The sequence below is a fragment of the Numenius arquata genome, chromosome 20 (genome assembly GCF_964106895.1).
Source record: "Numenius arquata chromosome 20, bNumArq3.hap1.1, whole genome shotgun sequence".
Lineage (NCBI taxonomy): Eukaryota > Metazoa > Chordata > Aves > Charadriiformes > Scolopacidae > Numenius > Numenius arquata.
In genome coordinates, this window is record NC_133595.1 from 2,558,286 (window position 1) to 2,693,234 (window position 134,949).

Sequence of the window (134,949 nt, forward strand, 5' to 3'; positions counted from 1 at the left end):
CGAGCTCCACGGTGCTTTTGAAGACCAAAAACCATACATTAAAATTCAGAATAGTGTTGCTAGAGCTGATTATAGAAAGAAACGCCTGCTCTGCACCGACCAGGACTTAACATGAACTTGTTTCAGATGGAAACCTCCACAAGGCACCACGATAAACCAACTCTCCTTGCAGTTAAATACTACAATAAATAATATGCGAATTTATTAAGGACAAATTTGCAGTAACTTGAAACAGAAACCCATGCACTTTTAAGTGGTATCTCCTACACAGCCAGGAAATCTAACAGGACTTACAGTCGCAGCTCCTCAAAAGACTTCACGGAGTAGAGAGGCGACGTGGGATCCCTCTGCAGCACTTCCACTTGATTCGTTGTGTCCACCAAGTTACTGCGAATTAGTTTGTTCAACAAGGACTGGGCAGCTCTGTCCTCTGTTGGAAAAGGAGGTAGAAAAAAAATAAAGAAATCACAGCCTGTTTCAGGTGTTTCTCCCACTGAAACACTGCGTTACTGAGGCAGTTAAAAAAAGGACACGATGCATCCAAATACTGAAATTCTCTATTACAAATCAATGTCATGAAAGAGCCCAAACTTCCTGAATCTATCCCTGAGATTCCCATTTAATATCCAGGAAGACAAACCAAAGCGAGCACTGTTTAAGGGGGACTTTGACAGACACAGAACTCTGCTTATTTAAGATATTATAGCTCAGCACCTAACTGGAAGGCGGGACAGGGTTAAAAAGCCTCCCCGGGATCTGACACGTGGACAGACACCTTTTAGGTGGGTTTTTTTGTCTTTTTAAGGAAAATTTGAGGGCAAACGGTACTTTGAAAGATTCCAGGCAATCCTGAAATGCAGCAAGGGCTGAGGATAAGTGAGATCAAACCGGAAGGTTAAAACTGCTGCACTTTGGGGTTTTGCTAATAAATCTGTTTTCTAAAGCAAGTTTCTCTTAAGCCACCTTCTGAAGGATTTAGAGCCATTACCCACCTCTTAAGAGCCATTTCATAAACGCAACATGTTGGTTGCTACAGCAATTCCAGTTCCAGGGTATCCAACTGCTCCTGTATCCAGTCCTGCCTTTGAGGATACTGCTATCCCCTTATTCCTCTCCACTCTAATCCAGGAGTCTCCCAAGTTATTACAGGACCCAATGACTTTAAAAGCATTATGGAGGAAGGACCATGTCTTACAATTAAGTCCTTGGGGCAGGATACAAGATCATCCATCCTGAGACATAAGGCAGACTTACTTTAAGTATATATGGAATTCATTTCTGTTCAACATTCCTTGCCAAAGCGTTTTTCAAGGCGGCACTTACCCTTCTCCTCATCCTCCGTCTTCTCTACATTGTCGTCTGCTTTGACAACAGCACCTAAACGAAAACAGAGGGTTTGGGGGCAGATGTGAGGTCAGGCAGCCCACACCCACCGAGGTTTAAGGTTTTGAATGTTGTAGGAAAAGCTACAAAACCACCCATTTTCCTGACGAGAGCCCTGCTCTATCGGTGCACGGAAGAAACCCAAGTTATAGCTTGCTCCATAAGGCCAAATTGAATTTTATCAATCACACCAACAGATTTTGCCCTCACACCTCCTTGAGTACAACAAAACATGATTTTAAAAAGAAGTTATCCCCGCAGAACAAGCGCGTGAGCCAGATATTTAGTCTACGCTGATGTTTAATCTTAGCTTCATGTTCTGTTTTGTTTTTTTTTTTTTTTAATTTCTTGACTAACTGGGAATTGACTTCGGCAGCAACGCTCCAAACCCAACAGAAAAACATCACGCCCTTTTTAAGACCATTTGAGCGGCTGTAACTCACCATTGGCATCTGGTTTGGTTTTTTCCTCCTTCAGGTGTAAACTGCTCAACTAGAAGCGAGGGGAAAAAACACAAAATCAGAGTCAGTCGAAGGGACCGTTTTACTACTGGCCAGGAAAACTTCAACCCTTCATCAACGCTTCCAGATTTACCACCTGCTAAAATTATTGCATAGTGAATAATGAATAATGAATATTGAATATTGCATTATTGCCCAGGCTTGAAGGCAAATGAGATGAAGTTAGCGAGAAGAACTTGGTTTTTTAACAGTTTAAGACAAATAGCACTTTTTCTAAGCTGTAATTACAACATGGAGAAAGGGTTTTGTTCTCTGTCCCTGCATCTCTGCTCCCCAGTAGCTCTACTGGTGGGAAATGGGAGAAAATTTACATTCCAGGATGGAAACTCTTGAGCCAAGGGCTGTCCTGGCTCTGACACGAGAGGTCCCTCTCGCCAGGACCCTCGAGTTTTACCACTAAAATTGTGACAGAGTGTATTTTACCGCCAAAAAGGTGATGGGGAAAGGAGCCCTGAGGGTCTCCCCACACATCCAGGGGCTGAGGTAATGCTCCCCAAACTAAAGGGCAGTACTTGAGTGACTCGGAAAAACAATTAAAAAAACCCAGTATCTCAAACAAATTTAGATCTTGTCACAAAAAAAAAAATATATATATATATATAAACGAGAGCAAAAGAGATATTTTTGCCCCCTGGATGAAGAGTGCTGGCACCTCAGAAGGGGTGCTGCTGAGAGGGTTGGTTGTAGGGTGAGGGGGAAGGACAGGGGCCTCCCTGCGCTTTCGATACTCAAAAAACGAAAGGAAAAATAAATTAAAAATTAAATAAAAGAAAAGAAAGCAAAGGGGGTCGGGTTATTTTTGCTCCTAAAGGAAGAGCCCAGGCCCAGGGACAGCCCGAGGCGGTGCTGCCGCCAAGGCCCCGCCGCCAAGGGGAAAGCCAGCGGCCTCCCTGCCCCTTGGAAAAGAAAATGAGGAGAAAAGGGTTTTCCGGCGCTCGCTGGTTTCTGTGAGGAGGAGGAGGAGGAGGCGGCGGCGGCGGCGGCGGCGGCGGCTCAGCCCCGGGACCCCGCGCCTCAGGGCCGGGCCGCTGTCGGAGGAACCCCCAGCCATCCCCCCCACCCTAGCTCCCCGCTCACCGACTCGGCCGCCGCCTCCTGCTCGTCCACGGCCAGGGCCCAGGAGTCGGTGGCCATGTCCGGGCCGGTGGGCGCTGGCGCCGGGCTGGCCCTGTACAGCCGCAATGGCGCCGGCGGCGGGAAGGGCGCATGCGCCGCCCGCAATCACCGCCGTGTGTGTGTCCCCCCCCTCCGCCCCCGGCACCGGCACCGACCGGCCGCAACCGCGGCTGCAGCGGTGGCGTTCCGGGAGCGCCGCGTTCCGGCCTCCCCTCCCCGAGCGGGGGGGTGATAATAAAGGGGGGACGGAAACGGCTGGGGGACCGTGTCACACAGCGGAGTGGGCTGAGGGGTGTTGAGGGTCGGGCCTGGCCTTGGTGTGGGGTCTGGGCCCTGTGGGGCTGGGGCTCCGGGCCTTGCCGTGCTGCATGGTGTGGGGCCTGGCCCTCTCTGTGGTGTGGGGCTGGGGCCTTGGGCCTGGCGCCCTCTGTGGTGTGGGGCTGGGGGTCAGGGCCTTGCTGTGCTGCGGGGTGTGGGGCCGGGACCCCTTTATGGTGTGGGGCTGGTGGCCAGGGCTTGCCTCGCTGCTTGCTGTGGGGTGGGTGTCTAGGCCTTCTGTATGGTGTGGGGCTGGAGGTCAGGGCCTGCCTCTCTGCCTGCTGTGGGTCCAGGCCCTCTGTATGGTGTGGGGTGAGGGTCTAGGCCCCATGTATGGTGTGGGGCTGGGAGTCAGGCCCTTCCTCGCTGCCTGCTGTGGGTCCAGGCCCTCTGTATGGTGTGGGGCTGGGGGTCAGAGCCTGCCTTTCTGCCTGCTGTGGGGCCTGGGCCCCTGTATGGTGTGGGGCTGGGGCCTAGACCCTGTATGGTGTGGGGCTGGGGGTCAGGGCCTGCCTCACAGCCTGGTATGTGGTTTAGCCTCCTGTGTGGTGTGGGGCTGGGGGTCAGAGCCTGCCTTTCTGCCTGCTGTGGGGCCTGGCCCCCTGTATGGTGTGGGGCTGGGGCCTAGACCCTGTATGGTGTGGGGCTGGGGGTCAGGGCCTGCCTCACAGCCTGGTATGTGGTTTAGCCTCCTGTGTGGTGTGGGGCTGGGGGTCAGAGCCTGCCTTTCTGCCTGCTGTGGGGCCTGGCCCCCTGTATGGTGTGGGGCTGGGGCCTGGACCCTGTATGGTGTGGGGCTGGGGGTCAGGGCCTGCCTCACAGCCTGGTATGTGGTTTAGCCTCCTGTGTGGTGTGGGGCTGGGGGTCAGGCCTTGTCATTCTGTGTGGTATGGGGCTTGGCCCCGTGTGGTGTGGGGCTGGGGGTCAGGCTTGGCCTAGGTGTGGGGCCTAGCCCTCATATAGTGTGGGCCTGGGTCCAGGTCTCCTGTATGGTGTGGGGCTGGGGATCAGGCCCTGCCTTGCATGATATGGACCTTCCCCCCTGTGTAGCGTGGGGCTGGAGGTCCAGGCCCCCTGTATGGTGTGGGGCTGGAGGTCAGGGCCTGCCTCGCTGCCTGCTGTGGGGCCTGGCCCTCTGTATGGTGTGGGGTGAGGGTCTAGGCCCCATATATGGTGTGGGGCTGGGAGTCAGGGCCTGCCTTGCTGCCTGCTGTGGGGCCTGGGCCCCTGTATGGTGTGGGGCTGGGGGTTAAGGCCTGCCTTGCTACCTGCTGTGGGGCCTGGCCCCCTGTATGGTGTGGGGCTGGGAGTCAGGGCCTGCCTCGCTGCCTGCTGTGGGGCCTGGGCCCCTGTATGGCATGGGGCTGGGGGTTAGGGCCTGCTTTGCTACCTGCTGTGGGGCCTGGCCCCCGTATGGTGTGGGGCTGGGGGTTAGGGCCTGCTTTGCTACCTGCTGTGGGGCCTGGCCCCCGTATGGTGTGGGGCTGGGGGTTAGGGCCTGCTTTGCTACCTGGTGTGGGTCCAGGTCCCTTGTATGGTGTGGGGCTGGGGGTTAGGGCCTGCTTTGCTACCTGGTGTGGGTCCAGGTCCCTTGTATGGTGTGGGGCTGGGGGCCAGGCCTTGCCTTGCTGCCTGCTGTGGGGCCTGGCCCCCTGTGTGGTGTGAGAGGGAGTTTCCCATGTAGTGGAGTCCCTTTGGGAGCTGATGCTGAAGGGAATTCACACGGAGGCTGTGACATTTGCGAAGGAACCGCAGTTCTTTCTGTCTCTGAAATAGAGATGTAGGTGAAAAACAAGGTTGTAGAATGAGTCACGGAGGTGTAGAAGTGGCAGGAACATGGAAAAGTCGTTTGTGTCCCGTCTCTCGCTGTAGGGCAGGAGCTGGCTTAGACCCAATATCAAACCTGTTCTTTAAAGCTCCTGGAATAAAGGCAAGAAAAAGGGAAAGTAGAAAGGAAAGAAGTGTGGGAAGAACTTGTGGGATTTCCTTGCTGGGCTGCTGTTCCTGTGCAGTGTTTGTGCTTCCTTGAACCTTGCGTGGAAGGAGCAGCCCTCAAGGCTTGCTCAAGGGTCTTAATTAGTATTTTTATTACATGTAGCAGGACTAGTAAAGTGGCCTGAAGTTCCCAAGCATCAGCCGGAAGTTCCCAAGGCGATGGTTACTTCCTTGTCTCGATATTCACCCTCCCTTTAAATGAAGATGCAGAGCCACTTTGTTCCTACAGCCTGAAACTTTCCATCTGAGCTGTTATTTCTTTCTGCGCACAAGAAATCTTGTCCGCACCTCATGGAATTTTGCTGATATTGGTGCTTTAGCCCAGGCAGGACTGGGCCTTTCACTATTGCTCTTCAAATGCCCCTCTGATTTTTATGTTTTTTTCTCCTTCCAACTAAAATCCATGATTATTGCATATTGTTATCTGATGCTTTTCCCCCGTCCATCTAATCCAGTTTCCTCTTTGGAGGCGAGAGCCCTGCATCCCTCTGCACGTCAGGTTTCCCCCCCAAGCCACACACGTGGGGGTCTGGCAGTTTTATTGGTAGAGGTGACATCATGGCTTTTTTTTTTTTCCATGGCAACTCATCGTGGTGCCCGGGAGGATGCCGAACGCAAGAGCTGAACGCGAGGAGATTTTCAATGGGAACAGAGCAGGCAGCCGAAAGCAAGTCTGAGACAGTAATTAATTAATTAGGGTAACAATAAAGAGCAAGGTGGGAAGTCCCAGAGGCTGGTGGGCAGAAAGAAAGGGATGCTCTGTATCCCAGTGTCATGTTTTCTTGCAGAGACACACACCTCCAGTAAAGAGACGGGCTCGGAATTAGCCGCATTTTAGAGGTGGGAAAATCGAGGCACGGGGAACGAGGAGAGCTGCCCGTGGTTAGGCAGCCTTAGCTGGAGGCGGATCTTCCCAAGCCCTCCTTGCTAATCCTCTGCCTTAGCTTCGATAATTGATTGGGATTTTCAAGGCTCTGGGGACTGCCAGTGAGGCACGATCCTTCTGGCAATCGGGGGTGTTTCTGTCTTGCTTTTTCTGAAGGAAAACTTTTCTCCGTCAACCATCTGGGGCAGGGGTGGGTTCCTGGCGTGTGTGCTCCTGTGCAGGGTCCTTCATTTTGCCAGGGGCTCTGCTGTCAATTCATTCAATATTGATTCTTTTAAACCTGAAATATAAATATTCAGATTAATTTAACGTGAAATAAATGCTTAATTCCCCTCATCAGCGGACTTGGGCTGTGCTGGGACTGGAGATGTCGGGAGGGCAGGTGTTGCGCTGTGGAATTTTGTTGGAATTAACTGTGGTCCATACCCACCAAAGAGACCGGAGGCTCCTTGTCCGTGCCCATTCCTGCTCAGAGGAGGCGGCAGTCCCTGCCCAGCCCTGTGTTACCCCTTTCTTATCATCACCATCCACCAACAGGGTGATTTATTATTTTTTTCCAGAGCATTCCTGGATGAGAAAACCTGCATTTACATCCAGGGAAGCCCATGGAGATAACGAGAAGTGTTCATTGCTTTCTATTTAGCAGGAGACTTGATCTGGGTTGGGGTTCTTTTTCTGGTTTTTGGGGGTTTTTTTTTTTTTGCTTTTTATATGATGCCCAGACCTCCCAGCCCACTGACGCAGGCTGTATTTGGAGTGTGCGAACACGAGAGCCCTGCGCTTGCGTACTTGTGTAATGAAGCACGAGTGAGCTGGATAAGGAGCCGGGAAAGCCTGTCCTCTGCTTGGCCACTGGATGCCCTTGAGCTAGTCCCAGGCACGAAACAGGACTGGAAATACTCCTCTGCGGTACCTTGATGTTCAGAGGCGCTCCCTTCTACTGCCTGTTATCTGGCCCGGGCTGGGTAAGCCGCAGGCTCAGAGATGGGACTTCTGCTGAGCTCAAATTCTATTTTTAGCTTGTCCTCCCCCAAATTTTGTCTCCTTTACACCCCTGCTGCAGCCCGTCTGGTTCCTCCGTGGGAGGAGGTGGCTTTTATCAACAGCGGGGTTTCCTGCGCGTGGTCAGCCTGGAGAGGATGAGGAGGAACAAACGCCGATCGAAGGTCCCTGGGAGGTGATTTGGGACTTGGCAGCACTTTTGAACATTGCGTTGATGCCTTTGGTGATACAGCCTCACCTTCAGCGCTAAGTATTAGTGCCCCCCCAATATAACTCTGTTGCTGTTCTCCCAAAGGTCTCGCATCTGCCTCAGCCTCCATGTTGGATCCTGCTCTGTTTTATAAACATGCTGCAGCTACCAGATTTGTTGGTATGAATCCCAGGATTTTTCCTGACATATGTTATTTTCTTCGTAGGAGCCAGAAGCCGTAGTAAGCAAACATTTTAACAGGCGCTGGAAACATGGGACGTGGGCTTCTCCGCGGCTGACTTATTTGTCTAGCAAGAGCCATAAATTCTCAAGCTTCAGGCCTTAAGTCAGCCTCTGGGAGTTGGGCTGAGGGAGAAGACTCTCGACCAGGCATCTGGTTTCGTGCCATTTCGTCTAAAGCACGTCTTCCTTGGTGAAGACACGATGGTTCACTAGGGACACCATATATCTGGTCACCCCGGTCCTCCTACGATGCTTAGAGATGAGGAGGGGAGAGAAAATGCTCTGGGTTCATCTGAATGCAGATGGAAAGGGAGACGGGGGGGGTTATAAGGAAGAGATGTTCCAGCACAGAGCCCAGTGAGGGAGTTCAGGGGCTTGTTTTGCTGGTGGTGGTGGATTTACTGCCATGGACAGGTCTGCGGTGGGACGCTCAAACCAGACAGATCTGCGGGTGAGGGGGAAAAAAATCTCTATCCTCTTGCAGATCACCGCTGTGCTGGAGAGCTTTCCATGTTGAGGGAGATAGTGATATTCTCAATGCTAGAGCTGCCTGTGGGCAGCAGCGCCCTTATCACCGACTTTGGGTAGCAGCGAGGAGGAGTTTTACCCCCCTGCGTGCTCTGACCCAGCAGCTCTGGGGCTGTGGCCGAGCTGGTGCCCTTCCTGCTGCCTCAGTTTCCCCTTTCATCTCAAGGTCATTTTTCCTGCGTTTAAGTGTAAGCTCCTCAGGGCATATCCTGCTGTTACAGCATCGCTCCCCTTTGCCCGTGGGGAGGGTCCCCTTTAGATCCCCTCTGTGTTCCCCACAGCCAGGGGACTGCTTGGTGGAGGGGCTTTGGGATGTGCTTGGGGAGGAAAGGGTGGATGAGCAGAGACAGGGATGGTGACAACAGCATGGGGGGGAAGAGGGGAGATCTGGCCTAGGGCTGCAGAACACCTGATTTTGGGGGGCTTTAGGAAGCTTTCTTTTTTTTTTTTTTTTTTTCTTTAAAAGACCTAGGGAAGGACAGAAGTGAAAGGTGACGGGAGAAAGGGGGGTTCTTCCTTTCCCGGCAGCTGCTGCAGAAAATCTCACCCCGGGGGGGCAAGTCGTGGTGATCAGTAAGATGAGTTTGCATCCCCCTTTTCTCTGCCAACTTGACCATCTCAAGGGCATCTCCTCTGCCCTGGGGTGGGCTTCGCCCCTTCCCCTGCAGCCCCCCGGAGCAGGAGGGGAGGAGGCTGGGAGAAGGCAGCGGTGTGTGTACAGGGTGATTGTCATGGTTACCTCCCTGACAAAACAAATGGCTCCACTTAATGATGGTCACCCAAACAGCTCCGGAAAGTGTGCGCTCATCAGCTGGCTGCCAGTGGGAAGCTGGGTCTTCGCTCCGGGAAGCGAAAAAAAACCACCCTCCCCGGCTCCCGGGCAGAGCTTCGCCACAGGGGCACATGTTGCTGCAGGCGGTTAGGTAAGCCCCTTCCCCATCCCAGACCCCCTCGGACCACCCCGCATCCCTGGCAGCCCCAGCATCCCTGTCCGACGGAGAGGGCCCCGGGGAGGGTCCGGGGGGGACAAATGCCACAGGTTGCTGAGGTGGCTGTTGTGCAGCGCTCCCCCCACCCCAAGCCCTGGCGCTTGCTCTCTCTCCCTCTCTCCCTCCCTTTTTCTCTCTCTCCTTATCTCCGTCTCTCCGTGTCTTTCAGAGACAAAAGCAGTCTGAAGCTGTGCCTGCCGCCTTCGGGATTTCTTCTGCCCTTCCTGCCCCCCAAACCCAGCTGAGGGCACTTGCAGGGGGCTAGCAGCAGTGGGTGAAGTTGCTCCAACCCCCCCATCCCCTTCCTCCTCCTCCTCCTCTTCCTCCTCCTCTCTCTTCTTCCAGGAAAGGTAAGAAAAGCAGTGGCTACTCTCCAGTTGCTCCTGCACCTTTTTAGCAGGCTGGGCTGTGTGTGCTCTGCAGGGGTGTGTGTGTGTGTGTGTGTGTGTGTTTGCGGGCTGATACTTCCCAAGGCTGTGCACAATCTCAGCACAAAGCCATTCTGTGAAGAGATCCCTTGTCATAATATTTCTGCAGGCACAAGCCCACACTTTGCAAGCTGCTGCTTCCCTGCCTTGCCTTTTTCCAGCTGGATGGTGAGCCCCTGAGCATCCCTCCCCTCCCCGAAATCATACAGACGTTCATAGTGACTGTCTCCATCTCCCCCCAAAGGAGGTTGGATGGGGGGGGGGGGCAATGCTGGGGGTGATGGGCTTTTGCTCTTTTGGGCAACCAGGTGGGATATCCCAGCTGTGGACACACTGGTTTTGGGGGGAGGACTGACCTTGGCAGGGTGAGGGGGACACTGATTCCCCCCAATAAGGGTCAAAGCACCAAGGACCCGGCTTGCGTCCGCCATGCTTGGCTGGGGCAGGGCAGGGGTGGATGGAGAAGGGCTGTGCTACTCCTGGGGGGCCAGCATCCTTGGCTCTGGATGCATCCCACTCACAGGGCTGGCTGCCTTCAGGTTTTAGCCCACCTGAAGATCTCTGGGCTGAGCCAGAGGGGGAGGTTTTAGCCCCTCTTTGGGGCTAAAACCTCCCCCTCTGGCTCAGCCCAGAGATCTTCCAAGCACTGGCGTAACAGCAAGCCCAGCGAGGCAGGGGTTAACTAAACCCCGTATCAGAAATGCTGTCTGCACAGGGACGTGATTGACGGCTCCAGAAACGGGGTTTGGGACATCTATCACGGTCCTTGAGACCCAGCTCTGGGGCAAGACCGATGGCCCGAGAGACCTGCCAGGGGGATGATTGACAGTCCCCAAAATCCAGCTCTGTGGGGGGTGTCAGTCACATCTCAACCTGGCGCTGCGTCACCCCAGGAAGGGGGACCCCACTCGCGTTCGCTGGGTGCCCCTCTCGGCAGGGTGCTGGCAGGAGCAGGGTGCTCCATATCTGAGGCTTCAGGGTGCCCCTTGGGGCTGCACTGTCCGGCTCCCAAAGCGTGCATCTGGCCAGAAACCTTTGTCACCGCTTTGGCAGGTGACAGGTACCAGGTTGTCACCCCGCAGAGGACCTGCAGCAGCTCTGGGGTGAAGCGCAGCGGCTGTTTTGCTGGGTTTCCCAGCGGGTGGGATACCCCGTGCTTGCAGTTTGAGGCGAAGGGAGGCTGGAGACGGGAGGGATGGCTCCTGGAGCTTTTCATGAGAGGTTCCCACAGGTCTGCCATGGTGGATCCATATCTCTCCCAGGAGGTGCTGCTGTCAGCCAGCAAAGCCTCCCCTCCCTGTCCTGTGCGGGGGCTAGGAGAGTGCTGCCTGTGCCATTTCGGACACTGTTTGCTCCAGTTGCTTCCTAGAAATCTTTCAGGGGGTTGATCCCAGTCCCCTGGACAGGTTTGAGCCTCGTGCTCTGGGTGAGAGCAGCTGGAGGGGTCCTGCTTGGTCTTAGGCATGATCTGCAGCTGATGTGGGTCAGGTAGGCAAAGTTGGGGCCCCCCCACAGCGTGCCCATGGCCATTCCCTGAGCCCTGTCACCCCTGCCAAGCCAGGAGAAACACCAAACCATGGTTCTGCTTGAGAGCCCCAAAAGTTTGAGGAGCGCAGGGCTTCTCCTGTCTTGGTTTTGCAAACAGGGGGGGGACTTTGCTTCCCCGTGGTTGGCGGTGGCCCAGCAGCTCCCAGGGCTGTGGTGCGACAGGCACCCAGTCACCCGCTGGGGAGGTCCCTCCAAGGGCTGTACATCTGTACATCTCCCCGAGCCATGCCGGCTGTAATCATCCTGACAAGCCACTGGATGTCAGTGTTGATTGATACAGATGAAGTGGAAGGAATATTTTTACCCAGCTGCAGAAAAACAGTCCCCCTCCGAGCGGTGTGGGTAGGACCCAGGTCTGGCTTGGACCTGGGGGTGAAATTACCAAGGGAACCCATTTGGGACTGGTAAGAGGTTTCAGCGGGATGGTGCAGTCATTCAGCAGCCCCCAAAAATGCGTTCGTTGCAACGTGGAGCACCAGGGCTGGGCTTCACATGGCTGCGTTTGTGTCCTGGGGGGCAAAAGGAGCCGGGGCTGCCCCTGGACATGTGCCCATCAGCCACCAGGGCCAGGTGGGGATGTGGCGCAGGCAGCACTGGGTTTTATTCCAGCTGCCAAGTCTGGTTTGGATCTTACTGGCCTGTTGTCAAGTGTGGGTGGCAAGGACCCTGTGGTGGTGGCACTGCTGGGACCCTACCCTGCTTTTGGGAGCTGTGCAGAAGCCAGGCTGCCTGCTCCTGTCTGCAGCAGCCACACAGTTTGCTTTGTTCTTAAATTCAATGTGTGGAAATACACCTTAGAAGAGCATTATTCTGCCTCTGTCTTTACTACACATGCTCAAAAGCCAGATTTTTTGAGGGCAGGACAGTGCTTAGAGATGCTGAGGGGCACCCAGCAGCGCTCCAGGCGTCGCACCCCCTTTTTGGGGCACGTAAAGGACTGGGTTGGAAAAGGTGTTTAAAATCTGGCCCCAAGCCTCGCCGATGTGTTGGGGCAGGCGCCCGCAGCCAGGTGGAGCGGCTGGTGCAAGCTCGGGGGGGAGCCTGCGCGTCGCAGTGAAGCAAAGCCCTGCGCACTCCGCGCGTCACCGGCACCGTCCGCAGACGTCGGCGCAGCATCAGTGCCTTCTCCGCAAAGCGTGCGCAGAAATTGGCTGGGAGTATCAGCCTGGAGCGGGGCGAGCGTCTTAGCAGCATCGCTCCTTCCTCCCTGGCCGTCAAAAGGGGCAGATTGTCAAGGAAAGAGTGTTTAAAAAGCGAGGGGGGGGGGGAAAGAAAAAGAAAAAAGAAAAACGTGATAGCATCCCGTGGCAGGTCCTGAGCGTGGCTGGCCAAGGGATGATTCCTGTCCCCAGCCCTGAGCTGCTCCCTGGCTGATGGGATTATGGGCACGGGGTATTTTCAGTGGTGCAGCGAACTGACTGAAGGGATTCACCAACGTTTTCCCTTTCTCCTCCCTGGATGCCAAAGGCAGCGTGAGGCTGTGGGTCAGGAGGCATCTGGCCAGGTTCGTGGGGTGGCCTCATGCCTGCAGGAGGCAGGGCAGGTTTTGGTGGCAGCGAGGGGACGCGCTGGGGACGGGGTGGGTGCAGGGATGCCCTGTGCGGCAGTGATGCTGGTGGTAATTTTTGGGATGTGGGGGCCGGCCAGCTCCCTGAGGATCCAACCTGGATGAGGACTGAGTGCAGGTCCCAGAGCAGCAAAGGCAGGGTGGGGAGCAGCCGGGGGGGCTGGTGGGGGATTCCGGGGGGGACACAGGAGAGAGATGCTAGCTGTCCCACTGCTCTCTCCCATGCCAGCCTCCCCGCTCTCCCCTTTCCATGCTGCAGTCACTTGATGGCGTTGGTGACACAATCTGTGTGGAGCAGCCTGCTGCCTCCCAGCCCCATCCCAAGAGCCTTGGAGCGGGGAAGAAGCTGAGAAGAGCCCTCCCTATCTCTGTGGGGCAGTTTTTGCAGTTGACATAGCAGGCAGGGCTGGTGTGGGGCTCCTCTGAGCCATGCTGGAGCTGCAGGAGAGGTGCAAATCTCCTGGTGGGCTTTATACAGAACAATCACGGGGCTCTGCATCCCACCAAGAGTCTCTCAATACTTGTGCTGGCCTGGGTGATGTAGTCCCCGCTGGTGGAGCAGCTCCCATGGGAGGCATGTCCACAGTCTCCCACGGATTTGGGAGAGGTGAGGGGCTTGGATCTCAACCATGGCTCTGCTGTAAGTTTCCGCAGCCAAGGGAGCTGCCAGGCTGAAGTCACCCTCCTGGAGCCTGAATTCACCGCCCTGGCATCCCCATAATGAATTCCCCTTGTGCCTGGCTGGTAGAGAGCATCTTCTCCTTGTTATTTCTTGCTTGCTTTCTTCCCTGAGGCAAAATAATCCCCCCCCTTCTTCCCCCGCCTGGCATTTAATCACTTCCCAATATCTTGATGGTCTCTGCCACATCTTGGCAGTAAGATGACCTTCATTATCTCTCCCTGTAGCAGGTGAACTCTTGCCAGCTTCTGACTTTACAAGCCCTGTTAGCACGGCTTGGAGCATCCCGGTGTGTGACAGCCTCCCCTGGGCTCACAGAGGACTCTGGTGCCGGAGCAGCTGAGCTGGACATGCTCCTGCATCTCCTGATCATGCATCCCCCGGCCCCTGTGGGCAGCTCCTGGCATGAGCAGCCTTTGCAGTGGAAGGAGAGGAGGATTAAATCGAGAAGGGCTGAGGTTGTTGGGCTGGGATTCAGGAGCATACCTTGAGATTACTGCCCTCCGTCATCTTCTCCGCTGCTGTTCGATTTGCTCGGATACCCTGGCTGCTCTCCCCCATCCTGGTCAGCCCCGCTTACTCTCCCTTGCTCTCCCTTTTTCCTCCCTTAGTGCCTTTTTCCTGCCCGAGCACTCAGTGAGCTGGTGGCCTTGATGTCTGCCGTTCGCGTCTTCCATGGCATTTGCATATAAAGGTGGTTTTAATAACGCAGGACTGCTAGGAAATGAGAAACTGGTGTATTTCACTGCTGCTGGCTCCTCCTGGGCCTTGTAAATCATTGCATAAAGCATTGCGGAGCCAGCCAGGGAGAACTGCTGCCTAGCAACTTCTCCTGATGCCCCAGGGGAGCTGGATGTGGCCTGAGAGCAACCTGAAAGGTCTCCTTTGAAACCCTGGGTCTTGGGGGAGATGAGCTGGAACGGAGGAAAACCTGCTCAGGGGAAAAAAAGAGTTTGAAATGTAATTGGCAGAAGTAGCCACTTTGCATCTGAATGTCTCCGCTAAGCAAAGCGGAGGGATGAGTCAGCCTTTGCAGGAGGGATGTGGAGATGAGGGGCAGCAGAGCCCTGCCACCACCCCAAAATGCAGCCAGAGGAGGACAGGGAGGATGCCTGGCTCTGCCTCCCTGCTCTTCCTTCCCTCATGCTAAAGGAAAACTCTCAGGGTCGTAACCTTATCCTGGAGAAACCTGTCAGTTTGGAGGATAATGAGAAGCAGGAGGGCCATAAAAAGATGTTAACCCATTTTGTCCAGGCTCAAGCAGTAGGTGGGTGTGGGAGCTGGTGAGATGCGTGATCCACCACTGCAGTGACAACCTCTGGGGCTGCCTGTCCCTAGCCAGGCAGGTTTCATCTGAACCTCCTCCCTAGCGCCGGCAAGCATTTGGGGCGAGTATTTTGCATGGTGTTTCTCACCAGGGTCTTGTCTCCATCCCCATCTCCACCGGTGGAGCCATCAAGCCCAGGTCTCATCCTGTCCCGGGTCAGTCACCTTGCTGTCCTCAGGGCTGCAGAGGCCAAAATGCAAGAGGCAGGGACATGCAAGTGTTTTGGGCACGCGTTCATTAGGGTTCCTCATTGATTCTCGCCCTTCCACGTCTCTGCAGCTCGCTGTGGGTGATCCCACCGTCCCCGACAGACCCCCAGGAAGATGCCAGGGCTGATTAACCGGACAACGCGCTCCCCGCTCCCTCTCACCGCGTCAGAGGTGACGTCGTGTGTCAGTGGCTATGCCTTTGGGATGACAGCCCTGCTCACCTACCGCAACCCAGAAGCCCAGGCTTTTGAAGGCAAGTTTCAAAGGGTGAAGCTCCCAGTGCAAGAGCTACTATGGGAGCTTCAGAGCCAGGGATATCACAGCGCTGGGTTTCTGTGCGTGCCTTAAACCTTTAGATGCTTGCACGAAAAGTAACCAAGTATATTGTGTCCTCAATTCTACCCTTCACAGTCCAAGGCGACATTTTTTTAAGTGTGAAAAATCCCAGGAACATGCAGGGAAGTTCCAAGAGGGACCTGCCCTGCTGCGGTCCTGGCTGGTGGGTCCGGGCAAGTGCTTGGTGCTTCTAAAACCCCTTCTGGCTGGCAGGTCTCTTCGTCTACCCCTTGGATGAGTGCACCACTGTCGTGGGGTTCGAGGCGGCTGTGTCCCGACGTGCCGTGACGGTGCAGATCAAAGACAAAGCCAAGATAGATGACACCTATTTCAATGGCTGCAGCCTCCCTGATGGACGAGCTCGTGACAGAAGCGGTGAGGGAGTCGGGGGCGTTTTATGAACGAGGGGAAGAAAAGGATGGGAAGAGGAATGGGGAGGTGACAGGGGGTGGCTGGCTGTCACATGCCATGGCATGGAGGATGCTCCTTTTGAAAGGCTGAGCCTTGGGTTGTGGTGCTCCTGTCCCTACAGTGTTTGCCAAAAGTGCTGGTCTCATCTGTTTTGGGAAGCACTGTTGCTTCTGGACAACTGAAGGGAGGGCTGGGGCTCAGGCTCTTTAGAAAAATGCTGACAACACAGTGAGGGCTGGTTTGGGCATTGATCCAGGGCTGGGGTGGTCATGGGAGGGCTGGGGAGGAGCATTATCCATGGTTGTGACACTTCATCTCCCTGGTGTGGTCCTCTTTCTGTGCAGGAAGGATCATGATGGACGAGGACTTGGAGAGGATTGTTTTTGTGGCTAACCTGGGCATGATTCCTCCCCTGGAAAGCATCTCCATCTTCATCAGCACCTCCTCTGAGCTGCAGACACTGCCCAGCGGGGCTGTGAGGGTCCTTCTCCCAGCTGTGTGTGTCCCCAGGGTCCCCCAGGCCAGCCTGGAGAACACCAGCAGCCTTTCCAGCCACCAGCTCCGAACGTATGAAAAACCATGGGGGTGGGCTTTGGCTGGGATTGATGTGGGGGGATGCAAGACTGGCAGAGCAGAAGCCTGCTGTTGCTGCAGGAGGCTGCAGAGCTGCTGCAGGCTTAACCTCCAGCAGATCTGCAGTTCCCAGGGGAAAATAACATGTGCAAAGTCTTGATTAGGGTTTGTCTCACCAGCAGGGACAAGCACTACTGTGGATCGGGGAGCCCGGAGCAAGGGAGCAGGTTTTGCCTGGCTCAGCTGCTGGAGAGTGAGGCCACCAACCCCTTCGAGTACGATTTCAGCTTCCACCTAGAGATCCGGGGGCCGTGCCTGCTGGCAGGTAGGAGCGTTGGGGCCGTTCTGCGACATCAGGCTGGTGTGTCCATTTTGGGCCCCTCATGACAAAAAAGACATTGAGGTGCTAGAGCGTGTCCAGAGACGGGCAAACGAGTTGTGGAGGGGTCTTGTGAGGAGCAGCTGAGGGAGCTGGGGGTGTTCAGCCTGGAGAAAAGGAAGCTGAGGGGAGACCTTCTCGCTCTCTACAACTCCCTGGAAGGAGGGTGTAGCCAGGGGGGGTCAGTCTCTTCTCCCAAGGAACAGGCGATGGGACAAGAGGAAATGGCCTCAAGTTGCGCCAGAGAGGTTCAGATTGGATATTAGGAAAAATGTTTACACTGAAAGGGTTATTAAGCCTTGGAATGGGCTGCCCAGGGAAGTGGTGGAGTCCCCATCCCTGGAGGTATTTAAAAGCCGGTCAGATGTGGTGCTGAGGGACACGGTTTAGCGATGGTTTTTGTCAGTGTTGGGTTGATGGTTGGACTGGATGATCTGAAAAGTCCCTTCCAACCTGGACAATTCCATGATTCTGTAATCACCTCCTCAAGGCAATGTCCACACTCTTCCTTTTTCTCTGCCCCCCAGCGTGGAGTCTGTTTTGGCAAGTGAACTTTGCTGGGGCTGATGTTGACGTGGGGTGTTGATACAGCAGAAGCATCGCATAGTCCGCTTGGTTCCTGTCCTCTGCCATCTTCCTATCTCTTCTCCCTGCTCCTCCCCATCCTCAGTCCCTAACCGTACCTCGGTTATCCCGGGCAGGTGTTGAGAGCCCTACGCATGAGATCCGAGCGGACGCCGACCCCTCTGCTCGTTCCGCCAAGAGCATCGTGATCACGCTGGCCAATAAACACACCTTCGACAGACCCGTGGAGATCTTGATCCACCCAAGTGGTAGGTGGGCTCTGCTTCTTCCCCGCTGCTCTTGCCCCTTCCCGGGATCCTCCTCCATAGTGCTGGAGACAGCTGGATGAGCTCTGGTTTTGCGAATATTGTCAGGGGTTAGGCTTCCTAGGAGATAATCCTGGACCTTCTCAAGGTCGTCCATGCTGCCCAAGCTCAGAGATATTGCTCTGTTTTCACAACCGAGGGTGCCTGCATCTCCGCCAAACCTAAAGTTTAGCTAAGGCTGTTTTTCACCCGATTCTTTGCATTTCCAGAGCCCCACATGCCTCACGTCTTAATGGAAGAAGGTGATATGACACCTGCAGAGTATGAACGACACCTGAAGGGGAAGAACGATTTCATTAAAGGCACTAAGAAAGACCCCAGCGCCGAGAAAAAGGTGAGAAGCAAAAGCTGCAGGCGTTAGCTGAGGCTTTCCTTGGGACTGGAACCACGCAGGTAAATGATTGCTTGATTGCTTCCAGTCCCAGATATTAGACTGGCCCAATACACTGCAACATCCTCCCTCGGAGAGGGGCTTATGTGGAAGGAGAGGGGAAAATTTGGCAGTGCTTCTGATAAACCGAGTGTGGAAGAAGCTCTGAGATGGTTATTGTGTGTATAATTAGTACTAGTCTAGCATAGCATAATTAGATAGGTACGTTGTTATAGCATTAAGGGTATTATAATTATTGCAATGACATAGAATAAAATATTCTTTTAATTGCTCAGTAAATGTTTACTGTTTCTGGATAGCTGTCAGAGAGAAATAAGTGATTTTGCTTGGAATAATGAGCTGAGCTGAAGACAAGGTAGGAGAAACTTCTCTTTGTTCTGCTGATCAGCAAATAGAAAAATATCTGCTCTGGGATTTGTGCCTCGTCTTTCAGCAATTCTGAAGCAGTGAGTGACAGCCTGGCACTTCTGAGCTGCCACATCAGTGTGTCTGGGATCAGTGAGGAACCCTCCGAATTTCCAGGGTGGGCGTCTTCACCTAAGGCATGCGATGCACTCGTGTCACCGCAGCCCCGGGGCTGACTGTGTCAGCTCCCTGTTTTACATGCACCGCTCTTCTCCTTTGCGACCAGGGATGCTCATTTCCCCTTAAACTCATTCTCCACCTCTCTGAGCCTGCCCCCCCAGCTTGGCAGACATCCCGAACCTGCTGCAGAGGTGCCTCCCCTGTGCTGCTGTGATTTCCCCTTTCACCGGAGACACACCAACCCCCTTCTCATTCCTTTTGCCCTTCGCTTTTCTCTTGCAGCCCGATGCGGGGATTGGGACTGCGCTTGCTCGCACGGCAGGCGTCTCCTCTAATTGTGTTCAGCGTGTGGCAGGTGGAACGAAATGAAACTCCCACGCTATGGCTCAGATGGCTCTCTAATTATTTTTGTCTCTTTAGCACGTCAAATTATCTAGGGGGGGATCATTCCAGAGTCATTTCCCTGCAGGGAACCCACCTCTTTGCCCCAGGAGGATGGGCAAGCAACTGTACGAAGAAGAGCAAGAAGCAGAGAAAATGCCCTGAATATGTGGGGTAAATTATGGGCTAGAACTGCTGCTGCTCAGAGCACGACACTGGGCACCTCACAGCTTAAATGAATTAGCCCAGAAATTTCAGCAGTAAATGATAATTAATTGTCATCCCTTGGTTTGTTATGCAAAAGCCTCGCATGCCTGTCAGCTAGCAGGGTGGTGGGGATGAATGCACGCTGGAATCTACTCACGGCCGACAAGATCTGATTAGTTTACTGTAATTGGATAACGGGTGAAGAGGAACAGAGGGGAGGGGAGGAGAAGAGACGGCGCTGATGAGATGCTCGCTTTTCTGGCTGACCTGCAGCAGCTGCTCCCAGGCTGTTTACAGAAGCCTTGCCTGTAAAATTCACTCTGAAGTCAGTGGGAAATCCTGGCTATGGGCTCACCCCGATCACGCAGGGATTTTATGTCTTGGGTCCCCAAGAGCATCCCAGGGAGAGCTGCGGGAAGGTCTGGAGCCACAGTTCAGTCCTTGGAGAGAGAGGCAGCAATTTGAGTCTGAAATTTGATAAACATCTGTGCTGGGAAAGGTCTTTAAATGAAATAATGTCACATCTGGAGGAAAATGGGGATGGAAAAAGCCCTTTTATTTCCCAGTGACTGATTAATTTATGCTCCAAAGCATGAAAGTGGCACGCAGGAGGATGATGACAGCGAGATGCTTGTTCGTGTGAATGGGAACCGTCTTTTCACAGGGGTCAGAGAAGCAGCACTCCGGCAGCGCAGCCGAAAGCGAACGTGTGTGTTGATCCACAGGGACTCGTGTGTTTAGTGAGTTATGTAAAATAAAGGCCGGTCGTTAGCTGGTAGATCTAGGAATATGACTCACAGCTGGAGAAAACAAACCCGGTTATTTGGGGTCTGGTTTACTCCTGGTGAAACCAGCAAGAAACAGCAGCCTTTGAAAGCAAAAAGAAAAGGCAAACAAAGCCCCCGAGGACCGAGCTGTTTATTGAGGTGGATGTTTCCCCACTGCAGACCCAGGGATGAAAGGCCACGGGTTGTACTGATGTGGGGTCCCAGAGCTCCCTCGAAAGCAGGGATGCGCTGACTCACTGCAGCTGAGGCCGTGAACCCGGGACCGCTTTATACACACACAGCAGCAGATTATAAACCCATCACAAGAGTTTTTTTCCAGTTTAATTTCATCACGTTGTTAATGAAGATTGATACTTGAAATAGAAGGAGGCAGAACGCAGAGAGCCATTAGAGCTATGTGCGGTACGGAGACATACATCATGCGGGTTCCTATCGAACCATGTCTGGTTTGGCTTTGCGAAGCGTTTCAATCCATACAAAGAAAAATGATAAAAGAAAGGGGCAGAAAAAAAAAGCAAGCCAGAGGCGGCAGGAATGAATCGAAGCGGTGAATACCGAGGTGAATACAGCACACCGAGGGCTGTATCTGGCACTTCATTATTGAGTGACCCCGGACAAAACCTCCGATGTGCCTTGGTGTGATACTAAGCTGCACTAATGAGCCACATTTTCAGGAGGGATCTAATGAAATGTTTGGAGGATTGGTTTGGCAATGAGCTGCGCAGGGCCAGATCTTTTAATTTCTTCTCCAGGCTCTCATCTGTGCATGGAGGGGGTCTCTGGTTTAGCCTTTCTGCCAGCCTTTGTCCCCTGGGCAAAGGGTGACACGGGGTGGGAGGAGGCAGGAGTCCTGTTCACCCACGGAGCATCTCCACAGGGGGTACGGGCAGAACAACCTGCGGCACAGCGTGAGCTCAGGTGTTGTCACCCCCGAGGCCAGAACAAGCCCACAAAAGGCCACGTACTTCCATCTTGGGGCACACAGCCCTGCTCTGATTCCCCTCCAATTGAGAAGGGGCAGAAAAAACAACCTCTTGAGCTCTCTCCTTCTTTCCTGCAGACAGAAATCATCAGGAAGCGGCTGAACAAGGACATCCCCCACCACCCCGTCATCATGCTCAACTTCTGCCCTGACTTGAGGACCCTCCAGCCAGACCTCCAGAAAGCCCAAGGAGAGTTTATCTTCCTCATAGACCGCAGCAGAAGCATGAGCGGGGTGAACATCAACCGTGTCAAGGTACCACGCAGGAGGGGAAGAGCCTGCGTGCCAGTGAGGGATGAATATTAGAGAGCAGTGGGGGTTGCTGAGTGCTGCTGAGTGTTCATTATGAGGGGATGGGGGGTAATTATATGCTGTAGCTTTAGTCATCTCAACCGTGTGGCTTGTTAGGTACCTGCAGCGAAGCTGACTCTCCCCCGTTCTGTTCCTTTTCCTCCTATCAGCACATCAAATGTTTTCTTTCTCCCTCTTGCTGGTGTCTTGTCCATCCCATCTTCAGTTCTGCCTGTCTCCGGGAGGGCTGGGGGCAATTGCTTCCTAGTGGGGAGCTCCAGGGAAAGCTTCAGGGCGACATGCTCACCAGGCATTAGGAGACATTTTGCTAACGGACACCTCTGTGCACCCGCAGAAGTTGTTTGAACCCGATGCATCCCCTTTTCAAACACAAACGAACACCAGCAGTCTGGTGGAGGCTTATGGGAGGTGTGCTGAGACCTCTGGATAAAAAAAGGGGCCGTAGAAAGGCCTTGTCATGATCTTCTGTGGGTCTGGGGTTCCCCTGCCAGATACGACTCTTACCCAGCTGCAGGTTGCCCCATGAGAGCTGGGCTTGGCTTTGTGCCACTGCCTGAAGGACCTGGAGAGGTTCCTGCCCTCAGCCTGTTGGGGACCACTCTGTCCAGCAAAGGGGAAATCACTCCGGTAACTATTTAATTATCGTTATCCCTGCCTAACGTGCTTTGGAGGCCAGGTTGGTGTCACAGCACCTGCCAGCTGGCAGGTCTTGGTGAGAAGCTGCAGTCTTTGGCAAAAGCTCTTTTGGAAAGTTTCTGTCTTGGTTTTTGGGGCCAGGTAAGCCCCAATAGCTTGATGAATATCACGTCCTCCTGAGCAGGGCATGGGTCTGTGCTGCCCTGTGCAACTTTGTTGAGGACAGTGAGGGAATTACAGAGGCGGGCATCATCTGAGAGCTTCAGTTGCATTTAGATATCTGATAGCTTCACCGAGCTGGTGTGTCCACCGAGCTGCTCACACCCTTTCCTAACACAAGTGCCACCCAGATTTGGACCCAAATGCTCCCCTGGGTATGGCTGCACCCCCTTCTGCAGGACTTGCCGCCCAGGGCGAGCAGCAGGGAGCATCTTCTAGCCCAACTCCTTACCCATCTGTCTTCGGTTTCCATGGGAACTGCCGGAGGATGGCCACCTCCAGCAACAAGAATCGGGATGCAGGGAGCTCGAGGATGGCTGCAACAGTTCCCCTGGCATAGGGAGGCTGTCCCCTGTCCCTGCACCCACCAAAGGGGCCAGGGTATCTCCGAGATTGTACCTCATTCCCTCAGCACATTTCACAGCCTGGGAATCAGGAGGCATCTCTGCCCCAGGCCAGAGTTTTGCTTTCCAACTCCCAGCATGGCTGAGTTTGGGCACTGCATTCTCCGTAGCCTCTGTGGAGGCTGGCTTGTCCCATGGGGATGGGACCCTGCAGGGACAGAGCCCTTCTCCAAGAGGTCTGGCCAGGTTTGGGCACTGTGTTCTCTGCAGCCTCCATGGAGGCCACGTTGTCCCATGAGAATGGGGTCCCTGGCAGGTCCTGAACTGGGACTTCCGTGCACAGGAGGGCTGTAAAAACAGGAAAAAGGCTGTTCCCCTTCTGGAAAAATATTTCAGGGAAGTTACCAGAGATTTCAGAGGAGATAGATACCTCAAGGGAGAAAGTACTGTCTCTCTTTGGAGCCCCCCATCCTTGTTTATGACTTGCAAATATCAGGGAGCTCCTGGCAGGGGCTGTTCTTGGTGGGTCTGGGTGGGTTACGCTTGATGGAGACACCTGCATCGTCCTCAGCCTGCTGGGCGAGGGGGGTGGCAGGGCTTGGAGCTGCGGAGCATTGGTGCTGGTAGAGATGCAGCTGGGAAGGGCATGGTCCGACGTGGGAGGACGCTGTTCACTGCTGAGCAGGAGGGCACTCCAAAGCAGTTGGGGTGGAAAGTTCAGGGGTTTAAATTTCCTGCAGCTCGTTCCTTCCCCATCCTGATGCAGCCGGAGAGAAGAGCCAGGCCCATGATGGTGCCCTCACTGGGCGGCCTCACTGGCAAAACTAGACTAATAACTGGGAATTGACTTCTCTGGAGGCAAACATCTCTCCTTATTGAGCTGCCATATTGATATTGAGTGCAACAGGATCAGGATCAATATTTACCACAAGAAGCAATAAATCTCTCTGCTTGCTGAAACAGAAAGCAGGCATCCATTGCCCACTTTGGGAAAAATATTTGGAAACCTGTTTTTTTCCTTTGTAATTAGTTCTGAGATGGGGTGTCAGTGTTGAGATTTGGAAGAGCCGGCATCCCAGGAGCCATCTGGGGAGCAGCGGTATAAATATCCTCTCGTAGGTTTGAGATAACAGCTTGGTTTAAAGTCCCCTGGAGCCTGTTAAAGGGCAGCCCTGTTCTCCTACGTTATTGCACTGGTTTGCCGTGCTCCAGCTCTGCCTCGCTGCTGAGTCTTACAGGGGATTGGGACCTGGACTGAGCTGCCACCCGTCTGCTGGTGGCTCTTCCTAGGCTGGGGGTTTCTCTGCGTGTCACTCGGTCTTTGCCACCGCGTGTGACGAAGCAAGGAGGATGCTCTGGCTCGTTTGACCTTGGCAGCTCTTCTCTTGGGGCTGGCTCTAGGGTTTCTGCTGCCCTAGGCAGACTGGCAGGAGTCTGCCTTTATCAGCAGATAAACAGAAAGAACCGAGCTGCTCCCAAACTCTGCCAGCACTTTGCTTTAAATTGGCCTCCCTCTCCTGCCACCCTAATTGCTCCCGCTGCCCCTGCAAGCTCAGGAGCTTCTTGGGCAGCTCTTTGCCCGGGTGCTGCTAACGCAAGCTCTGTCCTGGAGTTGTCCGTGGCCATCACAGATGTCTGAGACAATTCAAATTGCTCTCCCCTTATGTAAAGACCAAGAATAGGCAAGTTAGATAACCACCTCTGGTAAAGAAAATAGCTTAAATCTGTCTCTCCCAGTTATTTTAATTGATGCCAGCTACGAATACAAGAGAATTGGGGATGGGGGAGGCTTTTCCTTTTGTGTAACTTTAAGCTGTTTGTTTATTTTCTGCAAGTTTGGACATTGAAATGCGTTGCGTGTCGCACTTCTCAATTTCACACTCTGCTTCTCACCCACTAGCTCCGTGCTGCAGTACCGTATTGCAAGCACAAATTTAATCAGTTAAAAACAAACAGAAAAATTTGTTCAGCTCTTTTTCTTTTCTTTTTTCTTTTTTCTTTTTTTTTTTTTGAAGGGTCCCCATTTTCCTCACTGCTTAGGGACCCAAATATGATTAAGGGACTTTGGAAAGAGCAGAGTAATATGCAGTGGTTTCACATGAAGGAAACAGTTGTTTTATTATCAAATGCAGGCAGACAAAAGCAGGTGGGAGTATGATGTGGTGGCAAGGTGGGACCTGGGCAGAGCTTTTACTGGTGAAGCTGGGGCAGCCAGGGAGAGACCTGGAGTGTCCGATCCAGGGAGAGACCTGGAGTGCCCGATGTCTGCTTGCTTTCCATCCCCCAGGATGCTCTGTTGGTCATTCTCAAGAGCCTGATGCCAGCATGTCTCTTCAACGTCATTGGGTTTGGATCCACTTTCAAGACCCTTTTTCCTGCCAGTCAGACTTACTGCGAGGTGGGTGAAGGGGGAGACATGATTCCTTGGGTGCTCGGAGGGCGCTGGTGCAGAGGCTGACGATCCTGCTGCTCCCTTGGGCAGGAGAGCTTGGCCATCGCCTGTGAGAGCATCAAGAGGATCCGGGCCGACATGGGTGGCACCAACATCTTGTCACCTTTGAAGTGGGTCATTCGGCAGCCCATCCACAGGGGCCATCCCCGACTGCTCTTTCTGCTGACGGACGGGGCCATCAGCAACACGGGGAAGGTCCTGGAGCTGCTGAGAAACCACTCCTGCTCCACCAGGTACGGAGGGCAGCAGGGCTCGGCGCTGCGGGGGTGAATGCCTGGCATGGTGGGGGACACATTTCTCCTTGAACATGGCTTCATCTCACAAATGTCCCTGCTTCAGAGGCAGAGGCAGGAGAGATTGCTGGTATGAGCCATGGGAGAACCTCAAAGGGTTTGGAACAGATCCCAGAAGTTCAGATGCTTTTTAAACAATCAAAAGCAGGATAATTGGGCTGACAACTTCACAGGCTCTCGTCTGATGCTTCCTGCTAGGAGAGATTGACACACGAACAATCTTCCTTGCCGTGGTTTTTTTTTTTTTTTTAATTTTTTTTTTTTAAAGCACATCTGGGTCTGGCCCCAGCTGCTTCCAGGATGGGGATGCGCAGAATTGAATATGCTGAACGAGAGCAATGTGAAAAGCAGCTAATTTGTGCATCGAGCTGCCAGCCTGGCTCCCCAGCTCTGATGACAGGCTGCTCTGGTTTCTCCTCTGCCTCTTTAAGGGGCACGAAACATAAGAAAAATGTAAGGAAACCTTATTCCTCTTCCATCCCTCAGACTTCAGGGTTTATCGGGGAAGATGCTCTGTCCTTTTTTTACTATATGGAGGTTTAGTTGCTTCCTGGCTGCACAAGGCAACCCGTCCCTCGCTCTTACAGAGGCGTGGTGGTGGGTTAAGAGCAATCAGTGTGGCCCCTGTCTCAAAAGAAGATCAGAGCCTTATTTAAGAGGGTGTGAGGCTGGCCTAAGATTTGCAGGATTAAAAACCTCTGAGAGAAAAGCCCCTCATGCGGATGCAGTTTGCTGCCGAAGGTAGTTTCTTCCTCAGCTATCCACTGCCCTGGCTGAAGGCCGTATCACACCATCCTCATCCTTCCTGGCTTCCTACCGCATCCATCCCCACCGGGCACTGCTCCTGCCCTCCCTGCCCAGGCTCCAGCTCAGCTCTGGGTCTGCAGCCCTCAGCCAAAACCAAATCCTGACTCATTGAGCCGGGAGTCAGGGGAGCAGCCTCGCCTGGCTGGATCCTCTTTCCTTGAGAAAACGTTTATTTTAATTGTGAGCAGAGATAATTACTGGGCCCTTAGTGCTATTGACCACAGACGCTCAGCAGGGATAAGAGCTGAACTGGCAGCAAAAGCAGCTTGTTTGTGTTTGCAGAGGAGGCAAGGGCTTGGGGTCCTGCTGGGAAGGCCCTGAGCGTCACAGCTGAAGGCTGCTCTTCTGGGAAGGGATCTGAGGTCTGCTGAGCATAGAGAGATGCCCATTCCCAGCCCTCCTGCCAGCCACCTAAAAGAGGAGCTGGTTTATTTTCCTCCAGGCAGGCTGGACAACTGCACAGCAGTGGGATAAAGCTGGGGGGGTGTTGTTATCTTCTGTCCGCAGGGAGAGGGTGAGCTGCGTGGGGTTGGGATGGCTTTGTCCCCAGGATCCTGACGCTCCCTGTCCCTTTGCAGGTGCTACAGCTTCGGCATCGGGCCAAACGCCTGCAGGAGACTGGTTCGGGGACTGGCTGCCGTGTCCAGGGGTATTGCCGAGTTCCTGGCCGAGGGCGAGAGGCTGCAGCCCAAGGTAGGGCTGCCCGTTGCCAGGGGACCACCTCGTGAGGCTCGAGCGATGCTGTGGTTCAGCGAGGGGGAGGTCACGGCTCACTAACGGGTCTCATTCCCCATCCTGGTGCTGCCTTTTCCAACTCCCACTCGGCAGCAGGTGGGCGAGCGGGAGGGGATGAAAGAGCATCTTCATCTCCGGCTGTCAGAGGGAGTGGGAGGGTGTGTTTACCCTCTGCGCGGGGACGGGGAGAAGCGATAGCCGTGATACAGCAGCTTCGGCTTCAAAGGTAGCTGCTGCCTCAGACACCGGCGAGGGCAGAGGAACCGGCATCAAAGCAGCCAATTAGTTTTGAAGTCAGACTCAGCCCTGGCGTTGCTCAGACGAGAAGCACCCAGGGTCTGAGGGGAGAGGAATACGCTGCGATAGCTTTGCCTATTAAGCCACCTTTAAAGCAAAGAGGGGGAGCCTCTTCGTTTCCACTCTCCCCATGAAGACTGAGTAAACCCGTGTACCTTAAATACGGTGTAAGAATGGCTCTGTCCCCTGGTGAAAGCACACTGCCTGTCCCGTCATCTGCTGGATGATTAAACCCAGAGAGAATTGGGTCTTTAGCTCCTAAATATCTCTAAAAAGCTGGCCGCTACGTTCTTGATCTCAAAAGAAGGGGTTCAGCGGCCCAACCCGCTGCAGGAACCTGGAGCACACAAAAACCTCTCTAAGACAGAACGGTATCTGCGTTTCTGATGTAAATTAAAAGCAAAGACAGTGAAGGGAGGTTTGTTTTTTTATAGAGCTATTAATAAAGAGCTTTGCGGGCTGTGCAGCTTGATGCCTTCAGCAGTCTGAGGCATCAATTAATGCCCTTATAAAACACAGCCTGGTGTGTCTTCCTGAGCCTGTGAAAAAGCAGTGAACAATAGAGAACAGTTGAGCTGTTCTGCCTCTAAATCTGGTGTTCTCTTCCCCTGGTGTGCAGGGAAGCTCTTGTGGATGGCTCCCTGGTAGGTTTGTCCATGAGATATTCACGGATATTGGTCTTCTCCGCGTGTGTAATTGGCAGAGCATTGCTGATCTCCGGCAGGCGCTTGTGCCAGCAAGGACCTGCACCAAAAATAGCGGTGCCGTCGGTTGGCACCTGAGTGTCGGGGCTTGGGGCTTGGAGAAGTGAAGCCCAGCAGCTTTTCCTGGGTGCTGGAAGGGGATCGGGGGATGCTGCCTCGCACCGGAGCAAGATACCTCTGGCCACAAGCTGCCACCTTGCTCTGGGCTGGCAACATGCGGTGTGAGATCAGCCCTGCGCTGTATCAATATCTGCTCTGCTGCCTTTGGTATAACCATGCCAAGGGCCTGGGGGTGCTGGGACGGGTGTCAGAGCAGTGTCAGAGCAGTCTAAGAGGGAGCAGGCTCCCATCTAAGGTCAGGAGAGGGTAGGAATGACCTGATGATTTGTTTGGGGAAATTTTCCCCTTCCCTGCAACACACAGAGCATGCACCATGGCACAGGGGACATCCAGTTGCTCCTATAACCGTTCCCCTCTGCGTTCTGCCTCAGATGATCAAGTCACTGAAGAAGGCGATGGCGCCAGTCCTGAGTGACGTGTCCGTGGAGTGGGTCTTTCCCGAGAGCACCGAGGTCTTGGTTTCCCCTGTCAGCACCAGTTGCCTCTTCCCTGGTGACCGGCTGGTTGGCTACGGCATCATCTGCGACACCTCCCTGTACATCTCCAACCCCAGATCTGTGAGTCCGGGCAGCGCTGGCTGGTGGGGCTGTCCCAGGAGTGGGGGCTGTTGGTGTGCACGTGCACAAACGGGCACCTCGACTCTTTGTGCCTCTTCAGGAGGTGCCTCTTGGCTTCTTGCTCTGTCCTCAAAGGAGATGGTGGGTGAGACATCGGGGAGATGTAGGAGCCAGCCATGTGCCCTTGTGGCCAAGGACAATGGTCTCGTGGGGGCCATTCAAAAGAGTGTGGCCAGCAGTTTGAGGGAGGTCATCCTCCTCCTCTGCTCTGCCCTGGTGAGGCCACAGCTGGAGTCCTGTGTCCAGTTCTGGGCCCCCCAGTTCAAGAAGGACAGGGAACTGCTGGAGAGAGTCCAGCAGAGAACTATGAAGATGATCAGGGATTGGAGCATCTCTCTGCTGAGGAAAGGCTGAGAGACCTGGGTTTGTTCAGCCTGGAGAAGAGCAGACTGAGAGGGGATCTCATCAATGCTGAGCAGTATCTAAAGGGTGGGTGTCTAGATGATGGGGTCAGACTCTTCTCAGTGGTGCCCGGTGCCAGGACAAGGGGCAATGGGCACAAACTGGAACATGGCAAGTTCCACCCAAACATGAAGAAAAACTTTACTTTGAGGGTGTCAGAGCCCTGGAACAGGCTGCCCAGAGAAGGTGTGGAGTCTCCCTCTCTGGAGATATTCCAAACCGACAAGGTCAAGTTCCTGTCCAACCTGCTCTGGGTGACCCTGCTCTGGCAGGAGGTTGGACTGGATGATCTCCAGAGGTCCCTTCCAACCCCGTGCCATTCTGTGATTCTGTGACTCTGTGATAAGGGTCCTTGTGCACAAGCAGTGGTTCCTTTCAGGTGACAGACGCGGTGGTAGGACCCATTCTATCTCTTTGCTTTCCCCCAGGACAAGAGGCGACGTTACAGCATGATGCGGTCCCAGGAGTCGGGCAGCTCTGTTTTCTTTCACTCCCAGGAGGAGGGAGCAGGCGTGGAGAGCTGGAACCACTCCAGAGACTCGGAGGGGTGCTGCCCCACTGAGCGTGCCCCCGATCACCTGGTGGTGGGCAGAGATCCCGGGGGAGAATCGGACACGGACACCGGTCAGATTTCCCTCTGTACAAGCGTGGGTGTGATGCCCCTGTCTTTCTAATCAAGCTTCTGTCGCTGCTCTGCCAATTTGCTTGTCTGACAAATAAGTCTCTTCGGCTGTATCTCTGCAAAGAGCCGGAGGGGTTTGCAGGAGGGGCGACAGATCTCCCGAGGCTCGAGCGAGTCTGTTTGGTTTGGATGTTTTATCCAAACCTGTCAGGAAATCAAGGGAAGCCCTGGAGAACTGGCTTCCCTGGAGATTTTCAAAGCAGCTTTAGTTTTGGCCACGTAATTATTTACAAGCTTCCCAAGCTGCCTTCCAGTGTGCGGAGAAGGAGAGGAGTGAGCCCAGCTAAGACTACCCCTGCACCTGCAAAGCAGTCACTTCCCTGCAAGCCCTGAAGTTGCAATTCAAGGTCAGGAGAGGGGGATATGGACCCAAAGCCCTGTCTCTAGGGTGTCACCCCTCGCCATCATGATTTAGGCTGGGCATTTGTGTCAGCAACATGCAGCATAAAGCGGCTGGTTGCACCCCAGAGCTGGTTGCATTTCCATGTGACAAGGAAGCCTCTGTTACTCATGGGGTGTTCTTCCCTTATATTCAGAGAGGAACTGTGCTGCGCATCCCCTCAACCTTGTCAAAAGCAATGAGAAATCATGCCTTTCCAAATGAAATTTTACTCTTGCTCTGACAGGAGAATGTCTGCGCTAATGAAATTTCATTAGTAAAGCCTTTGTCTTCTCCAGGGAGGTTTGGGGAAACGCAGTCAGGCTTTTTCTGGCTGAAAACAGCTCAGACAAAACCTCCCCAATCTGCTCTCCCGACTTCCCCAAGAGTTTTGAATGTAGGCTCTTATTTCCTTTTGCTTTGCTTAAAATCTTGCAGGGCTGAGCGTGTCCCCCTCAGCCCTGGCAGGACCAGAGGGGTGGGCTCCCTGCTGCCTACTGGGAGCCAAGGGCAGATGGTGCTGGCTGGTCCTGCTCCAGAGCGAAGCTGATCCTCTCTCCCACCACGCAGGAATGGATGTGAAGGCTTCCTCCAGGAGACGAGCCTACAGCACCACGCAAATCGCTGACCACGAGCCTTGCAAGAAGGTGCCGACAGCCAGTGATCCTGGCACCGCCCTGGTGAAAAACCCCCTTCGGAAAACCCACCTGCAGGACCTGCAGCAGGTCAGCCCGGAGCCCTGGCAGGTGGATTTCCAGGTACGTGACCCCTGGAGAGGCTTTGCCTGCAGGCAGAGGCCAGCGTGCAGCAGCAGGGAAGTCTCAGATGCATAAGGGAAAGAGCCTGGCTCACACTAGTCCTGAGATGGATAGATAGATATAGGTAGATATGTGCCCATGCTCTGTGCTGCAGCACATCACAAACATGTAGGAAACAAGCCGAACAGGGAGCAGGGTGCCATCCTGATAACCTATAGCAGTTCCTCCCCATGGAAGCCCAGCTTTTCCATGATGAATAATGCCTTTCCTTTCCTCCAAGTGGCCCTTGTTGCTCGTCCGACACCCAGACTGCTGCTTCCTTCATATTTCCCCATTGATGCAAACTCTCCCCAGGGCGGTGGCACATCTGTGCTCTGCAGGGGACAAGAAAGTCAGTCCTGAAGCAGATTCCCCACTGCTGTAGCTGGAACCACAGCCCATACCCAGCGTCAGGCTGAGACATGGACCTGTGTGAGAATACATCCACTGAACAGTGTTATGTCCCCCGCCCGCTGCAGATGGCGGGTGGAATTTGGGACAATTTTTCAACTGTTCTGCAGAAGGGTAGGGATGGTTTTCTCCCATCCTTGGCATCGCCGGGATGCTCTGCTCTGCAATCAACATCTGCAGGGCTGGGAGGACCAGCAGCACTTTTGTTCCCATGGAAACTCGGAGCGGGATGTCGGGGGCTTTGGTTTCTCTTCTGCTGCGGGTTGGAGATCTGCTGGGTGACGGGGGGCTGGAGTTGAGATGAGGGGGCGAAAGAGAAGAGGGGCCAGGGCTCTGTTGGGAGGAACCTCTACCCTTCAGTGAGGGTGGTGAGCAGCATTGCTGGATGAAGGGTGAGCAATGGTACTTTTTAGGGCTACCAGTGACCTTGCCTGCATCGCGAAGGTCCACAGAGCATCCTCCTGCCCACGGGATGCTCAGCGTGAAGGCAGGGATGGAAACGACTCCCTTCTGGAGGGCAGTAAACGGTTAACAGCATGAATCCTGGTCTTAATTAATTGCAGCCTGGTTTTGCTATCCCTCGTGCTGTGAGGGCTCCCGGCGGCTCTCCCTGCTCCCAGTCTGGCTGCCAGGGCTTGACATTTTCAGGGGTGTGAACGTGAGCCCTCAGCTTGTCTCCTTGCACATCGTGCTGGGAAGGAAAGGTCAGCGCTTGCGATGGGCAGCTTAAACCCCCGGCTCTGTTCCCAGCCGGCTTCCTCTGGCTGGGAGGAGAGCTCGGGCAGGAGAAGGAGCAGGTTTTGAATAGAAAGGGTCTGGCGGGGGTTTCTGTGACAGGCTTGCTCGTAAATATCTCAGTCCTAGCTTGGAAAGTAGCTCCTGGAGCTGCCTGCCTCCCATTTTTGCTGGTGGTTTCATAGAGCATCAAAAATTCAGTGGTGGTGGAGGCCACGTTCTTGCCTGCCACCCAGGAAAAGCATCTTTCCATCCATCACCGTGATCCACCACTTTGTACCACCTCTGTCCCTGGCTGGTGCTGTGCTGGGAAGACAGAGAGACTGTCCATTTTGGGGGGACCTTCCCACTCTCCTGGGGACAGGGACGGAAACAGCCAGAGCTCGGTGTCTCTGCTCACCATGGAGGGGGATATCGATGTGGAATGTGGCACCGGAGATGCTGGAGGGGGAAATTGTGTCTTCTGAAAGTGGAGAAACAGTCTTTTTTTAATTTAAAAAAAAAAAAAAAAAAAAGAAAGATAAAAATTCCCTTCTCCCCATCCCTTGCGCCTCTCTGCTTTCGTTACTAAGCAACTGGTCCTTGATCTTTCTGTCTGTCTTCTTTCCTTTGGTTCCCAAGTGAAGTCATTAAAATGTCTGGAGGGATGAAACTCATATTTCACCTTCTGCCTGTCTGGGGAAGGAGCCCCTGGGGCCGGGGTCCCTTGGGGACACTCTGCAGGTCTGATGGGGGGGTTCTGTCTGGGCACGGATCCCAGCAGGGGCTGAGCAGAGAGGGACCTGCATGTTTGCCCAGTTATATCTCACGCTGGGATGGGGCAGGGAGCTGATGGGATCGGAAGGGACAGAGCGGGTCCCTGCCATCGGCTGCACCCAGCTCCAGCCCTAATATTTGCTCTGCTCTCAGCCCTTCGCAGCCAACTCCCTCGTCTCTGCCACGAGGATCCGCGGTGCCGGTGCCCGGCGGCCGTCCCTGCTTCACCGGAGCTGCATGTCCTTCTGCCACGACCCCGACTCCCCACCGGTGATGGAGGGGCTGCAGCAAGTGTCTCCGGGAAGGGGCTTGGGACCACTTGATGCCAGCGCGAGCCTGCGGTCCTCATCGGATAGCCGGAGCCCCGGGGATCTGGGTAACTGGGGAGAGAGGGAGGCATGGCCACCCTCACCTGTCCGTGCCAGGGTTTCCCATTTCTGTCACGTTCTTGTGCCACCGTGTGAAAATTAGGAAGTATTAATTACGGTTTCTTGGTGGCAGTGGGGAATTCAGCTCCCACGGATGTGATTAATTATCCACCTCTCCCCTCTCTGCAGAGTCTGCCCAGCATCCTTCCTTCGCGTTTGAAACTGAGACCTCCTCTGACTGGGAACCCCAGGACTTCGACTTCAGCGCTGCCCGTGGCTCCCCGCACTCCCCCAGGACCTTCTGCAAGGCGGTGGTGAAAGGACTAAGGAGCAACGAGCCCGTGCAGTGGGAAGTCGCCTTTGATATCCACCCTCTCTTCCAAGAGCGGGAGAGCCAGACGGACGGTGACGCAGACCTGTGGAGCGAGACCTTCCACCACCTGGCAGCCAAGTCGGTGATCCGGGACTTTGAGCAGCTTGCCGAGAAGGAGTGTGAAATCGAGCACGGTAACTGCAGGCAGACCCTGCCCTGCCTTGGGGTGGGCTTCCCAGCAGCTTCAGCAGGTTCTCAAGTTAATACAAGGGCAGGCAGTGGGAGAAATATCTCATGTAGTTCCCCAACGACAGCCCCCTCCAGCTGCCTTGCACTTTTCTCCTGCTTCTGCGACCTTGCTGCACAGCAATGCGCTCGAGTTCATGCTCCTTCGTGCTCCTCTGCTTCACGTGTTGGGTGACTGGTTATTTTTAAGGAGTTAGTCACCTGGAGCTGGGAGGTAGCATCAAACTCAGGGGGTCCAACAGCAGCCATGCATCGCTGTTCTCTTCTGTCCCTGGGTCTTGTCAAACTTCTGCTCCATAAAGTGCATCTTACCTGGTCTAGTGGGAGGTGTCCCTGCCCATGGCAAGGGGGGTTGGAACTCGATGATCTCTAAGGTCCCTTCCAACCCAAACTATTCCATGATCCCATGATTCTATTAAAATAAGAGCAGAAGATGCAGCAGGCAGAGCTGAGAGGGACACAGTCCCTGCTGGGCATGGAGCAGAAGCATGGAAGTGGGTCTGGGAGCTTGATGCGAAGGGTGAATGGAGCCCACGGGGCACGTGGGACTCTAACCCTGGTGTCTCTCCCATGGCAGGGTCCGGGCGGCGGTACCAGGTCAATGCTGTCCACACCAGCAAGGCCTGCAACGTCATCAGCAAGTACACGGCGTTCATGCCAGTGGACCTGAGCACCAACGCCTACCTGCCCACTGTGGTCGAGTACACCCACACGGGTAACACGGGGCCGACGGAGGGGTAAAACCTTGTCCTGGGAGGTTTTCTCACCTGAGAAACCTTGCTTAGGGCAAACCCTACGAAGCCATGGCTTAATTCAGTATCAGACCTATATACCTAAGGCCATGGCTGAACCTAACGCCATGCCTGCCGCTCTTGGTGGCAAGAACCTCTTTCCCATGGCCAGGCAAAAGGTCTACTCTTAGGTCTGGATGCCCAGAGTTGACCAAACTCGTCATTCTGTGGGTTTTGTTGCCATTGTGTGTGTGCCAGTCCCTCTCTAATGCTGGCAATTCCCTTCTCTCATGCCAAGGGGCAGCATCCAAGCAAGACCGCCAGAGGAGCCTGAGCTCGGGAAACAGAAGACATCGTGGCGTTTCCCCTGGACGTCCCCAGTCAGCTTGTGGTCAGAATGGAGACGATGGATTTTACGGCATGAGTAAGATCCCCTGGGATCTTAGTGGTTTAGTCTATGAAGGGACATCTTCTCCGGTCTTTTTTTTTCTTCTGCCTTCCTCTTTGAATATGGTGCTCACCAGACACGTGTCTGGCTGGAGTCCATCTCCTTCAATGGGGAAGAAGCTGCAATTTCCCCTGAAACTCCCAAATCGCAGGCAGCGGCTGCTGACAATGCTTGGAAGTTAATTGGCAGCCGTAACGCAGATAACGTGAGGGATGAGACCGGGTGTAATTAGAGGCAAAGGGGATGTGAGACACTTGCTTGTCACCAAATCCTTCGCTAATGAAGACGAGTTGGATCGGACCTTGTCTGGCGTTGTCAGATCCGCAGCTGAATTAAAATCGCCCCTGATCAGGCTCATTAACCTGATAACGCCATGGGGAGGGAGAGCGGCCGTGCCGCAGCCCGGCGCGGTGGCAGTTTGGGCTGGGTGGCGTTGCTGATGTGGTTCCTCCCTTGCAGATGCAGAGGAGAGCAGCCTGTCGCCCTGCAGCACCCCTTCCTCCTCGGGCTGGGAGCGCTGCGGTCTCCCTGAAGGTAGGGGAAAGAGCTGACGGAACTTTGCCGGGCTGCAGGTCCATCGAGTCCGTGATTTGGGCCCTTCGCCAAATACTTCTGCTGAGTTTTTGGGGTTTCATAAAACCTTAGGACCTAAAATTGGGCCTGAGAGCACAAGACCTGACTCCTTTGGGGGTGCAAAGGACAGAGCCTGATGGGGCCTTTGATATAGATTTCCCCCAGGTTCATTTTTGAGAGGTATTTTTGAGGGAATTTCATTATCCATGTAGGAGAAATGAGGCAAGGGGAGAGGAAGGATTTTGCCAAAGACTCAGCAGTGGAACAAGCCACCCCATGTCCCAGCGCGTAGATTCTGCTCCCTTTCAGTCTCCTGTAGCACCTCGTTTTACCCCCAGCTTTGTGTGTCTTCCCAGGGCCATTACAGAGCCTGTCTGCTACCTCTGCACAAGCCCAAAAATCCATCGAGAGCCTCTTTGCTGCAAGGTACGGGCCAGCTCAGCCTTCCTCTGACCTGAGCAGATGTCTTGCACCTCCGTGGGTCTGATGCAAACACAAGTGAGGGGAAGGGGAGGGACACCCTGGGGTTAGAGGCTGAAGCTGAGACCGAGCATGATGCCAGTGTCTGGGGACCAGGGATGGCTTTCGGAGGGGAGGGTGGGCATCAGGAGGGGCACGGAGGTAATGGCCACCTTCCCCTCCTCCTGCAGGCTGACCTTCAATAAAACCAGGCTGCTGACTCGAGCCGCCAAAGGCTTCATGAGTAAATCTCCAACCAGAGTGAGCGAAGCCAGCTCTGAGGGTGACAATGAGAACATAGACTACCTTCCCCTGGTGAGCAGCTCATTCCCAGGTCTTGTCAGGGTTGCATGGTTACTGCAGGGGAGCGGAGGGCAGGAGGTTCCCCCCAGATCCTGTCTCTGACAGCCGCATCCGATGGTCTGCTCAGAGACGGAGCAGATGGAGTCTGCTCCACCCATCCATGCCTTTTTCCTGAAGGTCCTGGAAGTGGTTGGTATCTCAGAGCTTCTCTATGTGCCTACTGCTCCTTGCAGGCGTCTCTGCAGCTGGCCTGTGGTGCCTTTCTGATGAACTCAGCCTTCTGTGATGCTGTCAACATCCCCATGGAGAAGCTGAAGTGGACATCTCCTTTCGCCTGCCACCGCCTGGCCCTCAGCCCCTCCAGCTCCTATAGCACCAAGAAGACCGGTCCCTCCGAGGACCACAAAAGCCTCAGCTCTGGCCAGCAGCTTCTGGTTCCCGATGGCACGCACGGGAAGAGTCCCACCAACAGAGACATTGCTCTGTGTGCGGTGCCGGAGCGACCCAGCAGCCACAGGGACGATGCTGGCCGCCTTCGCCACTTCTCAGGCAGCGCGGTGGAAAGCATCTCCAAAGCCCTGAAAGCCGAGAAGGAGCTCTCCCCACCAGCCATCACCATCCGCCGCTTCTCCTCCCCAGAGAGCACGTCAGCCTCGGCCGAGCAGCAAGCTGACAGCGGCCAGGGCTCGGAGACGGACAGCTCGGAGGTCCAGGCGTTGCTCTTTGACATCGAGTTGCAGCAGCAGACAGAGCCGGAGGGGATGCTGTGGGCCACGGCGGTGGCCCTGGCCTGGCTGGAGCACAGCTCAGCTTCCTACTTCATCGAGTGGGAGCTGGTGGCCGCCAAGGCCAGCCTGTGGCTGAGCGAACAGGACTTCCCAGAGGGATACAGCCTGGCCACGGTGAAAGCTGCAGCCCAGCAGCTCTTCGTCCTGCTCCGGCACTGGGATGAAAACCTGGAGTTCAACCTGCTGTGCTACAACCCAAGCAGCGTGTAAAGAGGACAAGGAGAGAGGCTCGGGCAGCTTCCCAAGGGCACCGGAGCAGGGACATGTCCTCGAGGAAACTCCTCCAAGGAGCTCAGTCTCTCTGCTGCAGGGACAGTGCGTGTTTATTAGAGCAAGCCCTGCAAAAGGGAAACAGCCCGGGTAAAATCCTGTGCTCAGCGGTTGGTATTTTGCCCCGGGAGGGTACCTACCAGCTGCCCGCAGTAGGATGCTATTTATTTTTAACTGGAGCAGCACCTCCAGCTACAGCAGTTCTCTCTGATCCTGGTTTCCTCCGGTTCCCAGCCCTGTTCCCAGAGCAGGTCTCCCCAGTGCCAGCTCAGTTTGCCCAGTCCTTGCTTGGCTGCCTCTTCCCAGCCCTCAATCACCACCAAGCCCTTGCCGCGGTCCCTCAGCCATGGGTCTCTGATCTCCCGAGGCTCCTTCCTGGCTTCTGCCATCTCAGATGTCTTTTGGCAAAGGTGAACATCTAACCACGTGCTCATCTCATGGACCAAAGGAAATCCGGGCTGGAACTGACCGTCTGAAGAGCGACCCCACTGTCACGGCCGGGAGGACGCTTTGCCTCAAGCCCAGCGATGCACCAACAAGCCAGGCCAGTCGGAGGCTGGGACCAAACCCCATCACATCCAGACGGTGCTGGGCTCCCTCAGCCCCTCTGTCACCCCAGAGGGGGTCTGCGAGACCCCTTGGAGCTGACAGCGTGCCTTCGGAGCTTCACAGGCAGAGCAGGGGCACCCGGGACTGAAGGAAGGGACGGGCTAAGGAAGCCTTTGCACTTGACGCCAAATAGAGATGCCCTGCATTAAAATAATGGAGGAATTTTATTCCCTGCCAAAATGCTGCATCCTTCCTTCTCCGCACGAGCCTCCCGTGCGCTGGTCTGTAGGCTCTGAACCGCAGGGACCTGCCTTTGAATCCATCAGCTTGGAGGCTTGCTCTCTTAAGGATGCCTGACCCTCTAAACCCTTCCCCGAGCTGGTGGGCTGGCACCGGGACCTCTGCAGCATCTCTCCCGAGAGCCGTGGCCAGAGCTGCCCTTGCCTCAGCCCTCTTGAAGGGAAGAGAGGGGAAGAGCCCTCCCAAACCCCGGGATGATGCAGAGCCCCTCGCTCTCCCCATCTCCGCTTCTTGCCTTCACGCTGCTTCAAGCCAAGATGCTGCCAGACACAAACTGCATCCCTCGACCCGTTGTTGGTACCACGGCTCTGCAGGAGCCCAGATGAGTTGTTCTCCGTGATGGGCGGCTTTCATCCCGGTGCAAAGTCCTTCACCAGCCCCACCATCTCCAGCCCAGCCCAGTGAAACCCAGGCAATTGCCAGGAGCTTCGTTACCCACCCTAATTTGTAGCAGACCAAGGGCAGTGGAGGCACCATGGGGACCGTGGCTTGCAGAAACTGATGGGAAGAAGAGGAGGAGAAGCTGAGAGTGGACATTTTTCAGCCAAAAGCTCACTCGTTACTAGAAGTCAGTGGTGTTCCCAGGGAGAAATACAGGTTCCAGATTTTGGGGGTTTTTTTTGATTTTTTTTTTTTTTTATTAATCTTTAATTTTCTGCTGGAGGAAGGCCCCGGTTCTGGTTTTGTCTGAGGACAAACCACAGGAAATGCAGCTGGTTCACAGGCAGAGGGGTTTTGGCTCCTCTGCCGAGGAGGGATGGGTAAGAAGGGAAGTGTGAGTGTAAGAGCTGAAAACTGTCAAGCTGAAGAGAGCTGGGAAACTGGGGAAATGTGGGAACATGAGAAAGGGTGTTTCCTTCTGAGACAATTATCTTTTCTTTGAAACCATCCCATGGGGGAAGCATCCCCTGCATTCCCTTCCAAAATGTCATGAGCAGGAATATGCTTTGCACCAAATCTTTTTCCTTTTTATCTGAGCGGAGCTAGTGGAGATAGGGACTATTTTAGCTCATGAGCAAAACCTACCTCTTGTTTTCTGCCTTTCTTCAGCTCCCCACCCACCACGACCCCTTCTGGTCCTGCTGACTTTACCAGAGCAGGGTTTATTCCCAGGGCACGTGCATCTCAGCCCTGCTGGGGTTACTAGTGAGTTGGTTCCTCATCCCTTGGTTCTCCCAAAAGACCCAGGCTGACTCCCAGGGGCCGCCCAGTGTTCTGTTAACCTGGAGCCATTGGCAAAATGAGTGTCTCTTCCTCTTTGGGGGCTCCTTGAGCCAAGGGGTCCCTTGTTCTGGATTCAGAACTTGGCTTTTGGGGAAAGAAAAGAGGATGAAGTGGGTGAGCCTGGTTTGGAGCCTGATGCTGCTTTTGCTTCTCCAGCCCTGACCTGTGTCGTGCACATCTCTGCCCAGCTGCCACATCCAGCTTGGCGTCAGAGGATGCTCCAGGATGGTCCGTGCTGGGACACGAAGGGGGTGAGTCTCTTTAAACCTGCCACTTGGTACCCCAGCAGCCGTGGGGACACTCCATCGCCACCCCGTGCCCTGCACAAGGAGCTGGGTGCCCTCACCCCCAGGCCTCCCACTCCACTCTCTGCTGAGGCATCGAGCTCTCCGCCCAGCCCCAGAGACATTGGTCCCCCCTGGGCACCCCCGGGACGGGTTTTCCTGCAGGATCCAGCTGATGGCAGCTCCGCGGATCAAGTGCCTACGGAGGGAATAGCACGCCGTCGCCTCCGGCGTGGCTGCAACGCCGTGGAGCCCACCCAAAACATGTTGCCTTTCACTCCCTCCCTGACATGTAGCAGCCTTGTCGTGTTTCAGCAGGTTTCTGGTTTGTGTTTGTGTGTCTGGGGGGCGGACGGGGCGGAAACCGGTGCCGGGAACCACGAGCATCCCTCGATGTCACCTCTCTGGAGTCCCCAGCGTGGCGATGCTCGGCGGTGTTGCGGGTTTGCCATCCGGGTGCCTCAGTGCAGTCGTGTTCTCTGTTGCAGAAGTGTTGTTGTCCCAGTAAATCACAGCCTGCTTGACTGGCCCGGTGTGAATCCTTTGTTTTGGGGTGGGTTTCCCCGGAGCTGTGCCTGCCCTCTTCCTCAGGGGCACCTCACCTGGGCTGGGGCCTTTCGTGGGCTGCCCAAAAAAATCCCATCCTACTTTTGTGCATGAGTTAAGAGCTGGATTTCGGAGGGGAAGGAGCTTCCATCAGGATCCGGGGAGTTGTGTTTTTGCAAACTCCCAATCGCACAGCGCTTTGTAAAGGGATGGATACGGGGTTTTAAAAACCAGGGGCAGCTGGGTTTAATTCTTCTGTGAGGCGGAGAAGAGGAGCAGAGAAATCCTGCTGCCATCTCTCTCTCTAGTATCAGGGCTTTCAGCATTTACCCTGTCACCCAGGCCAGCGGAAGGATGCTGAAATCCTTCTGCCTTCAGCGTACACCTTCCCTAATCAGGGTTATTATTACAGGCATTAATAAAGCAGCCATCACGTTTTCCAGCCCAAAGCAGGAGGTAGGAGCTATGCTATCCCTTATTTTCCTTTTGGCAAGCAAGGATCTACTCTGATGCCCTCCTGCTTTTAACGACCTATATATATATACATATATTTTAAAAAATAGACAGTTATGGCCCAATTTACCCCCTCTGGATCAGAGCAGAAGAGCTGGCTCTTTCCATCTTGTCCCCCCACCTCTGCCAGCCCTCTCTCTATGCCCTCCAGGGAAGGGCACTGGAACAGGAGTTGGTGGTTGCTTTCTAATCCAATTTCCCTTCCCAAATTCTCCATTCTCCACCCTGCCCCAGTGCTGCCCATCTTTGCTGCACCCTTGAGTGGATGGAAACGCTGCTTTCTCCATCATCTCGCTCCGGACGGAGCCGAGGGACCCGCCGTGTGCTAAAAACGTGCCCGGCCTGCTGTGCTGCAGCAACTCGTGATTTATTAGCTGCCCTTCAGTCGGCTAATTGGGCCGCTAATGAGAGCAGGGCTGGCTGCTAGGAGAGGCTGGGAACTGCCATCTTCTCCGGGGATGGAGTGGGTGTCCCCAGGACTGGGGATGGGTCTCTCCGGTCACAGCATCTCCGGAGGGTCCCCCTCAACATCCCCTTTTGCATCCAAGGGGATTTTCATCCGGTTAAGTTGTTGTCTTAAGGAAGGGTGCTCCGATGCTGTTGCCAGGGTGACTGCAAGTGCCTTATTAAAAGAAATTAGTTTGGATACAGTTGTCAGCCGTAGCTTAATAAATAAACCCCTTTATGCTGTGTAAATAAATATTTGCACACAGCGTCCATGTGGGGAGGGAGAGGTTTCCCAGATGCGGGTGGCATCGCACTGCGATCAGTGCCGAAGGGCATTTTGGGGAGAGAATGGGCCAAATTGGGGTAGCCCTGGTGCAAAACTGCACCCCTGAGGCTGCCGGTGTGCGTCCCAGGGGGGTTACGATGGATGGTGGGACCCCCCCCCGGCTCCGCATCCCCCCCTGCTCCGACAGCAGTGGGGAGATTTTGCTGCCAAACATCTCTCCTGCCGAGGCCACGGCTCCTCCTCCGCAGGGGCTTGTTAGCCAGCAGCCGAAGGAGCCTTTCCTCGCTTTGAAGGGTTATGAAACCTGCGGGAGAGGAGGAGGACGGGAGAGCTTAAAAAAGAGCCGTTGTGTGTGTGTGTCCCCCCACTCCATAACCCAGCCATCGCCTGCCGAAAAGGGCTGGCAATGTGCCGGCAGCCATTCAAGCACAGATTGCGCCTCTGCCCCCGTCCGCCCGCCAACCCGCCGCCGACGGTGGAGAACTTTGCTGGAAAATGAGCTTTTTAACAGCGTTTGCCGTGCTCTGTGCGTGTGCCCCCCCCCCCATTGGTGCCGAGGAGAGCGGGGAGCAGAGGCCGCAGCCCCCCAAGAGCATCCACAAGCAAGAACATCCACGTCCAGGGCTGCTCTGGATACTTCTTCCTCTTGATCTCCCCAAAAAGATGCAGGAGAACATCTATTTGTGATGCTCTGGAGGGGGTCAGCAGCCACCCTAACAAGCCCTCACCCCCAAAACCTGTTCCAGAGAGCAGCTTGGAGTTGTCTTATATTAACTACAAAATTCTTTTGCTTTGGGGAATGTTTTTCCCTTTGATTTTCCCCATCCCGGGGCCTGGGCACATCGGCGGGGGATGCGGCCGGTTGGTGCCGTGGGCTTCATCGCTCCCGAAATAGAGCTCAGGGGCAGCTTTTGGGTGTCGGAGGCATCTGAGCGAAGTCATGTGGATGTTATGCAAGACTTGATGATAGGTTGTAAACAGCTATTAAAGTGATTGACAGCCCCAGGACGAAGTATCGAGGGGAAGGGGGGGGGGAGAAAGGGGGGGGGGAGGAAGAAGAGGAAAGATGAGTAATAATGATTAAAATAATTAGCAAATCGAGACGTTCCATAAATTAGGGGGAAGCTTTGTGAGGATGGAGGAAGGTGCGGTGAAGAAATCGTGTTCAAGTGCAGGGGGGCTGGGTGGACTGGGAGGATGCTGGGGCCAATATTGAGCATGTAAAGTTGGGAAACGGGTTATTTTCTGAGCCTCTGGGCGCCAGGAGGACTTTTCTCCCCCGAAAAGCTGAAATCTGGCAGATTTGGGTTCACCGAGCGCTGCCAGATCCTGGCACCCCCAAAACCCAGGGGCTGAGCAGCCCGATGAGAGCAGCCTCGAGTTAATTAGGAGAAACAAGCAGATTATGGGGAAGACAGCTTCTATTTATATATAAATACTCGAGTAATCAGCAGCGAAGGGCAAGGGAAATCCAATAGAAATATGTGGCTGTTTAAGAAGCTTTTTGAGCAAAACGTTACACAATCGGTTGCATTTGCCTGGCTCTGTCTCCAAGTCCCAGAAATTAAGGGAAAAAACAGAGAGTGACCTCGTGTGCGAGGAAGGAGAAGGGATTTCCAGAGGCTTCTGCCCATCAGATAAGGAGAAACGAGGGATCTTGGATCTTAGGGGCCCTTGAATCCAGACCCCGTGGGGTGGATGCTGCTGCTGGAGCCCAGTACCCACCAGCACCTCCCTTTGACCCCAAACTCCCAGGCTTTGCGCCCAAAATCAGCGAGCTCCGCGCTTCGCAACCCTGCAGACCGCACTGCGGGGACAAAGTAGAAGTACAGACATATACGTTGAAGCTGGTGTCTTAGGAAGGCGCCTGTAGCTCGGCTGTGTTCTCGGGGGCGCTCACGCCGATGGCGGCTGCTGTCAGTGGGTGCTGACACGGCGCAGAAATAGCTGCCGGCAGCCCCGCGTTTTCACACGCCGCCTTCGCCGCCTCCCGCAGCTCTGCTTCGCCCCGGCCCCGCTCCTCTTTGCGGGAAAACAGAGGGTTTTGGCAGGGTTTCGCTGGCCCCACACGTGCACTTTGCACGGCATCACCTTAATAACGTTTATTAGGGGCGATCCACCTGGCCTGGGGGCCGGGAGCTATTTAAGCACCTGGGATTTGGGCTCTTTTGGGTTGGTTGTTTCCCCCTTCCAGCTCACAGCCAGGGCAGCTGCGCTGAGTTTTTGTAATTTATTTATCCTGAAGGTAATATAAAGCCTGAGGATGAGGGGTGAGGAGGACTGAGTGCGTGCCTAGGGTTCTGTGGAGCCTGACCCCTCCAGTTAGTTACGGCTGTCCCTGTCCCAGGGCTCTGTTTTTGGCTTTTGGGGTGGCTACTGTCCCCATCGTGCCCTTCCCCAGCCCACATGAGGAAGGAGGATGGGAATTTGTTCCCTTGTGCTGCAGGGAGCTGGTGTCACTGCCCCAGGGTCACTGGTAAGTGTTTGTTTCAGCTCCGGGGATGCCTGTGGCTTTGCAGTGTTGATTCTGGGGGTTGTGTTTAAATCAGGAGACTTGTCCCCCGCCCCGTGCAATGGCATTTTCTGGCTTTTCCGTATTTCACGTCACCTGCAAAGTCACCTTTGCCAGGGGAAGCGTGTGCTGGGTCGGGATACACACGTGTGAGCACGAGTCCTGCAAGCGCTTGTCTCCTCCCTGTGCTGCCTCTCAGGAGGTCCCTCTAATTGTCAAAATCATTAAATCTCCTGAACACACAAGTATTATATTGCAGATGTTCAAAAAGCAAAACTAGAGGTCTGTGAGCTTCCCCTCCCTCCCTGCTCCTTAAATTCGGGGGTTTCTTGGCTCTGTTGCTATTGTCGTTAACCCTTTCTGTGCACAAGGGAGGAAAGCAAGGGATGTGGGTGGTGTTTCAAATATCTGTGGGTTTGCAGGGTGTGAAGGCGTTGGGGCAAATGAGTGTAGTGGCCACAGCCCCAGCACACTGGTTAGGGGGGAACAGCCCCTGGAAAATGTGATTTCCTGGGCTGTGGGGTGTAAATCCCTTGGCAGAGGCGGTCTGGTCACGGTGACAGGTCCTCAAAACCCTCTCTTGCCTGTGCTTGATGCAAGCTGATATGGGCCGATGCCAAAGCACCACGATGGGTAGAAGCAACATATTTTGGTGCATAAAGAGGGTGAGTCTCCTGTGCAAAATTACCGGGGTTTCTGGCCAAATGCATCCCTGGGCTGCTGACGGGACCCCGCTTTAAAGGCAGTGCTTTATCCCTCCGCGGGTGAGGGCTAGGAGCCGATGGCTGATGCTTGCCCACACCGTGCTGCTCCGCAGAGGCTCCCTGGGAGGGGGTGATGCTGCTCCCAGCCTGCCTGAGCCCTGCAAAGTGCTTCCCCCATCCTGCTTAGTTAAAAATCCTTAAAAAATGGTCTTCCCCTGGAGATACCCCCCCCACCCCGGGGCTGGAAGGGGAGACAAGTGAGTGCTGGGTGCTCTAGGGCTGGTGTGCGTGTTGCTCGCTGGCTTTTTAGCAGCCTTTCTCCTGGGCTTCAGCTGTGGCAGGTTGAATTCCCCCTTTTTTTGGGTCTCCCCAGCAAGGATGGGGTCGGTTATGCTGCAGGCATCATGCCACTTTGTTTAGGGATGGCTCTGGCTGCACGATGTCCCTGCCGTGGGACCCGTGGGACTCCCCTGCGGGAGACGGGCTCAGGCCGTGGGTCCCATCTTCGGGATTGTGGTCCCTGCTCGTTGTTCCTCTCTTTTTGGAGCTGCACATGCTACTGTGGCTTATGCAAGCGCCGGGAGCCTTGTGTAACTCTGCCGCAGCCGGCGGGCACGGCCGTGGGGGTGGGCAGCTGCGGGGGCCCACAGGCATCCGTACCCCCGGGAGCATCCGTGCGCTGCCTGGGCTCTCCCTCCTGCCCACACCATCCCTGGGTGCAGGGCTGTTTTTCTGGCGTTCAGGGCTGGAGGATGAATTCTTTGGCATCTTGGGGCTGTTTGCTTCTGGCTGGAGTTGGGAAAGGCTATAGCAGGGCTCTGGACTTCCCGGCCAGGCTGGGAATTAATCCGGGAGGGTGGATATACCTGAAATGGGCTGATCGGGATGTGTGCGGAGCAGCGTTCCCGTGCAGGGGCGATGGGGTGGGGGATACCTCCCCAGGGGGCTGGCCTGGGGGGTGTCACTGGGTTGCAGCCTCCTCTCGCACCCGCTCTCAGTGCACTGAGATGCAAAGTTGTTGGTGGTTTTTTTTTTTATTAAGCCCTCTGTTTTGCTGTGCTAAGTGTCCTTTTGAGCCCCCCTCCTCGCCCCTGCTTCCCCAGCACCCAATCTGGGTCGCTATGGAAACCAGTTGAGGATGCTGGGGATGCTGCCGGGGTCTCATCATGCTCGCGCCGCGGGGCGACTCGCCTTCTGCCTTTCCTTAACCTGTGCTGCGGGGACGTTGTGTTAACCTGGGTGACGAGGTTGGGGATTAACCCGGCCGGGAGAATCCCGAGAGGTTAAACCTTGTGGGTGGTTAAAGCCACCGCGCGGCTCGGCTTTGCACCGTGCTACATCTCACACGCTGCTCGGCCGGGCACACAGGATTTATGTGCTCTAAGGTTTTTGTTTTTTTTTCCCCTCCACGTATTTGCTCAGATCAGGTGAAAATAACCCCAGGGCAGCTTTCCAAAAGCACCTCCTCCAAGATAAGCCCTGTTTTTCTTGCTGTTTTCCATCTGGCTGGGAGTGTTCTTGGATGCTGTGGTTTGGGAAGGGCTAGGACCGGGTTGCACTGAGTCTCGTCCCGGCTCTACCAGCACCCACCACCCCTGGCAATGCAGGTGTCCCAGATGTGGGGCTTCGCCTCATCATCTCAGCTGGCCCTGGGCAGGGTCTCTGCTCCATATCCGCTTCCTCTGGCCATGACCGAGGGGAATTAGTTGGTGCTTCAGGTTTAAAACGATGCTAAGCTGAGAAAATGCTAATTAATTAGAGCTAGTTGGAAAATCCGAAGTGCTTCCTTGCAGTGGCATCGGTGAGGACCTTCTGTGTGTCCCCCCCCCTCCAAAAATACACATTTAAAAAGTGTTCTTTAGTGCTTCCCAGGCCTGGATTTTGCAAGATGCTGGTGTGTCTGGCCCCGTCATTGTGGCACTGGTGGGGATTTGGGGATGCCGGGGGGGGTTAGGAGGGGGTGCCGCAGGCTGAGCCCCACCACGTGCCTCTGAGTCACGGCGTATTTGTTTGTATTTGTGCGGGATTGGAGCAAAAATGGGAAACAGGGAGCTGGGGGGGGGACACAAACACAGCCTGTGCCCGCTGGGCTGACTCAGAGCTGGTTCAGCCCCATCTCCGCACCCAGCACCGTGACTCACCGCTGGGTATTTTGGGGTGTTATATCACATGGCCTGCTTGGGGTGGGTTTTTTTGGTGTGTGTGGTTTGGTTATTTTGTTTTATTTTCTTTTGTTCCCCAGCCTGGGAAGGGGCTGAGGCTCCAAGCCGTCCACATGAAGCTGCGGGGTCCCCGGGAGATGGTCCCAGCAGCTGCTTTGCTCCCCTTTTTCCATCATTGCTCATCAACAGTGACTCCATGGGAAAGGACGAGCGGGTTGGGAGGATGCCTAAAAGCTGCTGGAAAGACTGAGGTCTGCAAAGCAACGGGCTCGTACGGGTGTCACGCATGCAAAAATAATATATATTAATAATTGCAATGCCATAGCGTGGAGGGGAGCCCTAATTCCTCTGGTTTCCTTCATATCCCCCACACCGCATCGCTGGCAGGAGGCCGGGCGATAGCTATTGCAGGCGCATCCCGCCAAAACCCAGGGGGAAAACAATCACGGAAAAACTCCGGCAGGAATTCTCCTGCTGAGGCCAATGAGGCTGGGAACTGGGGCAGCCCCGAGAAAGCAGCAGCGATCCTTACCTGCCCGCTCAGGGAGTGAAAATGCTCCTGGGTTGCACAAATATGAGGCTGTACAGGCATCCCCACCCCCAAAAAAATAAAATCTGCCCCCCCCCCCCCCAAACCTCGAATATTTAACTGGGAAAACATTGGCAGGGCTGCAGAGCCCGGCGCTTTGCTCAGGCTTGGTTTTTATTTGAGCATCTGCTTCTGCATTTAGCTCCGAGTGAAACTTTTTTCTCATTTTTTGGTGAGGTGTCTCCCACTTGTTATTGTAATGCAACAGTTTGACACCTTGAGCAACGTATAAATTAAGATGTCTGATGTTTCGCTTAGTCCTCATTAGCGGGAACAGCTGTTTATAATATCCTAGAAATTTTAACTCCAGGCTAAAAGAAAATAAGGAGCCTGGGGAGGCAGGGAGCTCGGCTTTCTGGGTCCCTGTAGCAGGGAACAGGAGGGATTTGGGATTTTTTTTTTTTTTTTGCAGGATGCTCCCAAGGTGGGAAATGCTGCATCTTGGGAGTGGCTGCTTGACCCCCTCCAAAAAATTCCCATTGAGCCTGGCCCCTCCAAGCGTGGGTCCAGGAGGGAAGCTGCATGTGGGGCAGAGTTTCCCCGTTCTCCAGAGATGTTTAGCTTGCAGGGGGGCTGCTCAAAAATCCTGTTTAATGCTCAGCGTGGGCCTGGGCAGCTGAGTGGCTTGACCAGATTTGAGGTGAGAAAATTGCTTACCCCGTTGCCCCCGGGGTGAGGATGCCCCTGGGGATACTGACGGAGCTTAGGGACGAGCCATTTTTCTGCCCCGTTTTCCCCCAATTTTGCTGCCTCTGTGCTTTATACCTCTTCCCCACCTTGATTTTACCCTTTTGGGTGCTAATGTTGGTGTCCGAATGTCCCACGTTGAATAAATCAGGTGGGATCACAGAGCCTCAGTGGCCTCTAGTGGCTGTGGGACAAAGAGCTCGGGAATGGGGGACCCGCATCCCCCCAAAATTCCCCCCAAACGAGGAGCGGTTTGGGTCCACACCGCGAGGAGCCCTTCTCCCGGGGCGAAACCCAAAGGCACCGGGAAATTAGGCAAAAAAATAAAAAGCCCCAAGGCCACGTTTGATGGGGGAGCACCCAGCGGGAGGGTGCTGCACCCTACACCCCCCCCCCCTTGGCCCCCCCCAATCACCTCCAGCTCCATCGCAGGGACGGGCAGAGAGATCTCAAGCGTGGGAGAGGGCAACCACTGGCTTTTTTTCATTCCTCGGTTAAAAAGCTGGGGGGGGAGAAATGGAGTTTTTCCTGTGGGGCAAAAAAAAAACCCAACAAAATTCCTTCATGATTTTATCCCTTTTGCTAAAGGATATTTTATGTTGGTAACGCCGCAATATAAAACATTAACCACATGCGGTTGAAACCAGTAGCAGCCTCGAGAGAATGGATCAAAAGGGGGTTTGATACCATTAAAATGACCGGTTTCATCTCTTCCCCGCCGAAGGTCACTTAAACTGCCCCCTTCTCAGTAATTATGATTTTTTTTTATTATTATTATTTTTTTTCAACAAGAGGAAAAACTGACCCCGTTTTCTCCCCCGAAACCACAGCTTTTTGGGAGTGGGGTGGAGCATCCCTGCCCTGGACACGGCTGCTCTGCAGCCCCCCATCCCACGCCGTCCCTTCTCGCTACACCCCCCCCCCCCCCCCCCCCCCCGATAAATAAATCACTTTGCAGGGGAGCGCTGGCCTAGTTTAACGTGCCCTAGTTTTGGTGGGGAGAGGAGGAAAAAAAAAAAAAACCCACAGAATAAAAAGAATATTTATTTTGGGTGGTTGCTACATGGGCGTCCTTTCAGGGGAAGCACTTTGGGGGGGGGGGAGTGGAATTCGCCTGCTCCCCCATGCTCTGCTTTGCCCCAGCTGCAACCCACTGCCCTCGATTTTTCGGGGTGATTTTCTGTGGGTTATTGCAAACTGCTCTGGTGATGTGGGAAATGGGGGGGGGGAGGAGGGAGGGGGCAAGCTGATGCAGTCCCCAAATGGGCAGCCATCACCCTGAGCCCCTCCCTCCCCCCAGGGCTGGTATCATCCCTGGGGGGCTTTCAAGATGAGAATGGCTGATGCCGCAATTGCCGTGGGGATTTAAAGCCCACAGAAAATGAGTGGCTTTAGAGGTGAATAAAAATTCCACCACCACCACCACCCCCGGGGCTCTTGGGTGTAAGGGGCCAGGGCTGGTTTTACTGGGGCACCAAGTGTTTTAGCACCTTCCCCCTAGTGCCAAAATTCCCAGGGAAATGGGATTCAAGTGCATATTTGGGCGCTGGAGTGGGATGTTTTAAGCGCTCTGGGTGCTGCCGAGACCTTTGCCTCTCGCTTGTTCCTCCGTCACCCTCCTCCTTCCCAAAGTGCCAAGTTTCCTTCGGTAAATAAACCTGCAAACGGCTCTTTTATTTTATTTTAATTTTTTTCCTTCTTTTTTTTGTTTTTTCCCCCACCACTGCCAAAACAAGCAGCCCATATGGGCCAGGGCTGGGTGGTTTCTTTTTTTTTTTTTTTTTACTTTTTTGCTGTTTCCATGGGGATTTGGCACTGGAGCTTCTGGGTGCCGGCTCCCGGGGGGGGGTGAGAATGGTTTGGTTTTTGTTTTTTTTTTCCTCTCTGGTCCCCGTAACCGGAGCCCTGGTGGTGGCACCAGGCTCCCTGCCCGGCCCCGGCATCTCCCGGCCAAGGTCACCGGGGAGACCGCCGGCAGCCGGCCGCCTGCGTTGGGCCATCTGTTAAATAATGTATGCAATAAACTCCTGCCCCGTGGCCAGCTTAATCCTTAAATCCTCCTTCAGAATATCATCATCCCGGCGATGCGTGGCCAGGGGATCCCCGACTTCACATCTTTTATTTTTTTTTTTTTTTTCTCCCCACCATCCATCCCCCGACCCTCTCCTTCTCGCCCCTCCATCCCGCATCCTCCCCGTAAGCGAGCTCCCCGGGCTCTCCTGCTCCATTATTTATGCGCCGTGCATGAAAGATGCATATAAAAGAGCGGTTTATAATTTAGCAGAATCTCCTCTTCTTTCAGCCTCCCTTCCCCCTCGAGTTTCAGGCTTTTTCCGGCTCGTCCCAGGCTTTTCCGGGCTGTTGAGGGGTTTTGGGGGGCTCCCAGCACCATGCATGGACCCCAGCCCCGGAGCACCCTGCCTGGTGGTTCTGGGTTTCAGGGGGGTTTGGGTGCTTGGAGGTTTATTGATGCCTGGGAGAAAGAGGGCAATTGGGTCTGGCAGACCCATAGATGGGGGTTTTTTGTGCAAAATGGAGGCTTTTTTTGGTAAACCCAATTAACCAAGTGCCAACGGCCGCATCCAGCCCATGGTTATGTGTCTTACGAGCCGCCCAGAGCCGCCTTCTCCGCAGACACAGGATGCTCCGCTCCCCCGTGGGCTGTTCCTGCTCCCCCCAAAGCCCTGGGCTCACACCCAGCTGCCGTTTGGGACCAAAAAAAACCCCATTAGATTGAGGGGGGGGGGGGGGAAAAAACCACCATAAAACCCTCCCGCAGGCCCATCTCGTGCTTTGCAGGTGTGTGGGGTCACCCAGAATAGAAAATTCCAGGGCCAAAGGGTTGGTGGTGCCCGCTGAGTCCAACCCACACGGCTGCGACCTTGGGGGAGGAAAAAAAAAAATAAAAAATTAAGATAATTAGGGATTTTTTTTTTTTTTAATTTTTTTTTCAAGGGAGCACTTCAGCAAGTCTCCCCGTCCTGTCCCGCACCCGTGAGAGGCTGCGGGGGTTAAAAACGGAGACATAAATGGCAAAGGTGCTGGGAAGGGGAGCGCTCTGCAGACCCTTGCAGCCTTGGCACCCCAAAAATGGGGGCGTATGGGCAGCACCGGTGCCCTGTCCCCCCCCCGAAATTACTCAACCTTCCCCCCCCCCCCCCCCCCCCCCCCCCCCCAGCTATCACAGCACCAGCCCTGCTCGGCTGCAGGCGGCTTTTATGGCAATATATTATTTGATTTGCAATAAAACCCCCATCCCGGGGACCTGTTTCCCCGGGCGCGGTGATGTTTCCCCCCCCCCCCCCCCCGCCCGGCACAAAGGTTTCCTCGTGCCCTCGGTCGCGCCGGCGGGAGCGATAACGGCTCTTATTAACACCGGCAATGATTAACGACGGCGCTCGCGGGGAGTGGGCCGGGATTTGGGTTTAGGTGGGGGTGGGGGGAAGCGACGCCGGGATAAAAACATCCCGATTTTCCTTTTCCCCAGGCTTTCCCAGCAGCGGAGGGGACCTTTTTTGGGTCCCCCTCCCAGCATTTCAGGACCTCGTGTTGATTTATTTATTTTTTTTTTTTCCATAAAACTTGCGCTTCTTCCCATTTTAAAGAAAATATCCCATAAATAAATATTAATCGTAATTAATTATTCAGGGCGCAGCATGACCCCGGGGGCGGGGGCGGGGAGGGTGTCCGTGTGGGAGAGCGGCGAGGGGGTTTTAGGTATTTTTGGGGTTATTTGGGTGGGTGGGGAGGGATGCTCGCGGCGCTGGGCCCCGGCCGCACGCGGGAAAGCACGGCAGAGCCGCATTCATTTCATAGGATTATTTTTTTGTTTGTTTTGTTTCTTTTTTTTTTTTTTTCCTTTTTATTTGGACATTGCAGAAATAGCCCTGTGTAGTGGATAAAAGTGCAACATACACAATATTTAAGAAAAAGGAGGAAAGAAAACCTGCCTTGAGGTCTGTCAGTCAGTCGCAAACAGAAACAAGAAACCGAGCCCTCACGCAAGAGGCGCCGCTTTTTTTTTTTTTTCCTTTTTCTTTTTTTTTTTTTATGCACATCATGCAAAATAGTTAAAAAGAAAGATTAGAAAAGAGAAGTCAAAGAAAACCCCACGAAAGATCGACCGAGCCCTAGAAAGAGCAGAAAACCCCGAGCGCTGCTCAACCCGGGGAGGGAAATCGCTGCCCTCCGGCATCTCCAAGTGTTTGGCACTCTTGTGATTACATTAGATTAGGTTGTTGGTTTTTTTTTTTTTATATATATAGATTTTTTTTTTTAATACAGTCTATTAAAGAGGAAACTGCCACAATATAAGAGAGAAAAAAAAAAAACCAAACCAAAATCACCCACACTACAGACTGCATGGAAGTTAGAAAAGCCGAGCGTCCCCCCCGCCCCCCCCATACATAGAAAATCTCTCCCTTTGCTCACAGCAACCAAAAAGTACAAGCTTTAAAAAATAAACCAGCAATTCTTCCTCTAGGCCCTTCCTTTATAAAAGTTGTTTTGTTTTGTTTTGTTTTTTTCCCCTCGAGAACCTTAAAACATGACTAAAAGGAAATATATATATATTCTTTTATATCATTTTCCAACATCCAAAGACATCAACATTAAAAAAAAAATAATAATAATCATAAGGAAGGGGGATAGCGTGGTACATCCAAGTGCACGGATTCATTTTTGCAAGATTAAATAATGTAAACAAGGTGCCCGCGGGGACCGACCCTGGCCAGGGGGACACCCCGGGGACCGGCTCCCCCTCCCACCCCCCATCTTCCGCTGCCCCCTTTCCTCTTACCCCCCGATCTAACGTGGCGCGAGGTTCATCCCACCGAGACAAGAAATCCCGAGTAATTCAGAGCCGCGGCGTGCCGCCTCCGTTCATCCCTCGCGTCGGCCGGTTGGGGTGGGGGTTTTTGGAGCGGGTGATTATTTTTCCAATTATTAATTATTTTTATTCTTATTATTATATATATATATATTTTTTTTTAATTTGTCGCTGGGCTTTGTCTCGCTCGCCGCCCTCCCCTCCGTGCGTCTCCTGGGGGGCAGGGTGTGCTGCTGGGCGGTGGGCATCGCCGGCTGGCGAGGACGGCTCTCCGGGTGCTCGCTCGACGCGGTCTTGGGGGGGGGGCTTTATTTTGTGCTGATAACCTGTGCCGTTGTAAACCGACCCCCGACCCCCCCCAGCCCCCCAGGCTTCAGCCGAGCGTCCCCGGGGGGGGCTTTAAACACCGGGAGGGGCCTTTTCCGAGAGATTTTGCAGCACATCATCAATTCTATCATCTTCAATAACCACTGGAAAGCAGAAAAAACACACAGAACGGTGATGAATAGGCTGCCGCCGTGGGCCCCCCCCGCCCAAGGTCATCCCAGGGTCGTGGGGGCATTTTGAGGGGGGCGGGGGGGGGGGGGGGATGTCCCACAGCCCTGGTGCTGCTGGTGGCAAAGCCAGCACGGTGCCCCAGAGGGGAACCGGTACCTGGTGCACCGTGCCCCGTCCCCGGGGGAGGGTACCCGGTACCCTGCACCCTGCCCTGTCCCTGGTGGGGGTACCTACCCCCCCCGGCACGGTGCCTTGTCCCCAAGGAAGGTCCCTTCACCTCTACACCCCGGGGATGGTCCCCAGGGCACCCTGGGGAAGGTCCCTGCTGTCCTACACCCCGGCAAAGTGCCCGGGGCACCGTGACCTGTCCCCAGGGAAGGGCCCCGGGACACGATGCCCGACATCCCGCAGGGAGCCCAGAGAGCACCGTGTCCTGTCCCTGGGGACAGTCCCCGGTGTCCTGCATCCCGGGGAAGGTCCCTGGGAAACGATACCCGACATCCCGCAGGGAGCCCCGTGCGCTGTGCCCTGTCCCTGGGGACAATCCCCGGAAAGGTCCCGGGGACACGATGCCCGACATCCCCCAGGGAGGCCAGCGCACCGTGTCCTGTCCCTGGGGACAATCCTCGGTGTCCTGCATCTCTGGGAAAGGTCACCGGGACACCGTGCCCGACATCCCGCAGGGTCCCCGGTGGGCCGCGCCCCGTCCCCGGAGATGCTCCCCGCTTCCCTGTCCCCTGCATCCCGGGAAGGTCCCCAGTGCCTCGTCCCCGGGGAAGGTCCCGGCGCCCCCCGCCGCCTCCCGTCCCCGCCGACACCCACCTCTCTTGCTGCGGCCGATTTGCCCCAGCTTGGGGGGCCGCTTGCCCTGCCCGCCGGCGAGGAGGCCGTCGGGGCCGCGGAGGCGAACGGGGAAGGGCAGCTGCCCCACGGCCGCGTCCCCCGCCAGCTGCCCCTCGCCGTAGGGCGGCCCCTCCGACATGGGGGCGGCGGGGGGGGGCCCGCCGCCGCCGCCGCCCCCCGACAGCCTCCCGGGGCGCGGGGCCCGCGGGCCCGGGGCAGCGGCGGAGCGGAGCGGGGCGGCCGCCCCGTCACATCCCGGCCCGGCCCGGCGCTGCTGGCGGCTCGGCGGCTGCGGCGGCGGCTCCGGCGGCGGCGGCGATAGAGGAGCGGGAGGCGGGACCGGGCGGGACGGGGCGGGAGCTGTACGGCCCCCGCCACGGGCAGCGGCACCGCCCCCGGTGGGCTGCCCCACGCACCCCGGGGATCCCCGGGGCTGCCCCACCGGCCTGCCCCGCAGCATCCCCGGGGCGGGGGGCCGAGCTGCCCCACAGCATCTCCGGTGAGCCCCACTTCCCTGGGGAGCCCGGAGCTGCCCCTCGGCATCCCTGGGGAGCCCGGAGCTGCCCCACAGCCACTCCTGGGGAGCCCCGAGCTGCCCCTCAGCATCCCTGGGGAGCTTGAAGCTGCCCCACAGCATCCCCGAAGTGCCCCACAGTATCCCCGTAGAGCCCAGGTCTGCCCCACAGCCACTCCTGGGGAGGCCCGAGCTGCCCCACAGCATCCCTTGGGAACTCTGGAGCTGCCGAACAGGCAGCCCTAGAGACCCCAGACCTGGCCCACGTTACCCCTTTAGAGCCCAGGCTGCCCCACAGCCACTTCTGGGGAGCCTAGGCTGCCCCACAACCACATCTAGGGAGCTCAGAGCTGCTCCACAGCATCCCTTCTGAGTGTGGAACTGCCCCACAGCATCCCTTGGGAGCCTGGAGCTGCCCCACGTTATCCCTGTAGAGCTTGGAGCTGTTCTACAGCAACACCCCGTGAGCCCAGGCTGCCCCACAGCATCCCTGGGGAGCCTAGGCTGCCCCAGAACCACATCTAGGATGCTCAGAGCTGCCCCACAGCATCCCTGGAGAGGCCAGCACCTGTCCCCATGGAGCGTGGGCTCAGCCCCACATCTGTCCTGCAGAGCCCAGCAGAAATGAGCCTTCGCAGGACCTCTCCGTGGGGGGCTGCGATGTGGGGAGTCACTCTGGGTGCTCTCGGCTGTCGGTCCCCAAGACGTGTCCCTGCCCAAGCCTTTCCCGGAGCAGCGTGGTGAAACTTGTGGGTCACTTTCGTGCTTCAGCTTTCCATGGGGTTTTCCCCGCGGCAGCCACGGGCCTTGGGGGTTATTGCCCGGCCAAGTGAGCCAACCCAGGCGAGGGGTGATGGGGAGGCTGGGGCTATCGTTTTGGGGCAGATTACAGCTATTTGGGGGAGTGGGGGGGTCAGGCATCCCTGGTGCATCCCCTGCAAAGCGGAGTGGGGGAGGACAGTGGGGACAACAGGAGAAAAAACCCATTTGTGCGGGGTTACAACATCTCCACCGGCGGATCTCTCTGGAAGCGGGAGCCCGGCTCGTTTGGGGCCGAGCGGGACGGTGGCAGGGGAAGGAGAGGGGCTGGGACGTGCTGCCCCGGGGCTGCTCCCATCTCCGAACCCCTCGTTTGCCGAAAATCCTCAGCTCCGGGAGCCGCACCAGCCCCTCTCCCGCGCCCCCGCACACCCCCGAGCTGTCAGCTCCTTACATAAGGTTGCGTCTCCGCCCGAGATATCACGGGGGAAAGCTTGAAAACAGGAGGCGAAAGGTAACGGGGAAAGCACAGCCCCCCCAAAAGTGTATTTTTAGGCTTCGCGTGACGGCTCCGTTCCCCGGGGAAAACGCTGAGGCTGGGGGCCTCAATCTGCCTGAGGGGGGGTGACCTCCCCGCTGCCCCCCATCCAGGGGACGAGGCTTTTTGGGGTGGTCGGTCCCCAGGAAACCGCAGCTGTGGGGGGAAAGGCAAAGCCGTGATACAGCACAGGGAGCGACGGGCAGCAGCGGCCACAAAAAAAAAGCCTCTAAATATGATTTTTTTACAGCAGAAAGCGCCTCATAAGAAAAGGAGTCGGGGGTCTCAGGTGGTCCGGGATCTTAAATCCGCACTCTTGGGAAGACGGCAGCATGATCCATGGGGGAAAGTCTTGGGGCTTTCTTGTTGTGGGTTTGTTTTTTTTTTTCCACGATGCACTTTGAGCCGCTGATAAAAGGAGGTTTTATTTTCCGGCAGCAGCAGGAGGGCACGCAGGGCAGGGCAGGGCAGGGCGATAACCGCGGGGAGAGGAGGGATGTCTCTCTCTGCCGGTGAGATGGATTCTGGCTTTTCCTGCTGGGATTCTAGCTTTTCCTGCTGGGTTTTTGGCTTTTTCCGGCCGGGATTGTGTCTTTCCCCGCCGGCAGGCAGCGCGCAGGCAGGCAGCATCGCTGCGGCAGGCGGCCACCGCCATCTACAGCCGGCTGCATGTGTCCCTTCCCGGCGCTGGGGTGGCCCAAGGCCCCGCTCCTCGAGCCGGTGGCTTCGTGCCACACAACCACAGTGGCCTTCGGACACCTCCCAGCCGGGCTGGTTAATGAGGAAACAATCCTATTTCCTCCTTAAATTCAGCATTTTTCCTGGCGATCGCTGGAAAAGCAGAGCCCTCAGGGGGATTCGAGCGGCTCTGCCTGTCGGCAGGCACAGGGTCTTCCTCCAAATCCTGGGAATTTCGACCGTTCCTATCCCAGGCTCCCAAATCAGGGACTCCCCCAACTCGTCCTTGTGTTCCTCTAATTAAAAATTCGGTGCCCTCCACAGCAAAGGTTAATTGAAGCCTCATTTTGGGTTCGTTAACCCTCTCGGGTGCAGTTACCGGACGTGATTTACAGCAAAACGGGGGAGTCGGGGAAGGGAATTTTCCTTTTCCATATGAAAGTTTGGGGTTTTGGTGCCGCCTGCATTACAGACAAGGGGACAGGGGTGTCTGTCATGACAGCGCTGTCGTGACAGCGCAGAGGGACGCGATCCCACCCACCCCACCCCTATCACCACTCCACAGCGATTTACATTCCCCTGGTGCTGATCAGCACAGCGTGTATGGTCCCCAGAGCACAGAGGGGCAGCAGATCCCGTGTCCCCCCCCATCAGGGTCACGCAATGATCCGAGATAAACACACTCTTCATCCTATTTTATTACTTTACATCCCTTTTTCTATCCCAGCTCAAGCCAAGTGCAGAAAATCAGCCACAGCGTTTTCACCTCCCCGTTCTGGCGTGATACGGTCACAAACCGATTTCGGGGATGATGACAGAACTACTTGTGTTCACACAAAACACCCCCCCCATAAGTCCCCTGAAAGCCCACCCCGCTCCGTCGGTCTCCGGAGCCAGGTGGCAGCGTCGCTTGAATCCTGCAGCCTCAGAGAAGCTGTAACACATCTTTTCCCCCCTCCCACCAACGTTTTTATAAGCTGGTTATTTCATGACGCAAACCCTGAGAGTCTGACTCTTAACAGAAGCGCTTGAAACTGCATCTCCTCTCCCAGCTGAGCGCCCTTTGTGAGGAATCCTCATCATCCTTTGCAAGGAATCCTCGTCCCCCTTTGTGAGGAATCCTCATCATCCTTTGCGAGGAATCCTCATTTCTCACCCCAAAAACCTCCAGAGCGCGATATGAGCCCTGCTCAGCCGGACTGTCACCTTTTAAGACCCGGCTCTGCACCCCGACTCGCTCCAGCTCCTTCCCCTTCCCCAAAAAACCAACCACCCAAGCAGCCAGGTGAGAAAACCCCTCGGCGAGAGACAGCTTTAATGCCAAAAGCTTCCCCCCCCTCCCCAACACCCACAAAAATTTAACTGTTGTATAAAGGCACCACCCTGGAGATGGGCTGCCGGCAGATGGGGCACTTTTTGGGCTCGGGGAGAGCCCGGTAGCACTCCTTGCAAGAGCAAACGTGCCCGCACTCCAGGAAGACGCAGGATTTGATGTTGCTTAAACAGATAACGCAGGCGTTTTTGAGGGTCTCTCCCCCCTCCACGTTCATTTCGCGCATCAGGCGCTCCTGGGCCTGCCGGAATTCATCCTGCATCTGCCTGAGGTGCCGCTGCTGGCGGTGATGCCGGTATTGCTTGCGGAGGATGAAGAAGAGGATGGCGCAGGTGGCAAAACCGAAAACGACGGTGAGGATTTTCCAGAAGCGGACGTTGGATTCTTGTTTCTGCAGCAAGGAGTCGAAATCCAGGGCGCTCAGGTAGTAGGGCATGCCCTGCTTCGGGGGCTGCAGCTTGATGGTGGCGTTGTCCAGGACCAGCTCTCCCACTCCCGTCAGCGCCGTGCCCACCTTCAGCATCTGCTCCGTCTCCTGAATGCCCTTGGGGCGCTCGCCGCTGATGTAGTGGCCGATGACATCGGTGAAGGACTGGACGGAGGGGTGAAATTTCTCATACACCGTCTCCAGGCTGAGCTCGGCGGCGTCCAGCGGCTTCATCACCCTGACGGTGACGCCGGCACCGTCCTCCTGAGGGACCAGGTCAAAGGGGGTGGTGTTGGTTCTCTGGTGGATGATCTTCTCATAGTCGTTCCTGGGGAAGGAGAAGGGGATAAAGCTGAGCGTTAGCACTTCCCCCGAGGGAAACATCGCCTGGGCTGGACTGTGATTTTTGGGGATTGCCAGCCATCACCCGCCCTGAGGGAAGTTTATTTGGATGGGATTCGCTGGAGAATGGCACTTTCCCCTCGTGACACCACTCAGATATGCACGAAGCCCCTCCACCCTCACCTCAGCGCTTCCGCAGTCCCTGCAGAAGCAGCGTGGGCTTCCACCGTCACCAGGAGAGCGCTTCAGCCCACCTAATTCCCCCTCATCTCCCTGTGGCATTCCTGGCTGCCAGAAACCACCCTGCAGGGAGAAGCGCTGCCTGTCACACACGCAAATTCAATAAGCGTTATCCAATTAGCTGAGGCTCGAAAACTGTCGCTGTGCCCTCGTTCCAGCAGCTCTCAGGACCATCCTCTGGTCCTGAGGACCCAAATCCAACTGAATTTCTGTCTTGAAGGTCTCGTTTTGCTCGGGAAATACCACCCATAACGACAACGTGGGGCTGCTGATAAACGTTCTGCCCACGTTGGGTTACTCTCCGTGCTTGTCTGCAGCCCCTATGTGAACCCTGAAAGGATACAGCCCTGAAAACAGCCAAAGGTACCCCATTTTGGCAGCTGTAACGGGGCCACAGCCACTGTGGGGTCCAGTTCTGGGGCACCTTGGTCACTCTGGCCATGTCTGAAGCCATCTCAGGGTGTCAGGCCCTCCGAGGGCACCTCAGCTGGTCTGAAAGCCAGACCTTTGCGGGCGCCGGGCACGTACCAGAGGTGGGTTGTTCGGTTCCACACCATCTTGTGCTCCTGCAGCGTCAGGCGCTGGATGACGCCCTTGCAGTTCTCCACAAACTGGCTGCTCAGAGTCTCCTTAACAGACCGCACCACGCCTGAAAGACAAACCCGAAATGCATGTGAGGTGCTCGTGAATCATCTGCTTCACTTCTAACTGCGTACAGCGAGTATGGGCAGTATCTGAACAAGATCTGTTGGAGCACGTCCAGAGGAGGCCATAAAGATGCTGCGAGGGCTGGAGCCCCTCTGCTGTGAGGACAGGCTGAGAGAGTTCAGCCTGGGGGGTTCAGCTGGGGGGTTCAGCCTGGAGAAGAGAAGGCTCCAGGGAGACCTCAGAGCCCCTTCCAGTCCCTAAAGAGGCTCCAGGAAAGCTGGGGAGGGACTCTGGATCAGGGAGGGGAGCCATAGGACGAGGGGGAAGGGTTTGACACTAAAAGAGGGGAGATTGAGATGAGATCTCAGGAAGAAAATTTTTGCTGTGAGGGTGGTGAGAGCCTGGCCCAGGTTCCCAGAGAAGCTGTGGCTGCCCCATCCCCGGAGGGGTTCAAGACCAGGTTGGAGGGGGCTTTGAGGGACCTGGTGTGGTGGGAGGTGTCCCTGCCCAGGGCAGGGGGTGGCACTGGATGGGCTTTAAGGTCCTTCCAACCCAAACCACTCTATGATTCTGAGACGAGGGAAGCTGAAGAGCCGACAGCCCGTGCTTTGAGCTGTCAGGAAGGCCAGTGGCCGCCTGACAGGGGGGAGATGAGCCGCCAGGAGCAGACCCGCGAGGCTGGGCATGACACCCCTTGCCCTGCTCCTACCTTCGATGACCGCGTAGGGGACGCAGCGCCCCGGCGCCTCCAGCAGCACCGCCCGCAGTTCCCCATCCAGCCGGACCTTCTTGGCGCCCTGCGGGGAGGAAACGGGAGGCCGCGGCTCAGCCGACGGTACCAGGCCGCGATCGGGGCCCGGGGCCCCGGCGCTCCTTACCCCGGTGACCCCTCGCACCCACCTGGAGGCCGCGGGCGACGCGGGTCTTCTGCCGGTAGACGGAATAGAGCAGGGCGGTGAGGGCGGTGCTGGCGGCCAGCAGAGCGGCCTGCGCGGCCGAGGGCCGCCCGCCGCCCTCCATCGCCGCCGTTACCGCGGCAACAGCCCGACGGGCGCCGGGTGATGACGTCAGGCGCGACGCTCTGGCCGGCGGTGACGCCACCATAGAGACGCGGTCCGCCAGGGCGGCCGCTGGGGGCTCAACCCGGTACGAAGGGCCCTAAGTATCCCCCACTAAAACCTTGTTGGGGGGCTGGGGTCTGGTCCGCCTCTCCCCTCTCCCTCCCCACGGCCTGTGGGGTGGGATTCGGCTTCCCCCGGCCCCACGGGGCGTTGGTGGGGGGTAAATCCCAGCCCCGGGGCCCTTGAGGGAGGGCAGGCCGGGGCCCAGCCCCTCCGTGCTCTTGGGTGGGTGATGCTAAACCCCCGCCCCACAAGGCCTTTGGTGGAGATTAGCCCAAATCCCAGCCGCCACCCAGGATTGTTGTAGCAGGGCCCAAAATATCCCAATTCTCCCAGGCCCCCTGTGGGGGGAACAGTTCCAATGCCCCCCCAGGGCCTTGGAGGAAAAGGAGGGAGCTCCAGGCCTCCCATCCCCTGCCAGGGCCTTGGGGACACCGTGGGAGCAGAAACCGAAATCCCAGCCCCTACCCGGGACTGTGGTAGCAGGGCCCAAAAAGATCCCAATACCCCCAGGCCCTCTGGAGAATGGGGGTGGGGGGGCGGGAGGGCAGCTCTAATGCCCCCCCTCCCAGGGCCCAGGAGTTGAGTGGAAGCCCAAATCCCAGTTTCCCCCTAAACCTGAAGGGTGTCAGGCCAAAGTCTTTCCCCCCTGGGCTGGGGAGGGGGGGATCTGCCCAAACCCCAGCCCCATAGTGCCTTAGGGAGGGGTGTTCATAAGTCTTCACTGAGGTGTGGGGCAGCAGCACCCCATGGCCTCCAAGGAACCCCCCACTGCAAGGACACGGCTCAATGTGAGGCCTGTGGGGATTCAGCCCCCAGCCCCATTTAGTAGGGACCTTGTGCACCACATGCAGGGCCGCAGCCAGGCTTGGGGGGTACACACAAGACCCTGCTCTCCCCCACCTTTCCTTTTGCCATTGGTTATTCTGGGAAAGCAGCAAAAGGGGAGGGAAAAAATAGCAAATTTTTGGTAAATGATTGATGTTCAGGGCCTTGGCCCTGCTTTTGGGGTGAGCAGTGGGGGCTGCAGGCAGGTCCCACTCTCTGCTGGGAGATCCGAGGGGCTAGACCCCCATAGCAGCCTCCCTGGCGCGGGTGGCCTTGTGCCACCCCCCCACCCCCCAAGCTCTATTTTTAAAAAAGCAAGTTGCCATGACTACGTGGAGCAGCTCTCGCCAGCCCTTGGTGCCGCAGGGAGGATGCAGAAAGAGCCAGGGATCCTGCAGCCCCCCCTTGGCTTGGCTTCCCTTGTGGGGGGTAAATTCAGTATAAAGCCCCCCAAATTCGGTATAACTCCCACCCCCCCAACTGCCTCGATGCTTAACTCTTCCTCTCCCGTTGTCCAGGGCTTGGTCCAGGCGAGACACAGGCGCTGTTACACCACAGAAAACACACATCGACTTTATTATGGCCGCTGCGGAGGAGGCACAAGAGCAGGTTTGTGTGGGAGGTGTTGGGGGGGGTCCCTGGGGTGCAACCCCCCCCAACCAAGGGGTCTTCCTTACAAACGAAGCCGCCGTCTCGTCCAGATTCATCCCCGAGGAGGGTCCGAATTCAGCTTGGGGTGCAGGGAGGGCACCTTGTCCCCAAAACCAGGCTGACCCGCCGCTGTGGCTCAGCACGTCAGGGACCGGGGGCCACGCAGGCTGCACCCCCGCATCTCCCTGGCCAGCCGCATCACGGCAGTGGGACCCCCGTCCCCCCGGGGTGCCCCGGTGCCGAAGGCCACCTCCTCCTCCTCCTCCTCCAGGATGGAGCTGAGGCGGGGGGCGCAGCGGGCCCTCTCGGCGGGCGGGCGGTAGGGACACTTGGCGTTGAGCAGCCTGCGGAGGGGCACCAAGGGGACGATGGCGTCGCCCAGGAGCTGCTGCTGGACGTGACGGAAATCGTTCTGCCTCTTGAGGCGTTTGAACTCGTTGAAGGCGGAGGCGGAGGTCTGGTAGAGGAGCAGGGCCATGGCGCGTGCCTTGTCAGCTTTGGAGACCAGGACGGCGTGGCAGCGCAGAACCACCGCCTTGTTCTTCACCTGGTGCCGGTAAACCCAGGCGAAGACCTTGGGGTGCCGGCGGTCGGCAGCGCAGTAGGTGATGCGGTGCAGGAGGTACGCGTGGCCTGGCCGGCGGGCTCCCTTCTCGCAGGGGGTCATACGGATGCCTTGGGGTCCCAATGTCAGCTTCATCTTGGCCCCGCCGGCCCCCGCGTCGCTCTTAGCCCAGATCTTGCCCACCGCCTCCTCCGTGCAGCCCTCGCCCTTGGCGTGCAGGGTGACGGCGTTGCCCAGGTATCGCACCGTGTACGTCGGGTCCTCCTTGTTCAGCTCCACTTTCTGGCGTTTGCCGCGGAAGATGCTGCCCAGCCGCTCGAGCGGGCAGTCGGGCAGGAGGTCCGGGCAGGAGCGCAGGAACCCGGCCAGCAACGCCGCGTAGCTCAACCCCGGCCCCAGGCTTTTGCCTTTGCACTTACGTTCATTTTCCACCAGCACGAACTTGCTCCGGCGCCAGGGCAGCATCTCTGTTCCGCCGAGGGGCTCCCCCTCCACCACACGCCTCCGCTAATCCCAGCTCTTTGCCAGCAGAGGGGCGAACCCCCCCCCCTCAACCCCAGACCCCCAAAACTGGCTGGGGGGTGCCCCTGCACCCCCCCTCCCCCCCACGCAGGGGGGGATGCGCCTACCCCGGTGCGGTGGGATGCAGCTGCCCGGTATCCGATGCCGGTTGCCCAGGGGAAGGATGCGGAGCCGTTTGGCCGACGATGCTGCCGCGTTCCGGCTGCCGCCTGTGCCTGCTGCGGGAGCGACAGCGGCTGCGGGGACGCAGTTCTCCGTGGGCTGCTCCACCTCCCCGCGACGCCGCCGTCGCCCTCGGTTCACGCTCAGGCAGGGAAATAAAGATGCTGGTGTAATAAAGACATTCCCCCCCCTGCAGCAGCCAGACCCCCAGCAACCAGAGCCCACCCACGCTGGGGGAAATTAGGGCAGGATCCGGGGGGATGATTTTTGGGAGGGTCAGACATCAGCTGCTGACGCCGGCATGAAGAAAGAAGGGGTTTTTCCCCAAAGCTGAGCGCTGCACTAGGGGGTGCACTGAGGTTTGCAGATCCTGCAGGTTTGCTGGTATTTTTTGCTCCAGAAATCCCATTTTTCCCTATTATTTTCACCCAGCCAGGTCCTCCCTCTCAGGCTCAGCTTTTGCCTTTTAACCTGTTGCTTTTAACTCTGGCCAAGGCCCTGGGGTGGATTCTCTCTGGGCAAAATGAAATGCCATTTGGAGCAGCACAGATTTTTGGGGGAGCGCTGTGGGGTGCCTGTGAGATTTCGGCCCCACAGCAGAGTCTGAGACTGTTCAGGATTCAGCTCCTTTGGTTCAAACCCTAATTTCCACTCTTTTTTTTGCCACCTGGGGCTTTTTGTGGGTGCAGTGGGGAGACCCTTGGGCTCAAGGACCCACAAAGTTGTTGTGGCTGCCTTGGGATTCAAAAATGGGGAGGAGAAAGGGGTAAAATAACAGTGTGTGCCCCCATTTTTAGTGAATTTGGGGAGGAAAACCTGAGCAGGGTGTTGCAGAGAGCGGGAAGCCATTTCCCAGCAGCTTCCCAGCTTTTCTATGGTTTGAGCGAAGCAACTGCAACCTTAAAATAGCTGCTTCACAGGCAGGCAGTGCCGGCCCCGCTCCTCTCACTGCCGTGGCCTTGGCAGCCTCGTAGGTTTTTGCAGCCAAAATAATAAAAAATGTAGGCGTTTGAGGTAGTTTATGGCTTTTCTGCTGTGGCTCAGGGTGTGCAGTTTGCTCTCGGCACCAGGATGGTTTCAGGGAAGGGGCGATTAGTGAATTAGTGCAAATGAGGAAGGTTTCAATCCACTCCAGCCTTGTTATCTCTTATTTCTGTTCTCGCCCTCATCGACAGAGTTAAGGACTCTTTATTTAATTGTGTGGGGTTCATATCAATGGGGCAGGTTTAAACCCTCCACGAAAGCTCATTTATTTATAGATCCCACATTATTTAGGAGGGGGGTCCCCCTGCTCCCATGGTGCCTCCCACAGGCCGCCCTGGGGCTGGTTTTCCTTTTCTCTCCCAGGTTTTGGGGGGCACATGAGCATCTGCAGCTCGTTTTAGATGGGAAAACAACTGGGATTTGCACTTCAAAAGCTGAAAGAAAGGCTCTGAGTTGGTTCAGTGCTGCTGATCCCTCCTCTAGATGCTTCTTGCCTTCACTGACTGCCTTTGCAAGTAACTAACTGTCATCATTAGGTTCCAGGGTGAATAAGCACCTGCACAGCGCGAGGAAGGTGGGTGACCTGGGATAATACTGATCCGTTCTCAATTCCCGGTGTTTGTACCACATCAGAGGCTGCTGCTAAATCGGGTGCCGCATCTCAGCCTGTCTTGGCTTGTCAGCAGCGACCCAGCGCCAAGATTTGCTGGCAAAACCGGCCGGTAAGGTCAAAATCCTCCCCAAATCCAGCACACTGGACAAAAATCACAGTGATAAATGAGCAGAAGCTGTGACATCCATCCTTGCAGCTGGAAAATGGGGCATTAAGCTCCTCCAGCAAGGGATAAAAAAAGAGATATCTTTAATTAAAGAGCAATTTGCTGATCAGCCTGGCATCCCAGGAGCCCTTTACCCAGCATGGGCTGATTCCCACAGAAGAATTTGGACTCGAGCGGCACGAGGGCATCCCAAAATGGGCTTTTATGGCCCCCCTCTTCAGCCAGCTTTCTCTGCTGCCTGGCAGCCTGTAGGTAAAAGACCTGGGAAAATGTGATGTATATATATTTTTTTTTTCTGTTTTCAATCAAATTAATTTATTTCTTTTGATCTCACTGATCAGGAGCTGCTTTTCCCCCCTCCTCTTCCTCCAGCAGTGATTTAACAACATTTTCCCACGGAGCCGCACAACCAGTTTTCAACTGGGGAGGAAAAAAAACACCACTGAGGTGGCCGTGGAAAAAATGCTCTGTTGGGACAGAGAAAGGAGGAGGTAAAAAGAAATAAAAAGGAGAAATTAGAAGAAATGAGACAAGCGTGTGGGGAGGGCATGCGGGGGACCCCCTGAGCCTGATGCTTTGAGGGTCAGGGCTGTCCCCAGGGATGCTTCCCGGGCTTCGGCTGCGTGCCGGGGCGTTATCCCGGCGGGGCCGGCCAGCCTATTTTTTCCAGGCGAGGAAATATTTAACTGCGGCGTCAGCGAGCAGGGCAGGCGGGTGCAGGCATGGAGGGTGGCGGGCAGCGCCCGGCCCCCGCTGCCCCCCCGGACCAGCCCCAGGGGGAGTCCCTGCAGCTCCTGCTGCGCCGCAGCCGGGAGGCCAAAAACTGTGCCTATTGCCCCTACAGCCGCTTCCCTGTGGGTGCCGCGCTGCTCACTGCCGGTGGGGAGATCTTCTCTGGTAAGCCGGGGCTGTGAGACCCCCACCTTTAGGTTTTGGGGTCCCCCCCACAACCCTTTGGACATGCATGGGGGTGCAGAGGGAACAGGGTGCTGGTTCCCCCCCCCCAGCTGCCTCTTGGCAGCCACTATCCCAGAACGAGCCAAAGATCGCGGCGGATGGGAAAATACGGGAAATAAATAGGGGAAGTGGGGAATGTGTTGGCAAGAGGGCGGTGCACAGGGAATATGGAGCTTTTTTTGCAAATTCCCCCCCCAAAATCACCCGGAGGGAAGCTGGTGGGGTTCAGGGTGGCTGAAGGGGTGCTGGGGACTTCCCTGCAGGGTGCAATGTGGAGAACGCCTGCTACAGCCTGGGGGTGTGCGCCGAGCGCACCGCCATCCAGAAAGCCATCTCCGAGGGACACACCAGCTTCAAGGCCATGGCCGTTGCCAGGTAAGGGCACACCGAGAGCTGGCATGGCGAGGGACAGGTGGGGGGGCAGCGGGAAAAACCCCAAGGGGCAGCTTCTGCTGCGGCAACCTGAGAATTTTGGTGGGGAAAGCAGGTTTTTGCATGGTTTTTTTGCGGATGTGGGGGGGGGTAAATATGCTGTGGCTCTTTATTTATTGGTGGATGAAGGTCTTCTACAGGTGTTCTCCCCCCACCCCCGAGACTGAGTTCTGTTCCCTTCTCCTTTGGCAGTGACATGGGGGACTTCATCACGCCCTGTGGTGCCTGCAGACAAGTGATGAGAGAGGTGAGTATTCACATGGGGGCCCCGCGTCTCCTGACCCCAGGCATTTTCCCCAACCCCACGCATTGCCCCCTGACCCCAGGCATCTCCCCCAAAACACCTGGAGGTGGAAAGGGGGAGTTGCAATCTCTGTCCCCAGGACCAGCTCTGGGGTCCTCAAATTGCCCTGTCCTCTGGGAAAGGGGGATTCCTCCCTGTCCCACGAGTGCTCGGTGGTAATTCATTAACTCGCCCTCTCCAGGGGGTTTAATTCCTCCTGGGAGCTGCTGGGTGCAGAGTTTGGCCCTGGAGCTGTTGCCCCGGCTCTGCCAAGCCTGAAAATGGGGGTTTTCCTGAGCTCCCCACAGAGCCCATCCTGCTCATGCCTCCCTCCTCCCCATGGGCACCCCGGCACCTGCAGCCTGGTTTTGGGTGGTTAATATTTAATGGGTCGTGGGGCTCGGCTCGGTGGCCGGATTCATCAGGTTTGGAGGCACCAGGACTCACCCGGCGGGGGGGGGGGGGGGGGGAGAGCAAAAATGCAGGATCTGAGCCCAAAATACCCCCTTGGGGCAGATGATGCTGAAAAGCCGCCCCAAAATACACGCAATAGAGGGGGATGCTCGCCACAAACCTGGCCAAAAAAAAAAAAAAGGATTATTTGAAGAATTTGAGGAAGAAGTGCAAGTTTTGCATCAAGGCATTTCTTCTCCCTCTTCTCCCCCAGTTTGGCACGGACTGGGATGTCTACCTGACCAAAGCAGATGGGACCTACATCGTCAAGAGGCTGGAGGAGCTGCTGCCGCTCTCCTTCGGCCCCGAGGACCTGAAGAAGGTGTGAGCAGTGCGGCCGGCGCCGGCCTTTGCCCTTCGGCAGCAGGGGAGGATGGTTTTCCCCAATTCCCCTGGTGTGTAAGCGGCTTTTTGGGGACGATGCAATGGGAAATGCATTTATAGTGTTAAGTTATCCATTCCTCTCACTCGTTTTCTGATTCAGCGCTGATTCGCAGATGCCGGCCCCACCTCGCCCCAGGGAAATGGTGAAATCAAATTGTAGAAATTCTCTGTTATTAGGAAAAAAAAAAAAAAAAAAAGTGTCCAGATACCGCTGTAGGCGAGGGGGGAGATCACAGGCAGAAAAGGGTTTGAGGCATGGTTCGAGCTTGGGCTTGTTGGTACCGAAAGGACTCCTGAATAATGCAAAATCATTGCTTGGGAAAATGCTGAATTCTTCAGCTCTAAAGGAGAAGTGAAAGCCAAGAGGAAAGGCTCCACCAGCCCCAGCAGTTATTAATAAGCTAGAACTGGATGGTTATCCCCCTGAGCGTGTCCTTTGCTCATTTCTCTCCGGCTTGTTTTTCTTCCTTTTATTCCGTTTGTGGGGACGAAGAGGGAGAAGAGTTTTCTGGGGAGTTTTGTGTTTCCAGAGTAACGCCGTTTGCTGATCGTACTATTAATTTAATTACGCACAATGAAAAATTAATGTGATATATTTCCAAACCGGCGCTGGGTTGGGCATTACTGCCTACGCCCAAGCGAAATAAAAGCAGTCCTGGTTTATCTCCTGCAATTTGCAGTAAAATGATGAATCAATCACAGGGAAGGGGAAGCGGGGCCTTGGGGCTGCCCCGCTGCCAGGCAGGGCGGGGGGACACTGGGTGTGCAGGCAGGACATGACCAGGACATGGCACAGCCCAAAGCGTGGCCAGGGTAGTGCTGCCCACATGGCTAGTGTCCTCCTGCCCTCCCTGGCCGTGTCCTGCTCTGTGCCCTGCTCCATGCCCTGTGTGTGTACTTGGGCTGTGCACAAGTGTCAGGGTTTAACCCCAACAGCAACTGGGACCACACAGCCACTCGCTCGCTCCCTGGTAGAACAGGGAGAAGAGAGAGAAAAGGAGGGGGAAAACCCCTTGTGGGTTGAGATAAAGATGGTTTAACAGAACAGTAACGGAAGAGGAACATAATAATAGAATCATGGAATGGTTTGGGTTGGAAGGGACCTTAAAGTCCATCCAGTCCCACCCCCTGCCCTGGGCAGGGACACTTCCCACCAGACCAGGTTGCTCCAAGCCCCGTCCAACCTGGCCTTGAACCCCTCCAGGGATGGGGCATCTACAATAATAATGCTAAAAGAGTATACAAAATAAAGTGATAGAACACAAGGTGCTCTCCCTATGCCATGCTCGCTTGCCCAGCCTCTCTGGAGCAGCGATTGTGGGTTCCTGTCCTCCCACAACCCCCATTTCTATACTGACCATGACGTTTATGGTATAGAATATCCCTTGGGCCAGCGTGTCCTGTCCGTGCTCCCTCTCAGCTTCTATGGGAAGCTGAAAAATCCGTGCCTTAATATAAACATTACTCAGCAACAACTAAACCAATATGTGTTAGCAACACTCTCATACTAAATCCAAAACACAGCGGTTACTAGGAAGAAAATGAACTTTATCCCAGCTGAAACCAGAACAACAAGCCGTGCCCAGGGCAGGGCTCTGTGCCGTGCCTCAGGCTGTGCCCAAGCCATGCCCAGGGCAGTGCCATGCTCTGTGCCCTGCTGTGCACTAGTCCGTGCCCTGCCGTGCACAAGGCACACCCAGCCATGTCCCGGGCTGTGCCCTGCGTGGCACCGGGCTGTACCTTGGCTATGCCCTGCTCTGTGCCCTGCCATATACTGGGTCGTGCCCCACCGTGCACCGGTTTGTGCCCTGCTGTGCGTGGGGTCGTGCACAAGCCATGCCCAGGGCAAGGCTCTGCTCCATGCTCTGCCCCCGTGCACCGGGCCGTGCCCTGCATGGCACCGGGCTGTACCTGGGCTATGCTCTGCTCCGTGCCCTGCTGTGCACCAGTTTGTGCCCTTGTGTTCACAAGCAATGCCCAGGGCCGTGCCCTGCACTGGGCTGTCACCCACCATGCACCAGTGTGTGCTCTGCTGTGCACAAACCATGCCCAGGGCAGTGCCATGCTCTCTGCACTAGTCCGTGCCCTGCCGTGCACAGGGCACACCCAGCCATGTCCCGGGCTGTGCCCTGCATGGGCACTGGGCTGTACCTTGGCTGTGCCCTGCTCCGTGCCCTGCTGTGCACCAGTTTGTGCCCTTGTGTTCACAAGCAATGCCCAGGGCCATGCCCTGCACTGGGCTGTCACCCACCATGCACCAGTGTGTGCTCTGCTGTGCACAAGCCATGCCCAGGGCCGTGCCATGCCATGTACTGGGTCATGCCCCACTGTGCACCGGTTTGTGCCCTGCTGTGCACGGGGTCGTGCACAAGCCATGCCCAGGGCAGTGCCATGCTCTGTGCCCTGCTGTGCACTAGTCCTTGCCCTGCCGTGCACAGGGCACACCCAGCTGCATCCCGGGCCGTGCCCTGCGTGGCACCGGGCTGTACCTTGGCTGTGCCCTGCTCCGTGCCCTGCTGTGCACAAGCCATGCCCAGGGCCGTGCCCTGCACTGGACTGTCACCACCATGCACCAGTTTGTGCCCTGCTGTGCACTGGGCCGTGTCCTGCCCGTGCACAAGCCATGCCCGGAGCAGTGCCCTGCTCCATGCCGTGCCACGCGCTGCTGTGAGCCCTGCTCTGTGCCCTGCCGTGCCCCGGGGCCGAGCCCCTCTCCGCGTCCCGGGTCGTGCCCTGCTGTGTCGTGGGCCGTGCCACGCTCCACGCCGTGCAATGCCCTGCTCCGTGCCCCGTTCCGTGTCCGGGGTCGTGCCCTACATTGCCCCGGGCTGTGTCCCGCTCCGTTTCCCGGGTCGTGCCCCCACCTTGTCCCGTTCCGTGTCCCGCAAGTCCCGATCAGTTCCCTGCTCCGTGCCCTCCACTGCCCCTCCGTTCCCCGCCATCCCCCGCTCCGTTCCCCGCGCCCCCCCGTCGTGGCCCGTGGGTCCCGGGCTGTGCCCCGCCGTGTCCCGCTCAGTGCCCTGCCCCGTGCCCTCCATCCCCCGCCCCCGCCGTTCCCCGCCGTTCCCCGCCGTTCCCCCTCCGCCTCCCGCTCCGTCCCCGCCCCGGCCGGTGACAGCGCGTGGGGGGGCGTGTCCCCCCGCCCCGCCCCGCCGCGGCCCCGCCCCCTGTTGCGCTGAGGGGAAGGAAGCGGCGGCGGCCATGGCGGTGCGGCTGCTGCTGGCCCGGGCCCTGCGCCTGTTCCCACGTTGTCGCCCGCCTCGCTGTTACCCCCGGCCCGACCCCCGGCCCGACCCCCGGCTCGACCCCCGGCTCGCCCCGCCGCCCCAGCCCTGGCGGCCGTGGCTGGCCTGGCTGCCGGCCGCCCGCCGCCTCTTCCTGCGCGGCCCGGCGGGAGGGTTGGCCGCCGCGGCTCGGCGGGGCCGCGGCGGGGTCTGCCTGGCGCTGGCCATGGCGCTGGGGCTGGTGGAGCCGCGCCTGGAGGAGCAGCGACGGGCCGAGGCGGCGTGCCGACACATCCAGGTGCGGCGTCCCCTCGGGGCGGGCTGCTGCGGGACTCCCAGGCCCGGGCCTGCCTCCGGGGAGCCCCCTCGGGCGCCTTCCGTGAAGGGGAGGAGGGGTCGTTGCTGTGGGGAGCCCCTCGGACAACATCCATAAAGGGGAAGGAGGGGTCCTTGTATTTGGGCGTCCCTCAGACAACTTCCATGAAGGGGGGGGGGGGGAGGGTGTCCTTACTGTTGGGGGCGCCTCAGACACCCTCCGTGAAGGGCAAGGGGGGGTCCTCCCCCTACTGTGGGGGGCCCCTCACACCGGTCATGAAGGGGAGGGGTGGGGGTCCTTGCTATGGGGAGCCCCTCAGACGCTATCCATAAAGGGGCTCAGACATCCTCCATGAAGGGGAGGGGGGGTGTCCTTGCTTTGGGGAGCCCCTCAGGTACACGTCCCTATCTCCCCCCAAGGAAGTTGGGGGGTGACTGCTATGAGCGGCCCTCAGGTCTAGCCCCGACGCAGGTACTGCTGTGACAGCCCCACAGACACCTCTTCCTCCCCAAAAATAGGATACTGTGGAAGCCTCTCACCACCCTAAAGTGGGTATCAAGGGGTCCTCACTCTGGGGAGCCCCTCACTCCCTGTCCCCCCGCAAAGGGAGGGGATCCGGGCCCTGGTGACGGGGGGTCTTGTGTCCCAGGAGGCTGGCGTTGAGCCCCCAGGTCAGTCCCTTCTCCCTGAGACAGACGGGAGCCCTGCAGGCTGGGACAGGCCATGCTGGCAGGGCACCGGGGACGGACGGCACTGAACATATTTCATGGGTAAAAATAGGCCTTTGGTGTTCAGCGCCAGCTGTCACCTGCCCCACTAAGCGGCAGACAAACGCCTTCCCATGGAGGTTCTGCCTTTCCCTGAAGTTTCTCAGGGTGTTTTATCTCCCCTGCCCTTGCTGGGTGGTTAAATTTGCTGTCTTCCCCCTTCAGTCCGCCCTGAATCTGTGTCCCTTTGCCACAGGGCACATCCCTAGGGTGGCCACCAGCACGTCAGGGTTGTAGCTCCCAGAGAAGTGTGTCTTGGTTATGTGCTCCAGGTGACAGCTGTGGCACCACCAGACCTGTACGATTGTGAGCACTGTGGTTAAACTTCAGGACAGCCCTCCGGTGCTTTGTTTTCTCTTGTCTCTTGTGATTTCCTCCCCCTGCTTTCTCCTGTCACTGATTCTCTTTTACTTTAACCAACCCTCATACTCGGCTGCCACAAAAGCTCAGGGCATTGTTTTTCCATCTGTTGTTGCTTTTAATTGGATTTTCTTTTAAATGCTATTTGCCTGATTTATGGAGGGGGAGAAAAGTGTAATAGTGCACGTCTTTTTGGAAGTATTTAATTAGACTTGTCTTTACAAAACGTATTTATGTTCTAGATTAGCAAATGACTTCCCCTCCCTGTTCCTTTTTCCCATGCATCTACAGCACCCTTGGAAAGGGCACCTTTGGTAAAGGCTGTTTTAGGGGTAATTTGTGTCAGACAAAATATATGGTCTGCAAATTATTTTCCCTGTGGTTACAGTGATTTGAGCCTAAGGGTTAGAGCCCGATTGTGGATTTCAGGCAGGACTAACCCTATGGGATGCGTATATACCACTTAAACAGTAAGGGAGTTCTCCTTTGTTGGGAAGTCCTGAATAACTGAGCGAGCTTTTTATCGTTCTCTTTTCTCATTCTTTTCAGACAGTGTTTGTCGGAAAGAACAAGCCGCAGAAAGATCCCCTGAGCTCCTTCCGCTGGCAGGGCTTCAAGCTGGAAGAATATCTCATTGGCCAACCCATCGGGAAGGGCTGCAGCGCCGCTGTGTACGAAGCAGCTATTCCTTTCTCCTGCGGTCGTCGGGGGCACGCAGAGAACAGTGGTCTGGCCGGGCAGGGGCCAGCCGGGCAGCAGGACGGTGGCTGGGCCTCACAGGCGGCTGAAGAGGAGCCCGTGGTGAGCCACCAACCGAAGGAGACTTTCCCGTTAGCTATCAAAATGATGTGGAACATCTCGGTAAGGAGTCTGTTCTTCATCTCCTTGTCTGTCACTGGCGAAGTCCAGCTGAAATATTTAAATATTAAAAGCACTAATTATGTAGCGCATGGTGAGTGTATCAAAACAAAGCTGTTTATATGTGACATTGGAGACATGGATTGTTAGTGAGCAATCCCAGAGCAAGGTAATTAGCATTCATCATTCCTCTGGAATGGGCATTGAGAGCTGCTGCCGGTGGAGGTGTTGGTTATGGAGGTGATGTTTCTGGAAGAGAAGCTTTTCTGAAGCTGGCTGTAATGGCAAGGTGTAAGAAATGGAAACCCACTGCTGGTGACTTGGAATCGGTGTCCTTGTCGGCATCAGGATGGAAATAGGTTTTCTCCTGCAGTGTGTGGCTGGGGATGGGACAGTAACCTGCGTGCTGGGTCCTCTTGCCCTGATGTGAACAGGACAGATCTGTGCTGGTGTTTCCCAGCTGGGGTGACTCTCTGATCATTCACCCCCTCAATGTGGCTATTCCACGTTTAAAAAAATCCACGTGGCTTGTCACATGGAAGAGGTTTTGTGGCACTATGTGACAAGTGGGTATTCTAAGAGAGTCTTTTAAAACGCCAACATCTGAAATCCCTTGGGCTCTGGAAATACCCTGGGATTTGGCTGTGGGATTTTCCAGTCAGATTTAGAAGCTGAAAGTGAGTGTTAATGTATAGCTTAGAGTGCTAACAGTTGAGGATGCATCCGAAGAGACAAAGGGATTTCTTTCTGCAAGGTAAGGCCTTGCCACATGCCATGGTAAATTCTTTAAGTAGTTAATTGCCTTCCCTGATTTTCAAAGTAGAGAAGGGAGTCCCTTCTAGCTACTCTCAGTTGATCTAACTCCAGACACAGCGCCAGCCCCAGGATTATCTACTTTCAGTCTGTATTGAAGGCTGGATGATTTTGGAGCTTAAACCACTGTGGTGTGTAATTGCTTTTGCAGGCTGGTTCGTCAAGTGAAGCCATCCTCGATGCTATGGGCCGAGAGCTTGTTCCCGCCACGAGGGTTGCCTTAGCTGGAGAATATGGAGCCGTCTCTGGCCGCAGGTACAGTCACGATGGAAATGGCGATGATTCTCAAATGGTGACACGCTAATTTTAAACATCAATTAATTTTGTGGCACTCTTAAGAGGTTTTTGTAGTAGTTCCTGAATGTAGATAAAACCAAAGCTGTGGGATTCGTAATGGCTCAGGAGGCATGTGCGTGTGTTTTGTCCAAACGATGGTGCCTTCGTAAGTGCCACACACCTCATACATCACACAGGGTCAGGCTGCTGGCTGCCTTGGGGATTTTTTTCTGTGGTGTGCTTTTCCCCCACACAGTTGGGAAACCGCATAGTGATACCGCTGTTCAAATGGTGATTTAACACAGCCTTGTTTTAAAGGCTGAGGAGCAGATTGTGTCATGGTGTGTTGGTGCGTGGGGAATACCTGCAGCTAAACTGTACCGGGTAGTGTAGTCCAGAAGAGTGTTGGAAGGTCACTCCAGTAATTGGGGACCGACTGGGGTCCTGCCAGTAGTCTGATGGGTGACAGTGGCCAGTGTCTTAGTTTCCCCATGTGTAAAACGCTTTGATATCTGCAGAGTTAAAGTCTGGGAGGATCTGCTTCTGATTAAATATCATTTAAATGCGCGTCATGGTGCTTTTTAATTACAGAAATATGCACCTGCAATCGGTAACAATTTGACTGTGTTAAACATCAAACAATTTGACAGTAATATTTGACTGTAATATTCTAGAACTGGTTTGGTCGTAAAATGGGCGCTGGGCAGGGAGGTGGAAACTGTTCTAGTGCAGGGAAACTGGCGAGAAAGAAAGTGGAAAATGACTCGGTTCCCACTCTCGCGTCCGAATGAGGGTGGAAAAATTGCATGGAAACTTAAATTATCTCGAGTTAGCTATCTTTTTGTTGAGAAATGTGTCTTTTTATTCAGTTTGAAACAATGGAGTCCCCAGTCTGGATTGTCTGATTTAAATTTCAAATCCATCTCAGCTGCCAATACAAATGAATAATGAATGCTGTGTGGTACGTCGCTAACCGAGAGCGCAACCGAGCAGCCAGGGGGTTATTTGACATTCAGGAGAGGAGAGAGGAGAGATCTGTTTTGCAGCTACGGATAGGTAACCTGCCTTTCCTCGTTGTGAGTGCTTCCCGGCTCTGCCATAAAATAGAGGGTCTAAATTAATACAGTGTGAAGTTGACCTATATTTTATGTCTGGCAAAGTAATCGTTTTTGTTTTTTTTTCTCTCTGAAGCTGTTGTAGTTCTTTTTGAACTGAGAAGCAGCTTGTGACGAGCTCTGCCTTTGTTAGCAGCATGGCAGGGCTAGTAGGGTTTGAATAAAATTAAAGGCTGTGTGTTAGGTGTAAGGGTTTCCAGCAAAGCTGCTTTTTCTGCGCTGGTAAAGCACCAGTGTTTCCTGTTCAACCATTGTACGTCAGGAAACCCAGTTACAACAGAGTCCTAACAGCTGCAGGTGTAGTCTTGGTGTGTGTACCCTCTGCTGGTGCACGGCACTGCCTTGGTGATGGTTCGCTTTGCCGGGGGAAGCACCGGGATAGATTTTGAACTCGGGAGAGAGAGCTGAGACCTGCCCATGCCTGCCATGGATCTGCTCAGGCTGAGGGTGCTCTGCATCGAAGTGGGGAACGCTGGGCTGAGGCGCCAGTTAGGAAATGGGCTGTGAGGGCAGGGAGGTTGCTGTTGCTGTTCTTTCTGGCCGAATGGTTTCCAGGATGTGAGCGTTTGAATATTTGCTTAATGTGCAGTCCTGTAATCTGTACTGGGCAGCCTTAATGCTCTGTCTAATAAGGTTTTCACTGCAGAATAAACCTGTTTGCACACTGCTTTGGAACCCTTGGGTGGGGAGGACAGGCCATATTAATGAAAAGTAACTTCAGAAATAACAGAGATGTGTCTGAATAAATCACAACTGACCAGGAGGCCGACGTAATCTGTGGTACTTATACTTTTGTGCAGAAAACCTGTCCTTGGGAGGAAGAAATTGCAGCCTCATCCGAATATAATCCAGGTGATCCGAGCATTCACATCCTCAGTCCCTTTGCTGCCCGGAGCCTTCGCAGACTATCCCGATGTTCTTCCGTTAAGCCTGAATCCCAGAGGGATCGGTCACAGCCGCACGCTCTTCTTGGTGATGAAGAAGTAGGTAGAGAGATGCTTGTTATGCAACTCGGGCTTTTCGTGCCGCTGCCCAGCGGGGCTGCGTGTTCTGCTGCTGCACGGGTCCTGGCAAAGATTTGGCCTGGGCTGCGGCCAAAGAGCTGAGTATGCTCTTGGAAATGCCTCCTGAGACCTGTTCCAAGTCCTTGAGATTTTAACTCTTTGTTCAACAATGAAGACAAGCTGTTCTTTTTAATAATTACCCCAAATTAAAGTAAGAAATGTGGAGCTTGTACCCATTTGTCTGCCCTTCTAAGTCTGAACTTCACCCCTAGTCTGAGCACGCAGTTAGAGATGGAGTAGAATCGGTAACAAGATTTATTAGTGCATCTCTGGCTTTCTCAGTTGTGTTTTGGTTTTGAATGGGTACTGCAGTGGCAATGATGTAAAAGCACCTTCTGTTTCGTACTCCTTTGTTCTGCCTGCGGCTGGAGAAGTGCTCTGTCCTCTCTGTATTTCAAGAATATGTTCTGTCTCCTGATGAGCAAGTCTCATTTGGCTCATACAATCTGCATTATTAATCTGCCTCTTCTTTCATGCAAAATATAACATATAAAAACCTGTAAGAGTGACTACTGGAACCCCTTGCCATGCTGTTTAAGAGCCTTGTTTTATTTGCAGTTGTTAATCTCAGGTGAGAGTGCCGAAAATTCAGTGGTGGGTGTTGTTGCAAACCAGAGGATTTGAAAGCGGCAGACAGGGGAGCGGTGTCAGGTTGAGGGTGGGAGGTGGGAAGGCATCGTGGAGGTCAGGAAGAATTTGGCAAATACGAGCATCGAGGGAGGTCATCCTCTCCCTCTGCTTTGCCCTGGTGAGGCCCCATTTGGAACACTGGGTCCAGTTCTGGGCTCCCCAGTTCAAGAAGGACAGGGAACTGCTGGGGAGGAGACAGCAAAGGGCTACAAAGACGATGAGGGGCCTGGAGCATCTCTCTTACAAGGAGAGGCTGAGGGACTTGAGTCTTTTTAGTCTGGAGAAGAGAAGACTGAGGGGGGATCTGATCAATGTATCAAGTATAAATACTTCAAGGGTGGGTGTCAGGAGGATGGGGCCAGTCTTTTTTTCAATGGTGCCCAGTGACAGGACAAGAGGGAACAGGCACAAACTTGAACATGGGAAGTTCCATCTCAACATGAGGAGGAACTTCTTTGCTGTGAGGGTGGCAGAGCCCTGGAGGAGGCTGCCCAGAGAGGTGGTGGAGTCTTCTTCTCTGGAGACATTCAAACCCCCCTGGACACGTTCCTGTGGGACCTGCTCTGGGTGACCCTGCTCTGGCAGGGGGTTGGACTGGGTGATCTCCAGAGGTCCCTTCCAACCCCATATCATTCTGTGATTCTGTGAGTGTGCTGCATCCCAGCCAGCACTGAGATCAAACCGCAAGCGATAAGCTTCCAGGATGCTAATTCCGAGGTTTTCCTTGTTCTGACCAGCTACCCGTGCACCCTGCGCCAGTATCTGAGGGAGAGCAGTCCGGATGTTCGTCTCTCCACGATGATGATTTTACAGCTCTTGGAAGGCGTGGACCATCTTGTTCGACATGGAATAGCACACAGAGACCTGAAGTCTGACAACATCCTGGTTGAATTTGATTCTGGTAGGTAGATCTGTGAGTAGAATTGCCAATTAAGTCACTCACAGAAGTGATGTAGCTGTGTAGGTATTCGGGGAAGTCCTACCCAGGCGCACGTTTTGGGGGAAAAACGAGCATCAAACCCTTTGAAGAATCTCAGTGTTAGTTTTTACTTACCACTTGCTGTCACTGCAGCACTGAGGAAGTCATTTATCCTGTCTGTGCCTCAGGTTTGGATCATTAAAACAGATTTGAAAGGAGCGTTGCGCTGTAATCAGACGGAGGGATGCAGAGTATTGCTAAGGTTTGCACAGCGGATACTGGCTGGAGCAGATGAGCATGTAGTAACGCCAATGACATCGATGGTGCTGGAGGTGCCTTTGCTTCGGGCTCTTTGCCAAATAACAGTGTGGTTCTTAAAATCTCACCTCTTGGTGGGTCAGGTTAATAGTGCTGCACCCTGGGATAATGGAACGTCGATTGGAAATCAAGGGAACCCACAGCGTTAAAGCCAAAAGCAGCTTTTCCATCGTCTTGTTCTCCTGTCAGCCTCTCTAATGGAGATTTTAATTACCTGAGCTCTTTTTTAGCGTGATTGAGATTCGAACGGGCAGGAAACAATAGCAGGCAGCCACATCTGTGTAATTAAAGGTCTTGGTGCAGCAGCCGTGGAAGGTTTTCAGCAATACTAATGCCATCCTTCTTTTCTGGAAGGAAAAGCTGCTCTGGAGCAAAGCTGAATGTGGTTAGGAATGATGTAAAGCATTGATTTTTCCGTATCGGAGTCTGGAGAATTAATGATTTCTCTTTGCAATGTTTGACTTGTCATCAGGACAAAGACTGGTAACAAATGCAAAGTTTCTCCATCCTTTTGCTATTACTAGGTCTATATGTATATATACGTATATATTTATATGTATATATATATTAAAGTGTGTCTATATATATATAGCTAAGTATATATCTATATATCTGTAGCTTTTGCTATAGGTAAAAGCAAAGGGAAAAAAGATGAATATGTTCCTCCATCATGGATGAGTCTCTAACCTTAAGTGTCTTCAATTTTATGGTATCCATGACATTTTGTGAGAGACATGTTCCGTGGGGAGCAGTAATATCCTTTAAAGAGGAAACGGAATAACAAGTTTTGTTTTAATAAAACCAATATTTCACCTAATGTCGCAGAGGAGAAGCAGGAAAAACAGCGTGTGGTTATGCTGATTCCTGGGGGTTTTGAGATTGTTCCTGGAGAGTGTCTCTGGTGTCTGTGTGATGGACAGCAGATACCCCCGAAGCGAACGCTGACTCTGCTTTCCCCGTGTTGTTCGCAGCTGGCTGCCCCTGGCTGGTGATCACCGACTTCGGTTGCTGTTTGGCAGATGAAAACGTGGGCTTGAGACTGCCTTTCACCAGCTCTTACGTGGATCGGGGTGGCAACGGCTGTCTCATGGCACCCGAGGTAAATCCCCCTGTAGTTAAGGTTTGTGTTGCTGGTTTTCTGCTTGTCCTGCTGGTGGCACCAAAAAGTTTCAGCCCCAGCTGTGGTGCAGGCTGCGATAGGAACTAGGAAAAGGGTGGGATTGAGTCTAGAAGCAGTGGAGGGTGTGTGTGCACATCACTTTACTGTGATTTGTCCCTGAGCCTGCGTGCACACAGCAATGCTTGCTTGCGGGGTCTCTGCTAGTGTGTGTCCACAGAAGTACCTGCTGAAAGCCTCCGTGATCGGATCGATCATTTTCTACCCCTTCCTGCTTATTAACATAACTCGGTCATGGAAGGCAGGACCCATAGCTGGTTACTGCGTAACTGATCTCACCCTGCACTCCCTCATGGGGAGCTGTGTCCCGTAAAGTGATGTAGGAGATCTCTATCCTAACTTGAGTTACGCTTGCTAAAAATCTCTGCGTTAATAAAAAGTGTCCCCTTCCGAGCTGTGCTGAGCAGCTCGCGAACAGACACCTTGAGTGCTAAAAGGTGAAACGTCATCAGTCGGTGTTACGAGGCAGAATTGACATTTCCCACAAAAAAAACAACCCACCTTTGCTTTTCAGTCTTCTTTCTCTGGCCCCTTTCTATGCTGTTAGAGAAGTTCTAGCTGTTAAAGAAGTTTATGCAGCGGCCCTTGTGTTGTGCCCGTAGTTTTTGGATGAAGTTCAAGGTGGTTGTGAAATTGTGTGCAGTTCCTTTTTGTTTTGCTGATGATAACTGTAATAAAAGTGAAAACACCCGTAACTGTCCGCTTGACCTGGAGCACCTTGCCTTGCATTGCCCAAGCGCCAGTGCAGTATTTTGTTTATCCACCTATCTCCTGTCAGCCTAAAATCCCAGAGCGAAATAGCCCTCAGGACTCTGTGAATGCTGGTCTGGGGTAACGGTTAAAGCCCGGGCACAATGACCAGACTGCTCCCAGTGTTCTAGTGGGCTGAGCAGTGTCTAGAGCATTCCAATAGGGCATATTCACGCCAGACATTTAGATGAACCCTAGCTTTGGTTTCAGTCTCAGTTTATTACAGTGGAAATACTGACTCGACCCTTTGAAAACTCATTTTAGCAGAGAATCATAGAATCATAGAATTGTCTGGGTTGGAAGAGACCTTTAAGATCATCTAGTCCAACTATCAACCTAACTGATAAAAAACCATCACTAAACCATGTTGCTGAGCACTATGTCAACCTGTCTCTTAAATACCTCCAGGGATGGTGCCTCAACCACTGCCCTGGGCAGCCCATTCCAAGGCTGAATAAGCCTTTCAGTGTAAAAATTTTTCCTAATATCCAATCTGAACCTCCCTTGGCGCAACATGAGGCCATTTCCTCTTGTCCTGTCGCTTGGGAGAAGAGACCAACCCCCGCCTCTCTACAACCTCCTTTCATGTAGTTGTAGAGAGCAAAGAAAATCACACTAGAGCTGTTTATTTGACCATCGCCATCTCCATGACAGGTGATCACAGCGTCCCCTGGCCCGGGCACAGTCATCAACTACAGTAAAGCCGATGCTTGGGCTGTGGGAGCAATCGCCTATGAAATCCTGGGCCTGCCCAATCCTTTCTACGGCCACGGGGACTCGACTCTGGAAAGCAGGAGTTACCGGGAAGACCAGCTGCCGAGCCTACCCGATCCTGTGCCCCTTGAGGTGAAGCAAGTGATAAAGACACTGCTTCAGAGGGATCCCAACAAGGTAGGGAACTGTTGTGTTGCAGAAGTTAATCTGACTGGCCTTTGGGAGTATTGTTTGTAGATCATGTCACTCTGGAGGGCTGAGGGCTGGAATCCAGGTATCACTGCAGTCTAGATAACGATCAAAAGCAAACAAAAGGTCTTTGCTGAAATACAGTTCGGGCACTGAATAGTTTCAGGGAATTCAGAGGGTATTTGTGCCAGGGACTGGACCTTGAATTGGGGGGGATTATGTCCAGCTTCCTGATAATAAATAGCAACAAAGAGTTTTTTTATTCACACAGACTTTGCGGTGCCGTAGGGGGGACTTTTGTCAGTGTAGACACTACATGCTATCGAAGTGACGGGGTTGCAGCATGATCAGCTAATCTTCCCTCTCCTTCCTTTTGCAGAGATTGTCCGCGAGAGTTGCTGCAAACGTGCTTCACCTCAGCCTCTGGGGTGAAAGCGTTCTGGCCTCCAAGACTCTGAAACCCGACCAGATGATCGCTTGGCTTCTCTGCCAGTCTGCGGCTGCTTTGCTCACTGACAGGCTGGTGGATAAAAGCCGAGTAGAAACCAAAATGAAGATGTGTTTTTTGGCAAACCTCGAGTATGAAGACCTCTGGGCAGCACTGTTCCTGTTGCTGGCCTGGAGAAGCCGGTCTGGGTGAAGAATACCATCCGGGGCACGACCGTGTGATAGATAAATGGCACTTTTTAAAGGCACATAGGAATCTGTCTTTTCTGCCTGCCTGGAATCCTGTAGTGCTTTAGGGAACAAAGCTGCAGGCCTGTGTTTGAGAGGTTTTTGAGTTTATCTCTAGCTTTTCTCTCTCTGCTGGAGGAAATGCCCTCACTTCGTTACTCTTTTGGTGAGGGTTTGAGGACCTTGCAGGTGTCCTGAGGTGTGTGGTTGGTTTTGCTCACGTTTGGGAATTCACAGTTGACTTTGAAGTCGTGTGTTGAATGAAGCAAGTTCCCTTTCAGAAGGGGATGTGTGTGGGAGGAGGCACTGTCTAACTGCTCTTTACACGGAAGCATCACGGATTTAAACAATACACGGAGAAAGATGAGCTGACAAAGGGACGTGTAATCTTCATTTTCTTAGGGAAGCCATGGGTGGTCTTAAGCTGATATTTCTCTGCAGCCACAGATGTATCTTGCTATAAAATAACCGCCTAAAAGCCTCCTAGTGAGGTGCTGACTGGTAGGGTGAGCATCAGGAGCTGCTCGCTTCATACGATAATGCACCATTAAACACCTCGCTAGTTGTATGCAAAATAGCACAAGTACGGTGAACCCAAAACCCGCTTATATTTGTTTCTCGACTGTTGTTTTTGTGCGGTGACTGCTGTCGCGGGGGCCAAGGCCGAGTCAAACTGTGTCCAGTTTAGGAACAATTCTGTGACCGAAGTGGGGCTGTGCAGCAGTCCCTGCTTAAAGAGTTTAGCGTGATGCTCTTCTGTTTTACCTACCTGTTTATTCTGTTTAACTACGAAGTGATACCCTTCGGTCGGGGAGGATAGGAGACATCCCTGTTTGAACCACAGCAGTGGTGTTTCTGAAAACATCATTCGATTTCATGTCTGTAATTGTGCGTAGAGGAATTTGGGGAGAAAGTTGTTGCACAATAAATATAAGATTAAGCTCTGCTGCTGAGTGGGTTCTCTAAATCTGGTTGGTGTCTGCTTGTGGGATCCAGGCTTTCGGCCGTGGAGGCCTTTGGGGCCGTGTGGCCCTGGTTTAGTGATGTCTTAAAAGATCATTCCGCACTTTCCAGTCCCATCTCCAGAACACGTTATTTTATTCCACCAAGTGGAGTTTCCCGATGAGGAAGGGACCTTGCCTCCTGAATGTGCCCGTTTCCTCCTCTCCTGAGCGGCAAATCTCTGGCTGCTCCTGCAGTTTCCAGGTCGATGTCACGGTGTGTCAAACGGCTGATGTCCCTAATTGTCACGCAGTAACGTACCATCGAGGTCTCGCACACTGAGACGGTGTCTGGTTCAGCCACGGTGCAAAACAACCTGCCAGGGAACAGCGCTGCCTGTGAACGTGGCACACTGCTGGGGCTGTAAAGAGCACAGAGCCTTGGAAAACACAGAAAATGAGCTCTTTGGGGTAAAAGTTGCAGAAAAAGAACTTTCTAATCTTGGTCTGGCCCTAACAGAAGCTGCTGCTGCTGCTTTTTCTTAGTTCTTAGGTTTTTTTCTGACCTCTTGCAGTGTGTTTTTAGCTGGGATGACTGCCTTGAATTTGTGTGTGTGCTCTGTGTACCCAGATCTAGCAGCGATGCCAGTTCCTCAAACACTGCCTCTGGAGCTTTTTGAAGAGTAGATACTGTGGCTTTTTTGATAGTTCTTGGCTCTGTCGTCTCTTTCTGGCCGCCTGCTGTTTCTCTGAGCCAGCAGGAGCTGGTTACCTCAGCAAGGTGCAGCTCCCCTTGTTGTCTTTCCTCATCCCTGCGGTACCGGGTGTGGAATACACACACATTCCACATCCAAACCAACTCTGTGGAGTGGGCTTTCTGCTGTGTTTTTCCCCCCTCCTTGGTTTTCCTCCCAGGTCCAATCGCTCCATGAGTAGGGAGCAGAAATTAGGAGCCGGAGCCCTCTGATTTCAAGAGCCTCATTATTAGGCCAAACAGGGTTTGAGCTGTGCCGGTTAATTCCAGACACTGGAAACTTGCTTTCCCTGGAAATCGTCTCATTTCGTCTCTCTGGCCTCAAAAATGGCCTAAAACACTTGTCCCGCAGCACTGCCTCTGGTTCTTAAATCCCTGTTATTGCTTCTCATTTGTTTGCATTTTGTCGGTCTACAGTTCTGCTGAGGTTAGACTTTGGTTTTTTTCTGTTCTTTCACTGCCTGCCTTTTGTTAATGAGACATTTTTATGATTCTTCAGCATTCCGGGTGCTTTTGTAAAGCTCAGTTTTAAAAGTACATGCTGTTAATGCAACAAATGCTTCTTTGCTTTCTGCAAATGCCCGAGGTGGGGGGGGCAAAACTGGAACGTTTCCCAGCGCATCCCTCTTGCCCTGTCGTGCTGATCCTGAGGCTGCTGCGTTTGTTGTCGGTGTTTGCCAGGAAGCAGAGGGTGCTGTGGGGAAAAGGGGGCAGCCGGGAGGGGGAACACGAGGCCCAGGCCAAATCTCTGCCCTTCCCTGAGCAGTGGGGGTGCCCAGCTGCACTTTGAACCCTGGGGAGGGCGGAGGGAGGCATGGTTGGAGGCACCTGGCTCCCTGCCTGGCTGCGGCGCTCCAGCCAGGACGGGGACAGGCTCCGCGGCACCTCTCGCTCTTCTCTGTGTGGGGCAGAGGGTCGGAGCATGTGGGGCAGGACGAGGAGCCGGCTCTGGGCTGGCTGCAGCCACCTGCTGCCCCGGGAAGCTGCATTCCGTGCTCGCAAGCTGTCTGCGTTTGCTGCAGCGGCAACCCCGCGCCACGGCCAGTGGTCCCCAGCTCTCCTGGCCACCTCTGGCTCCTCGCTGGGCACATCCACGGGGCTCCTCCGGCGCCTGGCCTTGGGGCACGGGACTTTTTGCCGCTGGGGCTCGCGGTTCAACGTGCCCCCCAGTGCCCAGTTTGTGGCCCGGCCCGTGGGGGTCTGCTCCATGATGAAACTGCCCATTCAGGCATCAGCAGAGGGACTGGATGCGGCTTTTGTGGGCGTCCCTCTGGACACGGGCACCTCCAACCGTCCGGGAGCCAGGTAAAGGGGTGCCGGGGGAGCCAGTGCTTCGCTCTGACCGGCCGGAATGGCTCTGTTCCCGCAGGAGGAGCAGTGCTGGCATTGGGAACTCTGCCCAGCAGCTTTTCCCAGCTGTTCTCTTCTCTCTACCCCAGGTTCGGCCCGCGCCAGATCCGTGCCGAGTCAGTGATGGTGAGGAGCTACAACGGCAGCACCGGGGCAGCACCTTTTGACTCTCTGCGGGTGGCTGACATTGGGGACGTGAATGTCAACCTCTACAACCTGCCCGACAGCTGCCGCCTCATCCGAGAGTCCTACCAGAAGATAGTGGCCTCCGGCTGCATGCCCCTCACCTTGGGTAAGGACCCCGCGTCCCCCCTGCCGTGCCACCACGTCTCTGCTCGTCCAAACTCCCTCTCCTCCTCCCCTCCTTCATTCTGAACGGAAGGTGAGCGAGGAATCTGTCCCCTGCACGGGGCGTTGGGCTAAATCAGGGGCCGAATGGGTAAATCAAGGGTAAATTTACACTCTCTCTGCTGAAATTCCTGCCATCGGTGGTGCCTCTTGTGTCAAAAATGGGGAGAATGGGTCAGCCAAGGGAGTGTTTCAGCGCAGAGCCTGAAGCTCGACCGCACATCCGGTCGGCAGGGTGCTTTTGGTGTTTTGGTGCCCCAAAGTGTGAGCGGTTTGTGCCCCTCCGGAAAGCTTGCAGCGCCCGGCAGCCCGTGCTGCTTTGCACAGGGTGTGATTTGGGCACGTGTTCAAATTCCCAGCTGTCGCAGCTTGGCATGGCTAAATGAAGCGAGTGTATAAAGAGGGGCAAATTATCAGTTACAGCGTCCTCAGAAGTGAATCAAGCACCTGTTTATAGCCCTGGGCAAGGGTCCCGCTCCACGGGCTGCCCCTGCCAGCAGTGATGTGTCTCTGGTCCTCCCGAGGAGGGAATAGGGGAGAGGAAACAACCTGCACCCGGGAGCCTCAGGTTTTCCTTCGGGAATGAAGCCCTGGAGTGTATAAAAAAGTGCAGGATAGATGCTAGGGGGGAAAAACCCTATGGGAACAAAGGTAATGAGCCCTGAGCACCTCTTGCAGCGTGTTACAGCCTCTTCCCCGTCCTGTTGCAGGTGGAGATCACACCATAACATACCCCATCCTGCAGGCCGTGGCAGAGAAGTAAGTTTCCAACCTGGAGATGTAGAATAAGGACCTGGGAAAGAACCTTGGGAAGGCTCCTGGCTTGCTGTCCACGGCATAGGCCGGGCCAGAAGGTGGGGACTAACGTGGCCACCCTCTCTCAACTAGGCATGGTCCTCTGGGACTGGTGCATGTGGATGCTCACACTGACACCAGTGACAGAGCCCTTGGGGAGAAGATCTACCACGGGACGCCGTTCCGGCGCTGCGTGGAGGAAGGACTTCTGGACTGCAGCCGCGTGGTCCAGATCGGCATCCGAGGCTCCTCCTACGACCCCAATCCTTACCAGTACTGCCGGGAGCAGGTAAGCTCAGACGCGGGCACACGCCGAGCGCTGCTTTCTTCTCCTGCCATTTTTATTCCCATGTCATGAATATTCCCTCAGCTCCAGCAGGAAAATAAAGATCTTTTTGGCATCTTATCCCATGCTAGCAGCTTGGCCCGCAGGAGAAACACTCCCGGCTCACCGAGCCATTAGCGGAGTGGAGAATAAGAAAGCGGGAGTGAGCAGAGGGTGCTCCAAGGTACTTCTCTGCAGCTCTGCCCAGGGATGAGGATTTAGCCCGGCAGAAATCCCCGGTGGGGCAGGGAATGCTCCGCTTTGCCCACCTTTCCCCGTGCCTGTGCTCCCCACAGGGTTTCCGGGTGGTCCCGGCTGAAGAGTGTTGGAGCAAATCCCTGGTGCCGCTGATGGGGGAAGTGAGGAAGCAGATGGGGGACAAGCCGGTCTACATCAGTTTCGATATCGACGGACTGGACCCCGCGTACGCCCCGGGCACCGGCACGCCGGAGATAGCTGGGCTCACCCCTGCGCAGGTAAAGGGGGATACGCAGTTTCGTTTCCCAGGGGGAAGGGGAGGTTTTTACTCCCATTAAAGGAGGTCGTGCTGCCAGTGAGCAAAGGGAAGGGTTAGGGAGCATTTCACAGTGGTAACGAGGAGAAGAAATGAACTGATGTGGTTTAGTCTGTATGGGCTGGGTTTCCTTAGCTGCACATGGGGAAGGCAGAGCCCTGACCGGTCTGCTAGGCCAGGTGTGTTTCTTCACCCCAATTGTGTTTTCTTCTCAGGCTTTGGAGATTATTCGTGGCTGCAAAGGACTGAACGTCGTGGGATGCGACCTTGTAGAAGTTGCACCGATGTACGATGTCTCTGGTGAGTCTGAAGGTTGAGAGCAGGACGTGTGTCTGGCAGAGGCTGTGGGTGAAAGCCATGGGGCATTCACAGCTCATTTTTTTCCCCTTTTTTGTCTTTTTTTAGGCAACACGGCCCTCCTGGCGGCAAACCTGCTGTTCGAGATGCTGTGCGTTCTCCCCGGAGTGAAGACAATGTGAGGGCAGCTCCCACCTGCCCCGGGGGCAACGCAGCTCCCACCTCCACCGAGGCCCTCTGCCTCCTGTTCCCCTCCACCGGCTGCAGGAAACGCGGGCTTTGCAGTGAGGAATAAATGCCATTTACCGCTAGAAAAGGTAATTTCAAGCTGATAAACTTTAGGTAGCTTTAGGTGGCTGTAGCTTTTGAGTGTGCCTGGGAAAGGCAAAGATGAGGCTAATGGTGTTTGGCCGCCGCTTTCCGAGCTGGAATTACTCACCTGGCTCACAGGGCTCATCCCGACTGTCACTGGTAAAAGGTTTCTCCTATTAAGGCGCAGCAGCAGGACAATTAAGGTAGAGGAAGGGAGGCTCGTTCAGAGAGCATGGGGGTATTGGGCTGAATTTCCTGCTGGGGGTGACCGGGTAGCTGCTACGGCGGGGAGCGGCTGAATCGCTCCTGGAATTTCCCAGCCGACGGGGAGGTGTGGGCAGTTTGTACATGGAAGCACAGAGCCACCTCGTCACACATTAAAATAGTTTATTTTGATTGCGAATCCGTAATCCTCTTAAAACAAAATGACATCAGTGCCTGTTCACAAATACAAAAAAAAAGACAAAAACCAAAACAAAACCACCAACCAAAAATAAAAAAGACAAGTTGGCCAAATAAGTTAATTCTCCCCCAACTCCCTAGTATCAAAAGTGCAAAATATGTACCTAGTTTTCAGTCCTACTTCTCAGGCTGCGTTAGTGTACCAGTTCCTGGCAGGTTTTGGGTGCGTGGCAGAGCGGAGGGCGCTGCCCTCCACGCTGGGAACAGGGAGGCGTTTCGGTATAAAACCTGGGGGCCTGTATCCCTTTGCTTCAGCTTCTGAGCGGGATGCGAGCGCTCAGACGTCGCTACGATAGTGCACTAGGACTGAATTCCATCAATCTTTGGATTACGAACAATCACGTGCCTAACAGAATGGCAAGTGCATTTTTGCTGATGATACGATGTGGGTCGAGCGCCGCTGGAGGCGGGAGGTGAGAAAATTATCGGGGGGGGGGGGGGGGGTGACGCCTTACGACTGCTGGGAGAGGGTGGACAAATCTGGGGTCCAAGCAGCCTCCGACCACGCTCTTCTACGAGAAAGCGAGCACCACGGACACCACAGCCAACTAAACGAGGGGTTTAGAAGAGTTTGGCGTTTGCTTCAGCCCACCAAAGAAGGTTTTTCCATAAAACAGTGACGCAAGCTGGATTAGTCCGACCTGGTTAAAAGCCACGGCCGGCAAGGGTGGCCTGCTGCAAGCGCTCCTTAAACAGAACCTGGTCTAAAAGGGGAGGTTACCTCTGCTAAAAAGAAAAGTAAAAAAGGATTCCAGCCAGCGTGCAGCACACGAACTGTAGTCTGAAGGCTGTAAGGCCTTATCTTCTTGCTTGGGGCAGGGCTGAATTCCCTCGCTGTAGCACAACTAGGCACTTTTTTTAACGTGTCAGGTGTTTTCTCCTGGTTTCTGACTAGCGACAGCAGGGACCCAGAGAGTATTTTATTTTTTACTTTTGCAAACATGTAAAAAGTTACGCAGAGCCTTCCACTGGGCTACAACCGTATCCTAGCCCCATCCTGCAGGGCAAGCTGCGGGAAAAGCACAGGAGTGCTATGGCCATTGCTTCAGCCAGATGAAAATGAAGTCCAGCAGCGTCGGGCCAGCGTTTCATCCCCCTTCCCGCTCTGTTTCAGCATTATGCCTGCGCCTCAGAGCTCTTTGGCAGGGAAAAGACCTCGCCTTCCTTCCTTCCCTCTCCTTTAGTGCCTCCCCTGTGCAGCAGCACAAGCTGAGCTAAAATTAAGTAACCTCACATAGGGTCAGTTGTAGCATGGTAGCCTTTATTTGGAAGTACATTACAGGGGGTGTTGGAGATACCTGTGGTGGTCGCGGCACGCCGATCTGCTCCCGGGGTGGGGAGGAATGCAGCGAGCCAAGGCTTTGTGAGCAACTGGGTCACGGAGGCAGGGAAATGAGCATTCCCGGGTTTCCTATAGGATCGGCAGCTGGCTTAGAGATTGGCATAGTTATTCCTTAACTGCCTGCTCTGCTAAGATGGTAACTAAGGTGGCAAGGGCCAAAGTGAGCTATAAATGAACACCAGGTGCTCGACCAAGTGCTCTGCCATCAGGTTCCGAGCCCTATGGCAAAGGCTGCCCTGCTGAGACGCCCGTGCTTTGGCAGCACTGTGGCCAAACGGCGACCTGGGGACCGTGGGTGCTTGGGAGGAAGCACGGCAGGGACCAGCCCAGGCGACGGCGTCTGCCCTGGAGCAGCGAAAAGGAAGCACAAGCACCCCAGGATTTCTGTCCCAGCTGCCAAAAGAAACCCTGCTGCTTTGCTTTATCACCTGAGGAGCGGTAAGCGGCCACCGGTCGGCTACTGGCCTTCCCTCTGCTTCACAAAGGGCCACCCGTTCCCCCCGCAGTGTTGGAAGCGGCTGTTGGAGCCCTGGTAGGGCAAAGCATAAACCCAGCCCTGCACCTGACAACTCTTCTAGCTTCACACAGACCTATGAGTCCAAAAAGACAACAAAACTCCAATGCAAACGAACAAAAAAAACCCAAGGGAGCAGCCTGCACCTTGAGAAACAAAGGTTTGTGGCAAGAAGGAAACGGGCAAGAGGCTGAAAACCAAGCGTCCTAAACCCATGCCTAAACCAAAAGGAGTTTCACATGTAAGCGACGGTCTCATGATACAGCACTTATGGGGCAACATTTCAAGAATACAATCATCGAAGAATTAGGTTCCTTGATACAAAGAAAGGTCGGTTTGTACTACAGACGTAAGGGTGTTGGAAAGGAGCCCGGGCCGACTCCCTAGCAGCTAGGTAGAGTTTCCTCGACACGTCTACTGGCTCATAGCAGCTCACGCCTACAATCTGAGGACACAAAGTTATGGCTCTAGTATACATCGTCTAAAATCGACAGAAGCAGAAAGGCATCCGAAAAATCAATGTAACATTTAAATGGCTCAACACCTTGACAGTATTTATGGCCGTGCAAAACCCCTTCCCTCCCCGGTTACGGTTTAGCCGGTGAAGCTACAGGTGGAACTATGACACGAGGAGCATGAAACATGCAGATCGCCTATGAGCCCGCACCACAGGTGAGTCCCAGCTGCTCCCGACCGTACTCTTAGATCACTTACCCTGGGGAAAGCCGATAAAAGTATGACTGCCTGGTTGGGAGGAGGCCTTTGGGCAGGGCAGGGCCTGGGAGGGTCTGCAGGGTCTTGCCAGTGTTACACCATGCACCATGGGCTGAGCACATGGGGAAGGGGAGAGACAACCACGACCCGACCTGCGTCGCCGGCCCCGGTCGGTCCGGACCGAGTCACCACGCAGAGAAGTCACGGGGTTTTGTTTTTTTTTTTTTCCTTCAACCGAGGTAAAACGAGAGATGCCACAGGGCCGGGGGGGGGTGACTCAGGAAGTGGATGCGGCAGGACAAGAAGGGAAAAGAAATGGACTTCTTGGCTCTTCGGTAGTACGGCATCCAAACGCGCGGAGGAGTCGGTGGAGGGAATTTTCGGTGCGCTTGGTTGCGCTCCCGGGCTCTAGTTACCGGCCCCAGGAGAGTTCATCTAAAACCTAAGGTCCATTCGTCACGCTTGTTTGCTTATACCTGGAAAGATCTGTCCCTTGTCATCTTCATAAAAAGTTTGTCCATTAGAATCTCTTTAAAATCCCTCAGTCTAGCGCGGGCCACGAGGGGATATAGAACCTCTGTAGGGAACCCTCTAGGAGGCGTTCCATCCAAAAGGACAATTTGTGTAATTTGTTTTTTATGGATCTAGATCCCGGGCTGCAGGAGGATTTCCCTCGGGCTTCTGTGTGTAGTGAGGAATCATAATCCTCGCAGGAGCCCAGGGTTCCCCCCTCGTCCCCCGATCTGTGAGGCTTGAAGAGGCAGAAGTATTTCTTGTGGCCATTCAGAGCCAGGACGTAGCCCGTGTAGTCACGCTCGAGGAAATGCTTGTCGTACTGGTTTGGGATGGGGGCCGCATCCTGCGCGAACTCTAACAGGTACTCCAGCCATTCCCGGTGCTTGTCCAGGCTGAGGAAGGAGAAATGAAGAGAGCTGCTCCTGGGGGAAGAGCAGAGGAGAACCGGGATTAGCACGTCTCCCGAGTTAGGCTGGATTCCTACCGGACAGGTAAGCGTTTGGAACAAGGGCAGGCGCAGGGCTGCATCACCACGGCATCACCACTGCTCCCTGGGCAGCACAGGGTGACAACTACCCAGCGTGCAGCACTGTCGTGCTCTCGATTTGTTGAAATGCGGGTACAGCCAAAGCGGCGGCAGCACCAGACTTGTCCGGCCACCTTCACTGGGCCGGGAAAGGCTGCTCGGTTTTCAGCAGCTCATTTTGCCACTAACAAATATAGAGGCCGCTTTGCTCACCAGAAGCGTTCCCTCTTGGCAAACAAGCCGACGCCGCTCCCAATTGTCATCAGAGCAGCATTAGACACATTAAAACAGTAACAGAAACCCGGGAGAGGGCCCAGCCTACCCAGTGAAGGTATAGACTTCCAGGGCAAACTTCTGGAGGAGGGCGGTTTTGGTGGAGTTGGACAGGATCAAGACCACATTCATGTGGCCCGGCCTGAGGCGCACCAGGTTGCTGTTGTAGTTGATGTCCGTTAGCTCTGTCACCTCCACGAAGCCCTTTTTGGGAATCCTGCTGCAACGAAATGGTGACTGAGTGAAAGTGAAAGGAAGGACCGGGAGCGACTGATGGAGAAATGGTGAACTTGTTCCCTGCCTCTTTATGCTGAGCCGCCCCCGTGCCCTGCAGCTAAAGCTGAATCGGTGCAATGGCCAGACTTGGATCTTCCTCAACAGGTCAGTCAGACTTTTGCCTTTTCCTGGGCAAAACTCTGTGAGAATGGCTTAATAACTACATGTGTGCACCCCTGTCTTTGCTGGTGTGAGTCCTGTCTAACCAGCGCTCCCATCCACCTCCCTGTGCCCGCTCTGCCCCGCACAATGACTGCGCTGTGTCCCCGTGACTCCGGCACGTCTCTGCTCTCGCCTTGTGCTCTCTCTGCGCTCTCTCTCTCTGCTCCCCGAGCAATGCTTCAGCTGAAAACAGTTCTGGAGAAATTAGAGAGGGAACCTGTTACTCTCTTTGCTGAAGCTCACGTCGTTCTTCTCTGTCTTTGTGGCAGTTTCTTCTTTCTCCAAGGGAGGAGAGTCCCTTGTGTCACTCGAATCGCTGCAAAGGAAGACGATTTGGTGTGTGTTTAAGGCGCCAGATTGGATTGAGGTGCTGTTGGCAGGACCGTAAGATCCCCTAGCAGGTTTTGGTGTGCACTCACCTGAAAGCCTGAACAATAACGGTGCCAAAGAGAATGAAGAGCGCCGAGAAGAGCAAGGACAGCAGCGGCATCATCTCTCGCCTGAGGGGAAGATTTGCAAACAGCAGTCAGGCTGTGCAATTTCTGCTCGAATTTCAGTTCCCGTCTACCTCAAGTAATACCCTGCAGTTTCCCCTGAAACTCGGCTCGTTTCCTGGGGTCTTAAAGACAATCAAGATTTTAAGCACCGTCCCGCTCCCACCCAGAAGGAGGATGATAAAAATGGCTCCATTTTAAAATAAGGTGACAGGAAGTGGTGAAAAACAATAACGGATGTGTGTTTTCAGGAGTGTAATGTCCAAACTCAGCATCAAGGACATTGAGTATTTTGTATTTTGAGTATTTTGAGATGTTCTCAGTTTTGCTACAAGAACCTGGTTCTGCTATGCATCTGAACAAGATAACAGCAATCCTGCTCCCTACGGAGACTCGTTAGCACCCAATCCGTACCAGTTACTGTGAAACAAACTGTCCCAGCAGTCCGAGATGTAGTCCAACATGGAGTAGAACCACCGGATAAGGAACATCTGTTGAAAAAGAACAAAGCAAATGACAAAATCGCTCTCCAGAGCCCTGACAGGACTCCAAACCCTTAAACAGATCCCCAGGCCAAATCAGCTTTGGAGCATACCATGAGCTCTTCCTTCCATGAGGGAGAAAACTTTTAAGAGTCTTGCCTCGGTATTTTAAAATATAAATAATGCCTGTGAATGACCATAACCGTCCAAAACCAGCAGCACAGCTGGAAAGGCCGTGCACTTACGGGAGCAAGTTCGTCATTCAAGTCTGCCAGGACAGTCTCTGAAGAGAGAAGGCCAGGGTCTGTCCTCAGCTGGTCCAGAAGATCCAGGAGGATGAAGTTGTCCTCTTTGCTGCCTTGCCAGGCCTCCTCCAAGGTTTTGTAGGCGATCTTCCCTGCGTTATTACGTCTCTCCAAAATGACCACCTGGACAAGCCAACAACATGGAAGGTATCAGAGAGGAAGGTACTTTTTTCTAGACAGATGCCCAGAATTAGGTGTCAGATCAAGGTACAGTGTCCTACGTAAAGTGATGTGAGTGAGAATGAGAGAAGGGAAAGGGGAGAAGACGGGAAAAAACCAAGGGAACCCTCACAGCTGATTTTCCCCGATACTTCTCCTCATCCATCAGCAAGGAGTCCGCAAATTCCGGCTGCCGTTCATTATAGACGTGCACGAACTTCAGCGTGTCTTTTGTGTTGGCCACAGCAAAGGTCAAAAACGCCTCGTAAGCCTCGGCAAACTTCTCTCCTTCTCCGGTCAGTAAGACCACGCAGTGCCTAGGCAACACAATGGGATGGGGATTAGGAGCCGTTCTGGACGTGAGAGGAAATGACCATCCCCTTTCTGCAAGCCGGAACGATCCCGATGAGGCAGAAACCTATTGAACAATGTGGATACCCAGCACGATCCAATGCAGTCATTTCCCTTCTCCCTCAGAATCAAACAAGAGGTGGCTTTAGGAGCAGCCCCAGAGCCTCGGGGAACAAAGCAAGGGGACATGTCACCCGTGGAGCCTTACTTTCGCTGCCGGTGAGACTTCTTCACGGGACACAGCTCCTGGAAGAGCCTCTGGTTGGTGAGTCTGGCCACCATGAGGAACTTATTCTGGGAAAGGAAGTCGTCAATGAGCTGCTTCTTCATATCTCGTGCCTGGCGAGAACAGAGAAAGCTGAGGTCAGTACCGAGCAGGGTGAGGACAGTGAAGCTGCTGCATGTGACGTTCTCATCTGGAGCCTGGGGAAGGCTGCCAGCCATCACGGTCCTCGCTGAGATGTCTGGAGGCCCCGAGACTGAGAAGCCACCTGCAGCCACCCTCAAGAGGACAGACGCCGAAGCCTACCAAGCACCCTCCCTCCTAACGATCATGCTCTGCTGAAGCCTGAGTTTCTGCTGAGACCGAACGCTTTTTACTCTGAAATCTGCCACCGACCCCTCTTCACAAGCTGGGTCAGAAAGCCCTCAGTGTGCGTCTCGCCTAAGCTCTCAGAGAGAACTGAGCAATACCTGCACAACATCAGCGGGCTTGTCGATGTTCTCCTTGAAGATCATCATGGTCGGGGTGTAGACGTTGATGTTGTACTGACTGGACAACTCCTCGGTGCCCCGGAGTCCAACGTACACGTAACCAAAGGACAAGTAATCTCGGTATGCGAAGGCGGTAAGCTGGAGGGGAAGAAATCGCCAGCGCGTGTTTACATTAGAGAGCAAGCAATGTTTTCTCCCCCAAGTGCCTGTGGCGACTTTGCTTTGAGAACACCTCCCGCTGTTTAAATGTCATTGGGCACGCGCTGCACGAGGCAAGAGCCCTTCCTCTCCCTCACCGAACGGCGGTTTGCATTCTCTTAGTCATCCTAGCGGGAGCCTCAACGGAGCCACAGCTTTATATTACAACCTGACATTTTGCACGGTAGCAGGCGTTTCTTAGGAAACGGGCTTTCCGGTAACCCAAAGCAGATGTACCGCAAAAATCCCTCGTTACCCATAAAGGTTAACATGTGCTTCTGCTGCCGCTACCTCCGGAACCCACCCGCACCTTCACATCCGCTAAGGGTACATTCGTGGTGGGACAGAGAAACGACCTCCTCGTGAAGTCCCTCATCTGGCCGTGCCATTTCAACCGACACAAATCAACTTGTTCTCTTAGAAGAGGTCAATAGTATTTAGAGGCATCGGTCTGCCTCTGCTCACAGCAGTATCCCATTTTCTCTTGGAACAGCTGGATTTATCAGTAAGTCAAAAAATGCAGCAATAGAAATCACTTTACCTTGTATAATAACGGCACAACTGGCATATGATCAAATAGAAGGACGTGGGGCTTGTTTTCTTTCTTCCAGTTGGAGAGAAAGTGGATGTAGTTTTTACCTGTAATCTTTAAATAGAACCAGCGCATTAGTTCAACCTCTGAGCCGTTAGACACACGCCATGCTGTAAGATTTGGTGTCTGAATGAGAACCCAGCCTGAAAGAGCTGCCTAGGTGTTAGAGAAAGCAGACTCCGGGGGTTTGTCTTTCCAACAGGTATGCCTGATCGGTGCTTTTTTGATACAGGAGATTAATTAAAACCGTCAGTCTCGACCCCCACCAGCCCTCTGATCTACTGCATCCCCTGCCAGCGCTGATGCCACTTTGGTTCTCGTAACTGTTCATTGGGGCCATAAGCTTTACATAGAGTGGGAAGCCAAGGGTTAACAGGCACCTGTGGGCTCCATCAAACCTGCTCTTTTTCAGCTGCGGTACCTCCTTGACCTAGAGGAAGGAGGTAAAAGGGAGATCACAGCTGGTTTGGGAGCCCACAGGCAGGCTGCAGGCTCTGTTTTTAGGACTGCCTGGTCGCAGGAGGTGAAACGGCTGCTTTAACCGTGGAAAGGGACAGCAGACCCTACTTTTGGGGCAAAAACTCAAATACTTGGAGGGCAGCAAGTCAAGAGTCTGTCAGGAAGAGCAGCCATCGCTGAAGACCCCAGGGAAAAAGGAGATGAGGCGAACAAGGCTCCAGGCAGAGGAAGGACGGGTGAGAGCGCTACGGGGGCTGACCCGGGGGAGGTGGGTGCTTTAGGGTTCTGCCAAAAATAAACAGTTTTTTATCTAATAGGATGTTTATGTATAACTTTGAAAGGGCTCGCGCTGCCGGCTCCAGTTTGAAAGGTCTGAATCAAAACTGGATGAAGCAAAATGGTGGGTGTCTTTGTGGGTGAGTTTTAGCAGACAATGCCCGCAAGTTAGTAAGTGGTCCTTAATTTGCTGGATGAAACCCTGAGAAAGGAGAAATTAAGTGAAATCCAGCAGGGAGGTAGGGCACGCTCACCTAACCTGGGGGTAGCTTTTGGACAGCTCTGGGGTGTAATAACTCAGAGAAGATTAGGCACACAAAGTTGGTGGCGTAACCCCCATAGTGGTGGGATTAACCCTTTGGTAAGGGGAAGCGATATGGAGCCGCATCGCGCGATCGCTTCCGCCAGCTCCGGGGTTTGTAGCTGTAATTACAGCTCTCAAAACGCTTCACTTCACCAGCCTCGGTTGGATCTTCTCGCGTTCGTGACACAGATCAGCTCAGGGGCTGAATTAAACAGATTAGCCACCGAAGCAGCCGAGGAGAGATGAATATCCAGACAGGCACGAGAAGCAGCACGTGACACTCTTACTAGAGCGTACCTTTTCCACGAGGTTGCCCGGCAGAAGGTTCTCCACGAATTGCCGCAGGTTTTCTCGAATGACGGCGTTGTGGAAGAAGGTTATTTTCCCGTTGATGAGCCCTAGCAGGGAGGGGGTGCTGTGCGCACCCAGGTGGTGGGCGAGGCGCCTTTCGTACCCAGCGTGAACGACGCCGATTCCCACTCCTGGAAAAGGAGAAGTGGGTTCAATGCGAAAGAATCCCCTGCAATCCAAAAAGTCTAGGAGAAAACCCAGGTTGAAGACCTGTTCCTTTGCCCAGCACTCTGCTCCCGAGTTATTCATGGGACTGTCCCTCCTAAGTCTCTACGTTCCTCCTCTTGCAACCTCTTGTAACCCTTGAAGACTGGATTTAAAACTCACAGCTTTATCGAGGGGGAGAGAAAGAATACACTGTCCTTTTTTCTCCTGTCCGCTGATATTTCATGTACTACATTAAAACCTCAAAGAGGACAATCTTAGTAAGTGGGAACTACATCGCCTTTGTCTCCTGCCGTCTGTTGAATTTATGTTTTTCTGGAAATGCACGTAGAAAACATCTGCAGGGAAAAGCAGGAAGCCAGGGATGGAGGGGCAAGTACAAAATACCTCCTTGGCATGCAAATGTGCTCAATAAGTCAAAGTTCAGTCAAAACTGAACTGTAGGGTAGCGGCCCTCAAGTCGAGGACGTGCCGCAGGGATCTTTGCTCAGCAAAGCCATCCAAGCGCAGGACGAAGAGCAACACAGCATTTATGATGGTGGCCTAAACTTGTGGCAGTGCGGTCAGCCCTCGGCCACGCCAGCATTTATTATCATCAGCGTCGGACTAAACCACTAAACAACAGGAGAAAAGGCATCTTGCCCTTGTGATCTACGGGACTAGTTTTTTTTCCTCATTTCTAACATATAGCCTCATCGATTGGGATATTAGTAACACACAGGAAAGCGTTAGGAGAAACCCCTGAGGAAATTTAGGGATTAAACTCAGTCTTCCAAAGCTGAAGGCAATCCCTCGATGGGTGAGAAACACGCGTTCAGCCTAAATGGCCTCGTCCTTACCCAGCGCCTCCAATTCCTGAGCGACTTCCTTCCACACGGGCTCGATGTGGATGCAGCTGAAACACCAGTCTGAGGTTATTTTGATGAGGTAAGGTTTCTTGAAACTATCTGGCACGATGTCGTTGATGTAGTGGGAAAAATGGAGCAAATACTTCTCGTCGGAGGTGTCGCGCCTCTCGGAATTAAAGGGGAAATGGAAGAAGGACTCGTCAAAATAGAAGCCTTCGTGGAAGTGGTGGAACTGGCGATGCTGGTGCTGAGAGTAGCCCTGGCTTTCCCCGGCATCTCCGTAGCGATCGAAGTTTGCCCTCTTTTCCTCGTTGGAGAGAATCTGGGAAGTGGGTGATAGAAGAACGGTCGCCTTAAACCGTGAGGGAGAGCTGCCCTGACGATAATCCCTCAGTAAAGAACTGCAGCTGCATAAGGACGGGCTCCGAGGGACGGCGCTCCCTTTGCTGCGTGTCGGAGGCATAAATATTCTGGAAAAGGGAACTATCACATCACCTCCAGGCTTGTTGTGGTAAATCAGGGTAAAAATAGGCAAAGCCCAAAGGAAAGGAGCCTGTAAATCAACTGTGGTACCCGTTTCTGACACCAATTGCTCCTCGAGCCTGAGCATCACGCCGTCTGAGCATTAACGCTCTTTTCTGGAGCAGCCTCTGCTGGTGTCTGCTTAAACACTGAGGGTTTTCTCAGCGCATCGGAAAGCGCCACAAGTTTTACCGAGCACCCAGGCACCCCACAGAGAAACTGCATTTTTTGGCTGGGAGATGATGATTTGCTTTATTTCTGTGGGCTCAGCTCGCTTGCCGTGGAAGTGCCGGGTCAGCCGCCGCAAACTGGGGCAGCCGATTTCAAAAGCCGCGCAGGAGCGATGCGCAAATAACTACTTACACAAAGAATAATTTGAAGGGACTAAAGCCCTGCAGTGACTAACATTGTTTACATCATCCCCAAAATACTCCTATGTAAGTGTGACACAGACATGGCGGCCACCCAGCTGTGTGGAGCTCAACGAATACCAGCTCCTCCCTCCTTTGAGGGTTTTTAGCGTGAACAGAGTGGACCCGTAGCCAAATATTCGCAACGGAGGCCACGCCGGTGTCACTCAGCGGCTCTCTGTTGAGAAAGGCTCAACTTTTCTGGTCGGTAGTGTCCTCCCCCACAGGGTTAAGCACCTTTCCTGGGTAGCTGTACGCAGAAAAAGCACAAACCCCGGTACGGAAAAATAAGGTCACTTAACTTTGATCTTAATGACAGCATGAGTTTAGCAAAAAGAGCTGTGTTACCTCATAGGCCTTGCTAATCTGGATGAATTTGTCTTCCGCTCCCGGGTCCTTGTTTTTGTCAGGGTGCCTACGAGGCAGAACCGGAGGAAAAAGGGGGTCAGCGGTTCCCTGGGGGGACACAGCGAGCTGTCAGCCTCCCTTCAGTTAGGGCATGCGGCAGCATTCCAAGGCTGAGATCAGATTTTACACCCAGCACGTGCTCCCCCTACCCAAACCCCGGTCCCAAAACGCAGCACCGGGACACGTGCCATGCGCCTGCAGACCTGTCCCTCCATCCAATCTGTCGCAAACAGCCCGAGTCTAGGACGAGGGAGCGTGTATCTTCCATTCCTGCTACAGCGTTGCATCCCTCAGCTCCTGCCCTACATATTTACCAAGTTCCTCCTGTAAAACACCTCCCGCCACAGCCCTCGGGGATGTCTCAGCTCTAAAAGCTCTGGGTGAGGCTATTTTCCGAGGTAGTGCCTTGAGCCTGCTCCTCGGTGCACCGCTACCGAAGCGAGGGGCACGACGTTTGTGGATCCAACGCGTCCTTTGATTCCACAGCACAGGGGTTGACTCGCCCTCGGGCATCGATGTATCAAACTCAGACTTAGATCCTAGCGTATTAAAGGTCCCCGGTTGAGTCAGGGGGAACTTTTCACCCCGTAGCCAGCCTGCGGGAGGGTCTTACAGCACCGATTGCTGGCGTGAAAGGTGCCTGCTTGGTTTCAGGAGGACCCCTGGGCCACGAGGAAGACCCGGCGCCAGGTTCTGACCGCCTGCCGAGGCAGACAGCCGGGTGAGGTGGCTAACGCTACCGCTCGGTAGCCCTGCCTGCTCCTCAGAGCCCAGCGGCCTGGGTTCTATCAACCCAGAGGACGCCCGACCGCAGCGTGTGCGTGTCCCTCCCCGTGTCCGGTGCTGGGGAGAGGGGATCAGAGCCCCGGTCGGAGGGGAGGCACGTACCATTCCCGCGCGAGCCGCTTGTAGGCCTTCTTGATGTCGGCCTGGCTGGAGCTCCGGCCGACCCCCAGGACGCGGTACGGGTCGAAATCCCCCGCCGCGGCCTGCGCTCCCAGGGCGGCCAGCAGCAAGGCGGCGGCCCAAGCCAGGCCCGCCCGCCCTAGCTCCATGGCTCCGGCGGAGGCCCCGAGGGCTGGACACAGGCGCTGAGGGGACCGGCGACCGGCGGGGGCCGCGGACAGGCCGCCCTCACCCACCCTGCGCCGCCGCTTCCGGCGCGCCCGCCCCGCCGTCACCATAGAGACGGCGCCGCTTCCGGTCACCGAGACGAGCGCCCAGAGCGGCGGCGCCATGGAGGAGGCGCAGCGGCGGGCCCTGCGGCGCGGGAGGGCCCGGCTGGTGGCGGCGCTGCAGGTGGCCCCGCTCTGGGATCCGCTGGAGGACCGAGGCCTCTTCACCCGCACCATGGTGGAGGAGCTGCAGGTTGGGCCGGGGGCGGGCACCGGGTCTCCCTCAGCACTGGTGGGCGGGCCTGGGGGAGGGCCCCGTGTCCCCTCACCCCCGGCGACAGGCCTCCGGGGTAGCCCCTGTGTCCTCTGGGGTCTGGGGGGTGGCCCACATATCCCCTCACCCTGGTAGCAGGCCCACTGGAGGCTCTAGTGTCCCCTCAGCCCCAGTGACAGGCCTAGGGGGTGGCCTCTCTGTCCGCTCAGCCCTGGTGACAGGCCCGAGGGAGCGCCCCGTGTGCCCTCAGCCTCAGCGACAGATCTGGGGGCTGGCTCCCATGGCCCCTCAGCCCCGGTGATAGGCCCAAGAGAGGCCCCTGTGTCCCCTCAGCCTCAGTGACAGGTCGGGGGGCTGGACCCCATGTCCCCTCACCTTGTTGACAGGGCCAAGAGAGGGCCCTGTGTCCCCTCAGCCCAGTGACAGGCCTGAGGGTTGGCCTCCTGTCTCTCAGGCCTAGGGGGTGGCCCCCATGTCCCCTTGCCCCAGTGACAGGGCCGTGGGAGGGCCCCGTGTCCTCTCACCCCAGTGACAGGCCTGGGAGGTGGCCCCTGTGTCCTCTCATCCCAGTGACAGGCCCAAAGGAGGGCCCCATGTCCCCTCACTCTGATGACAAGCCTAGGAAGTGGTCTTTGTGCCTTCCCACCCTGGGCCCTGCAGGTAAGAGGTGTAAGACTCCCCCCACCCACGTTGTCCCTTCTCATCCCTTGCCCCAGGCAGTCCAGGCATGGAGGTTTCTCCTTGGGTCCCTATCGTGAGCTGATGACAGGCTCAAGGGGCCCCCATTTCCCCTCTCTCTTACTGGGACAGGCTTGGGGGTGTCTTACACACACTGGTGACAGGCTAGAGGGTGCCCGTTCGTCCCCTGGGGACAGACTGGGGTTGCTCTCTCCTCCCTCTCCCCCCGAGCCCCACGGTGAGCTGCAGGTGGTGGCAGCAGGGCTGCATGGTTGGAGGGCGTCGGGACTGGGGTTCGGGCGGCTGCTGGGGGTCTCTGTGACTGTGTTCGCTGGGTCTCGGTCTCGTTTGCCCCGTGTAGATGTGCTCAGTGTGGATCCCCTCGTTTCCCCTCTCTGGATGCTGATCAGAAGGCTGGGCAGATGGCGTGCCTTGGCTTGGGGTGATATTGTCCTGGGCTTTCCTCCTCTGCAGAGTGCCGGCAACCGAGGAGACCAAGCCCGGCAGCTGGTCATCGACCTGGAGACTCGAGGGAAACAGGCTTTTCCTGTATTCCTCTCGATCCTGCGGGACACCGGGCAGGGCGACCTCGCAGACATGCTGATCAAGGAGTGCCAGTGCCCACTGGTGCCGCCGCAGCTGGCAGACCTGAGGCCTGTTGAGCTGGAGTTACGTGGAGAAAAGCGTAATAAAAGTAAGTATTGAGGGTGCAGTTGTTTTCTGGACAAACAGCAGCAGGGAGGGTGGCAGCTGGGATCCCTCTCGCCGCGGGTAATAGTCCGTGAAGTCCTGATTTTTGTTATCCTGGAGCTTGTAGAGGTGACTGTGCAGAGCTGCGGGGAGAACGTCGTGCTTTGCAGTAGCGGAAGTTTAGAAGCTCAGGCCATTTGCTTGTGGCGTTAGGAACTTCCTTCTCCGTATCTTCGCACGCAACCTCCGTGGTATCGTGGCGAAAATGGATTTTGCCACGTCCGTGCCGTCTTGCGCTCTGCTGAATCTGTGTGCAGATCCAGCTTGTGCGGTTGTACGGAGAAACTGTAGCCTGTTGAACCCTGTAAAGGGGAAAATAGACGCGATGTATCAAGCCCTCACAGCAGGGTCCCTGCGACAGGCGACTCTTGGTTCAGGTCCTTCTGAGGAGCCCGGGTTGGTTACTTGCAGCGTGAAGTAAGAAGGGGGAGAAGGTGAGACCTGTCTGTCCTGTGTCCTTGCAGATGTGAACTTTCCGGAACGTTTGTCTATCCCGGTCCAAGTCGAGAACGAAAGACCTCGAACACCTCCAGCACCAGCCCCGGGTAAGCCATGTCCTAGCATCTGGTGGGGTGGAAAAGGGAATTTGTTGGTGTTGCCGATGCCTCACGGGGGACAGAGCAGGATTAGTGTTAATTCCAGGAGGAAGGGGTATGACATCTCGTTGTGGAGTGCGGGGAGCTAAATACCGTGTCTCCGTTGTGCGTTGCAGGTCTGGCTGTTGAGAAGAGGAACCGTGATCTGGTTAGTATTTGTTTAGGCCCAAAGTGTTCCCTGTTAAGCCAAAGCTCCGTGCCTTGTGAGTGGCTACCACAAAATAGCCCCGGGACAACCGGTTCTTGCTTTGTGTTATCTGAGGGATCGCTCTGAGGCTGACACCGCTGTAACGGGGCCGATCGCCTCGGAGCAGGTCGGTCATTAGCGAGCTCCTCCTTAAGGTTACCGCAGCTGTAAGACAAATGACATAACACAGCGTTAAAGCTTGTGCTTAAACAGTTTCCCAGCAAGGCAACCGGTAATTTCCGAAGGCACCAAGTTGTGTGTTGTCTGCGAAGCGATGTTTAGACTTTGTAATTGTAGTGTTGAGGAGCAGAAGGCAGGAAAACAATAATGAACTCGTGCAGCCTGCTCTGGCGCGTTGGGAGACGCGCAGGGAAGTGATTATTGTGGCAATGTCTGGAGTTGCCTTCCGACAGCCTGCAGTCTGTGGGTGAATCGTGAGGAGGGACTAGTTTGGCTATGGCCGCACGAGGCTCGTGGTTGCACCGGTGCAGGTTTTCGGGTAGCTCTCATAAAATTCCTGTATTTGTGTTGTCAATGGTAAAGCTGAGTCTCCAGGAGATTTATCTCTTGGCTCCTTGCGTGGGCTTTTGCGGTGAGGTTTGATGAAGATGCCTGAAAAATCTCAGGGAAACTTCAGCTTTCCATCGGAGGTGCCGCAGGGAAAGAAGGGGCCGGTGTTCTGCCGACGTGGTCCCCGATTTGGCAGGTTGTTTTGTGTTCCCCGGCTGCTGATAACAATGTGCACGTGGAGTGCGGGTGCTGCTGTGCACCCCTAGTCCCAGAGAAACAAAAAAGCTGTGAAAGGAGCTGCTTTAAGGACTTGTTGGCATTATGTCCCACTGGATTAACCAGCAAGCGCTCCAAATAAGAGGGTGTTTAATTGCAACTTGTGCCTGCCAGGTTTACGAGCTGAAAGCGGACCCGTGTGGACGCTGCCTGATCCTCAACAACGTCGACTTCAGCAGGGACTCGGGTCTGTCGACTCGAGACGGCTCCAACGTGGACTGCAAGAAGCTGGAGAAGCGCTTCACGTCCTTGAGCTTCGACGTCCTGACTCGGCAGAATCTCAAAGCTCAGGTGAGGCCAGTCGTGTCCAGCTCAGGCGAGGGACGAGAATGGATCCCCCGGAAGCCATGGGGGCGCGTTACGGGACGTACCCCCATGTTGCAAGCGCCTGAAAGCCCCACCCTGCGCTGCACAGAGAAATTATCAACCGCTCGCTTTCTCTTATTTTATTGTCATGCTGCGACTGCAGAAGGACGAAGGACTTTGCACGTTTTCACCCTTTTGCCTGAAGTTTGATTCCTGGTTGGGATTTGTAGGGAAGCTGGTGGGGCTGTATTTCTGTGCTGGCTCTGACGGCCTCTGTGTCGTGCGCGGCCTGGGGTGAGATTTGCCCGTCTGTGCAGTCCTCGAAGCGGCTCAATCACCCAGAGCAGCTGCTGGAAGTAACCCAAGGTTCTCTGCTCACCCACCGGCCCCTCATCAGAAACGGTGCATTTCCGTGGTTAAACAGGCACGGAAGTGTGTTTTCTTTTGCGTTGCTGTGCTCTAAAGAATGCAGCGAGGAGGGAAATGTGTGTAATTAAAGCCACCAGCGTTAAATAAGGGCAGAACTGTGGGAACACTCGCTGTCTGTATGTAGGCTGTGTGTTACCCCGCGGCAGAGAGATCCGCTGGATCCTTCCGAGCAGCGCAGCCCTGACAGACGGACAAGAGCAGGGCCCGGCAGCGCTCTGCGGCTGAGGGACGATTTCAAAAACTCTGACCGTGACGTTTTCTCTGTAGGAAATGGTTTCAGAGCTGCAGAAGCTGGCGCAGCGGGACCACAGCACCTTGGACTGCTGTATCGTGGTCATCCTTTCCCACGGGTGTCAGGTGGGTTCGTCACACCTCTCCCTTTGCTCGTTAGGCAGGGTGCCCGCGTGGGAAGGGGTTAATTCCCTGCGCTGCAGTCTCTGGAGCAGGGTGGGAGGGAAGCGGCTTGTCGTGACTGATCTGATGTGGTGGTACGATGCAAAGAGCTACTCTCATATCTGGGTTAAAGAAAACAGCAGCTTTTCCAGTGTAGTCTGAGCCGGTGTTGCCTGTGGACAAGTGTTCTCCGTTTTGGAAGTTGGGGTGTATAATTTGGAATGGAACGATGGGCGGGGAGCGCAGGGAGGTTGCGCTGACCCTCATGCTGTGGTCCTTTAGTCCTTCCTGTTTCTCCGTCTCTGCTGGGGGAGATGCTTTTAGTGGTAAAGTCTCTTTATCGCAAGTCAGAGGCCTCGAAGGATGAGGAGAGGAGAGGAGGATGTCAGGAAAATGGTGTATGTTATGCGTGCATTGTCCCAGAGGATGAAGGACCCAGGTGCTGGAGGAGGCAGGGTAGGAGCTGGATGACAGGAGGAGATGGATTGCTGGGTTTTAGACTGTTTCAGACGTCTCCTGGGCGTCCCCTCGGGCACAAATGCGAGGAAACGAGATTTGTTCTGGTAACTTTAGGCTACAAAGCACCCGATGGGAAACAGGCTCCCTCGGAACCGGCCTCACCTTCCGCGTTACTAGCTCCTGGATTTTCCTCTTGCAGACGAGCCATAATCAGTTTCCCGGAGGCGTTTACGGAACGGATGGAAAACCCATTCCAATAGAAAAGATTGTGAACTATTTCAATGGGTCCAATTGTCCGAGTCTGAGAGGAAAACCCAAACTCTTCTTCATCCAGGCCTGTGGTGGAGGTGAATCTTTGTTTTAGCTCCCGAAGGGAGTCAGCTGTTGGGCATAAGCAGGCTTCAGAGATGTGGTTAGGCTTTGAATTCTTGTTCCTTTTTTGTTTGTTGCCTGTTTCTCCGGCTCTCTTCTCGTACTCTGGGCCACACGTTCTCACTGCTCACGTGGGTTGAGTGTAAGGACTTGGGCGTGAGCCTCTCGTAGGAGAAACACGGACCGAGGGCTTTCACGTGAATCGCCTGAAGGCTCCGACTCAACCAGCGCAGCCCAAGGGCCAAAAAGCTTTGTTTTGTTGGAGGGCCTTTATTTTTTTATGTGGTTTTTTCATCTTTTCTCAATGGAGGTTGTATGATCGTTGAGCGCTTGAGTGAGGTGAACGTCAGGGATGTCTTGTTGCCGCTTTTTGCAGAACAAAGAGATCGAGGCTTTTTAGTGGATTGCGATTCCCCCGGCGATGAAGCTCCTGGAGGTTCTTTGGAGTCGGACGCGACTCCTTTTCGGGCTCCGGTGGGTGGCACGGACGAGCCGGACGCTGTAGCCAGTTTGCCCACGCCCAGCGACATCCTGGTCTCCTACTCAACTTTTCCAGGTGAGAGAGACCGCACAAAAAAGTGGAAGTAGCAGAAAAGGTCGGAGCTTCATGGCCAAAGTCAGGGGCAGTTACGGCTCCACTGGGGACAGCACCCAGGGAGTGGCAGTAACTCGGTGAGACGAGAACAGAAGCCTGGCTTTAGCAGTGACGTTCTCGTTCTTTCTTTGAAGGCTTTGTCTCCTGGAGAGAGGCCTTGAGCGGCTCATGGTACGTGGAAACGCTGGACAGGGTGCTGGAGCGATACGCCCGTACGGAAGACCTGCTCAGCATGTTGCTGCGGGTAAATGTCTTTTATTTCTACTCTTTGGAGTCATGATGAAGGAAATAGAGCTGCAGTCACGGCGCTTCCTCAGCACGCGGTGGCACGGCAGCTGTTGATTTCAAGGGAGCAGCACGAGATCCTCCCTCCGCCGGCTGGCATTCAGTGCGAGGGAAGGGACCCTGGGGTAATCATAGAACAGTTTGGGTTGGAAGGGACCTTAAAGACCATCCAGTGCCACCCCCTGCCCTGGGCAGGGACACCTCCCACCAGATCAGGTTGCTCCAAGCCCTGTCCAACCTCGTCTTGAACCCCTCCGGGGATGGGGCAGCCACAGCTTCTCTGGGCAACCTGGGCCAGGCTCTCACCACCCTCACAGCAAAGAAGTTCTTCCCCAGATCTCATCTCAGCCTCCCCTCTTTCGGTGTCAAACCCTTCTCTCTCGTCCTATGGCTCCCCTCCCTGATCCGGAGTCCCTCCCCAGCTTTCCTGGAGCCCCTTGAGGGACTGGAAGGGGCTCTAAGGTCTCCCTGGAGCCTTCTCTTCTCCAGGCTGAACCCCCCCAACTCTCTCAGCCTGTCCTCACAGCAGAGGGGCTCCAGCCCTTGCAGCATCTTTGTGGCCCTCTGCTGGACCCGTTCCAACAGGTCCATGTCCTTCAAATGACGGGCTTTTCTGGAAGAAGGAGGGTGGAAAGGGAATGAACTTTTAAGTAAAGACCTGAAGGGAAAGAGGAATTTGGGGCTTACGCTGAGGAGCACCCACCAGAGGCAGTGGCGTACGCTGGTACGGCCAGGGTTTCTTTAAAACTGTTCTCCCATGAGTCCCATGTGTTTTTGCTGTCAAAAACATCTCATTGTAGGAGATCTGCATGCTGTCCCCTCCCACAGCCCCACTCCCTGTCCTTGTCATCCTGCTTCCCGTGAGAGATCCTGCCCCTGACACATCCTGCTCCTCAACCGCTCTCCTTCTGTTCCCAGGTGGCCGACGCCGTCTCTGCCAAGGGGAGGTACAAGCAGATCCCGGGCTGTTTCAACTTTCTCCGTAAAAAATTCTTCTTTGCCTGTAAATGACTCATGGGCTCCGAGGTCCCCACCAAGAGGGAGAGCGACTTCCCCGCGGCCGGATGAAATCCGCGTCCGCCGCGACTCGGCGTCGATGCTCCCGGTGGCCTTTGTCTGTCTGTCGAGATTGTTTGTCTTGAGAAACCTGATCTGTGAACGCTGTCCTTGCTGTGAAATCGAGAAGCGGTGGAGCCTGGTGCTGCGCCGACGGTAAAACGTTAGAGACGGAGCCGGGACGGGTGAAGGAAGCCCCTTTGCTGGGGCCCGTGCCGGCCCGGAGCCTCCGTGCTCAGGGAGGAGAGCGGTTCTGGCTCGTCGCGACGCGGCTGCGCTCGGCCTCCAGGTATTTTTGTACGATGATGGCGATGTTTGTGTCCTTTCTGCCTGTACGACCCACTGATGGAATCAGGGTCTGGCGCTTCATTGGAATTGAGTGATTTTTGCAATCGATGTTTTGCAATTGTGTTTTTCATTTTCTCAATAAAACGCAGTGGAAATGGAACGAGAAATCGTTTGCGTTGTATTCCCTCGTCCTTCCCCTCATTTCAGCATCTCCCGAAGGCTTCTCTGAAACGGGAAGAGCCAGAAAAACCTTGCTCATGTGAATTTTCAGCCTCCTGCGGTTACCGGTAGTGTTTCTAATGCGCCTTCCCAGCATCCGGGGGAGGATGTTGAGGAGTCGATCGACGATCGAGGAGTCGATCAGATGCCAATAAGGAAACCGAGGCGGATTCGTTCGGATATCGGAGCTGAGTTAAAGCCCTCGCCCCGATGAGCTACTGAGGTGACAGTTTTGGGTCAGAAACCCTAGATGTACGTGGGAATTTGGGGGGAAACCACCCTCGCAGACCGAGGAGCTGCCCTGCTGGGTGGGATGCTTGGGATGCCGGGCATCTCCAATCTGCATTTGCAGTCACTTGGTATTTCCACGCTCCTTTTTTTGGCAGCGTTTTGGGTACTCTTAGGCAGTGATTTAGAGTGATTCTCTGCCTGGGGTTTGGGTTTAACTATTTTTCAAAGGGTGCTGGGGCTTGAGCAATAGCAAAAAGAGCTGAAAAATTGAAAAGAGTAATTAAAAATAGGGGGAGAGAGTGAGAGAAGGGGCTCGTCCCCCCGAGGGTGTTAACCCTCTCCTTCAGTCACTTCCAGTCCCTCTTGCTGAGGGAACATTGTCCCCTGGATGTCCCTGACAGGTACCCAAAACATCTGTGGGAAGAGAAGCGTCTGGAAAAAAAAGCTTGATGAGCACCAGGTCCCGCCAGCGATGCTCTGTCACCTTGAGGCAGGTTGTGTTTCGCCCCAGGAATCGGGAACAGGGACGAGCGGGACCTTCCCCAGCCCGTGTAGGGGTGGGGGACGCATGGCCCCCCAGCTGTGGGACGGGGGAGCTTTGGATGGGGGGGGCAGAGGGACGGCTGGAAGCAGGGCAGGGAGGGAACTGCCCATCCCCAGGTGGGGGGAATTGGGAAGGGGCTCAGGTTGGGCCAATTAGGGAGGTGCTGGGGGTGAAATGGCAGGGCCAGGGCCAGGGGGAACAGGGCAGGAGCTGGCTCCAGACCTGGCTCTGGGTCTGCAGGTGTGCCCGAGTCGCCGATGGCGCCGGAGCCGGAGCGGCACATCCATCGTGGTGAAGCCGGAGAGCTCAGCTGGGAGTCACCGCTGCCCTCACCTGCGAATCTGGGGTAAGTGGAGCTCCGATTGTAGGTACAACTCGACGGCAGCGTCCTGTTGGAGATATGCCCGACGACGAGATCCTGCGATGGACAGAGGAGCGAGCTGGGAAGAAGATCTGTGCATGTTGAGATTTATTTATAATGGAAAAAAGCAAGGTATATGGAAACAGGTTGCTAAGATGGCATGGAGGAAATGCAGCGAAGGGGATCAGAGGAACCTGAAAACAAATCAGATTTTAGGTACGATTGGTCTCCGTCCTCTCTTTGACCGCGGAGACAGAGCGATACTCGGACAGCGGAGGAACGTCCCCGAGGTCCTGCAGCCCAACGATACAGGTGAGAGCAGTGCTTGATGCGGCTTTAGTCACAGTCCCAGTGGTGTCCCTGAGCTCTGTCCTGGAATGGGGGGTGTCCCTCCCGCAGGGGGAGGTCGGGAGCAGGCCGCGGTCGGGGCTGGCCTGGGACCGGCGCCCCCTTTCCCGGGGGGCTCGTCACGGGGCGGCGGCGGGTCCCTACCGGCGGGGGCCCACCTTGGGTGCCCGTCCCCGGTGCCGTGGGGAGGGGGGCCCCGGCCACTGCCCCGGTCACGGCATCGGCTCGGATGCCGTTGGGGTCCCCTGAACCCGGGAAAGCCTTGGGGTGTGCGTGGGGAGTGTGGATGGGGGGGGGAGTGTGGCTGTGGGGTGCGTGTGTGAGTTTTTGGGGGCTTTTCTTTGCCTTCGTTTGTTGTTTTGGCTTGTTGTGTTTATGGTTTGGAGCTGCAGCCGTTGTTTTTGGTTTGTTTCCCTTTGTTTTTGGCTTTCCCGGGGTCGGGGGGCACCCCGGGGCGGCGCGGGGGTCCCCGTGCCCGAGCGGTGTCCGGGGGCGAGCGCCCGGGGAGGTGCGGCCACTTGTGCCGGAGGGAGCCAAGGCCGCCCCGAGCCCCCCGGGGAGCGGGGGGTGCCGGCCCCGGGCTGGAGCCGGCGCGGGGCCGGGGTGCGGGGTGGAGGGCGGGGGGTCCCGTGCGGAGCCGGGCGGTGGCTGTGCTGTCCCTGCCCGTGCTCCGGGGGTGGAGAGAGCTCGGGGCCACCGTGGTCCCCATTCCCATCCCCATTCTCTGTGCTGTCCCTGTCCCATTCCCATGCCCATGCCCCATCCCCATCCTTTGTGCACGGGTCACCCAGGTGTCTGGGTGCTGCGGGGTTGTGGTGCCCACATCCCTTCTGGGTATCCCCACGTTGGGGCTGATTCCGTCTCCCCAGGTCCTGGTTTTCATTTGGGACCCTGCACTTTTTTCCCCTGGGTCTTTTCCTCCCCAGTTTTTCCCCCCACTGGGTTGTGGCGCTGGGGTGCCTGGGCTTTGCCCCGTTGGGATAGTGGTACCCAGGGTTGTTTTTTGGGGATGCGATCTTTCAGAAGGTGATTTTTGGACTTTTCCCTTCTCTCCTTTCCCATTGCTGCTGGATCCCCCTCTGCGGAGACTTCCCCGTCCCCTGTGCCCGACGGCGGAGGGCAGCCCGGAGTCCGGTGCCCGTGAGCGGGGTCACTCTTTTGGTAAAGGTAAGGGGGGGCCGGGTCTGGTGGCATGTGGGAAGGGGCAGCAGATGCTTTCGGGGTGGTTTATCATGTTCATGTCACGAGCGATCTTTCCTTGTTGTGGGGTTCCTTTCTTGTCGCAGGTCCGGCGGTCTCCCTCCCGGGCTGGACCCGCAGCCGGTGCCGGGCGAATGGAGCAGCCCTCCCGAGGTCCTGCCGCCCCGGCCATTGCAGGTGAGAGCGGTGCCTGATGCTGATTTCATCCCCGTCCCCATCCCGTCCCCATCCCATCCCATCCCCTCCCCTTCATTCTCTTGTGCACTGAGCACCCGGGTGTCGGGATGATCCCGGGCCTGATCCTGTCTTTCCTGGAGCCCTTTTCCCTTGGGCATGGTGACCCTGCTCTCTTCTCCATTGTTTTTCCCCCGTTGTGCCATCACGGGCTTGGTGGCACTGGGGTGTCCCGTGGGTGTCCCGGCCGTGGCGGGAGCGCAAAGGGCTGGCGGGTTCATGGGGGTACTGCTGCCCCGGCTCAGGGTCTCACAGCCTGTTCCCTTCTCTCCTCCTTCTGGTGGCCGAGCCTCGTCTCCTCTGGGGATTGTCTCCTCCTGGACCATGGTCTGTCCCTTCCTCAGAGATGCCGACCCTTGCTGGGTGAGTGGTGAATTGGGGGGGTCTGTCCCCGGTTCCCGGGTTGTCCCTGAGCTCTCGTTCCCTGGGGAGGGTCCCCATATCCTTGGGGTCGGGGTGCCGGTCCCAATCGGGGAGGGGTCCCCGGTGCCTTGTCCGCTCTGTGCCGCCTCCAGCGCCTGCCGTGCCCGGGCACAGCCCGTGTGAGTGTGTGTTTTTGGGGGGATGTGTGTGTGTGAGTGTGGGGTGTGCCTGGGCTTTGGGGGGTTTTGTATTTTCTTTCTGGCTGTTGTTTTAGTTTGTTGTGTTTATGGTTTAGTGCTGCAGCCCTTTTCTTTTGGTTGTTTTTCTTTCCGTTGTGTGTGAGCGGGGCTCTCCCGGGCACAGCGGGCGCAGGGCACTGAGGGACAGGGGGGCTCGTCCCCACGTGGCCGGGGTTCAATGTCTCAGCTCGGGGTCTCACAGCCTGTTGTTTTTCTCCTCTCCTGCTGCTACTGCTGGTGGTGGCCGAGCCTCATCCCGTCTCGGAGCCTCATTCTGTTCTTTGCCCAGAATTGCCGTCCCCTGCCTGGTGAGTGCTGCCCTGGGTTATTTGTCCCCGGTTCCCAAGGTGTCCCTGAGCTCTCTGTCCCTGCTGGGGGCCTGGCGGTGCCCCCCAGCCGCAGGGGGAGGTCGGGAGCAGGCCGCGGTCGGGGCTGGCCTGGGACCGGTGCCCCCTTTCCCGGGGGGCTCGTCACGGGGCGGCGGCGGGTCCCTACCGGCGGGGGCCCACCTTGGGTGCCCGTCCCCGGTGCCGTGGGGAGGGGGGCCCCGGCCACTGCCCCGGTCACGGCATCGGCTTGGATGCCGTTGAGGTCCCCCGACCCCGGGAAAGCCTTGGGGTGTGCCTGGGGAGTGTGGAAGGGGGGGGGGAGTGTGGATATAGACTGTGTGAGTTTTTGGGGGGCTTTTCTTTGCCTTCGTTTGTTGTTTTGGCTTGTTGTGTTTATGGTTTGGAGCTGCAGCCATTTTTTTTGGTTTGTTTCCCTTTGTTTTTGGCTTTCCCGGGGTCGGGGGGCACCCCGGGGCGGCGCGGGGGTCCCCGTGCCCGAGCGGTGTCCGGGGGCGAGCGCCCGGGGAGGTGCGGCCACTTGTGCCGGAGGGAGCCAAGGCCGCCCCGAGCCCCCCGGGGAGCGGGGGGTGCCGGCCCCGGGCTGGAGCCGGCGCGGGGCCAGGGTGCGGGATGGAGGGCGGGGGGTCCCGTGCGGAGCCGGGCGGTGGCTGTGCTGTCCCTGCCCGTGCTCCGGGGGTGGAGAGAGCTTGGGGCCACCGTGGTGACTGTGTCCATCCCCATCCGCCTCCCCTGCGCCATCCCTGTCCCATCCCCATCCCTTGTGCACGGGTCACCCAGGTGTCTGGGTGCTGCGGGGTTGTGGTGCCCAAGTTCCTTCTGGGTATCCCCACGTTGGGTGTGATCCCATCTCCCCGGGTCCTGGTTTTCCTTTGGGACCCTGCACTTTTATCCCCTGGGTTTTTTCCTTCCCAGGCTATCCCCGCAAGGGGTTGTGGCACTGGGGTGCCTGGGCTTTGCCCCGTTGGGATAGTGGTACCCAGGGTTGTTTTTTGGGGATGTGATCTTTCAGAAGGTGATTTTTGGACCTTTTCCCTTCTCTCCTTTCCCATCGCTGCTGGATCCCCCTCTGCGGAGACTTCCCCGTCCCCTGTGCCCGACGGTTGGAGGGCAGCCCGGAGTCCGGTGCCCGTGAGCGGGGTCTCCCTTTTGGTAAAGGTAAGGGGGGGCCGGGTCTGGTGGGATGGGGAACGGGCAGCCGATGCTCTCGGGGTGGTTTATCATGTTCATGTCACGAGCGATCTTTCCTTGTTGTGGGGTGCCTTTCTTGTCGCAGGTCCGGCGGTCTCCCTCCCGGGCTGGACCCGCAGCCGGTGCCAGTCGAATGGAGCAGCCCTCCCGAGGTCCCGCCGCCCCGGCCATTGCAGGTGAGAGCGGTGCTTGGTGCTGACTTCATCCCTGTCCCAATCCCCATCCCAGGTTCCCAAGGTGTACCTGAGCTCTCTGTCCCGGCCGGGGGGCTGGCGGTGCCCCCCCCAGCCGCAGGGGGAGGTCGGGAGCAGGCCGCGGTCGGGGCTGGCCTGGGACCGGTGCCCCCTTTCCCGGGGGGCTCGTCACGGGGCGGCGGCGGGTCCTACCGGCGGGGGCCCACCTTGGGTGCCCGTCCCCGGTGCCGTGGGGAGGGGGGCCCCAGCCACCGCCCCGGTGACGGCATCAGTTCGGATGCCGTTGGGGTCCCCCGACCCCGGGAAAGCCTTGGGGTGTGCGTGGGGAGTGTGGATGGGGGGGGGAGTGTGGCTGTGGGGTGCGTGTGTGTGTTTTTGGGGGGCTTTTCTTTGCCTTCGTTTGTTGTTTTGGCTTGTTGTGTTTATGGTTTGGAGCTGCAGCCGTTGTTTTTGGTTTGTTTCCCTTTGTTTTTGGTTTGTTTCCCTTTGTTTTTGGCTTTCCTGGGGTCGGGGGGCGCCCCGGGGCGGCGCGGGGGTCCCCGTGCCGGAGCGGTGTCCGGGGGCGAGCGCCCGGGGAGGTGCGGCCACTTCTGCCGGAGGGAGCCAAGGCCGCCCCGAGCCCCCCGGGGTGCGGGGGGTGCCGGCCCCGGGCTGGAGCCGGCGCGGGGCCGGGCTGCGGGGTGGAGGGCGGGGGGTCCCGTGCGGAGCCAGGCGGTGGCTGTGCTGTCCCTGCCCGTGCTCCGGGAGTGGAGAGAGCTCAGGGCCACCGTGGTCCCCATTCCCGTTCCTATCCCCTGCATTGTCCCTGTCCCATGCCCATCCCCATCCCTTGTGCACGGGTCACCCAGGTGTCTGGGTGCTGTGGGGTTGTGGTGCCCACGTCTCTTCTGGGGATCCCCACGGTGGGTGTGATCCCGTCTCCCCTGGGTCTTTCTTTTCTTTTGGGACGCTGCACTTTTATCCCCTGGGTTTTTTCCTTCCCAGGTTATCCCCGCAAGGGGTTGTGGCACTGGGGTGCCTGGGCTTTGCCCCGTTGGGATAGTGGTACCCAGGGTTGTCTTTTGGGGATGAGATCTTTCAGAAGGTGATTTTTGGACTTTTCCCTTCTCTCCTTTCCCATTGCTGCTGGATCCCCCTCTGCGGAGACTTCCCCGTCCCCTGTGCCCGACGGTTGGAGGGCAGCCCGGAGTCGGATGCCCGTGAGCGGGGTCACTCTTTTGGTAAAGGTAAGGGGGGGCCGGGTCTGGTGGGATGGGGAAGGGGCAGCCGATGCTCTCGGGGTGGTTTATCATATTCATGTCACGAGCGATCTTTCCTTGTTGTGGGGTGCCTTTCTTGTCGCAGGTCTGGCGGTCTCCCTCCCGGGCTGGACCCGCAGCCGGTGCCGGGCGAATGGAGCAGCCCTCCCGAGGTCCTGCCGCCCCGGCCATTGCAGGTGAGAGCGGTGCCTGATGCTGATTTCATCCCTGTCCCAATCCCTCTTCCATCCCCTTCATTCTCTTGTGCACTGAGCACCCGGGTGCCGGGATGATCCCGGGCCTGATCGTGTCTTTCCTGGAGCCCTTTTCCCTTGGGAATGGTGACTCTGCCCTCTTCTCCCTTGTTTTTCCCCCGTTGTGCCATCATGGGCTTGGTGGCACTGGGGTGTCCCGGCTGTGGCGGGGGCGCAAAGGGCTGGCGGGTTCATGGGGGTACTGCTGTCCCGGCTCTGGGTCTCACAGCCCGTTCCCTTCTCTCCTCCTTCTGGTGGCCGAGCCTCGTCTCCTCTGGGGATTGTCTCCTCCTGGACCATGGTCTGTCCCTTCCTCAGAGATGCCGACCCTTGCTGGGTGAGTGATGAATTGGGGGGGTGTGTCCCCGGTTCCAGGGTTGTCCCTGAGCTCTCGTTCCCTGGGGAGGGTCCCCAGATCCTTGGGGTGGGGGTGCCGGTACCAATCGGGGAGGGGTCCCCGGTGCCTTGTCCGCTCTGTGCCGCCTCCAGCGCCCGCCTTGCCCGGGCACAGCCCGTGTGTGTGTGTTGTTTTGAGGGGGTGTGTGTGTGAGTGTGGGGTGTGCCTGGGCTTTTCGGGGTTTTGTTTTTTCTCTGGCTGTTGTTTTAGTTTGTTGTGTTTATGGTTTAGTGCTGCAGCCCTTTTCTTTTGGTTGTTTTTCTTTCCGTTGTGTGTGAGCGGGGCTCTCCCGGGCACAGCGGGCGCAGGCGGCCGAGGGGGGTGCGGGGTCGGGGGTTTCTCCCTATGGCCGGGGAGCTGTGGCCGGTGGTGGCCACCTCTGTGCGTGCCAGGGACAAGTCTGGGCATCGGCTCAGATGCCGGTGGGGTCCCCTGAACCCGGGAATGCGTGGGGGGTGTGTGTGTGTGGGGTGTGTGGATGGGAATGATAGCGTTTCCCGTGGTCCTGTTTTTCCTTTGGGACCTGGCCCTTTTATCCCCAGGGTTTTTCCCTACCGTGATTATCCCGCCAAGGGGTTGTGGCACTGGGGTGACTGGGCTCTGCCCAGTTGGGATAGGGGTGCTCAGGGGTGTTTTTTGGGGATGAGCTCTTTCAGAAGGTGATTTTTGGTCTTCTTCCCTGTTTCCTTTCCCATTGCCACTGGATCCGCCCTGCGGAGACGTTGCCATGCCCTGTGCCTGACGGTGGAGGGGAGCCCAGAGACCAGAGTCCAGACTCCGGAGTCCGGTGCCTGTGAGCGGGGTCTTAGTTTTGGTAAAGGTAAGGGGGGGCCGGGTCTGGTGGGATGTGGGAAGGGGCAGCAGATGCTCTTGGTCTGTTGTGTTTCTTTCATGTCACCAACGTCCCTGCCTGGTTGTGGGGTGCCCTTCCCATTGCAGGTCCGGCCGCCTCGCTCCCGGGCTGGACCCGTAGCCGGTGCTGGGCCAGCGCAGAATGGCTCCTGAGGTCCTGCCGCCCCGGCCATTGCAGGTGAGAGCGGTGCTTGGTGCCGACTTCATCCCTGTCCCAATCCCCATCCCAGGTTCCCAAGGTGTCCCTGAGCTTTCTGTCCCTGCTGGGGGCCTGGCGGTGCCCCCCCAGCCGCAGGGGGAGGTCGGGAGCAGGCCGCGGTCGGGGCTGGCCTGGGACCGGTGCCCCCTTTCCCGGGGGGCTCGTCACGGGGCGGCGGCGGGTCCCTACCGGCGGGGGCCCACCTTGGGTGCCCGTCCCCGGTGCCGTGGGGAGGGGGGCCCCGGCCACCGCCCCAGTGACGGCATCGGTTCGGATGCCGTTGGGGTCCCCCGACCCCGGGAAAGCCTTGGGGTGTGCGTGGGGAGTGTGGATGGGGGGGGGAGTGTGGCTGTGGGGTGCATGTGTGTGTTTTTGGGGGCCTTTTCTTTGCCTTTGTTTGTTGTTTTGGCTTGTTGTGTTTATGGTTTGGAGCTGCAGCCGTTGTTTTTGGTTTGTTTCCCTTTGTTTTTGGCTTTCCCGGGGTCGGGGGGCGCCCCGGGGCGGCGCGGGGGTCCCCGTGCCCGAGCGGTGTCCGGGGGCGAGCGCCCGGGGAGGTGCGGCCACTTCTGCCGGAGGGAGCCAAGGCCGCCCCGAGCCCCCCGGGGAGCGGGGGGTGCCGGCCCCGGGCTGGAGCCGGCGCGGGGCCGGGGTGCGGGGTGGAGGGCGGGGGGTCCCGTGCGGAGCCGGGCGGTGGCTGTGCTGTCCCTGCCCGTGCTCCGGGGGTGGAGAGAGCTCGGGGCCACCATGGTCCCCATTCCCCTTCCTATCCCCTGCACTGTCCCTGTCCCATCCCCATGCCCCATCCCATCCCCATGCCCCATCCCCATGCCCCATCCCCATGCCCCATCCCCCTCCCTTGTGCACGGGTCACCCAGGTGTCTGGGTGCTGTGGGGTTGTGGTGCCCACGTCTCTTCTGGGGATCCCCACGGTGGGTGTGATCCCGTCTCCCATGCGTCTTTCTTTTCTTTTGGGATGCTGCACTTTTATCCCCTGGGTTTTTTCCTTCCCAGGCTATCCCCGCAAGGGGTTGTGGCGCTGGGGTGTCTGGGCTTTGACCCGTTGGGATAGTGGTACCCAGGGTTGTTTTTTGGGGATGCGATCTTTCAGAAGGTGATTTTTGGACCTTTTCCCTTCTCTCCTTTCCCATTGCTGCTGGATCCCCCTCTGCGGAGACTTCCCCGTCCCCTGTGCCCGACGGCGGAGGGCAGCCCGGAGTCGGATGCCCGTGAGCGGGGTCACTCTTTTGGTAAAGGTAAGGGGGGGCCGGGTCTGGTGGGATGGGGAAGGGGCAGCAGATGCTCTCGGGGTGGTTTATCATGTTCATGTCACGAGCGATCTTTCCTTGTTGTGGGGTGCCTTTCTTGTCGCAGGTCCGGCGGTCTCCCTCCCGGGCTGGACCCGCAGCCGGTGCCGGGGGAATGGAGCAGCCCTCCCGAGGTCCTGCCGCCCCGGCCATTGCAGGTGAGAGCGGTGCCTGATGCTGATTTCATCCCCATCCCCATCCCCATCCCATCCCCATCCCATCCCATCCCCTTCATTCTCTTGTGCACTGAGCACCCGGGTGTCGGGATGATCCCGGGCCTGATCGTGTCTTTCCTGGAGCCCTTTTCCCTTGGGAATGGTGACTCTGCCCTCTTCTCCCTTGTTTTTCCCCCGTTGTGCCATCATGGGCTTGGTGGCACTGGGGTGTCCCGTGGGTGTCCCGGCCAGGATGGGGGCGCAAAGGGCTGGCGGGTTCATGGGGGTACTGCTGTCCCGGCTCAGGGTCTCACAGCCCGTTCCCTTCTCTCCTCCTTCTGGTGGCCGAGCCTCGTCTCCTCTGGGGATTGTCTCCTCCTGGACCATGGTCTGTCCCTTCCTCAGAGATGCCGACCCTTGCTTGGTGAGTGTTGAGCTGGGGGGGTCTGTCCCCGGTTCCCAGGTTGTCCCTGAGCTCTCGTTCCCTGGGGAGGGTCCCCAGATCCTTGGGGTGGGGGTGCTGGTACCAATCGGGGAGGGGTCCCTGCTGCCTTGTCCGCTCTGTGCCGCCTCCAGCGCCCGCCGTGCCCGGGTACAGCCGGTGTGTGTGTGTGTGTTTGGGGGGTGTGTGTGAGTGTGGGGTGTGCCTGGGCTTTGGGGGGTTTTGTTTTTTCTCTGGCTGTTGTTTTAGTTTGTTGTGTTTATGGTTTAGTGCTGCAGCCCTTTTCTTTTGGTTGTTGTTCTTTCCGTTGTGTGTGAGCGGGGCTCTCCCGGGCACAGCGGGCGCAGGGCCCTGAGGGACAGGGGGGCTCGTCCCCACGTGGCCGGGGTTCAATGTCTCAGCTCGGGGTCTCCCAGCCTGTTTGATTTCTTTTGTGCTGCAGGTGCTGCTGGTTGTTGAGCGTCCTTGGGTTCTGCAGCATAGTTTCTTGCTGGGTATTTGTGATATTCCATTTTCGCAGTAGCTCTGATTTGCAGGGCGAGTGCTGTCTTTTGTGGACGGGGTTTTGGGTCGGTGAGGTGTGCGTCTATCTCGGTTGGCAGGTCCTGAGATTTTTTTACATTTGCTGTGGGCCTTTTGTGTCACGCCAGTGGCCACTCAGGCACCTGTGGGATCGTCGATGGGTGTGTTGGAGGGAGTAGAGCCGTGGGTACCGGTGGCTGTCAGTTCTGTGCCACAGGAGTTTTGGTGAGGGATTTGTGGTCAGGGAGGGGAGTCACCGGATGAGGGGAAGGGTTTTAAACTGGAAGAGGGGATATTGCGATGGGATCTCAGGAAGGAATTCTTTGCTGTGAGGGTGGTGAGAGCCTGGCCCAGGTTGCCCAGAGAAGCTGTGGCTGCCCCATCCCTGGAGGGGCTCAAGGCCAGGTTGGAGGGGGCTTTGAGCAATGTGTTGTCGTGGGAGGTGTCCCTGCCCAGGGCAGGGGGTGGCACTGGATGGGCTTTGATTAAGGTCCTTATGAAACTAAATTAGACCTCACTTTTCTTGTTGTGGTGTGAGCAGTGTGGTGCTGTGCCTTGTGTTTTTTGTGTCTTCCTTGTGCGGGAGAGGTTTTTGTTGGGCTGTTGTGGTACGTTGTTTTGTCTGGGGTGGGGTGTTGCATTCAGGGCTGGTGGTAGCGAAGGAGAAGTGGTGTTGGTGCATGTGTTGTGTTTGTCTTTGGGGGGCGGCGGGTGCCGTGGTCAGCGGGGTACGGGCGGCAGTGCGGTGCCGTCTCCCGCCCTGGTGAGTTTTTTTTGTGTGAGAGCTCTGTGGAGCTTACAGTGTCGGGACCGGCTTTGTGTTGTCGTGCTGTGGGTTGTGTCAGCGTCCTCGGTGGATCGAGCGGGTCCGGTTAAGAGGGGCACGGCATCGGAGGCGGTTGGGCGTTGCAGCCCCTCAGTTCTCATGTCATCCAGGAAGGATAATAGCGGGATGACGAGTCGGTGCGGGGAGGGCCCTCCAGTGGCTTCCGAAGTGCAGTTGGAGTCGCAGAGCGATCTAATTTGGTTTTGTTTCTGTCCGTGCAGGGTGTGACACCGGCCCCTCAGGTCATCACGCTCCTAGCCTGGGATCCGGAGCATCGAGGAAGGTAGGGCGTGATAGGGATAGTCAGTCGTTGGTTTTCTGAGCGGCGTCGTTTGGGAGAGGAGCGTTGGAGTTGCCTGCATGGGAACCGTCTAGCGTCCGGAGGGCAGCGCGGGGGCACGGGCTGACTCCCGTGGAGGCAGGGGGCTCAGGCAGTCACTGTTGGGGGCGGGCTTTTGTTGAGGCTGGCCGAAGCCGGGAGAGGCGAGAGCATATCCCTCCGCCCCTTCCCCGCCTCCCCCTTCCACCTATCCTCACCTGCGGGAGGGCTCATAAGCAGCACCTGCCCGTCGGGGCCAGCCCCGCAGTATTGCAGCAGCCTCGGCCGGAGCAGGGTGGAGGTGGCTCCCGGAGATCTTTTCGCTTTGGAAATATGGGTATAGTTAGCTGCGGCTCTATCCGCACCTACTAAAAACCAAAACACGCTGTTTCAAGCGTCACGCTTGACCATCTACATGCAGGAGGACATCCCGGTGAAAAGCCGCCAGCCGTCTATGCTGTGAGTTTTCCATGTTTGTGGAATTTTTGAAAGGAAAAACTGACTTACCAGGCATCTGGTTCCACAAAGGTTCCATTTAAGCAGGAGCAGGGTGTAGTCGTGAATGGATTTGGTCCATGTTCCTCTCTGAGAGGAGCCCAGGGGCAGCTGGATGCCATCCTAGTCCCATAGTCTATGTTTGGATAGACACAAAAGAAGGAGTTTGGAACGCAAGGGGCTTCTTGCTCAACCTCGGGACTCAGGAGGAGGTTTCTCTAGGCAGGCCCTGTCACCTTGTTCCATAGGGGTTAGCGGGAGAGTGGTGATTACCGTAGTTATTGAAAGTATGCATTACAAATCAGCCATACAGACGCAAGCCCTGATGAGTTGTGCCATGATGTCATTAAGAAGGGGCGAGTCAGTAAGTACCCTGAACCGGTTATTAGTTTTCCGAGCGTTTCTGAGCCGTGCGGGCAGGCGTATCGTCGGGTGGCTATGCGGTTGTGCGAGGGTGTCGCAGCACGGGCATCTGTACTCGGGTGGGTCCGCCCGGACAAGGGACCAGCTACGGTCGGCGGGAGCGGTCGCGCCGCGCAGTCAGCAGAGGGACGGCCGAGGCGGCCCAGGTCCAGTTTTTGCGTGTCGGAGCGGCAGGGTAGAGGCCCCTCGGCGTGTCGGCAGGGTGACGAGCCCTCTGCTGCATCCCGGCCCTGTACGGCGTGACGCTCGGTGAAGGTGGCCGGTGGGCATTAGACGTGTGGGGAAGGCACCCGCCGCTGGCACCTTAGCCCCGGAGGGTTGCCGGGGACGACTCGCGGCTCTGCCACGGTCGGATTGGTGTTCAGCGGTGGGCTTTGGGGCTCTTTAGCCGACATCTCCGTCCCCACTGACCGCTCTCCGCCTAGCACCCCGAGGGCCTGAACCCCGCTTCCGACTGACATGAAAAGCTATAGTCGGCGTCGGGGGTCTGGAGCCTGGCTCCTCGTGCCGTCTCTTTTTGCGCGGCGATGCTCCGTCAGGGGAAGGCCGTGGAGCCTTTACTCTGATCCCGATGGCTGCCCATGCCTCTCCCAGGTGCCCCTGAAGCCTCCGAGTACGCAGTCGCGGCCAGTTGGTATGGGCTATCGCTCGAGGGTTTTAGACCGTTGTCTGCAGGCCGGGACGGAGGCGGGCTCGAGGTGGCGGTACACCGCGTCCCAGCGGGTACCCGTACGCAGAGGCCCCTGTTATGTAGCGTCAGGGGGACTCAGCGAAGGCCAGCCTCCCACTGCCCGGGCTTAATACGCCGAGGGCAGCGCGGTTCGCTCAGTTCCGAGGGTTTTTCTGGCAGCGGGGCGACACGTGACGCAATTGTCTTTCGATGTGCTGGGGAAGGGATGGTGCAATGGGACGTCCTGGGGTGGGTGTCTCAGGTCGCACAAGGACAGGAAGGGCAGGATGTTGTCGTTGTAGCGTGTATGTACGTCACCTGCTGTAGGGGAGCGCTTAGCGGCAGGTCATCGTCCGGCAGCCGGTCCCCTGAGAACCCTAGGCGATTGTTGTTCAGGTGCGCGGTGTCCCCCAGGTATCTGTCTCCGATGACCGCGCCGCAGCATCTGCCGGTGCAGAGGCGCCTCCGTGGTCCCGGGAGGGATACGCCACGTGACGCGGTGACAGGCACCCCAGGGGCCCCCGGCGTGAGTCTGGAGCGAAGGGGGAGGTGGCGGGAGAAGGATGGTGTATTAGCAGTCGGCTGCGAGGTCGCTAGGAGCGCTTCTTTGACCTCAGATACATAGGAGAGAGACACGTGGATTATAGTGTCATTACGCAGGTGGGAGTAACAGGGGAGCCCCACGCTTTCCTCGGTTCAGGAGAGGGGCGTACAGGCAGCCCGTGCGCAGCATCAGCCCCCGGGCGTGCCGCCAGTCGGGAAGCGCGTGCCGTCGGGCAGCGGAGGAGGAGTGGGTCGATGCGGAGGCCGAAGCAGACGGAATTAGCGGCTGCTGGGGTTTGCTGACGGGGATGGTCAGGCCGCAGCTGGCTCGTGGCGACCGAGGACCCCAGGCGCCGGACGCGTTAGGTCCATGGCAGCACGGAGAGGCAGCGCGCACCCGGCACGGACGGAGGGGGAGCCGAGCCTGACGGTCGCAGCCGCGGGCAGCCTGGCAGGGACCAGCGCCAGCAGCGGCGTCGTGGGCCCCGAGGAGGCCGGCAAGAACAATTGCTGCATCTTTGGCACCTTTCCTGACAGAGGGCACGGTCTTAACAGCACAGATCGACACGCGTCCAGGGCGGAAGTTGGCAGCAGCTGGTACGTGAGGAATCTGGGTTCGGGGAGCCTACGTGGCACATAACGCCGCTCTGTCGGCTGTGTGGCTCTCTCACGCGCTAGGAATTTGAGGTGGGGGTCTGCGGTTCTACGGCAGAGGATACGGGATTGAGAGTATACCTATGTGAGCGACGGTCAGTCAGGTCAGGGTAGGATTTATGCAGGGGAAGCGATAAGTGGCACGTTCTGCTGTCTGACCATAGCAACTGCCTTTGACTGTTGCTCCTTGAGCCCGGGCCGTAAATTTCCTTGGAATGATTCACACATCCGTGTCCGGACACGAGGCAGTAGACGCTTCAGTCCGGCTTGCAGGTACGAAATAATATGGTGTTGTTGTAAGTAGAATGTGTGACTGGAGTCACCGAGAGAGGGCTGGAGGTGTATTTCAGTGAGCTGAGTGGACTCAGCAGTCAGGCGCTACGCTGAAAAACTGTTTGTGGTTTAGAAGCTACCTGCCTCATAATCCAACTGCTATGTTGGGAAACATCACCCCCTGGTAGTGATCTGTGGGATGAAAAGAGACTGTCACCTACATGAATACAAACCAAACGGCCTGGCTCCAGACTGCTGTTACACCTGAGCACGCTTTCCCTGAAAAGCAGCTTTTTTTCAGGAAGCAGTGACGTTTGTTTGGACTGCCGGCAATGCGCCGTACCATTTTTTTTGCACTCCCGTGCAGGGCGTGCTCAGTTGGGAGAGCGAGAGGAGCGCGCGTGTGGTGTGTTTTCAGGGCACGGCGTCGTGCTGGTAGGCATCGGGACTCAGCGGACAGGCTGACCGTCGAGCAGGTATCTGTTACGGCAGGGCCGGATGCACCGGGAAGCCCCTGGCAGGCACACGTGGAGGGTGCGGTGGGCGGGATCCCCTGTCATTTAATTCGTGGAGCCCCGGCTTTATCTAGTGAGAGGGCAGTCGGATGGATGTTGACGGTCATAGCGATGCCAGGTGTACTTAGAAAAATGATGTTGCGCTGGGCGTACCTCCACTGCCCGCGGACGTGCCAGGTCAGCATACGGTAATGAACTGCCTCTTTGTTCCGCACAGGTCTCTGGAAACGCTCTCGTGGTCAGCGTAGCGCTACGCTGACGACACGAGCGACCCTGTTTGCGGTCTGAAGATCGGGTCACCGTTCCGGAGTCCTGTTCCAGTCAGCGTGAGCAACCGAGAGAGGCAGCGCAACCGCAGCCCGGCCGGAGCGAAAGCTGCGCGAGGGAATTTATTTCCCGACCCGGCCCCTCGCCACCGCCTCCCGCCGGGGCCAGGAGCGTCGCCACCCGAGGGGGCGTCTCTTTCGGCGAGACCCTCTCGCCTCCGTCACGCGGCAGCCGGGGAGGCGCGGGAGGGGAGGCAGCTCCCTCGGGGCTCCGGGAGCCGGGGGGGGCAGCAGCGGCCGGGGGCGGCGTTTCGTTCGGCAGGTGGACGGTCCGCAGCGTCGCCCGCGGCCCCGAGCTCCCTCCCGGAGCCTCCCTGTCCGCTCTGCTCCCTTTTGTTTCTAAGTCCGGATGTTGATGAGTAACGTGTACTCGCGGCGTTTGCCTCCCAAATGACTCGATGGTGTTATGGCAGGCTACCGGGGAGTCTTTCTCAATGGTACCATATGTGATTTACACCGAGTCGGGCACGTTCCGGGCTCGCGGAGCGTCCCGCCCGGTCGCCGGCAGTTAAAGGTCCGGTGATCGCGGAGCGCCCGGACCGCCCGCTCCCCGGGCCATCCGTCCCCGGGACCGTTCCGTTCCGTGCCGCGCCGGGGCGCAGGCCCCCGGGGCGGTCGAGCGAGTCGTCGGTGGGGCTGCGCGGGCTCCCCTCCTCCCCCGAGATCCCCGCGGAGGGTCGGGGGGGGCTCTCGGCCGCCCGGTCCCTTGGCGCCGCGGGACCGCGGCTTTTGCGTCGCGAGGTTCGTCCCGGCGGGCGCCGGCCGTCTCGGCGGAGAGTCGGGGTCCGCTCTCCGTCCGTCCCCCGCAGGCGCCGCGGAGCGGGCCCCGGCGAGGCGGAGCTGCCGGCGCCGGGACCGCGCCCGTCCGGGAAAGCGCGGGCCCATCCGTCCGGCGCGAAGCCCGTCCCGGGGCTGGGTGCCGGCAGCAGGTGCGGCCGCGCCGGGACAGGGCTGGGGCGCGGCCACCCCGGGGGGTTTTTTTTATTAATAAAAAACAACCGACATTTGTACTAAAAACTTTGCTATGTGTGGGTGTTTTTATTTAAATAGTCTAGAAGAGAACTTAAAAAACAACCGACATAACGTCACTGGTCCAGAGTAGAGAACTTCAAACTAGATAAACGATGGAAAAAAGCCTTTGCAGAGCATTAAACGTGTTCCTAGAAACCTTCTAAGTAGTCCAATTAATTTAGTTAAACAACTTTGCAGAGCATTAAACGTGTTCCTAGAAACCTTCTAAGTAGTCCAATTAATTTAGTTAAACAACTTTATGTAAACCATAAACTGGAAGAAAACCTAATCTACATCCAGAAGCTTGCACTCTCCTTTAATTAAAAAACAATACTCACTGGATATCCAAGTCAGATTTACAAGCCGTGCCAGTATGAGTGGTAAACGCACTTTTACCACTCATACGTGCACATCATAATTAACTCGTCTAGTCATCGTTGGACTCATAAAAAACAAGTTGTTCTGCATCAGTTCCTGTCTGTGGTGTCAAATTAATGTTGACATACAGAGAGATATTAAAATAAGGAATATCTCACAATGGCAGAGTAAATTGTGAAAAAAGTTAAACAAGTTTTACCACTCTGACCATTGCCTGTCAGAATGTAAAATCTATTCTAAATACATTTAATACAATGTTGTGTCTTTGTGTTAAGTTCTCTGCTATGTGTGGGTGTTTTGTTTATCTTTGATCTCATTACATAATCTACAGAGTGGTAAAAGATGTGTTAAGCAATTGTTTAAAAAACTCAACAACTTGTACATTAACATTTAGAGTCAAAATATATTTTGAGTTTCAGTTGTGGAGAGTTACACAAGATTATTATGTTTTTGTTATGAGATGTTACAGTTTAGAGGTTGACGAGTTTCAGAGAGTCACAGTGGGATGTCCAGGAGGAATTTTTTTCAAACATTTTTTAATTGACAGATTTTATGTTTGTTAGTTTGTTCAGATAAGAAGAACTTTCCACAATCAGGCTGAGTTTTTTGAGTTTTAAGAGATCTTCCTCTTAAATTATTATTTTTTTAAACTCTTATATGTTTACAAACCACAGTGAATAACAGATTTGTGTACTCATGCAGTAGATTCATTAGATTGAGATAAGTCAATTATGAAGATTAAAATAAGTGGTTTTCCAAACACCTTCTTCAGAGTTTGACATCACTCATATTATAATTTAATTGACAGAGATGAGATAATTTAAGAAACTAGTAGTTTCTTATTTTTCATTTTGACTCCCACAGACCTGTTATTAATCTAAACTCATAAATTTAATATTATCTATAATTAGATCGAGTGATGTCAAACTCAAGTCATATAATTGATTAGATAAATACAACAGTATTTATTCAAATGTCTACAGTATTTTAACAACTTTATATTGTCAATATGTGAATTGTTTTGAGTTTACAACAAAAATGTATCTTCTACTTATTCAAACTCATATTTTAGAATTGTGACATATTATGGATATTCCTTGATGTCACATAGACTGTAAGTTAAACTCACATATTAATTATATATACTTGAGTTTAACATCATTTTAGGTAAGTACAAGATTTTACTGGTTTTATAACAGTATTCCTGAGTCAAGTATTTATAAATGAGTTAAACTGTGAGTTATCTATATAGATAATCTTTTAACTGATGTTTAGGTAAAATATCGATAATTTCCTGTATAGAAACAACAAAAACGTATATTGAGATAATAGAACACAAACTATTGAGAAATAAATTTATTATTAAATACAACAAAAATGTATCATGGATAATTGATAAAAAGCATGTTAGAATCTATTAACTCACCTAAACTGTTTCGGTTAGGGTAATTTTAACACCTACAAAATAATAAAGTAATCTAAAAAATCTGTAGTTTATCGATATTTGCCTATATTTATCCATAGAATTGACTCATTAACAATAAACAAACAGACGCAAGTAGATGGAGTTAATCTCAATAACAATAGGATTCCTGTTAGTCAGTCACGTTACTGTGACTGGTGTTTGTTTAAATTAGATTCTATCATAAACATAGAACAAATTTTGTAGTTTTAACATGTAATTGGTAGATTTTCAGATTTCATCTGCTGGTTTTTACATGATAAATGACATTTAACATGTCATTACAACTATATAATACTAGGGTAATTTCTGTCTAAACCTAACAAAAATTACATCTACTTTTTTTTTGAAAGGTAGGACTCCAAAAACTACTCACAAAATTTCACAGGCAGTGAACGTTCACTGCCTGTAATGGATGCGTCCTGTTACCTGCTTCCAACATGCAAAAAGACTTTCCCGGTTGTTGAATATAGGTCTGGCAGGTATTTCTGGCTGTGGTTTACAGTCTTCTTGGCTACACCACAATACAGAAACCTGTGCATAGGTGAGACTTACACATCTTTGGTTGCTCTAGGTCTGTCTCCCACTCCAATATTGTCACAGTGCACAGAAGACAGGTCCTGAAACTTTTTCAAAGGTAGTTTTATGACTGTTTCATTTGATATTTTACAAACACAGAGTCTCCAAAAAAATTAATATAATAAAACCACATTTTGTATAAATCTCAAAACCACAGAGGTTTTCAATCTAAAACAACCAAATACACACACATTGTGAGTCCAAAATCTGTGGGACACAAAATTTCCCACACAGAAACTAGGAGAAGTGAGTCTCTATGTACTCTGTGAAGGAGTTCTCTAGACAGGCAGGCAGAGCACACGCTAGCAACAGCTCCACAACTGCCTGACAGCCTCTGTCCACCCGCCTAGAGCGCCCCACACCGTTAGGGCAGACCTCTTGGTCACGCGCAGCACATGTGCGCAAAATTAACAGGGGCGGTACCGCTAAGCGGTACCATCATGTAGCTACGCATCATAATAATCTCCCAGAGGGTGGTGTTCTTCATACTTCCACTTGTTTCTAAGTACCTAGGTAATACAATATCTACCATCAGAAGCTGATAGTGAGTCTATGTAGTATCTCTCCTATACGTCAGCAGTCAGCTTTCACTCAGCCATTCCTCCACATGACTATATGCAAAGGGGCACGACGCGGTGGCAATGAGCAACCCCGACCTCGACAGGGAGGAAAGCCCAGAGGGGCCTGTGAACTCTCCCTGGCAATTGCCAAGTACCTCCTCAGAGACAGTTTTTAGTTCTATCGCATCGTCAGCGAGGTACACAGAACTAGACTGCAGAGACGCTACCCCTGAGAGACTGTTGCGTGACCTGTACGCACAGCACTTTTTTAGTTTGCCCAAAGACATTACTATTTACAAACTTGCCAGTTTGCACTGTGTTTCTCTGGGTAGAGAGGCTACCGTTATGATTTTTGGTGGATGGTAGTAGACAAGCCTAAGCAATTTGAAAGCATCAAAATACACTACTGTGAGGTATCAGCCTTGACAATCCTGCAGGTTGCAGGATAGGTTCGAGTGGATGCTGAGTCCCATTAGGACAGAGCTGACCTGGGATGGCAGCAGTCCACATATGGCTCACCGCCAGCAATTCTGCCTCTGAACGCATCCGGGTGGCCCAGAGCGCAAAGCAGGGCGAGTTCCCCGTGGCGTTTACGCTCGGATGCGGACGCAACCCCCCGCGGCCTCCTCCGCCCATCTCCAGACTAGAGTACACGTACGCCGGTGTTCCGTGGCAGACGTTGGACCAACTCGCGCTCTACTCTACACTCCATGCCGTAGGGATCGCATCGTTGCACTAAAACAAACTTCCTGCCCAAATCTCCACAAAAAACATTGGAAATGTTGACGGTTTGGTGCCGGCAGACAGCCTCCGACCGCTCAATGCCAGACAACTCCCCGCATCGCTAACGCTCTTAAACCACCCGACCCGACCGCCGCCGTCTTTGGGGTACGTCCGCACCTACGCTACCGACCTCCACGCGTCACGCCGGGACCGCAGACGGCAGACCCGTGCCTCTGTACGCTTTCCCGCGCACCGTCCTCTAGGGAAAACGCACTGACAGTCGGCATGCGCCCCGCTAACCCTTACCGCTCGGGGAGCGCGGCGGTCTGACACGTAGCCCTAAAGGAACGGCGCGTTGCAAGACGGTACGGCCCTCCTCAGATGAGCACGTTCCGTTAGGCGCGGGCTGAGAAATCGGCAGCCGGGCTTTAAGCGGAATCGAGGCGTCGCGACCGACGGCCTCCTCGGGCGCTTTTACTGCACACGCCCTTAATACAATGTGCGGCACCGTCGACGCCACGATAGTGTTTTTCCTTCGCGAGGGTGTTACCCTCGTCTCTCCGCAACCGCGGGGGACGTCAGCCTCCTCGCTACCCTCCATAAACCCTGCCTTTCCATCCGCAAAGTAACGGCGACGCCGGGACAGAACGCGAGATCCAAAAAACAAACGACCCTTCGCCTCTGCCGGTCCCAGCTTCGCGCCGTAAAAATTTCTCAGGGTCGACACCTTAACGTACGCGGCGGTCTACCGCCGCTAGACGGCTCTCGCGCCCGCAGACTGGTGCGTACCCCAAACTGTCTGCGGACGTACGTCACGACACCTACCCAGAAATCGACGAAACTACCTCAGCCTGCTAAGTATTCCCAGGCGAAAACTCAAATATCCAATCAAACTCAGCTACACGCAGCATAGCTTCCACGGTGATTTGTACCCATAAGCGACAGTTGAAAAGAAAAACAAATAAAACCCACCACACCAACACAGAGCAATGCAAACTGGAAGAGACATAGTTGCTCTGCTAAATAGTTCCTAAACACATGTACTCCATAACCTATGCAATACACAGCATCTGCACTTAGAGTGGCACCTCTTTCACAAGGTGTTGCTGCGTATACGTATAGCTCACATATGTAAGACACATCACGTCACCACGAGCCAATGACGCCAGCTTCAAAGTACCTTAACTAAATCGGTTACAGCTTACCACCCCCGTAACTCTCAGAGAGACTAGGACTATGTTTCCTTGTGGCAGTTTTCCCAAAAACCTAAACTTTTACCCCGACGCACGCCTATGAGATATTTTGTAATGTCAGTATGATGCCATTTCAAGGAAGGTTTATACATTTCCCACTGTGCAGTTACTATCATATCACGCTACAACATACCAACAACAGAACACGGAAGTTGTATGGAATAAGTACGCCCACTGCAAATTTGACAATAACTGTGTAGGTAAACTCTAGCACTACAACACTGCAATTGGTCAATTCCACTTAGTACTGTCATTCTCATATAGTTATTATATAGGTTGCACACATAACCAGAAGTGTGATTCCATACCTGCAACCTACCCAGCCAACATTCACCCTGCCTCACGCTGTAAGGTCCTGCGGGGACACCGGCTGCCTTTCCGTACCTGGCCTTCGGACCTTTCCGAAAGCTACTGCGATTCCATTATTGCTACATTTCCTTGCCAACCGTAGGCCGGGTGAGGCTTTTTCTTCACCATTCAATGGGCAATTGCATAGTATTGTTGCTCCACACTATAAGGCACCGCAACAGAAAAGAAAACCTAGAAAACCTATGCAATTCGCCAAAAACGCTACCCTGCCGCCCGTCACGCTGGTCGCGTACGGTTCCTGCGGAACTATGTTACGCCCCAGAATTGCAACTATAGGCGGTCCCCCGTCCGCCGGCGTTCCCGTCCCTACGGTTCTCGTCGTACCCCGTCGCCCGTGGGCGACAGCCCGTTCCCTAGGCCCCAGTCGATGAGCTCGCGTCACCTTTCCGACAACGCTCGCCACCCTCTCGCCGGAGCGGCGGTCGGAAACACCCCTGTGGCCGTAGCGAGGCCCCCTCGCGACTCTGCCGCGACACCGTCGGCGCCGCCGTGCGGTCTGCCCTCTCCGGGTCTACTGCCGTACGGCGCCCTCTGTCCCGCGGCCCGCCGAACCTGCCCTCGGCCGCCGAGGCCGAGCGGGTACCGCTGCCGCGACTTCATCGCGCGCACAAAAGCTCCGCCGAGACACCCGTGTCCGTATGACACCTTTCACTGCCGCTACCGCTTCTACCAGTTGCTTGGAAACAACAAAACTGGATTTCTACCGTTACTACCTAAGTGCCACAGCATAAAGCTAAAAAGGTCAACCCATAAAGCAGTCCTACGCCAATTGCAATACAAAATCCAACACAGATTTAATCTACCTCTGCTATTACCTTGCGTTACTACCACCGTCTGCCGACTCCTACGATTCCACATCGAACGCCTCCACTTATTTATGTACTGCTGACTGGGATAGGTCCCGTGGAAATTAACACCAGGCATCCCTTACAGTCTGTCCTACAGGTGTTGCGACACACTCAAATTTGTCCGTCAGAAGGAGTTTCAGTGGCTTAAGCTATGCCCCTGAACCCCGACACGTATGTTGTATGGGTACTGTGTGTATAGTACATGTCTGCCTTTTGGATGCCAGCTACATAATCTCAAAACGCAACGTCATACCATTTGAGAAACGCCTCCGTATGCACAGAACTACAATTAGAATTCTGTATGCTACCCCCTGATTTGAAGAACCACACAAAGAAATTACATTTTTTTTTTTTACTGTATCTTTAGCTGTGGATTGTGTGCTGTAAGCATGAGAGTCCGATTTTATTACACAGTTCTGCCAAATATAAAAGCTACAAAGTGGCCTCTGGACATTTTTTACATGATGGAAACTGAGTAAGAATGTCTTAATCAATTCGACTTCTTCACTAAGTTATCATTCAATTTTTGTTTCATGTAAGAAAATTTATGCGATTTTACTGCATATCCACATGCATACTCAATTTAAAGCTTTGAGTTTCATGCATGTAAACTACAAATACACGGTGGCCGTGGCTACCTAACTCCCCCGGCACTTCGTTTCCACGTCGGTGGCTCCAGCGAGTGCCGCACACGGACAGCCAGCATTCAATCTCTAAGGCCCCGCGTGAGGTTCTTCCTCCCTCGGTGCCGGTTGCCGGCACGCTACCTGCTCCTGGTAACTGCCGCCGTTTCCTTACCCCTCCCTCCCCTGAGGGTACGGACGCCTAGCCGTTACGACCGCCTCGCCGGCCGGGAGACCCCTGCGCGGCCTCGTGCCGTACGCCCAACCGCGTCCCTTACGCCAGCGGGCGGAACGAGCGTAGGCCGTCGGGGAACGCGCAGACGCCCGATGCTCGATCCCGACCCTTCCTCCGGGGCGCCCCTTCGCCTGGACGACGGCGGTTCCCCCGTAACCTCCCCTCCTCCAGCGGCCGAACCGTCGTCGCGCAAGTCATTTCCTGCCCTGACCGTAACCCTTCCAAAAACGGCAAACCCAAAACCGTCACGACAACTCCCTGCCCGTGCGTTACGCTCAAAACTTAGCGACGCCGGGGTCGCCGGACTGCGGGCCGCCCCCGCGGCGGTGGGTCCCTGTATCCGTATCCAAAGGCCCGTGTTCCGGCGGGAGGGGGGGCCGCTCGGTCAGATTTCCTGTCGTGGCAAGACGAACCTCCGCTCGACGCAACCGCCGACGGGGTGACAGTGGAACCCGCTCAGATGATCAAGTTACGAGGCACTTAACAGCGAAGGGGAATATAATACAGCTTCCGCCCGGGGGTAGTCCGGCTAGCGACCCGAATGGCAAGCGCCTCGGGGGAAGACCGAGGCCGGCAGTTGCACCATCTCCGCGTCTCATCATGAGACATCTAGAGACGCCTCTAGACGTGTCTCTAGATGACCGCTTAGACTACGGCCGTCCGGTACGGCGACAAGCAAACGTAGCGCAGCACCAAACCGCCCGTACGCGGTTACAGACACCATTCCGCTCGCACGCGCACGCAACCTCGAGCCAAAACCGGTGCATTGCCTACGGTGTCCTTTGCGCCACGCAGTACCCCTTTCAAATCCTTTGCCGCAGAGGTATTAGCCACAGTGCGCCGCGTGGATAGGTGCGACCCGCTCGCTATAGGTTGATGACAAAGTCGGTTTATTAGATGGCATATCCCGCTCGAGACATAATGGCCCTTAACGTGTGACTGGTAATGTTATGTAGCCGAGTAGAGAACCTTAGTACCCGACTAGAGAACCTTAGTACAAGTTATAGAGGTTGGTGTCAGGGTAGTTAAAAAAAACTATATGCAAATTGTAAGGGTAAGACATCCTACCGGCAGCGTGCCTACGTCTCAAGTCTTGTATAGTCCTTTGGTGGTAAACCACCACAACGTTCTCCCTTTCCGTCGTATTGACGCGCGCTACCGTGGCGAACGCTACAAGCCCCTCGGTACCCACCGCCGCCTAAAAGTGCCAACGCGCACCCAGATCGACGTCGCTACCTAAGCTTTGCCGTCACGCCTACATGCCTCAAAACCCTGCCATAACTGACATCTACCTGTGCAGTTGCCAAAAGTCAAATCGAGAGAGAACGAAAACTAACCGTGGGAAGACCTTAAAAGACGCGACCTGCAGCCCAACACTTAATATCAATACAACATCCAAGTAGATGATTCAATATGTTCTATATAATTGTTATATATAAATTAGAATTATACCCACATTTAATGTTAGATAATAGGTAAACAAATTTCTTATATCTGTGTATCTTTGTAAATGAATGATATAGCACACAATACATAAAAATTAAGTGGGTATTTTAGGCACATTGTAATTTTGTACATGTTGTGTGTAATCACATGTAGTAGTTACAATACTTACTATACACACACACTGTTCACTAAAATATATACAATTGCACTGTTACTACAGCGTATGGCAGGCATCTACCAGGCTACGGTTCATGCGAGCCGCTAAGACTAAGAACATATTACATGACATCTGTACTGAACGTTAGTGGCTCGCAAAAACCGTCGCCTGATAGATGCCAGCCAAACATACTACTGTATAATTCCACGTATAAAGGTTATACTACTGTGTATCTGCATTGAAAATTTGGCATACTGTACAGAACTACATATACACGTCATAGATATCTATAAGACAAAGTTCCCTACTTTTACCCTTTACCTTACCAACCTACCGCGCGCAAGGCTTGCGTCTGCCTAATTTTACATCTGCGTCGCTCTAAAGGGGTATTGCCGACAAAGGCGACATGCCTTGAATGTATATACAAAATGACTCAAATGGGACCTGACCCTAGCAGGTCCGGACCTGGGTGATACGCCAAGAGAAACCACTATTCGACATCTAGACGTTACAACCCATTTCCTAGGTGACCTCTTTACTGCCTTTCGGTTCCACACGCTTTGGCGCCGAGCCGTGACAATACCATGGAACCCAACGCGGCCGTGACGTCGCTAGAGAGGTTCCACAACTTTTAAATACGTGGAGATACAGCATAGGATAACGCAGCACTTCTCCTACCGATATGCCCGTTTACATCTCCGTATCAAAATGCCATACCTAAAACGGGGACGCCGACCTGAGAGGCGCCGGCCAAACACCACAGAGGACCGTGCTGCCATCCGGCGAGACCTGGACGGGCTGGAGAGCCGGGCCAGGAAGAACCTCGTGAGGTTCCACAGGGAAATTTGAAGGGTCCCGCACCCGGGGAAGAAGACCGTCAGGCACCGATACAGGTTGGGCGTGGACCCGCTGGAGACAAGTTCCGAAGAGAAAGATCTGGGGGCCCTGGCAGACAGCAAAATGACACTGAGCAAACAGTGCGCTCTTGTAGCCGGGAAGGCCAATGGGATCCTGGGCTGCGTAGGGAAGAGCGTGGCCAGTAGGTGGAGGGAGGACATTCTCCCCCTCTGCTCTGCACCAGAGAGGCCACAACTGGAATACTGCGTCCAGTTCTGGGCTCCCCAGTTCAAGAGAGACAGGGAACTACTGGAGAGAGTCCAACAAAGATGATGGAGGGATTGGAGCATCTCCCTGACGAGGAAAGGCTGAGAGAGCTGGGGCTCTTTAGCCTGGAGAAGAGAAGGCCGAGGGGAGACCTTATCTATGTTTACAAGTACCTAAAGGGTGGGCTGAGGGAGGAGGGAGCCGGACTCTTTTCAGTGGTTCCCGGCAATAGGACGAGGGGAAACGGGCACAAGCTGGAACACGGGAAGTTCCACTCAAATAGGAGGAGAAACTTCTTTCCGGTGAGGGTGCCAGAGCCCTGGAACAGGCTGCCCGGGGAGGGTGTGGAGTCCCCTTCTCTGGAGATCTTCCGGCCCCGCCTGGACGCGGCCCTGAGTGATGTGCTCTAACACGTTCTGGGCAATCCTGCTTCGGCAGGGGAGTTGGACTAGATGATCCCTAGAGGTCCCTTCCAACCCTACAAATTACTGCACCTTTCACTTAATTTCACTGAATTTTTTAAACCATAACACCGGGAACCATATTAAGGGTATCCCACACAGAAGGTA

The 134,949-nt window shown here is 55.3% G+C and overlaps 10 protein-coding genes across 11 annotated transcripts in view; 5 read left to right on the forward strand and 5 right to left on the reverse strand.

The window, feature by feature from the left end:
• LOC141474090 (ATP-dependent RNA helicase DDX19B) overlaps positions 1-3,135 on the reverse strand; it is an 11,802-nt gene extending 8,667 nt beyond the window's left edge. The window contains exons 1-4 of one of the 2 annotated variants that reach the window (XM_074161794.1): positions 2,982-3,135; positions 1,827-1,875; positions 1,324-1,377; positions 295-430 (exon numbers count right to left, since the gene is read on the reverse strand). In XM_074161794.1, the coding sequence (XP_074017895.1) occupies positions 295-430; positions 1,324-1,377; positions 1,827-1,875; positions 2,982-3,038 (296 nt within the window). In that variant the 5' untranslated portion in view covers positions 3,039-3,135. The remainder of the gene's footprint in view (positions 1-294; positions 431-1,323; positions 1,378-1,826; positions 1,876-2,981) is intronic. The other variant, XM_074161795.1, reaches the window with a different exon arrangement.
• Positions 3,136-8,913: 5,778 nt separating this feature from the next.
• Positions 8,914-36,929, forward strand: VWA5B1 (von Willebrand factor A domain containing 5B1). The gene is made up of 26 exons (XM_074161581.1): positions 8,914-8,978; positions 9,012-9,105; positions 9,341-9,513; positions 9,706-9,767; positions 14,457-14,472; positions 15,028-15,182; positions 15,479-15,640; positions 16,021-16,243; positions 16,432-16,574; positions 17,330-17,461; positions 17,728-17,852; positions 20,871-21,047; positions 24,591-24,701; positions 24,786-24,988; positions 26,434-26,548; positions 28,083-28,268; positions 29,159-29,354; positions 30,362-30,549; positions 32,644-32,866; positions 33,048-33,365; positions 33,995-34,132; positions 34,447-34,572; positions 35,056-35,130; positions 35,526-35,595; positions 35,820-35,943; positions 36,165-36,929. The coding sequence occupies exons 6-26, from the start codon at positions 15,044-15,046 to the stop codon at positions 36,927-36,929; spliced, it is 3,939 nt and encodes a 1,312-aa protein (XP_074017682.1). The 5' UTR covers positions 8,914-8,978; positions 9,012-9,105; positions 9,341-9,513; positions 9,706-9,767; positions 14,457-14,472; positions 15,028-15,043.
• Positions 36,930-53,019: 16,090 nt separating this feature from the next.
• CAMK2N1 (calcium/calmodulin dependent protein kinase II inhibitor 1) lies at positions 53,020-54,100 on the reverse strand. The gene is made up of 2 exons (XM_074161742.1): positions 53,941-54,100; positions 53,020-53,090 (listed from the first exon to the last, which is right to left on the reverse strand). Exons 1-2 carry the CDS (start codon positions 54,098-54,100, stop codon positions 53,020-53,022), a joined length of 231 nt encoding a protein of 76 aa, XP_074017843.1.
• A 3,030-nt stretch (positions 54,101-57,130) lies between these two features.
• Positions 57,131-60,472, reverse strand: MUL1 (mitochondrial E3 ubiquitin protein ligase 1). The gene is made up of 4 exons (XM_074161728.1): positions 60,341-60,472; positions 60,150-60,237; positions 59,321-59,441; positions 57,131-58,538 (listed from the first exon to the last, which is right to left on the reverse strand). Exons 1-4 carry the CDS (start codon positions 60,458-60,460, stop codon positions 57,809-57,811), a joined length of 1,059 nt encoding a protein of 352 aa, XP_074017829.1. The 5' UTR covers positions 60,461-60,472; the 3' UTR covers positions 57,131-57,808.
• A 1,704-nt stretch (positions 60,473-62,176) lies between these two features.
• Positions 62,177-63,070, reverse strand: FAM43B (family with sequence similarity 43 member B). The gene has a single exon (XM_074161738.1). It carries the CDS (start codon positions 63,068-63,070, stop codon positions 62,177-62,179), a length of 894 nt encoding a protein of 297 aa, XP_074017839.1.
• Positions 63,071-65,662: 2,592 nt separating this feature from the next.
• On the forward strand, positions 65,663-68,232 carry CDA (cytidine deaminase). Its single transcript, XM_074161736.1, has 4 exons — positions 65,663-65,949; positions 66,273-66,384; positions 66,634-66,688; positions 67,392-68,232. Exons 1-4 carry the CDS (start codon positions 65,775-65,777, stop codon positions 67,503-67,505), a joined length of 456 nt encoding a protein of 151 aa, XP_074017837.1. The 5' UTR covers positions 65,663-65,774; the 3' UTR covers positions 67,506-68,232.
• A 2,504-nt stretch (positions 68,233-70,736) lies between these two features.
• PINK1 (PTEN induced kinase 1) lies at positions 70,737-82,690 on the forward strand. Its single transcript, XM_074161591.1, has 8 exons — positions 70,737-71,083; positions 72,778-73,089; positions 74,051-74,154; positions 76,091-76,273; positions 77,722-77,885; positions 79,193-79,320; positions 80,803-81,039; positions 81,431-82,690. The coding sequence occupies exons 1-8, from the start codon at positions 70,763-70,765 to the stop codon at positions 81,689-81,691; spliced, it is 1,710 nt and encodes a 569-aa protein (XP_074017692.1). The 5' UTR covers positions 70,737-70,762; the 3' UTR covers positions 81,692-82,690.
• Positions 82,691-84,225: 1,535 nt separating this feature from the next.
• Positions 84,226-87,808, forward strand: AGMAT (agmatinase (putative)). Its single transcript, XM_074161642.1, has 7 exons — positions 84,226-84,726; positions 84,861-85,063; positions 85,830-85,878; positions 86,008-86,203; positions 86,536-86,715; positions 86,969-87,053; positions 87,159-87,808. The coding sequence occupies exons 1-7, from the start codon at positions 84,236-84,238 to the stop codon at positions 87,230-87,232; spliced, it is 1,278 nt and encodes a 425-aa protein (XP_074017743.1). The 5' UTR covers positions 84,226-84,235; the 3' UTR covers positions 87,233-87,808.
• A 3,127-nt stretch (positions 87,809-90,935) lies between these two features.
• On the reverse strand, positions 90,936-100,240 carry DNAJC16 (DnaJ heat shock protein family (Hsp40) member C16). The gene is made up of 14 exons (XM_074161655.1): positions 100,074-100,240; positions 99,126-99,192; positions 97,837-98,167; positions 96,779-96,963; positions 95,392-95,496; positions 94,632-94,790; positions 94,147-94,277; positions 93,721-93,904; positions 93,369-93,551; positions 93,056-93,132; positions 92,567-92,647; positions 92,365-92,463; positions 91,759-91,929; positions 90,936-91,332 (listed from the first exon to the last, which is right to left on the reverse strand). Exons 1-14 carry the CDS (start codon positions 100,238-100,240, stop codon positions 90,936-90,938), a joined length of 2,337 nt encoding a protein of 778 aa, XP_074017756.1.
• Positions 100,241-100,413: 173 nt separating this feature from the next.
• CASP9 (caspase 9) lies at positions 100,414-107,918 on the forward strand. Its single transcript, XM_074161719.1, has 10 exons — positions 100,414-100,553; positions 101,727-101,946; positions 102,467-102,547; positions 102,715-102,746; positions 103,686-103,862; positions 104,574-104,663; positions 105,358-105,505; positions 105,907-106,086; positions 106,260-106,369; positions 107,329-107,918. The coding sequence occupies exons 1-10, from the start codon at positions 100,422-100,424 to the stop codon at positions 107,419-107,421; spliced, it is 1,263 nt and encodes a 420-aa protein (XP_074017820.1). The 5' UTR covers positions 100,414-100,421; the 3' UTR covers positions 107,422-107,918.
• Positions 107,919-134,949: the final 27,031 nt, after the last annotated feature.

What these genes read in the sequence shown, in the direction of transcription:
- CAMK2N1 (XM_074161742.1), bottom strand. Translation starts at nt 54,100, where the DNA reads ATGTCGGAGGGGCCGCCCTACGGCGAGGGGCAGCTGGCGGGGGACGCG. An exon ending in AATCGGCCGCAGCAAGAGAG is followed by an intron (nt 53,091 to 53,940) that starts GTGGGTGTCGGC and finishes TCTGCTTTCCAG; the next exon opens with TGGTTATTGAAGATGATAGA.
- CASP9 (XM_074161719.1), top strand. Translation starts at nt 100,422, where the DNA reads ATGGAGGAGGCGCAGCGGCGGGCCCTGCGGCGCGGGAGGGCCCGGCTG. An exon ending in CCATGGTGGAGGAGCTGCAG is followed by an intron (nt 100,554 to 101,726) that starts GTTGGGCCGGGG and finishes CCTCCTCTGCAG; the next exon opens with AGTGCCGGCAACCGAGGAGA. An exon ending in TGCTCAGCATGTTGCTGCGG is followed by an intron (nt 106,370 to 107,328) that starts GTAAATGTCTTT and finishes TTCTGTTCCCAG; the next exon opens with GTGGCCGACGCCGTCTCTGC.
- DNAJC16 (XM_074161655.1), bottom strand. Translation starts at nt 100,240, where the DNA reads ATGGAGCTAGGGCGGGCGGGCCTGGCTTGGGCCGCCGCCTTGCTGCTG. An exon ending in AAGCGGCTCGCGCGGGAATG is followed by an intron (nt 99,193 to 100,073) that starts GTACGTGCCTCC and finishes TCTGCCTCGTAG; the next exon opens with GCACCCTGACAAAAACAAGG. An exon ending in CGGGCAACCTCGTGGAAAAG is followed by an intron (nt 95,497 to 96,778) that starts GTACGCTCTAGT and finishes TTCTATTTAAAG; the next exon opens with ATTACAGGTAAAAACTACAT.
- PINK1 (XM_074161591.1), top strand. Translation starts at nt 70,763, where the DNA reads ATGGCGGTGCGGCTGCTGCTGGCCCGGGCCCTGCGCCTGTTCCCACGT. An exon ending in AAATGATGTGGAACATCTCG is followed by an intron (nt 73,090 to 74,050) that starts GTAAGGAGTCTG and finishes TTGCTTTTGCAG; the next exon opens with GCTGGTTCGTCAAGTGAAGC. An exon ending in GGAGCCGTCTCTGGCCGCAG is followed by an intron (nt 74,155 to 76,090) that starts GTACAGTCACGA and finishes ACTTTTGTGCAG; the next exon opens with AAAACCTGTCCTTGGGAGGA.
- CDA (XM_074161736.1), top strand. Translation starts at nt 65,775, where the DNA reads ATGGAGGGTGGCGGGCAGCGCCCGGCCCCCGCTGCCCCCCCGGACCAG. An exon ending in CGGTGGGGAGATCTTCTCTG is followed by an intron (nt 65,950 to 66,272) that starts GTAAGCCGGGGC and finishes ACTTCCCTGCAG; the next exon opens with GGTGCAATGTGGAGAACGCC. An exon ending in AAGGCCATGGCCGTTGCCAG is followed by an intron (nt 66,385 to 66,633) that starts GTAAGGGCACAC and finishes CTCCTTTGGCAG; the next exon opens with TGACATGGGGGACTTCATCA.
- AGMAT (XM_074161642.1), top strand. Translation starts at nt 84,236, where the DNA reads ATGGTTGGAGGCACCTGGCTCCCTGCCTGGCTGCGGCGCTCCAGCCAG. An exon ending in CTGCAGGCCGTGGCAGAGAA is followed by an intron (nt 85,879 to 86,007) that starts GTAAGTTTCCAA and finishes TCTCTCAACTAG; the next exon opens with GCATGGTCCTCTGGGACTGG. An exon ending in ACCAGTACTGCCGGGAGCAG is followed by an intron (nt 86,204 to 86,535) that starts GTAAGCTCAGAC and finishes TGCTCCCCACAG; the next exon opens with GGTTTCCGGGTGGTCCCGGC.
- MUL1 (XM_074161728.1), bottom strand. Translation starts at nt 60,460, where the DNA reads ATGGAGGGCGGCGGGCGGCCCTCGGCCGCGCAGGCCGCTCTGCTGGCC. An exon ending in CCCCTACGCGGTCATCGAAG is followed by an intron (nt 59,442 to 60,149) that starts GTAGGAGCAGGG and finishes TTTGTCTTTCAG; the next exon opens with GCGTGGTGCGGTCTGTTAAG. An exon ending in AACCGAACAACCCACCTCTG is followed by an intron (nt 58,539 to 59,320) that starts GTACGTGCCCGG and finishes CTCCTTCCCCAG; the next exon opens with GAACGACTATGAGAAGATCA.
- VWA5B1 (XM_074161581.1), top strand. Translation starts at nt 15,044, where the DNA reads ATGCCAGGGCTGATTAACCGGACAACGCGCTCCCCGCTCCCTCTCACC. An exon ending in ACGAGCTCGTGACAGAAGCG is followed by an intron (nt 15,641 to 16,020) that starts GTGAGGGAGTCG and finishes CTTTCTGTGCAG; the next exon opens with GAAGGATCATGATGGACGAG. An exon ending in GCGAGAGGCTGCAGCCCAAG is followed by an intron (nt 26,549 to 28,082) that starts GTAGGGCTGCCC and finishes GTTCTGCCTCAG; the next exon opens with ATGATCAAGTCACTGAAGAA.
- FAM43B (XM_074161738.1), bottom strand. Translation starts at nt 63,070, where the DNA reads ATGCTGCCCTGGCGCCGGAGCAAGTTCGTGCTGGTGGAAAATGAACGT.